Genomic DNA, 106,753 nt, shown 5'->3' on the forward strand with positions numbered 1-106,753 from the left:
AGACTGAGCAGAACTCCAATAGTAGTATACAGTTTATCATGTACGTACCGGTCTTCATTCAATATCACAAATGTCCCACCGATTCCAGGCTCTTCAACAGGCCACATCTGCAGTTTTTTAAACAGGGGAGGGGAGGACAGGCACATCCCCAGATCAGCGGTCTTCGGGCTGAAGATGTAACGTTATGAGAGGAAATAAATCAAGTCGTCCACCACAATGACAGTAACGTTAACTGGATCAATTACCTGGGTCACAAAATATGACTATAAAACATACATTTTGATATAAAACCGAAATCTACCCATTCAATACAGGTCATACTGTATTTGTAAAATAAATTTACCAGATTTAAATGTATAAAACTCATATTAACATAGCGAGCCCGCGCTTTACATCGGCGCGTAGGCGCAAAAGAACACGTTCGTTAATAAAACTAGGAACAATATCCGTTAAACTCGACAGAAAATAATATATTATATAACTAAAAGTTAAATATAACTTTATAACACTTCTGTAATCGGTATTAACTCAAATTTAAACTAAAAATTTCTACTCGGAGAGGTGCATAATACCAGTCCACACGTACTTCTGACCTCCTGAGAGAACAGGACGCAATTGGATAGTTAGGAGTGACGTCACTCACAGGGAACATTTTAATTACTACTTAAAAACAAAAATACATATTTTTCTCAATTTCACTTGAGAAAATAAACATACTAGGCACAGAATAGCATAGGAATAAAAATAATAAAATATATATGAAATTAATTCAAACTATGTCTATAATTGTATTAACACAACAATGGAACAAAAAAGTTTACTGGACTAAATACATGCGCACCGAACACACACACACACACATGCACCGGAATGCATGCTCTGTCTGCAGCATAATGCCTTCTGAATGGGTTTGAAAAAAAGAGATGGAGTCATAGAGCGTGAATATTAGGTCTTTCCCTCAGGCTCAGAGCCTGAGTGCTCTGCTTGCCTGAAACTTTTGATTCATTACCCCCTCCCAAGGCTGTCACAGTCAGACTCTAAATCTGATCTGGAATGTTATCAGCGCTCACCGAGGCAGATGAATAAGTCACTGCCTTCAGTCTCGCTTTCCAGCTGTTCAGATTTGCTGCTCAGTCAGAGACAGAGCTGTCTGTCACTCATTATGATGTTCATTAACAAAGCGTAAACAACAGATCTTACAATTAGGACACTTTGGTTTTGAAATTTTTCTGAGACAATATCAGTGACAGTGCTTTCATGACAGTGGGTCACAGGTTTGTTCTGGGTTGTGGACAGCAAATAATGACATGCAAAAATCAAGCATAGTTATAGGACAATCAAATAAATGGGCGACAAAATGATTCCCATGTCCTTTGTTCTGGGTGTGTGAGCAGTCAAACTCATCAAATTCATCTATCAAGCTGGACAGATTTGTGACTCACCATTGTGTTTGAAAAACTTTTATGAAAGCGGCTTTTGAATGATTACATTTTTGCTACTTTTGTATAATAAACATTGTTGATATTTTATTGGGTTATCACTTGATGTTTATTGTAAAATATGAGTCTAAAGACCTGATCACTGATTTGTGATTCTATACTGGTCTGGTCAAGCATTCTGATTCTAATGAGTAAAAATAAAGAAAATACCATCTGTGACAGTTATACAACATCATACACAGTGTCCTTTTATCCTTAATTGTAATGTAATTCAACTGTAACCCCTAATATTCCACTCTTAGTTTATTGGTCTAATTTATACAGAACATTAAAGTGCTAACAGTAAACAAGACACATTTTAATATTTAATCTATCACAGCTCAAGTGGTGTGTCCCACTGTCCATGTCTTCCTTCATTGCAAGGCTACAGTACATGCTTGGATTGCTATAGACATACACTACGCACTTTTAGGATATATCCTATCCCAAAAATTGGGTAATGGTTTGGCTGATTAGCATAGACTATTTAGCATGCAGTGTATCATGTGTTTAAGTATTATACAGCAATGTAAGCTCACTTGTGCCATAAAATAGGAAACTAGGGTTTATGCTGTGTACGTGAGAAACGAGTGGAAGCAATAAGTGTAGTGGAACATGGATTGTGTTTACGCTGTTATATTTGTATCTATGGCAGCTATTGATATGTAGTGGAGTGTTGGAGAGATGCCAATGGAGGGTGTGATGGGGTTTGCATGTCCTCCCCACCCAGAGGGCTATGAAAGGGCAACAGGGCCTAGGCTGAAACAAGCAAAACAGTGAGGAAGGCAGGAAGGAAGTGCTGAGAGCACAAATGAATGCATGGGAATCCTATCTGCATTCTAGCTTTGTTCATTAATCCATTTGTCATCTTTTTTTAATAGTGGACCATTGTAAAGCTTGTTTCACACTGTGGTCGTTAGACTCACCCAAGTTAAAGGAACACCCAAAATTGAAAATTCTCATTTACTCACCCTTATGTTGTTCCAACTGGTCCCTTTTGTTCATATAGTTAATCGACTATGGCTTTCAAGCATCAAATTGTTGTAAAAGCCCACAAAAGTATTATGTAATCCATACAACTTGGAAACTATATTCTTAGTCTTTTAAAGCCATACAATGTCTATTCGAAATAAACAGACAAAAGATGAAGTCACTTTTCACCAAAAATCTTTACATCCAGTTCATTGAGATTTATGAACCAAATTGTAATACTCAGTTAATTGGACTAACAAGATTCTTTCATGATTGGACAGATCTGAAATCACTGGCTGAATGATCACGTCACAGCAGTTCCTGAAAACCAGAACTGGACAGTCGTAATCCAATCCACTAATAACCAGGTAAGAGAGTGTTAACAACCAGACGGAAATGTCTGAACTTTTATTCACCCTAAGCTCTGCCCCTCACCCCCTTCAAGCCTCTTCAAGTACACACTTTGGTGCATCATGCTGCATAGACGGTATTCATCTGCAGTGGAGTTTGGAACAGTGCAGGTTCAGCCAAAAGGCATATGGAGGGCGTATTAGTGAAGCATTTTGGCTCATCATAGGTACAGTATGCTTCTGAATCATAAAATGACAAATCTGACACAGTCTCATGGATTTACTTGATTCTGAATGAAAACTGCAATGTTAAAAGACATAGTGGAGGGCAGGGTACAATAATGCAGGACGGCACTGACAGGTTTTTCCAATCTAAAGATGCACCAATTAACTTGAAAAGGTACACTCCAACTGATAAATAAAAATTTAGATCATTGGAGTATGTTTTACAAAAAAATACTATGCCAGTCTTTCTACTTAAAAATGTCACAATTAATCAAATATTTTGCTGTTTCTTTGTAATTAATTGTGAACTTTACTAGCAATTTCTGAGTAAAACAGTTTCTGATTCAACTTTTAATAATTTTTTCAGCGTAGATAATTTTTAAAATTATAAAGGCTCACAGATAAAGACTCCTTTCATATCAGTGGCTTGAAGATGTTTTCAGAAAGCATTGCTTACAGTTTTTAATTAATTTAAAGTGGCTGCATGCCATTTTAATTTAACATGGCCAGAATGAAAGTGTTTTGAACAATATTCATGCTGTTCTCTTACATATAATGAAAGTAGAGATGTGAGTCTAAAAAAGCACCAAATGTGAGATGTAAGAACAAAAAGCTCCAAAAAAAAGCATAAAGGGATCCATATCACTCATGCATTGTATTTCAAGTCATCTGAAATTATGTAACAGCTTCGTGAAGAACAGACCGAATTTTATCTTGAAGATCTTGACGTCCGAAGTCACCATCCAGTTATATTGTATGAAAAGGAGCAGATGTGACATTCTGCTATTATCAACTCCTTTTGTGTTCCACAAAAGAAATTAAGTTTGGACATGAAGGTGAACTAATGATGACAGAATTTTCATTTTAGTCTGAACTATCCCTCTGAGCATGTCCGGTAGATGCAAGGTGCACTTGCTGTCCCTGCTGTCTCTTATTTTCACTCTGTGTTGTGTTGTATCTGTTTGTCTGTCACGCTCTCTTTCCAGCTGTTGAGTAACTCTTGTGCCTCTGTTTTTCTACCCTCAGGCTCAGCGCACCCAGCTGAAGGAGCTGCGCTGTCCAGATGACAAAATGCACCACATTGAAACTATGTAGACTTGTGTTCAGTGACAGATGGAGCACAAAGAGAGATAATGAATGCATTTTCAGGCAAAGTTATTTCTAAAGCTGATGTGTGGTCCCTGGTGTGCTTTCCATTTAACTTATCCTTCTTCAAAGGCAGCTCACAGATGCTGTTTGTCAACAGTGAGTAGTACCACAAAATACCTTGATATTAACCAGTTTGAGCTTGCATATGTTGCATATGCTCTATGCATACCAGTAATAGTGCATTGTTAAATTCATCTGGCAAATAGCAATTTTTTTGTGTGTGTATAATGAATTAATTTATTAATTCACAGAACAACTCGGTTTTGGCACATTTCTTTGCACTGAAATACCTCATGCCAATGTGGCACAGCTGTTTGGTGTATTTGGTGCCTCTTAGTGTGCCATTAAATAGACAAATTGTTTGCATAGGAAAAGCATTTATGCATTTTGTTAAAGATAACTTTGTCACTGTTCTCGCAGCGGGTCTGAATAATGAAACAGAATGCAAGAAACTCACAACAAAGACTGCATGTGGGGTGCAGTATGTCTTATAACAGATGGTGCTGAAGAGGATGTTTCAATTAACATACATTAGCTTACCTGATTTGTTTAAGGACAGACTTGTTAAATTTGATCCCACATTAAACTGGGTGGATTTATATTTATATATGTCAAAAGAGTAATTGCTTGGCACAGTGTACTTACTGCGTTCATGTTGTATTGCAAAATATGTTTGTTGCTTTTGAGATGGGACAGGTTTATTGGAAACCAGGTTAGAGTTAAGGGGATAGAGTCGGCTCAACAGTGTAAATTACAGAAATTAATTACAGATCTAATTACATGTGGGTATATTTATAATGCAATTACAATGTAAAATAATTTAAATGTTATTGGCTGTACATTAAGACATTTATTTTTTTAAGTGCGTTTGCAAATTTATTTTATTCATGTTCGAAAAGTGTTATACATGTAATATATAAGCACATTAAATGTCTGACAGGACACAATAAAACTGACATTTTCAGCATAGCCATATAGTGACCATTAACTGTGATTCTCCATGGCCAGTTTCCTTTTAGCTCTACTGTTGTCACACTGTCTTACTGACCAGATTAAAGTTAGTTCAACTTTTGCTTGTTTATCACTAGCTTCTTGATTAACAGCACATGGCTTTTAGACATCTGAAGTTAACTCTATCAACCTCTTAAGTACAGAGGTTTTAAATATACTGTAAACATAAATGATGGGATCAAGCCCTTGCAATGCATTTGCCATCATATTAGCAGAAAATCTAGCTGTAGATAAAAATTTATACTGTACATTGCTGAGTGTAAAATTGAATGTGACTAAGTAATTTAATTTTAATTAAATAATTTAGAGTAAACTTCACTCTAAATTATTACAAAATTCACTTATTAAAAGGTTTCTTAAGTGGCCTTTTATTTCATTATTATTATATTATTATCAGAGCAATACATAAATATTTACAAATGAGTTTAATTAAGTTTTTTCTTATGTTAGTGTTATATTCTATCCCTACTGTGTTATTCTTATGTATGTCTGCACTATGTCTGTACTTTCTTCTGCACTGGAAGCTCCTGTCGCCAAGTCAAATTCCTTGTGTGTGTAAACATACTTTGTAATAAATCTCTTCTGATTCTGATTCTAGAATATTTAGGAATCACAGTGACGATTTCATTAGCTCAGGCAGTGAGTTGCGATGATAAATTAGTTATTCAGTCATTGTACAAGCTAATATGAACTATAATGCATTTAACACACTGCTCTTGGTTTTTGCTGACACTGACAGCACTGGCATTTTTCCGAGATAAAATATCAGGTCAATTTACAATTAACAATAAACCAACACAACAGAACAAACTTAGCCCACTTTCTTTATCAACATGAGTCAAGGTAAACCAGGTTAACTCAGAGAAAGAGGTTTAAGAGCTTCATGTGTAAGAAGTGCCCCATATTCACATCATGAATGAGTCCATTAAGCTCTAATGGAACTGATAACAACCTGAGAGGAAGCAGGTGCCATTATGAGCAATATTTATAGCAGATACAAAATTGCCCTCTCTATCATTATCATTGACAATTATGTCTGTATGTTACGAGCATAAAGAAATAAAGGGACGGAAATTGCACTTCACGCTGCCATTTCCAGTATTATTTGATGGAGGGCATGGCTTGTTGTATTTGTGCTATTTTTACCAGCAGGTACCGATGTAAACAAAAGCTCTAAATGTTAGTTCAAAACCTGATTCATCAAGGCGCAGATCACTGAGATTAATCAGCACAAAATGACTGAAGTGCATAATGTGTGAATGTAATTTCAAGTTCATTTATCCAGTTTTAAATTGTGTCCCTTTAAATTTTTTAATATTATTATTTTGAGAATACTTAAGTAAGGAATAAGTAATGACAGGCCATTGGAACATTAGAATGTAATGCACAATTATTATTGCATAATTATTACACTGCTTGGTGGAATTCTTGAATCGGATTGGTCAGTTACGACATTCCAAAGTATTCTATTACCCGTAAACAACTGGTAAAAGCTGATAACACAGGCTCATCCAAGCAACTGAAGTCAGTGCTATATTATTGCTTGGAACAGCTCTTTTTTGTGGAAATCTTGTGTTTGGTCAGTTGATATAATATTAAAACGAATCAATATTATGTGTACAATAATTTAATTATGTCATCCTGGTATTGCCATCGCTCTCTTGTTTTGATGATTGTTTTGTACACTGTAATGGATTGTAATATAACTAACAAAATTGTAAGATTTGAGCTCTTTTATTTTTATCCATGTTTCACAATTTATACGCAGTGCAAAGCTGTACCAGGTGAGCTACCAAACAAGTTTACCATGCTAGAAAATCCATGCATATTGAGCTGGTTATGCCATGCAAATGTCTAAATGTTTTAAGTTACAAATCATGCACTATAGTAAAAGTGTTTTGAGGTCATATCAAAGGATTGTGCAAGCAACCATAAGAAAATAAGTCTTTGTTATTTGATAATCTATGTACACCCGAAATTATTATTTGCATAAAAAGGAATTAAAGTTTTTTTTGAGTTTTGCAAAAAATATAGAGTCACATTTTTCCAGTGAGCCCATATGTTTTTTATTTTATTTTTCTTGTGTGTGTGTGTGTGTGTGTGTCTTATGTCTCTATAAATACTAGGATTAAAAAAAGTAGATATAGTATTCTAGTAATATGCATGCTAATACAAAATCAATGTCATGACCCTTTATTTGTGTTCTTCCATACCACACATAATGCTTTCATCTTTTTTATGTTGGTGTGATTAGTCTGTTATGAATGTAATGACATTTGAACACATTTGTGACACGACATACCAAATCATTCATCCAAGCATACAGTTCACATAAGCGACTGCAATTCTGTTCCAAGTGTCTTCCAACATCTGCCCACAAACTCTAGTAAAGCATGATAAATGGTGTGGAAATGATCTAGGGCCCATTGGAAAGAAGGGGTTGATAATAGACTACCTCATTTGGTTTATAGCACTCTTGAATAGCAGTGCAGTTGCCAGGATAGAAGCAAACAAACAGTGTGGTTTGAAAACACAGCAAAGACTATTAACTAGATGGTTATGAAACAAGATCTCCCCAACCACACCAGATGACTGTGTGTTTCAAACATTTCATTGGCCTTGTTAGGCTTTAATAGTGATTCACAAATCACACTGTGAGGCAGAACAATGTGGTGATATGATAAATGATGATTCATGCTATAGCATTTAAAGCAGCATGTGATAACAATGCACTTATCAGGTCTTATTCCAGCATCAGTCTCGCACAAGCACAACAGCAGTACCCCGGAGCATCAACACCTCTACACATCTGTTTTTTCCACACTATGTTTCTTTCCAATGCACAACAATCTTTAACAGGGGGGACAATGTATTAAATTCACTATGGTGAAGCAGACAGATTTGTTACGTTAAAGGCAGGGTAGCAGCTTGGCCCAAAGCCTTAAAGAGAATTGAGTTGATTGAGTTGAATTGATTCATGTCCGCTCAACAATCCAGTGCAGTGTAAACGAAGGATTTGTTAAGTCAGGTTTATAACTCTTGCTGTACTGAGAATATAAGAACATGCTGCATATTCTAGCTAGATGTTCTAAGAGTTTTCCCTCAACAAACTTCAAATTTTCTGCTCATTGATAGTAATTAATTGTTGTATAGATGGTGGTGCATTAATATCTGCTTAAAAAGTAAACAGCCAGTATGCTAATATGTAATATGCATCCTAAAAATAAACTAGTTAATAGTGAATAGATCCCTGATCTAAAGTGATCTAACCTTCGAACTAACCTTCAAGTAGTTTAACATCAAGGCTTTCAGACAAAATTCACAGTATAAATCAACCCAGTCTCATGAGAAAATATTTTATAAGGTTTTATTAGATTTTTTTATGAATTTGTACAAAGAAACTGAAAAAAGTATGGAGCTCCACCCCTAAACTTAACCATCAGTGAATTGTAAACAGATCATATAAAATTGTATGAATGACATTGTATAAATTCATACCAATAAAGACAAACCACGTTATATACATTTATTTTTTTCTTAAATTTATTTATTCACCATCTTGATACCATAATTAATCAAGAAACATGACACAAGCACATATTTAAATCTATAGCATGGCAGGCCTTCTCTGTCAGTTCTGGCTCCATGTCTGGCCAACCATATCAGCAGCCCGTCTGCATAGCAAGCGAACTACACAACACAAAACTAGAACACACCCATTGCAATGACTAGAAAGTGTAGACATTATATTTGATTATAATGGGAGTGTTCTAGATTTACTATATTGTATCAGTCATTTGCAATGTAGCTGAGGTCTACTATAAAACACAAACACTGTGATAAATTAAATAATAATAATAATAATAAAGTTGGGAATTTTTACCAAGAGATATTCAATACATTTCAATACATTCAACCAAAGACACTGTAGTCAATTTTTTTTTTTTAGGGGCAAACAGTATATTTTGTGACATTTTCTTGAAAGAAAATTATTAGAAATATTAGCATGTTTTTGAGTTCTCGCCAACAGACTGAATTTAAAGGAACAGTTAGCTTGAAAACGTAAAAGATCGGTCAATTTTGTCAAATCATTCCAGGACATTTAAAATGAGATATTAGACATCAAGAAAAGACATCTGTACTGCAAAGCACCAAAGATATGTCGATATGATGTTTGAACTAAATCAGAAACAAATTTAGGTGAGAAACAAACCAAAGTTCAAACCCATTTTATGACAATCTGACATCATTGATTTCCACCCATCATGAGATTTAAAAGCCACAGCAAAAAGGTAAGATTGTCATGACGACTTAAATTTTTGGTCTGTCCTTTTCTTTTGATAAAGAAATAATACAGGGACGAAACAACATTGAATGATTCTTTTTTCATATTTGAGTAAGTTATTTCTATATATACATCAGTATTAGTTTTGACAGTTTTAAAATACCATACTTTGATGCAACATCATTACCATTCACATACTTAAAAATAATGGGTTCAGTTCATCCAATGCATGTTCTGTTACACAGATTCAGCTTTCCATCTCTCCTGCTTTCAAAGCATGGCTCGGGTTCTCCTGGGATACTCTTGGCAGGTTCATTTCTAGATATTTCAAGAGGCTCTGAAGTTTGAATGCAGATAGATGAGCATAACAGACGCTTTGCCTCCCTCACTGAAGAATCTGGCATCACTTCAGTTTGGCTGCAAGAAACAGAGGCCTTACACTCACATGGAAATAGAAGGCAGACCCATGTATGCATGATTTATCGACTTCCACGATTACTGTCATCCTTGGATAACATTACATGATGTCAATTTTGGAAAATCTGTTTGAAATATTCAACAGGAGGTTTTGTTGTGGCAGACAACCTCATGACAAATAAGTTCATGGTCTTTGATCCCTTGTGGAAATTAAGTATTTCCCATTTTTGAAAAAAAGTCCAACTGGATTTTGCAACGTTTAGCACTTTGTAAGCACTAAAGAGTCTTTCATCTGCAGTTATTATAAATTAGCCACTACGGTCTCACAATTACCACAGAAGGACTGAATTATCTCTCACTCAAAATGCAAAATTGGTCAAAAAATGTCAGTAATTTATCTTTTTTAGTTTACTGAACACTTAACCAGGACCTAGATGTTTCTCTCACTCTCCACGAAGCACACACAAGCACCAAATACACACCATGTGCACAAATAACAGACACCACAAAACAAAGTCATGACAAATCTCAACAGGCATTTACCGATATCTACATATTTAACAATTATAAATTAAAATTGTGCAAATTGCCCCTAACAGTTATCAGCGAAAATCATTATCATCATGTGTTTGATGATCTAAAGAAAATATAAATGTGCATCATAATGCACACATATGCCACAATATGGGGCATCAGCTGCTCATTGCCATTAAAGGAGAAGTATGTAATTTATACGTCATTAGTGACACTAAACAAAAGTGTACAACATTTATTTTCATAAGAGACTTTCTATATTTCAATAACTGAAAAAACCCATTCTTTTTTAGCATTCTCATTTCACTTAAATGTAGTTACTCTACATGTAAGGTCGTCAGTGAGGAAATATGATTTTTGCCTCTATAATTGTGTAGTCAGCATCTACCAGCAGGGGTTAACTGCTAATATTACCCAACCAAACCTTAACCCTATGGTTAAAACAAAAAGTCCCACCCCAAACACTGTTATGGTTTTGGCTCAGCTGGGCCACTCAAACACACAGATTTGCTGGCGCTAATGTCATAGAAATTATTTACTTCACCTCTACACTTCGCTGCAATCTCATTTCAGTGTCTTGCGGTTGCGTATTTTTTTGAATAGCATATCGTATCTTGAACTGAGCATGATAAACATCCTCTGAGTGAGGAACCATTTTGATCGATGTCTTAGGTTGTAATTTGTTCTTAATTTTGTCCTTGCAGTTCCTCCTACACATCCTGAACATCGTTCAAAGCTCTATGGCAAAGAATTTGAATGCCTACTGGGAGATGAGAAGTATGCGAGAGAAGAAGCAGTTGCTCACTAATACTGACTCTTGAACATATCAACATGTCTGGTGGATAGTCATCTCCTCTGACCGCTGACACAGGGGAATCAGATCTGTCATGCTACTTGATTAAGGCATTGACCCAGACCCTTTAAAGCATTTCACATATGGCTGTATTTTGCATGCTTGACCAAGCATATTTCCTTCAAGGGAGCAAATCATCGTGATTAATAGTGGCACATTCATCTAATGTTTGCTTGAAATCCTGTTCGTTATACAGAATCTGCTTTAAGCAACTTTAACCTCTGAAGATTGGGTGACTGATTTGTACTTCACTTACTCTGCAAGGTGAATCTTTCTGTTTTTGTTTTAATATTGGGGTCTATGGCCTACAGAAAAAGGCACATGGGTAATACCTGTCAATACTTGATCAGTCTATATCTATACCTTATCTTGGCAATTAATTTCTAACATAGACAAAGATGGTTTTAATTAAACTACACAAAAACAGCTTTACGTGTTACATGTACCCAAAAGTGTCAATTGATTCCAAAATATAAGCAAACAAAAATGCTGGTGTGTTGGTGTCACCACAAGGCTTCTTTGCTTACTTAACCAGCAGAATGTCCTTGACTAATCAGCTTTACCCATTTTTGGCTTTGCTAGTCCATCGGCACCATATTAGCATAAACCTGTATGGAAATTCAGGTAAAAGTTGGCCTTTTCATGTGGGGTCCTTCGGTTTAAATGGAGATTATTCACTCTGGAATACATTACCCGGTTTAGTCAACATTTTGACAAGTTCAGTTAAATGTATCTCTTTGTTAATCTCTCGTTCATCCAGAGGCACTGGTTGTACAGTAGATGTTTTCTTGTGATGGTTCCTCTTGGACCCTGCAGTCCCAATGGGATTTCTCAACTAAATCATCAACATCACAGACACCTATATAAGACTAGAGGTAAGACTCTGTTCTTCATCATTGAGTTGTTAGCATGTACATTTGTGCAAATCTTTAACATATGTCCACCTTCTGCTCACCGCTGATCCTGTCGGACTGGGACAGCGTCAACTGAGCACCATGTAACATGATGAACGCGTGTCCATCATGTGTCATTCAGAGAGGATAGTGCTTTCACAAACTCACACATAAACACGCACACATTCACATGCCTCTTGCTCCTTGCTTCAGGGAACTCTGCCAGAAGATGCAAGGGTGGCTGGCCTAAGGGTCTTCTTTGCAAGACATCTTACAGGTTGCTGTCCTGTTGAACGCTACAACACTTTCCTCTGTCCACCATCACTATGTCCTCTGTTATCGAACTGCAGGTGGAACTATCTTGTGGTGTGGAGGTGAACTGCAATCCAGTACCCATACCATTCTGGCTGTGGGACACCAGCATCTGCTTCTCTTCTGGACTGCCGAGCCGGGAGGTAGTGGTAGCCATATCAGGCAGCCGCGAGAGGTTGGAAGGAGGGACCATGATGCTGCCACTCTTCATTTGAAGGGACTGGCTGTAGGTGTGACGGTACTCCTCCTCTATGTCCCTCCCAAGCTTCCAACGTCTCCATTTCTTCAGAATCTCAGACTGAACCTGGCCAATCAAAGATGCACAGAATGGTTAGGAAACAGACGTGTGAGGACGGAGCCATCTTTGTGAGATTGTGTACATTAAAAAAGGGAATCAAACTTACCTCCTTGTTGACAAAGCAATATAATATGGCTACCAGCAGCCCCTGTGGATATGTCAGAGCATGAATAAGCAATTAAAAAGTTGCTGCTGAAATGTGCAGGGATGCATTTCCCTACAATGACATACAACTTGTTGCTTAACTACCATAGTATGATGCATTGTTGACAAAATTATGTAGCTAGTCATGACTGTCTCCAAAAACTATTAATTTTGTTCCTCAACAGTCATTTGAACCACATTGGTTTAACAATAGAGGACTGTCATTATTAATATTATGCAGGTCATGGAGTAATAACTTCTGCTAATGAATCAGTTTGTGATGGTATTACTGTCAGATTATTGCCATAAATAAGGAACATGGCATCTGAGGACAACTTTGCTATATTTGTTCTCCAATGTTTTGCTTGATTTACAGATGTTTGATTCAATGACAGCTTCCCTCTTACCCCATTGTCTTACTAGAGTACATATACATACACATACATGCACACTCTTCAAAATGCTGCTTTCATTCACTTGACAAACAAAAAGCCTTAGAACGGCATATATGGAATGACAGATACAAATTGTAATTCATGTTATCCTGCTTATTTTGCTCAAGAGCATTATCTATGTAATGCTAACAACAAGCTAACCACACAACTTTGTAATGCTGTTTGTGAATGTTTGTTTGAACTAGCTTTGGGAACAGTGGAACTTGTGATCATATATGGCTAACAATGCTTTTGGGAAAAACACCACAGTTTTGCTGATCACTGGTTTATGTTGTGTTTTGGATGCTGGTCCCAATAGGATGTTTGTTTTCCAACCAGGTTTTTTAACTGGCTTTGCTGGCAAGACTTTCTTGGTCAATCAATTCACCAGAAGGTTAGACCACACAACGTGATTTACCCAAGTAGGTCTTTTTCGTTGGTCAACATCTTTAGTTGATCACAAAGTAATAACTAAAGTTCTAGCTCTGACCCTACTTTTAAATTCAACTAACACTAAACATCATAATCTGCCCTGGAACTGCGATTCAAGCTGTTCCTTTCTGCAGGAGATACCATACAATTTCTGTAGCTCAACTAGTTCATGGGTTTAATTCCCAGGGAGCACAAATGTATATCATGACTGTACTGTAAGTTTCTTTGCATAAAAGTTGATTTTACTTCAAAAGCTGAGCTAAACTCTTTCAGGTTGTTCATAGTCAAACATAAATAAAAACAAAGTGCTCTCAGAAATCTATAAAAGTAATAATCAGTCTATTTTGCGAATGAGCTAAACCTGACACTTTGAATGAGTCAATTTAGTGCTGTCTGCAGTGAGATATTCAAAAGCCAATAAGGATGAAGTGTCGACAGATGGAAACATAACAGTCAAGCCTTATGGCCTCACTTGTTCTCTCCCTTACTCTGAATCTTTACGCATGTGAAAAGTCTCATAAGGGCAATTCCTCCAGGCAGATGATAAAAATTCGACACATTGCAGCTGCGCTCCACTCGAGTGTCATTACCAGTTTGTCAAAGGGTGAGTCAGCCAATTTGTAGCATCTGCGTCCTTAAAACAATTAGTCTTGACACTGTAAAATAAGCTACAGAATGTCAATTTATTTTTTTCAAAGCTGCTGCCCAATCAAGGGACATTTAAAATGCATTGCTAATTTGCAGCATATGGGGCTTTTAAGGAGATTTTGGCGTGGAATATCGAGAACATAACAATTTTTTATTTGTTATTATACCTGAGCTTGTTCTGAACAGTTTTGAGCTTATTATGCTTCTGCTAGCAAGGGTCAGAGTTGTGCGGCATTCAAAACTGAATTCACTTCAGAGTGCCTTTTAGAGTCCATTTCAGTTTTCTGAAAATGGTTTAGACCAATTAACTGAAATTGATTAAATTCCTTGTCCCATCATTCCACTAAAACTTCACTAACTGAAATTAAAATAAATCTAACATTCAGAGTTTTGCTCAACCCTGGTTAGAGTGATTGGTTATTAAGACTTGCTGACCTGGAAGGAGTTGAAAAATAGGTCGATAAATAGCTTTGTGAGGCGCAGGGATAGAGCACCATGTGAGGTAGACTCATCAGTAACAAATGAAAACAGGACCGAATGGATCCCCAGTAACGGAATCAGGGTGAGTGTTGACTTGGCAAGCCTTAAATGGAAGAAAAACACAAAGATAGACAGTTAATCTGGAAACAAATGCACAACATTGTGTAAATGCTCAAAGTTCACCCAAAATACAAATTTGGTCACGCTGTATAGTTTGGGGACCAATTCACACTATTGACTAACAATTAACTATGTCTTTTGCCTCATTAAACTCCTACTTTGCTGCTTATTAATAGTTAGTAAGGTAGTTGTTAAGTTCAGGTATGGGGTAAGTTCAGGTATTAAGGGATCTAAAACATGGTCACACAGAATAGGGCAATTATATGTGTTTTATGAGCACTAAAATACAGCCAATATGCCAGGAATATGCATGCTAATAAGCAACTAGTGAATAGTGAGAACTGGACCCTAAAGTAAAGTGTCACAGAAAATTCTGTTATTATTTACTATCCCCAATGTCATTTCAAACTTGTCTGATTTTTATTCTTTCTAGAGTAGTTTAGGTATAATATTATTCTATACTTACAGTTTAAAGTACAGAATTTTTATTCATGTGGGGAACAGAGTGAAAAGGTCTCAAATCTATTTCACGAATACATGCAAATGATGAAAGTATAGTGGACATGGTGCATTACCGTATTACATCATTGCTGTCAATGTTAGAAATGCAATTGGTTTTCATGTCTCATGACCAATTGAGATGCAAACCATTTAAATTTTCTCTCAAAGCTTTTGTTTGACTTCATAAAACCTTGTATGGGCTACTTTTATAATGCATTTATTGACAGCTCACTGTGTGTTTCATCAAAACATATTTTGTGTTCCACTGAAGCAAAAGGAACTCAAACAGGTTTGGAATAAATGATGCCTAATTAATTTAAATAATTAATTTAAATAATTAATTTTTGGGTGAACTAACCCTTTAACTGTAGGACACCCACCGGAGCTTGTAGTCAGAATATCTCATTTGGTGCGCCCTCAGTTTGGACACAAGAATCTTGATGATGTGTATGAAGATGAAAAAGTTAATCTGAAGAGAGAGAGAGAAAAAAAATCGAATAGCCCTGGTTAAGACCATTATGCAAAACTGACTCAACAGTTTCCTCACAGCAGAACAATTGATTCAAAATGAGGGACTGGGGCAGCAAGGAGTCTAGGGGGAAGGAAGTCAGCGATGCTTGGCGGAGTTAGGGAATGGCATTCGTACAGTCTAGCCCTGGGAGAATTCAAACATAGGAATTCCTGTCCACTACAGGAACACTTGAGATGTTGACAGATATGCAGATACATCACTGCACACTGTAAAATTCTCATCTGCACCTCGTAGCCAAGGTTACGGATAATGCATTATGCATTATGGATATATGACAATTTTGCACAGTATTGTGCCTTTCAACGCAGTCATGTGGAAATAAGACACTGGAGGAGGGGGAAAGTAATTCTTTGAAATCATAGCTGTAGACCCTAACACATAGTCTGTGTAGTAGCTTCCTGCATAATGGAAATTACTTCTGTTTTGAATGTTGTGTTTAATGCTAACCCAAATGCAATGCAATTGGGTTTGATGGTGTGTGCATAGATGGAAACATTTAACCTTACTGTGTTCTTCACATTCAATGTCAATGTCAATGTCAATGTCACCTTTATTTATATAGCGCTTTAAACAAAATACATTGCATCAAAGCAACTGAACAACATTCATTAGGAAAACAGTGTCAATAATGCAAAAATGAGAGTTAAAGGCAGTTCATCATTGGATTCAGTTATGTCATCTCTGTTCAGTTAAATAGTGTCTGTGCATTTATTTGCAATCAAGTCAACGATATCGCTGTAGATGAAGTGTCCCCAACTAAGCAAGCCAGAGGCGACAGCGGCAAGGAACCGAAACTCCATCGGTGACAGAATGGAGAAAAAAACCTTGGGAGAAACCAGGCTCAGTTGGGGGGCCAGTTCTCCTCTGACCAGACGAAACCAGTAGTTCAATTCCAGGCTGCAGCAACATTCCTTCGATTATGCCAGAAAATAGTCAAGCCTGGGTCAATTCTTACTATGTGTGTAGTATTGGGGTAAAGATTGGGCAAAATAGGCAGAATTGTTTATTTCATGAATGTGAATTTTAATTGAAAATGGCCACAGGTTGTCAAATTGGAATGGCAGAACAAAAAATGTAATTCCTGAATTACATTAGTTTTGAATTTATATTCCTTTTAATGTAAACTAATCATACCAATTTATTTATTATTGTATTTTTGATTACACACTACTGTACAATAAGGTTTCATTTGTTAGCATTAGTAAGTTAACATGATCTAGCAATGACACATACTTCTAAAGCATTTATATGTATATATGTATATGTATTGTATATATACTGAACTCATTCCCACTCTTTCCTTCGCTTTACTGTCAAAATCACCAGTCTCCTAGATAATCAAGGTTTAAAAGCAATTCTGAATTCATGTTGACTTCAAGGGTGGAGGTAAAGTGGCATTAGAGGAGGTAAAGTGTCATTAGCAGTGCTCTGAATTTGGGACACTCGGGCAGATAAGTACAGCTGAGAGAGGCTGATGAGAGATCAAGGATCGAGACTCTCACTCACCAACACGGCCAGCAGGATTGGCGAACGAATAATCCACCAGTACTCCATGTTAATATTCTGCACCCAGCATCTGATCAACAACAAGAGATCAAATGCATCACTGTAAATGAGCAAATATATGGCCTACTTATGTTCATTAAATATACTCAATACAGACTAAATGTAGTTAAACAAAGTTTACTGAAGCACCGTAGGTTTATTTGATTATCCATTAATTTATTTTTAAATACATGTTAAATGTGATCAAATATGATAGAACAGGCTTTTGAGGAACATTTATTTGTGTATCTCTCAATCATCATTGTATTGCATTGCAATATATATATTTTTTTGTTAATATGTTTTTAATGAAGTAGCTTTGTTAATAAAATGAAACATTTAAATATCATCCTACTAGACATATTAATCTATGTGAAATATTGTGTCAACTGATTTTATTTTATTTTTTGCTAGTAATCTCATTGATTTACATTATAAGCTATCAAAATTTAATCTTACCTTTTTACCATATAAATATCAGCAACTGCAGCTAATTGTATGTTTCTTTGTTTGTTTTTCTCAGCTTTGGCCTCTGAATAAAATGGATGGGTTTCTTCCTCTAAGTTTTTAGGTCCATATTCTCTCTTTATAATACTTCATGAGCTATAAAAACCTGCTTATGCATCAAATTGTCACGGAGTCACCAGTAACACCTGCCACACCATCAGAGTCCAATCACCCGACTCCGCCCATCCGCTCATTATCACCAGATTACTGAAGTCCCCACACCTGCACCCGCTCATCACTGCCACTTCTTAAGCCCGCACCTCCTTTCACTCTCTGTCTGGTCTCGTCAAAGAATCACCGACTCTACTCTCTGTGCTACTCTTAGGAATCATCTGAATACCTGAACGTTTGATCATCCGGATTACCTACCACCATCTGTCATCCGTGTCCTGTCAGTTCCTCCTGTGTCCACCCTTCATCTGTACAGCAAGTATCCTCAAGTCATCCTCTTAACATCCCACTCAGCTCAACTATTCCTCTGCAAGATTGTGTGATACCATCTTCTGTCTCCATTATTCCAATAAACATCTACTTACCTGCATACCCTGTTGTCTCTCTCCTCTGTCCGTGACAGAAGACCAGACTGACTGTACGCAAAGAGCCATTGGATTGGAAGAGGACCCTTCACGGGCTTCTCTCCCCGAGCAAGCACAAGCTGGCAATCCACCACTTCCACCTCATCTTCACTCTCCTTCAATGCCTGCCTCTCACAGTCCCATGGCCCGACATGCAACGTACACCGGTGAGGCGGAGGGTTGCAACGGGTTTCTACTACAATGTTCACTCTACTTTGAGATGCAAGCATATGCCTTCCCTACTGATCGTACTAAGATCGCCTATTTGATCTCCCTCCTCTCTGATCCCGCCCTCCAATGGGCTCAGTCAATCTGGGAAGCGAATGGCCCCCTCACTCGCTCATGGGAGGCTTTCGCCACCCACTTCAAAGAAGTTTTCGGCCTCAACACCTCCGCTCTCTCCATCCATGATCAGTTGTACCGCCTTCGCCAAGGAAATTTGACCGTGAATGAATATGCTTTAGATTTCCGCACTCTAGCCGCCAACTGTGGATGGAATGAAACTGCACTTATCACCTGCTTTCGTCAAAGATTGAATCCTACCATCCGCCATCAAGTAGCAGTTTATGATGATGTCATCGGCTTGGAGAACTTCATTCAGCGTACCATTCGCATCTCTCAACGTCTCACCGCCTGTGCTCTGGACCAACCCGCTGCGCACCCTCGGCCTCCCACACCATCTATAAACCTTCCAGCACCTGAGCCTATGCAAATCGACTCATACCACCTCACTGCAGTAGAACGTCAACGACGCATTCACAATGGCCTCTGCCTCTACTGCGGTTCCGAAGGACATCTCATTTCGCAGTGCCCAGTGCGACCACCACGCCCAGCGGTGAGTACAATCCAGATTCCTCCTATGATATCACCATTATCACGTACTCCGGTCATGATAGTGACCCGTTCCCACTCTGTTTTAGCGTATGCTCTCATTGACACCGGCTCCTCAGGGAACTTCATCTCCCTCGAACTCCTCAAGAAGCTCAGTCTCCCGAGGAGAAGGATCACGAAGAAGTTAGAAATCCACACCATCTTGGGTAAACCGCTGGGCCGTGGTCAAGTCTGTCATCAATCCCCCATAGTCTCACTACGCATTGGATGTCTTCATCAGGAGAAGATTTCATTTCTGGTGCTGGATGGGTCCACCGCGGATATCATCCTGGGACGCCCGTGGATGTCAGAACACTCCCCGCAAGTCAACTGGACCACTGGGGAAATTACGCAATGGGGTGAATACTGCTCTGTATCTTGTCTACTACCTGTAATCAAGATCTGTCGTCAGAAACCCTCTCCTGATGATTTCCACTCTTCCTCTCATCTTCACCTCAACTCCACGTCGATCGAAAGTCCAGAATCCAGCCAACCAACAGAGATTCCCCTTGAGTACCGGGCGTTCCAGGAAGTGTTCAGCAAACAACAAGCGACACAGTTACCACCTCATCGGCCATGTGACTGCGCCATTGACCTGCTGCCTGGAGCCACACCACCCAAGGGCCGGATCTATCCACTGTCCATCCCGGAGCAGAAGGCCATGGATGAGTATATCAAAGAAGCCTTACAACAGCGGTTCATTCGACCATCTACTTCCCCTGCTGCATCCAGTTTTTTCTTCGTGGGAAAGAAGGACAGAGGCTTGAGGCCGTGCATCGACTACCGTGCACTCAACGAACAAACGGTCAAATTCCGCTATCCCCTTCCTCTGGTCCCAGCCGCGCTGGAACAACTATGTGGAGCCAAAATCTTCACCAAACTGGATCTCAGAAGTGCATACAATCTCATACGCATCCGAAGAGGCGACGAGTGGAAAACTGCTTTCATTACTCCATCAGGGCACTATGAATATCTTGTTATGCCCTATGGGCTGTCCAACTCGCCATCTGTATTTCAAGCCTTCATGAACGAAGTGTTCCGTGAGTTTCTGCATCAATTCGTAATCGTTTATATTGATGACATCTTAATCTTCTCCAAGAGCTTAACTGAACACCATCACCACGTCTGTCAAGTCCTGCAAAGACTCAGAGATCATCAGTTGTTCCTGAAGTTGGAAAAGTGTGAGTTCCACCGTACCACTGTTCACTTCCTTGGCTATGTCATCAGCCCACAAGGGATCCAAATGGACCAGAGGAAGGTGGACACCATCATTTACTGGTCACAACCCACCACCGTCAAAGACCTCCAGAGATTCTTAGGGTTTGCAAACTTCTACCGTTGTTTTATTCATCAATACAGTATCATCAGTTCACCACTCACCTCTCTCCTCAAGGGCCAGCCCAAGTCTCTGTCCTGGAACCCAGCGGCCACTCAAGCCTTCCAACAACTGAAGCACGCCTTCTGTTCGGCTCCCATCCTGGTCCATCCCAATCCGGACCTCCCCTTCGTGGTCGAAGTGGACGCCTCATCGACCGGGGTTGGAGCTATTCTATCACAGCAGCAGGGGAAGCCTCCAGTACTCCATCCATGTGCCTTCTATTCCAAGAAACTGTCCCCGGCGGAGCGTAATTACGACATCGGTAATCGGGAACTTCTGGCTATCAAGATGGCTTTCAAAGAATGGAGACACTGGCTGGAGGGAGCACACCATCAAGTCGAAGTCATTACGGACCACCGTAACCTCGAATATCTTCAAGAAGCCAAACGTTTAAATCCTCGCCAAGCCCGATGGGCCCTCTTCTTCACGCGTTTCAACTTCCGAGTTACATATCGACCAGGAGGCAAGAACCTTAAAGCAGACGCCCTCTCCCGTCTTCATGCGCCTGAGCCCGACGTATCACCTCCTGAAGCTATACTCCCTCCAGCCATTATCGTTAGTCCCATCGAATGGTCTATGGAGGATCTTATCCGGGAAGCCACCCGTTCCGAGCCAGCTCCGCCGGGAGGTCCTGAGGGAAGGATATATGTTCCATCCTCACTACGCCTGTCCCTCATAGACTCAGTTCACACGTCTCCGGGCTCTGGACATCCAGGCAGCCGGCGAACCCTCTCGCTCCTTCGTAACCGGTTCTGGTTGCCCACCATCGCGCAGGATGTCTCCCAGTACGTTCGTGGATGCTCAGTCTGTGCCATCTCCAATATTCCACGACGACTCCCCGAAGGGAAGCTAAAGCCACTGCCCATACCACGTCGTCCATGGTCCCATCTGGGCGTCGACTTTATGACCGATCTCCCACCTTCAGATTCTCACACTGGTATCCTAGTTGTAGTCGACCGCTTCTCCAAGGCATGCAAACTCATCCCATTAAAAGGTCTTCCCACTGCCTTTGAAACTGCCAACCTACTATTCCACCATGTATTCCGTCACTTTGGTCTACCAGAAGACATTGTATCAGATAGGGGTCCCCAATTCATCTCCCGAGTCTGGCATGCTTTCTTCAGATTACTCGGAGTCTCAGTCAGCCTATCTTCGGGGTACCATCCTCAATCCATTGGCCAGACTGAGCGCAAGATTCAGGAGATCGGAAGGTACCTGCGAACCTACTGCCACCAGAACCAAGGCAGCTGGAACCGCTTCCTCCGATGGGCCGAGTATGCATAGAACTCTCTACGCCAAGACACCACCAGTTTAACACCGTTTCAGTGCATACTCAGGTACCAGCCTCCTCTCTTCCCCTGGTCAGGAGAGCCGTCAGGTCCCAGCGGTCAACACCTGGTTCGAAGCGAGTGAGAGGGTATGGGACTCAGCACACATCCATCTCCAGCGAGCAGTGCGAAGACACCAGAGCCAGGCCGACATCAAAAGAGGAGATACACCCCAGTACCAACCAGGTCAAAAGGTCTGGCTCTCCACCAGAGACATCCGTCTTCACCTGCCCTGTCGAAAGCTGAGTCCCCGCTATATAGGTCCCTTCACCATCGAGAGGCAGGTCAACGAGGTCACCTACCGTCTTCACCTTCCCTCACACTACCGGATCGCACCATCATTTCATGTCTCACTGTTAAAGCCCTTCACTGATCTTCTTGTTTCTCCTTCCCCAGGACCTGATGGTGTTGACGTACCTCCTCCTCCCGAAGTCGCAGAGGAAGAGTCAATTCACCGTGTGCAGGACATACTGGATTCCCGTCGGCGAGGCCGCCTCCTGGAGTATCTGGTAGACTGGGAGGGATATGGTCCTGAAGAACGCTCTTGGGTCCCTAGGGACGACATCTTGGACCCATCCCTCCTCACCCAGTTCCACAACTCCCATCCCAACCGCCCTGCGCCGAGAGGTCGAGGCCGACCCCGTCGACGGATAACACGGGCGTCAGGAGCCGCCCGTAGAGGGGGGGGGTACTGTCACGGAGTCACCAGTAACACCTGCCACACCATCAGAGTCCAATCACCCGACTACTGAAGTCCCCACACCTGCACCAGCTCATCACTGCCACTTCTTAAGCCCGCACCTCCTTTCACTCTCTGTCTGGTCTCGTCAGAGAATCACCGACTCTACTCTCTGTGCTACTCTTAGGAATCATCTGAATACCTGAACGTTTGATCATCTGGATTACCTACCACCATCTGTCATCCGTGTCCTGTCAGTTCCTCCTGTGTCCACCCTTCATCTGTACAGCAAGTATCCTCAAGTCAACCTCTTAACATCCCACTCAGCTCAACTATTCCTCTGCAAGATTGTGTGATACCATCTTCTGTCTCCATTATTCCAAAAAAAATCTACTTACCTGCATACCCTGTTGTCTCTCTCTTCTGTCCGTGACACAAATGTGTTACTTAAAACAAATCACATATGCACATTTTTATTTGAGATTCTTTTCAATATTTTGTCTAAAGGGTTATTTTTTCTGACTATTATTGTATATTTCAGGCTTTGCAGGGTTAATATAGTCTCAATATGCTTAACATTTAAGATGTATTTAACATTTTAAAAAATTAAGCACTAAGTAAATTTAAATAACAACATGTACTTACTAGGGCTACTTAGGGTTTGGTTTAAGGGTTTCTGCTTGCAATTAGGCATAGTTTACTATTATTAGTAAATACATGCAACACGTAACAAGGCCACTTGTAACACACCATGTATATAGCCAGAATAACAACACATTCAACAGCACTCAAAGAAAATGAAGAATTAGGAGAAAAATGTCCGGAAAGGAACACTATCTTATTTTAGTGAAGTGACATTCAGCCAAGTATGGTGACCCATACTCAGAATTTGTGCTCTGCATTTAACCCATCCGAAATGCACACACACAGAGCAGTGAACACACACACACACACACTGTGAGCACACACCTGGAGCAGTGGGCAGCCATTTATGCTGCGGCGCCCGGGGAGCAGTTGGGGGTTCAATGCCTTGCTCAAGGGCACCTATGTCGTGGTATTGAAGGTGGAGAGAGAACTGTACATGCACTCCCCCCACCCACAATTCCTGCCGGCCCGGGACTCAAACTCACAACCTTTTGATTGGGAGTCCGACTCTCTAACCATTAGCCCACGACTTCCCCAATATTTTTTATTGAATACTGTCACATTACTTCATAGTGCCTATTTGTTTTAATTCAGTAGCCTACATCATTAATAATATCCATCCATCATCTTAATGTAAGAACAGTTACATGTATTTTTAACTCCAATTTTGTATATAAAATGTCTTTTGGCAGTTCGATTAAATAATGCATAGAGAACTAGATGTTAAAAATTGTGGCTGATATTACTTCCAGTTCATTCATCACACTAAAAATGGAAGGTCAAATCAAGTGCATTGCAGTGTGCCATTTTGTTGCATACTGCACATTTTGCATTTTGACAACTATAGTAGTATTTCAATGCATACAGAGAACCTATGCACTGAAAATGCTGCATTATCTCAGTATCTGTAGTGATATTGTGGAAAAAACCAACATGACAGATGACATGCTGTCTGAATGGGGATAATGCACAGCTTATCAACAGGAAAGAGTTATTCTTTTATCTGCTCAGGACAGGTCAGTTCAGCTGGATGGACGGGGTGATGAGTGTGTGACAGTATGAACCTGTTCTAAAGCCATAGTAGGCCATGACACATTAAAGTGAGGCCCCAGATATAAAACGACATGATTTATGTCAGTCTCTGTGCCTGCTGCTGAGCTATAGAAAAACTATAGAAATGGGGCTGGGCTATTCCTTTTGAGAAATAATTTATAATGGAATTAATACCCTTAAAGGAATAGTTCAATTAAAAATGAAAATCTTGTCATTATTTAATAATCTTTAAGTTGTTCCAACCCTGAATTGAGTTTCTTTCTTCTGCTGAACACAAAAGAAGATATTTTGAAGAATGTTAGTGGCCAAATAGTAGCCATTGACTTTCATAGTATGAAAAAAAAACCTATGGAAGTCAATGGATACCATTAGCAGTTAGGTTACCAACATTCTTCAAAATATCTTCTTTTGAGTTCAACAGAAGATAGAAACTCATACAGGTTTGGAATTTTTGGGTGAACTATCCCTTTAAAGTGTGATTTGAATGTAATGTTTTCAGGTTAAGTGAAAATGTATTATAGTTTTAAGTTCTATTTAATACAATTAGACAACTTTAGAGTGTATATTACATATGTTTTGTGACATACGTTTTAGAGCATTACAACTGTAATTTTTAGATAAGCATGTTCGATTCATTTCCATGAATCATGAAATTAGTTTCTTTGAAATGATTCAAAATTCAGATTCAACAATCATTTAGCTTCATCACACAATAAATGTTCTAATGTGAGTTTTTATTAATTAAATTATGTTAGTACAAAAATATGCAGGCAAACGCATGGCTATTTGACCAAAAGTATTGCCAGAAAAATACAAAAATATAGATATTTTAGCTTTAACATCAAGTTCTAATAGAGTAGTAGAAAAAACATGTTTATTAAATACCATATTGAAACGCCATTTTTCATTTAAGATACACATTATAATTTTTTTCTCTTCACACACCTTATTACGAATGTGCTACAGTACTTAAAATACATCTGATGTATTATAGCAGATTAATTTATGGGAATTGTGTGCAGCAGTCAGAAGAAATAGATACTATAAAATATGTAACCTCAGCACTCCCAAAGGGTCATTAAAATAAATGTACATCTCGATAGCCCTTCCAACAATAACAGTGACCGAGTGAAAGATTTATGAGATTTTACACGCACAATGCGATATGTTGGCTGCTACAAGCCAAACCGAAAAGCTTGAGTGGATGTTGAAGATATATAAAAATGCTAAATACTCGTTAATCATACAAAGACTGAAAATCCGCCTAGCATCACAGCATTTGACATACTGTAGTATCTGGGTAGCTTGTGTCCACAATTTATGCATTTGATTTGTTATGAAACAAAAGCTACAGTGACAGAGTACTGATGTCGGCCAATTCTCCAGCCGCAAAAAAACACACTGACTGTTTGACGAGTGCTGGCTTTCATCAGTCGCAAACACACTCATCCCACGTGGCTCCAGAACTTACTCTTCATTCTCGTACAAGTACTTCACGATCACCCACGGCAACACAAATATCAGAGGGGCACCTGAGGGAGAAAGAGAAAGAGAGACCTTGTGACACGAGGCATAAACCATCTGCCCCGCTCTGTTTGGACATGCTATGTATAAGGAAGCTCTTAAACCCTGTTAATGAGTTCACTGCGTAGAAGCTCTGAACCTCTCACCCCAGCCGATACACTGATAGATGGCGAAGTAATTCCTCTCCGTCAAGACTGTGATGACCAGAAGGCTGTGCAGGTAGATGCCCTCCACCAGCAGCCAGTAGTTGTTGGCCAGTATGCTGTACTGCATCATCACCATTGCAACCCTGCAGCCGATCGCCGTCTGAAACGCACATGTTGTTTTTGGGTCACTGTAAGCTTTCGGCTAAATTTTAACCTGCCGCTTCCATTCAGATTTATTTGCACAGTAAATAGGTACCTTAATCTATACTAACATGCATTTAAAGGAATATTCCTGGTCATTTACAACATACTTTAAAGGTTATAGGCAGCATTTTAGAATAAAAAGTTTGAAGAACAAAGTCTTTTTTGTTCTTAAATAACTTTTAATGAAATCTTCCATAAAAATATTTGTAGCATTAAAGGCCTGATTTACTAACAGCTTTCACCAGTGCAAAGCATCTTTTGGCATTAAACTACTGTCAGGGTTTATTACAAACACATGGTGAAAACTTAGCAATGAAATGGTTAGTTATGTTTGTGGCTAACCAGTCATAAGAGATATCTTTTTGAAATTGAGATGCATACATCAAATGAAAGCTGATTAAATAAGCTTTCCATTGATCTATGGTTTGTTAGGATAGGACAATATTTGGCCAAGACACAGCTATTTGAAAACCTGGAATCTGAGGGTGCAAAAAAATCTAAACATTGAGAAAATCGCCTTTAAAGTTGTCCAAAGAAGTTCTTAGCGATGCATATGACGACAGAGAAGTTGAGGCCTAGTGGTTAGAGAGTTTGACTCCTCACCCTAAGGTTGTGGGTTTGAGTCTTGGGCTGGCAATACCACGACTTATGTGCCCTTGAGCAAGGCACCAAACACCCAACTGCTCCTTGGGCGCCGCAGCATAAATGGCTGCCCACTGCTCCGGGTGTGTGTTCACGGTGTGTGTGTGTTCACTGCTGTGTGTGTGCACTTTGGATGGGTCAAATGCAGAGCACGAATTCTGAGTATGGGTCACCATACTTGGCTGTATGTCACGCCACTTTCATATTACTAATCAAAAATTAAGTTTTCATATATGTACACTACAGTAGGAAATTTACTAAATATCTTCATGATCTTTACTTAATGTCCTAATGTTTTTTGGCATAAAAAAAAAATCTATAATTTTGACCCATACAATGTATTTTTAGCTATTGCTACAAATTAACCAGCGACTTAAGACTTGGTTTTATGCTCCAGGGTCACAAATGAGTTTGTACACATCCACCCTATAATGTCAAAAATCCACTCAGTGTTTTTTTTTTTCTATCTCTAAATAATATTCTCAAATCAAACCGTTCTCAGCTTCTTGGCTGTGTGACGTCACACCCCTCCCACGATTGTTTATTTGACACTGGCATTTTCCTTAGACCTGCCCTAAATGTGAGCTGTCATCAGTCCGCCATTGTTTCTCCTGACATCTGAGCCGCTGAAGACATAGTGGTTTAAATTTGTTTTTGAAGGGAATGTGCCCCCCGATCTACCTAAATGCGTTTATGTTTGCGCAAATCATTTGTGATCCAGCTTCACTTAAAAAATAAGTGAGTATACGTTTTTTTTTTTAAATGAATCTTTGCAAATCGCCTTTCCTAATAACGTGCTAATTAGGGGCGGGGCAAGCAGAGCTCATTAGTATTTAAAGCAACGTGCACTAAAACAGGTTTCTGTGTGCAGAGTTGATTTGGACAGGCTAAAAAGGGTGTTGGTTTGCACTACCATTGATACATTTTAACCAAAGTATGTTACAGACTTGTATATACCATAACTCACTAATATATTAACTAACTGCAGTAATGATGCTGACAATTCAGCTTTATTAAAAATATTAGAATTTTTACCATTCAAAAAAAATGCCGTCTTGGTACAGATTTCTGAAAACATTCAAAAATCTTACTGCCCCCAAACCTTTGAATGGTAGTACAGTAGTTTATAATCTTTTAATAACAATAATAACAAAGAAAGACAGCAGGTTATTGGACCTCGTTTTTAACCAGCCACTCCACCTCCAGTTCTGTGGTGATGTCCTGACCAGCATGGAAGTCATCAGGCCTTTCCAACATGGCATCTTTGATGAGAATAGAAGAGGCTCGCAGGATGAAGGAGGCAAACAAGTTCATGTGGATGTTGTTTCTCATGCAGTGCAGCTTCCTGCGGGGATCAAAGTGCAATGAATAAAAGTCAAAAAGCATTACACCGTTCACACAAAGATGCCTAACTTCTTAACCACAGACACAAACAAAGATCCAGAGACTGGTGCTAAACACGTTTTCAATTTAAAATGTAAGCATAGGGAATAAATACCCAGTTGGCTTGAATGTTACCTAAAGGCCACCAGGATAGCCAATGCCAGCACCAGTGCCGCGAGAGACAGGGAATATCCAATGGTGTACATGGTCCGGAACTGACTGAGGATCCGTCCGTAGTGTCGCTGCACACAGACATACAAGTACATCTGCTCAGACAATGACACAAATGCACAGGTGAACACCATATTTAATTTAGGGTGGATGGAAATGAGATTGTGAGGGATAGGCTTTCAGACTTTACCTTGGCAAGAACGGTATAAAGGTCCTAAATCACATCTTTTTTTAAACTCACTACTTTATAAAATGTGTTATGGAGTTTTTTATCCACTGAAAGTCTTTGGAAAGAAAGTTTTGTCAACACATTCTTGGTCCCAACTCGTCACATATTGATGTTTGGTCAGGACCCCTTGGTCACTTTTTGATGTACAGGGTACCCCTTTAGCGTAAATTTTCAATGTCCTCCATTGCTTTAAATAAGAAATCCTTGGCATCAATATGCTGACGCGAAAGGCAATGGGAATTTTATCATTATGATTAAATGATATATTGGGTAATAATATTGCAATTATCGCATATATATTGGGGTGTGATTTTTCTATGTTAACAGTCCCAACAGTTTTATTTATATTACAGTAAAAAAGCGCCAGAAGAAGCCTTACACCAGCCTTGGTTGTGAAATGCCATTGGCTCTTGTCTGTCGTGTTACCGACTGCATTATGCTAAAATACAGAAGTATCTTTTTGAATGAGATGTGAGTGCATTGAGGGAGCGGGATCATTTTCAGCGATTAAAATTGTATGTTTTATTCTCTTCTTCGCATAAAGATATTGTATGGCTTCAGAAGACTTGGAATGCAACACGATTTATTTGTAATACTTTTATACTTTTTTTTAGGTTTTTGTAATAAAATCCTGTGACATCACTTATATGTGCCTGTTACGTGTTTTATATTGTTCAGAAGTGGGTAGGTTTAGGTGCTCCAATAAAAGTATATATTTATGTAAAATTATTTATTTTCTTTTTTTTTTACAAATGTATGCAAACCATTAAATTAAGACAAACAACTGAAAACAACGGAGGACCCTGCACGTCGATAAGTGATGCTAAAAGGATACCCCTGTGCGTTGAAAAATGAGAACCCCAACGAGGGTGGAGAACGTGTGGGTTTTGTCAGCTGAACAATCGGTATGAAGTTAAACAACAGTACAATCCGCTGACCACACTGTAATTCTATTAATATTACAGTTTACTTGTGCTATTACAAAAGGATATAGCGGGTTAAAATGTAAATAGATACATGTTTTCTACAGTATGTTTGATAAACATTTAAACAAAATATGACTTTTTTCAAGTATTGTCTGATATAGTTTGATACATTTTTGTTATTTCACGTTTGTGATTTTTGCTGGCCAAATTACATCCAAGTAAATATCACACTATGAAATAGTGACTATATTAAATACATTTTTTTTTAAAAATGAACTCTGCATTTAGGCTGGAATACACCACATGATGATTTAACTTTATTTGCAGTGTTGGCAGATCGACACTAGTTGCTAAAAGTTAGAGCCAGTCTGCAGATTCCACAGAAATTAAACATGTTTGATATGATCACTTTCAAGGGAATCTCTTTTCAGATTTTAAAAGTAGTTTAACATAATTAATCTTTAACACGTTTAAGATATTTAATATAACAATCACCTATTCATCTAGCCTCAAAAGAGTTGTGATGTTTCTTACATACCATGTTGATTTGTGTGGGGTCACGTGATAGACATTCGCTGGCATTCTTCTGTTTGCTATACTGTCCGTCTGCATCACACTCCAGATACACGAACCCATGTCGGACTGACACACACACACACAAACACACACACACACACACACACACACACACACACACACACACACACACACACACACACACACACACACACACACACACACACACACACACACACACACACACACACACACACACACACACACACAGATTGTTTGGTCACACAAGATGCATTAAAGAATGTCATATGTGCATTAGAGAATTTACTTCTGGTGTATATACTGTGGTGTTAAATTAGTTAAGCTAATTACCAGCAGTCTTACCTTCCTTGTGCCAGGGCAGGTACCAGGGGCAGGCCACACTCACTGTAGTATTGGGCAGTGCATCTGGCCAGCAGGCATACTTATCAAATGTCCTGTTGCACACAAGACCTGGAAAACAACCATTAATGTTAAAGTCTCCTCTGCCCTGTTTGCAGTGCAGGACAGGATCAGTATGTGACATGACCCCTAATCAGAGGTCTCAGCAGTGTTTCCCAACATACATCCCTTAACAGCACAGTGCACTTTCATCATGACTGTTGACATGGTCTATGAAAGACCCCTGCTGAACTTACACATGACTGTGACTCCATCCATTACTTGTGGAAGTATGCTGAACAACTCACCTGCCATCGGTGGTTCTCTGCTAATATTTCGAAAACATTCATCTCGGTACATCATCCATCTTGCCATCAAAGTTTTGAGGGATGCAGTTGATGACACCTGCAAGAGTCAATTAGTAAGACCGCATGAAAAGTTTACATGAATTAAGTATCATAATTCCATTTTTTTCCCTATAAGACACAATTTAGCTAGAACAATGTCAAGGCTGTTCCTTCCAAGTAAATAGTGATTAAAAGACATTATATAAGCATCATAACAGCAGCATTCAAGCAGTATTCATAAATAACAAACAGTTCTGCATGAGATCAGTTTGTGACTGAATGAGAACACAGTTCAGATCGGGTTATGGAGTCTAGTGAACATCCCATTACAAACAACAAAGCAGTGTGTTGTCACTTACCTTGGGTGTATGGGGGGTATTGAAATCTAACCATAAAATACAGCTACTGCAGTACTTCTGCAAGCTGGGCTCTATTTATGAACCTCTGTGATGTTCTTGTTTTTCTTTGACTTGTTTTCTCACATAAATATGTGGAATTAATGGCTAATCTAATCTTCAGTGAGTTGCATATTGCTCCGACTCTAGGCAAACTCGAAAAAGAGCTGAGCGGTGCGTGTGACATTTAGATGTGTTCTCAGCTTTATTTATATATTTATCTGGCTTGATGTTAATGTACATTACATACATTACATGTACATTTAGACATTCAGCAGACACTTTTATCCAAAGCGACTTGGAAGCAAGCGCTATAACAAGTCTCAGTTAGATTAATGCAGTCTAAAAGGCTGTTCGTCCACATGCAAATGCAGCACCAGTTTACTGAAACCAAACATTTTTGAAAACACCTGCCAGGGTGAATATTTTCAAAAACTCTGGTTGTAGTGTTATCATGTAGACAGTGAAACCAGAGTTTTGGCTTGTGACTTCGGAGTTGTAATCTCCACCCACTGGAAACTTTTTCAGGCTTCTGATTGCCCAACTTGGATTTACGGTTGAGATTATATCGCCACCTGTTGGTTTGGCATGCTCTTGACAGTGCTTCATAGCATGCTTTTGCGTTTTCATGTGGACATAGATTTTTTTTTTTAAACAGAAGAAGAAAAACATAAAAATATGTATTCATTGTCTTTAGCGGTACACTTGTATTTTGATGTGTTGACATTAATTTGACTAAAAAAAGATTTAAAGTGCTTGTGCTATTTTTATTATATATTTAAATAGATGATATACACACAAAATATTTAAAAATGACTTTTTGTTTTCAGCATAAATGCTAGTGAGTACATTCGTCAGCACACTTAAACCATGTTTGAAAGACAACAGAATTATGAAATGTAATTTTAAGATGTACTTCAGTTTTGCTTAAGTGAGTCAATAAAGCACTCTAAAGTTCAACTTACATTTAAAATAAAATTAAACTATGTATTTTTTTATTTAATTGCAAATAACATTTAGCTCACACTTAAGTACATTCTTTTAAAGTAAATTACTTCTATAAAAAGTACTCTTCTTAAAAGTATGCTATACTGTAAAGCAGGACCTATCATGCCCCTGTTAGGGAGACAGTAGGGTTGCATGATGTCCAGATAAAATCAGGGCAGTCCTGATTATACAAGCCATGGCCCACGTCTTGATGGAGTTACAGAGCGCCATTTGTCCAGATAAATCATTTTTAGCTTTGGTCCGATTGCTCTAAACAAATGATTGAAACTGATATTGGTAACAGTAAATATTATATAAAGAAGTGCAACCGCTGCTTCCTCTTCAGAATATTGAGAGGTAAGTAACAAAAACGAGCATATGTGTAACTGTGCTGATTTTTTCACAGTCATCTGGTCACCTTAAACTAGAGTGACAGAAAAAAAAGAGGAAGGGGAATAAGCTCTGACCTGGATGCAGGAGGAGAAACTGAGCAGGGTCAGAAGGAGGAATACTTGTGACATCCCTTAGTCCTGCTGCTGCTGCTGCTGGCACTGGGAGGGAAGCCGGGGGTCCACACCAATATGCGCACCTCATAGGAAGGCTTCAGCTATCACCACACAGCCTAAAGCACAGATGGAAAGAGTCAAAGAGTTTAACACATTATCAACCAGCAAGTGCACCCTTACGTAATGCTGAATGTTATGATAATATGTACTGTTTAATGTAATTGGTGATATACATGGTAGAATGTCATTTATATCATTATATATTCCAGTTGCTATTTTTTAAATATCTCACAAAGCAGAAAACTAAATCATACACTAACACCGAAAAGTTTGGGGATAGTAAGATTGGTAACACTTTATTTTAAGATATCCTTGTTAGACGTTACATGTACTTTCTATTATGATAACAATAAATTATGTACATGGAAGTAACCCTAAGACAAACCCTAATCCTTACCATATAGAAAGTACATGTACTGTAGTTGCTTAATATTACTCAGTACTTACATTTATAAATACATACATATACAAATTAATATACACTGTAACCAGGACACCTTAAAATAAAGTGTTACTAAGATTTTTTTTCATTGTCAAGAATGTTTCATGTTTTTGTTTCTCATGCTTACCAAGACTGCAGTTATTTGGTCAAAAATTCAGTAAAAACAGACACATTGTACAGTAATAATTTGCTGCTCAATAAACATTTAATATTGTTGTTATTAGTGTTAAAATTTTTTACTTAAAAAGTGCTTCATTCTTCCCCACCCCCTGCCCAGGATTCTTAGCTGAAAGAAACTTCAAATCTCAAACATTATTTATTTGAAAAAATAAAATAAAAAAAAGACTATTAATGTTTTTACTGTCACATTTAACTGGTCCTAGATTAATTAAAATGTTCCTATTAATTTCTTTCCAAAAGACAGCAGACAGCTTCATAAAAGCGATTTATTGTTATTACATTGGTTTATACAGTTATTTATGGCTTTTGACAAAATCAAAAGTTATTTTAAAGTCTTTATTCTGTAATTACAACAGTGATACATTAACGACAGTAAGTTCCACTCATTTTACTGTAGCGGCTCCAAAGTCACAAAATTCACAAAACTAAATGCATTTAAAATATAAAAAAAAAAAAATCAAAGATGAACTATTAAAAATAGGCATTACTGCATCAATATACGATGCTTAAAATATGTCTGGCTGAATTTAGGCGATGGATACAGTTAACATAATATAAAATGCCTCGTGACATGACTTTATTTTGGTCATGTTCCCCACCTGTACTCCTAAAACAAAACTGAAATGCCCCCACTGTTGGTTTTTTCCACTGATTAAAGCTGCAAACATCATGTCGAGTAATAAGGCAAGCGGTGTGAGCCTCATTGGCTCCCTAAACTAATTTCACTGTTTGCTGAATGTGAGCAATCAGGATAGCATACAAGAACAAGGAATGTTTGCAGTGCAATTAAGACCTGGACTACTGATCTACAGTATAAAAACAACATGCTCATTATCCCACTTTTCGTCAGAGCCCTCTGGGCAAAGGAAGGTCACAGACTGTTAACCATGTCCCTGTCTTTGCTCCAAGCTCTTGCTTACGTGATGAAGCAGATAGCAGCGGACAGGATACAGTAGCCCTTACAACACATCCAGCTCAATTACTCACATGGTTTAGAGAGAGATGTTAGAACAGAACACGAAGGTAACAGATATGATCACAGTACAGATACAGACAAAATCCTAGAAGGTGGCCTACATAGGTTGCATATCAAAAATGAACTTTTTGTCATTGTTTACTCACGCTCATGTTCTTCTAAACTTGAATGACTTTCTTGCTTCTGTGGAATTTAAAGAAGATCTTCTGAACAACGCTGTTAACCAGACGCTTTTGATGACCATTGACTTCCATTGTATGGATATAAAAAAAACATTGAGACAGTTCTCAAAATATATTTTCTGTTCCACAGAAAAAGAAAGTCATAGGTTTGGAACTACATGAGGGTGAGTAAATGGTTACATAATTTCCCTTTTTTAACCCTCGAATGTATCATAGGCAAGATAACTTGTAAGATGCAGTCCCAGAATGGCTTGCAACAACCTCAGTTTAAAAACTGGACGAATATGGATTTCGAAATAATATTCTACCATACGACTCTATTCGACAGCTTAATGTTTGTTATAAAAAAATAAAAATAAAATCTTGTTTTATAAGAAAAGTCATAGACAACTTTGTGACAGGTGTAGCATTCGGTTTTTGACACTTCTCATTAATTTCTGTGACATTTCCACCACAACTATTAAGTCAGTAATGTGTTATTGGTTATTAAATAACACATGATCCAAACTGTTGCATGGGTTCTGTTTCAAGTAATATGCTTCCTATGACGTTGGAAGCAAGGTAGCTCACTAGGCATCCATGTGTTGGCATCCCAAAATGTAGTAACAGTTACTCACCTGGTTATCGATCCACATCCCACCCATAGTTCAGCCGTAGTCGGAGAACAGAACGAAATCTGAAACGTTTCTGCAAAAAACACCTTTACCATGGAAACATTTTTGGCTAAAACGTTTCAAATTCCATTCTGTTCCAGTCTCTGTGCAAGCTGGGACATTCACTTAAATGACCTTTCAGATTCATTCATCTTCTTGAATACAAAAGACTAATTATAAGGTCGCTCCAGAAACAAATTAAATGTAAAATGTATTTAAAAATAATTTCATCACAATGTAATCATTAGCATGCACATTCATGTCAGTGGCAGCTGCTATGCTATTGCCTGATTCCCTCTAGAAATGCACAATTTAAACCACCTTTGCACGCAGAAAGTTTTGCAACAGTTTCCTTTATTTAGATTTTTTAAATCATCACTAAATTATGGAAGTAAAATCATGCCACCAGAATCAATATCATTGTTTAACTTCAAGGTAAGTAGACAATAAGGTAACACTTTATTTTGATAGTCCACTTTATGTTGTGGATGTTTCATGTTTTTGTTTCTCATGCTTACCAAGACTGCATTTATTTGATCAAAAATTCAGTAAAAACAGTCACATTGTACAGTAATAATTTGCTGCTCAATAAACATTTAATATTGTTGTTGTTGTTATTAGTGTTCAAAATTCAAAAATCAAGTGTTACCAAAATGCTCTTTTTATGAGTATCAGCCATTTAGACAGTTCATATGGTGATACAGAAGAATTACATGAGTGACATGCCAAAAAGCTGTTCACCCGCCAGCCCATGCACTGCTGGACAATCAGGAAGGTCAATCAGTAACTTTTTTTTTTTTTTTTTTTTTTTACAGTTTTTGGTGTCATTTTTGATCAGGTCACATTAGGTTTTCTGAATTAATTCTTAAAATCTGCTGGGAAATGCATTACAGTGGCTTTTTATCTTTGCAATTTCACAATCAGTTGATTGTAGATTAGCTCTGTGAGGAAAGTTTCAGTAGCCTGGTTGTGTTCTAGTGTGAAGCCTCTTAGGCCTTGTTTGTTTTAAGATGCGTTTTGGTCGATCGGATCGATTTTAATCTGTCTCTTCTGTCCACTTTCAACCACTTCTGACCAGATTACCCCCCGTGGTGATGATTGCATCAAGAGGTAAACAGGCGGATCCATCTGTCATCATCAGAACATGAGCAGGAGGGCTAAAGTTATCACAGTGTAATATTACCTCTGCTTGTACTTATTGCCATTGTTTCTTTTTCATGTTATCAGGAAATAATACTTTTAATTCGGCTAATTTGGTCAAAGTTTAAATCTCGTCTGATAAGCGTGCATCCTTGTGCGTCTTGCAATGATTACTCATGTATTATGTCAGTAGGTGGAGATAAATGGTCTATTATTTTTAGATTACTGTATTATGTTTATTATACTTACAATGTTGGTTAAAAATCTATACATACATATATATACTGTACATATATATATATATATATATATATATATATATATATATATATATATATATATATATATATATATATATTAGGGGTGTAACGGTACGCAAAAATCACGGTTCGGTACGTACCTTGGTTTTAAAGTCACGGTTCGGTTCATTTTCGGTACAGTAAGGGAAAGAAATGCAAACATTAAACTGCAGGTTGGTTATTACTATAAACTTTTTTTTAACAATTTGTTTACACTTTTTTAAAAATAGTTTTTAATAAAATAAATAATAAAATATAATTTAGAATAAAATAAAAAAAGAATAAGAAATAAAATACTGCTGCAAAGTTCTCCACTAAATAAAATACTCTCGGTCTCAAACCAATATAATATAATAAAATATAATGAAAAATATAAATAAATAACTATGATTACAGTGCAGCATTAACAATCCCAGCTTGTAGGCCTGCTCATATTTTAAAAAATACATAACTTTTCCAAAGTGTAAAGTGCAGCATGAACAGTTTCAGTTTTTAGACCTGCTCAGATTTCGTTATTGTGTTGGACCGATCGGAATTAAGAGCAAAGGTCTGTTTAAATGCCGACGGGAGCGGCGTTTGAATTACAATCATTTTATTCCTAGTTGTAGTGATGTTCACACTCGCGTGATGCCTTTTGAAAACCTTAGGCCGGTGACACACTGGCATATTGCACCTGTCAAACATAGTCTTTTTTGCCGTCAATACTGTTGATGGTGTCCTTTATCAGTAGGCTTTATATTATGCTCAACATGAAGTATAGATACTTGAGATATAAACCCTGGTCTGTCGGCACCTCGGCGGCCTCCCTCTATGTCACCTACAGCAGCAGCAGCGCGCCAGCGCCGCGTCAGACACGATTCTGGTGTTTAAAGACACAGAAAACGCGAAGCAACTGACAAACAGCAGAAACGCCACGCTCACGCCACCCAGCCAGTGTGCCACCGGCCTTAGAATCAGCTGCAGGGCGGGATTTGCGCTGAACGCGGAGACTTCCGCCACTTAATATGTTCGTTTGGAAACACGAAAATGTATAATGTTCTGCGCACAAAATATTGCATTCGGTCATTCGGTACACACGTGCACCGTACCGAAAGCCCTGTACCGAAACGGTCCGGTACGAATACACATACCGTTACACCCCTAATATATATACAGTACAGACCAAAAGTTTGGACACACCTTCTCATTCAAAGAGTTTTCTTTATTTTCATGACTATGAAAATTGTAGAGTCACACTGAAGGCATCAAGGGCTATTTGACCAAGAAGGAGAGTGATGGGGTGCTGCGCCAGATGACCTGGCCTCCACAGTCACCGGACCTGAACCCAATCGAGATGGTTTAGGGGTGAGCTGGACCGCAGACAGAAGGCAAAAGGGCCAACAAGTGCTAAGCCTCTCTCGGGAACTCCTTCAAGACTGTTGGAAGACCATTTCAGGTGACTACCTCTTGAAGCTCATCAAGAGAATGTCAAGAGTGTGCAAAGCAGTAATCAAAGCAAAAGGTGGCTACTTTGAAGAACCTAGAATATGACATATTTTCAGTTGTTTCACACTTTTTTGTTATGTATATAATTCCATATATAATTCCACATGTGTTAATTCATAGCTTTGATGCCTTCAGTGTGAATCTACAATTTTCATAGTCATGAAAATAAAGAAAACTCTTTAAATGAGAAGGTGTGTCCAAACTTTTGGTCTGTACTGTATATATATATTGATTTTATTGACCACAAAGCAAACAATCAAACAAACAAACAAACAAATAAACAAACCAAAAATGTCATATATATACATTTTTGGTTTGTTTATCTGTTTGTTTGTTTGTTGGTTTGTTTTTGTGGTTGGATCAGTGAAAATGTTTGCAGGGCAAGTAAAATATACAGGCTGGCGAGCCACAAGAAAAAATATCTCTGTTGATCCCTGCAGTCAGACTTGCTGTCACAAATCTTTTAGTTCTTTTGCATTTCTCTCTGGAGGGCCAGTAGGGATTGTTTTTTGGTTTCATCTCATGTTCAGTTCACACTCATGTGGTTTTTTTTTTTTTCATTTTCCATCTATTTACTTTAAATGCTACAATTATGAAACTGAATTGGAGAACTGGCTTAGTATCTCTCATCCAAATCTGAATGTTAAGATCTTGCCAGCTTTGGAACCGAAAGCTGGGCTGCATTATTTAGAAATCACTTCCATCCATCTCCAGGACACAAGCACAAAGAGGTATACATTCATGTTTAAGAATCACGAAACTTACTGCAAAACCCCTGACCAAAACATAGAAACAAAAACATTCTGCTGAGTCATAATTTACTTAATTTCAGTCTTACAGATGAACTCATATTTGGAGAAAGCCAAATGTCTGTCTTAAACCTGCAAACCATTTTATAAATCTTGAGGGATGAGCAGTCATTCCATTAGAGGTGATTTTACCAAAATAAAATCGTGTCCACCATGTTAAATATTTAAATATTTCAGAAAATAAATTTTCCACACACCATGCTCACCATATACTAAAGCCTCCAATAGATCACAGAAGGCATTAAATCTGAAGTTCTTGTCGTCCTGCAGAAATCCATCAGAATGATTAGTTGGGTATGTGTGACTCAGTCAAAACTCTTCCAGGGAGAAGAGGTCAACTGTTAAACCCTAACACACAGACAGAGAATTACAATATGGACAGTAGGTTGTGCTGCAAGTATTTTCATTAACCAAACCAACTGGCTAAGACTGTCAAGGTTAGGTACACTAAAAAAATAAAAAGTAAAATAACCATGTAAATTATTTAAAGTGGATTTTTATATTTGTCTAATTGAAAACCATTGTTTTAACCTGATTTGTTCATTTTGTCTAAAAGCAAATCACATTTACTACATGTAAAAATAAAAAAATAAACCTAGTTTATGTAATATTTTCTATTGTTTATGCATAGAACAAAAACTGGCTTGCTTTATTGACTGCAGAAATTATTATAGGTTTTATATAATTTTTCTGGCTTTTTTTGTGTATATGATGCATATTTAAAAAGACGTCAAATAGCATGAAGGTCTTCTAACATCTTTATTTATAATAAGTAAACTAAATCAAACACGAATTCAACACTAACAGAATATTATTAGATTTAAAAATGAAACTAACGAGGATGGAATTTTCATTATATATATATATATATAAATATAATGACATTATAAGCTTATATATTAATAATATTATCAAGTATGATGATCTTGAAATAATAATAATAAAAATTATTATTTGTATCAGTGTTAAAGGAATAATTAAACCAAAAATGAAAATTCTGTCATTAATTACTCAATCTCATGTTGTTCCAAACCTGTAAGCCCTTCATTCATCTTCTCAACACAAAATAATATATTTTTTATTAAATTTGAGAGCTTTCTGACCCAGCAATGTAACTGAAATATTCCCAGGCAAAAAAAAAAAAAAAAAACTAAGGATACTGTTAAAATAGTCCATGTATCATCAGTGTTCACAAAAACGACTCTCTATAATGGTGGAGGACGGTAAAGTGAAAGAAGAATTGTTTAATAAAGTTGTTATTTTTGTTGTCTTTGCAAACAAAAAGTATTCTTGTAGCTTCATGAATTTATGGTTGGAACAACTGACTACGTTTCTGGTACATTGCTGTGTTTAGAGGGTCAGAGAGCTCTCGGATTTTGTAAAAATATCTTCATTTGTGTTCTGAGTAATTAATGACAACATTTTCATTTTTGGGTGAACTATCCTTTAAATGCTTTTTTTAATATTAAGTATAATTTGAGGGAAAAAGGTAAATTTAGCTGTTCAAAATGGTTTACCTGTTAGCAGTCTAGCTGTCTGATGTGTGAAGCAACAAACCACAGGTCCATTTTGTTATGAGCTGTTTAAGCAAATTAAAATTCAGTCATGGGTCAGGAAAGTTTATGTGCACCAGAGGCACTTTAAAAATTCATCCCCCACCACTGTTGCAACAGACAGCGCTAACACTGTGTGACAGTTTCAACACCTGAGACCTCGCCTCAAGCACATGCTGGAATGCTGTTAGAAGGAAGTTGGGGAATATTGCCCAGGAATAGCACTTGAGTCCTATTAGGCTAATCTTGCTTAACAAGAAAAAACTGACAAAGAAATATATACGAGCCTACCTAAAGCTGCAACTTTAGCCAACTCTCAAATCTTTAAATCAATCTCTGCCAGCAATGGCTTAAAAAAGTAACTGTCACAGATGCGTTTTGAGCTTATTAAACAAACCCAAAGGCCACACATAAAATTTGGTGTGAAAAGTGCAAAATAATGACTAGTGGCTCAGAGGCTGTAGATAATGAGATACTGTTCAAAGACAAAACACACAGTTAGCTTTATGCTAGCAGCCCACTGGGCTTTTTTCCACTTCGGCTGCTCATTCACACATCTGTCAGCATGCACATCTCTGTAAGCTCTGAAGTTAAGCTAGCATTTAAATCTAAATGTCTGTTGATTTAATTTCTAGTCTGTTGGTTAAGCTAAATTGTTAAGTAGCTGTAGCTATTCAAGCAAGTGTAACGTTAGTTAAGAAATAATGATACAATTTAGTTTTTAACCAGTTTAATAAAAGTCTTTAGTTATAATGAATCAGTGTCCTTGCTGAATAAAAGTATTTATTTCTTAATAAAATGACTGACCCAAATGTCTGAACAGAAGTAGGCCTGTATAACAGTATAATAAAATAATGTAAAGTAAAGTAACAGGTATAACATGAACACAATAATATGAAGCACGACCGATATTATGAAGTGATCTCAGTAACTGTGCACCAATAATCATTCAATATTGTCATTTTAGTGATGATTTTTATTCCCAGAGGTTTTCATTGATTAATACTATTTAAATTCAATAGAGAAGGTAATTACAGAGGTGACTATGATTGCCTATTAAGCAAAAAACTGACAACGCATTGAGCATTCACTCTTATTCTGGCATTTTGCACAATGGGAGCACTGACTGTCATGAAAGAGCAAACAAACCTCTCTGACTAAAGCACATAATACAGGGCTGCACTCATGCCCCTCTGAAGAGCCCAGTGAGAGTGAATAGACACATATGTAATTACAGCCATGCCATTTTGGTGAGATCTGGGCTTAGTGACCCAAACTTGAACAAATTAATTAGTGGAATGTTTAATACCACAGCAGCAGTCAAACTTACTGAGATCTGACATTTATACATAGATAAATACGCACAAGATTTACAGGTGCACTGATACCTCTTCCCAGTGAAATGAGGCTGGCACTCAGCCATTGAACCTGTGAATTTCTCTAGCTGATGTTTCCATTTATTTTAGAAGTATCTCACGTGCTATTAAAAAAACTAAATATAAATGCATAATTGCATATTCTGAGACTAAAAGTCTGAATTGTGACATATAAACGCAATTACACGTAAAAAGATGTTTTTTGTACATTTTAAACTTAGAAGAAACTGGCTTCCATACAAGATATAATTACATACAGTAGGCTAACCTGCACAACAATTTTTTTTTTTGGTAAAGATGGACACTGTTAATGTGAAATATGTTTTAGTAAAATAACAGGACAAAGGTTGGTCCTTTAAAATGATATTTTAAATATCAGAATTTATTAGATTGTGAAAAATAATTAGAACACATACTGTGATTTTTTTTTTTCATTTTTATATACAAATGCAAAGCCTTTAACATGTTGTAAACTTAATTTAAAATTGTAGTTCAAAAAGAACATTAACATGCAGACGATAACAGCCAGACAGACAGTGTGACCCCAAAAAGGTTTCCCACTACGCCCTTTTACACCATTAAACTGGGATAAGAGAGCAAGTGCAGTTCCTAGAGCACCTGTTTCCCACTGATACATGACAGTTAGGGACCTATGATCTGATTAGAAGCTCACAGAGGGCTCAGAGATACTGGTGTCATGAACCAGCATGTTGACGCAGTTGTATGCCAGCGAAGAATGCGGTAGGAAATGTCTGAGAGTGCTAGTGCAACATACTCCTGTCACATTGCACCCCACATGCTGTCACTTCACAGCGGTTCAGATTAATGTCACTGCATCTTTGCCTGTGTCAGCAGCGATACTCACGGACTAAGCTGACTCCATCTACTCAACCATGCCATTTCTATCAACACCAAGTCTGGTATGTCCCAGATGCGACTCAATGGCTTTGTTCCAAAACCAACTGAGCTGACTTATTGTCTACTGTCTACAAAGGCAACATCCTACATAAAGTAACTGATTTTGACTCTACAGGGTAGCAATTCTGTTTGCCACAAAAGTATCCCGTTCTAGCAAATAAATATTGGGTAAAACAGTACATTTGTAATAGAATTGAACAATTTGTATTGATGTTACTGGATGAGTTGGACTTCATCCACCATATTGGATAGGGTAACAATCTTTTTTTCCAGGAAAAAGAGGATGCATGTCACCATAATATTGGATAAACTGATGTGATACAATTTATGATTAAATATAAAAATGTTTCAATTTTTTTTAAAATGTTTTTTCTAGTAGCTGCATAGGTCTGATTTTATTGGATCTTAGTTCAGCTTTGGAGAAAATTGATCATATCTTGTGGAAAAAAACAACAACAAAAAAAACATTCTCAGCAAGAATTGTGTTTTACATCAATATCTGTACATTTTAAATGTGGCATTCAACAAGGTTCTATACTGGGACCATTTTATTTACTTTATTTATACTACCCCTAAGTTCAATTTAAAAGCAAAACAAAACAAACAAACAAACAAAAAAACATAACCGAGTGTTCACAGGGTTTTATTGACAACTTTTGGCCAAAAGAACAAAATAAGGTATTGTATTTTTTGAAAAGCCTTTTGCTTCATGAATGCAGTTATGGTGCCTAAAAGGATTCCTATGTAGGGAGCACACTACGTTTTGTGAAAGAGATTGATTTATAATCCTCATTCATCCACTTTCTTCTACTACTGTATGTCATGCTGCGTCTTTACAGATCTCTGACTATGTAGTGGACAAACAGGCACATGTATGATTGCTTCATGCTGAAACAACTTCAGCTATAAAAAGCATGCCTTACCCAGAAAACAAAAAATGGAAATAATTGTTCATATGATTCATTGCTTTTGTTAGCTTGAGCATCATTTGTGAACATATTTAGAATAGGATTCAACACTGTAATACGCCTACAGAACTGCTTTAACTTGAAAACAAAGCTCAGGCTAAAGCAGCTGTGTAGGAGGATTACAATGTTGATTTCTGCTGTAAAAATAAAGGGGTTTTCAAAACCACTAGCACTAAGTATTAAACTCGTCCTGGAGCGATTGTGCTACAAACAAGAATGATGCCTAAAATCAGGCAGGTTGTTGAGAAGAGGTGATGATACTTTTATAAATGGTATGACTAATGGTTTTTAAAAATCTATAAATATCATGGAGACTTGATGGAGAACTCTTAACTTTTTAGTCAATAAACCCAAGAACACTGTATGCTAAATCCTCCACCCTGGCACTAGAGCAGCTAGTTTTGCACAAGAAAACACCATTCATGTTACTTATGAAAAAATAAGTTATTCCTCTATGATTAATCACAAAAATAAATAAATAAATAAATAAAATAAAATCTGTACTGTCAGGTCTCTAAAGGAAAATAATTAGTCAGGAATTAATGACTGATAGACTTTAGCAAATGTTTAAAAAGAGAATATATGGAAATAAAATTGTGAACAATGTAATGTTTATGACATGCAAAAAAAATTGGTCATAAAATATAAATTGAATTTTGAATCATAGAATATGTACAATTAAGCAGTATGTTAGTCACCACATCAAAGTAAAGGAAGTTTTTTTTAAGCATGACAAACAATTATTTAAAATGTACTTCAAAGTAAAACTTTTAAAATGACGTTTAAGTGCACTTTTTTTGGAGTCTGTTAAAAGTCTTTTAAAAAGTGTACTCTATTTATGTGAGTTCTCAGAAACCCTGTACTGGTCAATGCTTCATTTACTGGCATCTCAAAATCAATGTTTTTTATTTTTTTTTAGTTTTGATTCAAAAAGTTTAGAAGGATGAACTTTAAACCTGAACTTTGTAGAGAACACAATTTTCTCCAAAGATCAGACTTAGGTACTTTATAGAGATGTTCAGTGTGCAATCTCAGTGTGTGTGTGTTTATGTGGCTTGGGTTTTGCCAACACTGGAAGGACTAAAATGGCATGGTAAAACCTGAAACCACCTACATTGTTAAGAGCAGCCAGCAGTGCCCATAAGGAAAACGGCTAAATTAACATACAAATAATGAAACAAAGCAAAAAGCCACTGTTAGGGTTACTTTTAGGAGTATTGGATAAATCAATATGGGTCGATGTAAAGTTCTCACCACGACAGAAAAACAAACGCATGTATTTGTTGCGGTGGAATGAGCGGACTGGAGGATTATTGTGACTGGTTGGTTGGCCTTAACCTCAGAACACCTACCATCAGGCATCATTCTTGCATATCTTAAAATAGTACTATTAACAATGTAATCCGCATCGACAGCCCTGTCAACTCACTGACAACATGTTGTCTCAATACTGTCTGAAAGCGTGACATGAATGTGGGTTTTAGAGGGCAGAGGAAACGCCATTAGAAACCACATGAAACTGATTTTCTGTACTGACATGAGTCATCAATATTTCTGTAGTTTTCACACTGTGTATACACACATTATGCAAACTAAATAATAGCTGCATTGCCACCAGTGTGTTCAAACGGTTCTTGTTGTGAAAGCAATTAGTTAGGGTTTCTTTTTCCACTGCAGTGCTGTCACTGGAGACAAATACACTGAAAGTGTGTAAATATTATGGATCCTGGAGCAATGGTTTGAAGTTTCTTAGACTGCAGACCGGACTGAGTTGTGTGGATGATGCATTATTTCGATGTTTTTTGGACAACAATTCTGACAGCACTCATTCACTGCAGAAGATCCATTGGTGCACAAGTGATGCAATGCTAAATTTATCTCAATCTGTTTCAGTGAAACAAACTCATCTACATGTGGTATGGCCTGAGGGTTTTTGTCCATGTGATGAGAGTCAGTTGTTTTGGACCCCACTGACTTTCATTGCATGGACAAAAACAGGTAAAACTTCCTTTTTGTTCACAAATTATAATATGAAAAATGCTGCAATTACAAAGTTCCAAAGACGTCAAGAAAAGTACAAAAGGCTTGACGTCAGACAGAATAGCTACATGTGATAAATGGTTTGAAATGAAGGTAGGTTCTTGAGATTTGAAGCACTCTGTCATTCACCTGAAAGAATCCATTAAGAGTCATTTGCTCTGATTTCTGCCCGCAGATGCTTCACATTGTATTACCTTTCACACTGACCCATGAGATGAACATCTGTTTTCTAATGCCTTGAATGAATGCTATATGATAAACAGAGCACTGAGTATTTACTATTATTTTTAACAATGCAACTGCATTACCTACAGGCAAACACACAGAGGCTTTGCTTATGGCTCTATTAAGCCCAAGCCATCAACATTTAACATAGTTGCCATTAGCCTCATTTAACAGACTCATGCAGGTGATTCATGCACACAATCAAGTTAAATACAGATGCATAAAGTCTGCATTAAAGAAGAGCAAGGAGAACAGATGGGAAGAGTGAAAGAGTGAAAGTATATTGTATTAATGGTAATGCATTTGTTAAACAGAGAGTTACTTTAGTGTGTGATGTGACAGTTAACTCACAGTTCTTCAGAAGAAAATGGCATATTAATTGTAAGATAAATGTTCATGCATAACACATCCGCATAACAACTCCACAGTAGGGGTTTAATCATTTGGAGACCAAAGCTCACTGTACAAGCACGCATTTAAAAACAGAATAGCTCAGTATGCAGAAGTTTTGAAAAATAAAATGTTTTTAACTTAAGGTGCTGCCTTAAAGGGCAGTTGCATTTTTGGTTGAACTATCCCTGTAAAAGTGTGAGATGCTGGAAAATCAGCATATTAGAATGATTTCTAAAGGATCATGTGACACTAAATACTGGAATAATGATGCTGAAAATTCAACTTTGATTACATAGGGGAAAAAATCCTTTGAAATACATTCAAATAGAAAAAAAAACTATTTCTTTCATGTAATAAGCCTTATTTCAGTATTACTGTTTTTATAAAATGTCATAAAAAAAGATCTCAAACTTTCGAACAGTGGTTTATTTAATTTTTTAAGTATATATTTAGGATTCTTTATGTTCTCTACAAGCTCCCTTGACTAAAAAAATAAATAAATTACACTCAACATTGAGAACGAGGAGGGCTGGATTTACTCAAAGGTTACAGATCCCCTGTCAAATGCCAGGAAGATTTTTCCAGAGCCACAGGAAAGGGTAGCATACTAAGTCATCTTTACAGAGATACTGACAAGATTTGAACTTCATAGAAACTTTTATGCTCTTGACACATAGAACCCCTTTATATTTTGTCAAATCTGATTTTACGAACCTGACATGTTTGTCTGGTGCTTTTAAAGAGTGTTTGTCTTCAGTTAATATAAGTGTTCATTGTATGGGAATGAGCAGCCTTTCTGTTCCATGCAAAAAATAATGTTATATGGGTTTGGAACAACATGAGGCTAATTAAATGATGACAGCATTGTAATTCTGGGGTGTATTATCGCTTTAGTTGCATTATCTCAGGATATTGAGCAAGTAATGATTCACTCTACTCTCTGGTCACAAGTGTGATCACATTATTAGAGATCTAACTGTGTTAAGCATGCATACATTTCCAACAGAGCTCTAAACTCAGCAATGCTCTGAAGTACTGACATTTCAGCCGCAGGCCAAATCCATTCTGTAACATTCACATCACAAGACCCTAAAGAGATTAGCCATGAATAATTTTCTATTAGACGAGATACAACTTTATTGTCATAGTGCAGAGCACATGCCACATTAATGTTTTTGACATTAACATATGCTTATCAAGACTGCATTTTTATTTGATCAAAAACAGTATGTTTTGTGAAATATTTTTGCAATAAAAAAAAAGAAACTTAATACATTCCTGTGATGCAAAGCTGAAATTTCAGCATCATTACTCCAGTCGTCAGTGTCACATGATCCTTCAGAAATCATTCTAATATTCTGATTTGCTGCTCAGTTATTATCAATAGTTATTAATAATTGTTCTTATCATTATCATTGTTAAAAATCGTTTTTGTTACTTAATGTTTGTTGAAGCCCTCAAACGTTTTTCAGGATTTGAGTATGATGTATGAGTATATCTGAGGAATAGAAAGTTCAAAAGAACAGCATTTATTTGAAATAGAAATCTTTTATAACATCATAAGTATCTATATATCTATACTGTCACTTTTTTTGATCAATTTAATGGGTCCTTGATAAATAAAAACTCTTACTTACCCCAAACCTGAAGCAGCGCAACTGTTCCAACATTAATAATAATAATAATAATAATATTAATAAATGTTTTCGAGTAACAGCTGCTAAAAAAATTAAGCTTTGCCATCACAGAAATAAAATAAAATTTTAAAATATATTCTAATAGAAAACAATATTACAGTTATAATACAGTTATTACTGTATTTTTGATCAAATAAATGCAACATTGGTGAGCATAACAGACATTTTCCAAAAATGTAAAAAAAACAAACAAACAAAAAAAAAACAAAACAAATTATTTAAAAAAATTTATCAGTAGAAAAAAACAAAACAAAAAAAAAGTGTGATGGCAATAGGATATCAGTACAGCTGAGAGGAATGATCTAAATGACTGCTGGCTCTGAGATTGTTGAATATACAGAGGAAACGCACTGATCCAGAGTGTACCTGTCTACACCTGCATCTCTGACCAGCGAGCACTTCCATCAGGTCACTCTGTCATCCCATGCATGTTGTGACATTTACTTAGCTGATATAAAACAAGACAGGGTGCTTCCTTTTAGTGAACCACCGTAGAAACAAAACTAACAGATTATCAAATGCACAGCATGCCGTCTATAGGTCGTTCTGTATCCAGCAGAGAAATCTGCGAGGATTATAAGGGTGAGCTCAGATGCCCTATGGGGTTACCAAGAGGAGAAGCAACTAAAACATATTGCACAAGCATGCGCGTAATTTGCACGGGGGTTACGGGGGTCATGACCCCCCCAAAAATCAGATCCAGCTAATATAACCCCCCCAATATCATCACATCATTCAGATTAAAATAGATATGAAATATTCAGAATGAATACTTTTGTTCATTTTCTTTATTAATTTAATTTGCCAGCAAGAAAGATAGTATCATATTTTAAATAATCTGTAATGTACCCCCCGCCCACCGCACCGATTTGGTATTACCAAAGTCTCTGGTATTACCCAACCCGCTTTCTGTACCAAGTTTGTTCACTATTTTGCGCAGTCGATGGGATGAATGGTTGGAGAAAGCTGACGGAAAGATGAAAAGGACACTGAAAGGCAGCCAGACAACGATTTTTTATTGTTTGTCGACACCAGCCAAAAAAAAAGAAAAAAGAAAAAAAAAAAGAAAAACGAAAAATCCTGACCAAACGGAGGTACCCTTAAGTTAGCTGTTAAGTTAGCTCAGCGTTTCTCAAAGTGTAGGGAATAGAAACATGACAAACAGGTTTTGTGCCCATCTTTTTAATTCCTTTATTTATTGACCATACACTCAAAACAAAGACACATTTAAATGTAAGCCTTGACGTTACTTAACCTCTTCACACGTAAGTTTAAAAGTATTTCAAGGCTACCGTTATTGATCGTAGTATCGCTTTATGGTTCCCATGGAGACGCGCCATTCATTGCTTGTCACACCGTAGCCACAATAGTGCTGAATGACTGATGATCTGCTTTTATTTCCTTTTTTATTCAAAATTTCACAAATGTGTTAGCTATAGCAGGATATATCTGATATTCCGATTGTCAAATATGTGCAAGTGGATGTGTTTTGTTGTTCAAACACCTTTATAACGATCGCATTACTTGAGCTGTATGCGCAACGTATTTTAGGTATCTATCTTATTAAAATACCTAAAGAAATACGTACATTATTAGGAATTTACCACCTCTGGTTCAATTTGAGATTATTTTTATTTTTGTTTGTTTGTTTGTTTTTTTGTTGTTCTTTTTGCATGGATTTTGCAAAGTGTCAAAATGAATCAAAGCACAACTAGGTTAATGTTAGTCCACACTTGTATTGATGTTATCAGAGGCTAAATGCAAACACAATTATTATTATTTTTTAATCTAATTTTGAGTCTTATTTCATGCAAAGTGATAATATAATTGCACTTTCATTTTCTTTATTTGAAATTTTTTAATGCTGTTATTTGATGTTAAGTTTTTAAAATGTGATGTTAATAAAATACATTTTAACAGTTAAACTTAAAGCCTAGTTTATTAACATTTTGTTGGGGTGATTGGGGACAGGTGGGGCTCGGAACCCTTTCCTACCTCTGAAGTGGGGAATGGCAGAAAAGTTTGAGAAACACTGAGTTAGCTGATGATTTGTTTTGTTGACTGGAGTTGGCTGGCTAGATGTTCGTTTGCCAGTGTCCTATGAGGTAAAGCCAGAGGGTGCCAGGGACTGTGTAGAACCAATGTCACTGAATTGTAACTGCTGTTTGCTCCAATACAGTCACCCGTTTTGGGGGGGATTGCATAATTAAATTATGCAAATTAGCATGTTACCTTTTACACAAGAAAATAATACAATAAATTAATAAATAAATAAATATGCCGCGAGTTTAACCCCCCCAATGGTAGACCCAAAGTTACGCCCTTGTGCACAAGCTTACGGTCTGAAAAGAGCAGATTGGCTGCAGTGTTAAAGGTGAATCATGGGGCCACTGAGATTGTGTGTACAATTCAAAGGTCTGGGGATTGTGTAACTCTGAATTAATCCAGTCTTATTTGCTCTTTTCCTAATAATGGCAGGATAAACTAGATTTGCCTAACATGAGGGAAATATTGTACCAGTGCATGCATAGTTGTACTGTAGATAAGTTTAGGTTTTTAGACTTTAGTCATGTGTAAATTTTGTGACGTATCAGAGCCCCTTTATGGTGGTGTTCTGATTGTGAATTAATCAGTGTTTATGAACCAATCTTTCATGTTCACTTCCATGCACTATTTCAGATTTTTCTTTCACTGAAGTCGCTCTCTTTTGAAGCGCCTGACTGCTTTGCTGGCTTATTCCAGAAAATAGGTTTGGGGCTGAGTTAATTAAGTTTAATTCCAGAGCTGTTTAGAATGTATCCAAACATGATTGTTTGAAGAATATTAAAATAAGGAAGGAAATTAGCAAGATACTAGGACAAAGTGTCTTTTTTATTCAAACATAATCAGATTAATTATTATTATTATTTATTATAAATAAAGGCTAAAAGAGTTGTCAGATGTTTAATGGTGGTGACATTGACATTTATAGCCTACAGTACATATAGCTTTATGTCTGATAATTGTATTAAGGCCTCAAAATTCTCAAAGGTTGTGTTCATTTGTAAAGATTATCATAATGAAGAATCATAGTGAAGAGTCATAAACATTTGTTAGACACAGAGCTTATTTTCATATATTTTCACATTGCACTGTTTTAGCTGGTAAGAGAAGTTTCTTAATGATTTATCAGTTTTCATGTAGAGAGTGTTAATAATATAATAAATCAGGAAACAATGAGGTAAAATAAACCCTGTGTATGAACTGACACGCAATAATTCTGATTACATAAAAAGTCAAATCACACCAATCATGATTAATAATTGTGATTTTAATTTGAGCAATGTAATCATTCATATATTTTTAACCATTATTGTGCAGCCCTAATTTAAATCTGTTGATCTTTTTAATTTGCTACAACGGGCCAACTGTTAGAGAAAGAGGTTGAACTAACAGGTGGTCCTGCCTCAAATTCACGCTATTGGTTGAGTCTGATGTTCAACCAAACCAATGTTTTGATAGCACCAGTCAGTGTTTATACTTTTCAGAGAAATCAACTTCTGAATGCATGATTTACAGTCTACTAAGATATAGTATTTAGCATTTTAACATAAAAAAATGACACACTTCAGCTTTAAATTTCACACATAAACAACAATACAGAATGTGGTGAGAGCATCACACTACTAAAGCACTATCAAATCTTTCCAATCACACCAGGAATGTGCCAGGAAGAGAGGATTTCAGGACACTGATAGCACAATGAGAGAAAAACACTCACACACATGCTTTCTAGCATCAGGAAAAGAGATTAAAATTTAAAGGGTGCAAGGTTTCACTTCCCCTGGGAAATTTAATTGAACAGTATTTCATGCAATAATCATCTAAAATGAAGAGGCACAAAAAGAAAAACTAAAAAAACGACAAAAAAAAAAACCAACACAATACAATTGTTCAGATGGGAGCAGTGGTTGTCGATTTAAATTAATTTAAAATTAATTTAACATTTAAAGTACAATACAACATTCAAAATTCAAACTGAATTACAATGCTAAGAATATATATATATATATTTCGTTTCGCAGCAGTTTCGAAATTAATTGTGAAATGTTGCTTCAGGCATGTATTGGAGTGGTTGAGAAATCAAATGTATGGGGATTGTTAATGCTATATCATGTTGGAAAATAACATAAGCCCTACAGCAATCCCAACCCTGAACCTAACTGATATACCTGATAGTGTTAATGAATGCAAATAACGCATTCGCAATGCTATTTTAACTTCCTTATACTGTATGTGGGTTTGAGCTCCTTTAAAGAACGTAGTGTCACAGGATTTATATTGGAGCGTTTCACCTCACAAGTGCAGCTCATGTCATGTGAGCTACTGACTGTTAGAAAGCCCATACATGTGAAGCTGTAAATGAGTTTCAAATTTTCTTTTAAGGTTATATCATAATATTGTGCAAGGAACTGTGTGAAAATTGGGCTTTCCTGATCAAAACTCTGCTCTTTTAAATCATTGTAATTTGTGTGAAATGGAATAAAAGTTTTCAGAGTTTTAGCCTACTACCTATTGTTAATTTCAACTGGAAACTGCAGTGATTTGTACGTACAGGTATGATTTTTTTAGTGTTGCAGAAATGTAAGGCACACTTTTCCAATGAGCCTGGATAGTCTCAAACTAATTTTGCCACTGTCAAAAAGTATACTCTTTCTCTATATATAGTATGAAGTTGTGTAGTATGAATGAAATTCGGACATACTACATTTGTCATGTTGTCTCTGTCAAGAGACCTCAGTTGCATCACTTTACTGCCAATCACAAATCCTCTCTGATGATTTTACTGGACAGCAAAGTGTCCATCAAAAAACACGTAACAATCTCACCAGAAGTAGTACTACTACTGCTACTACCTTTCATGCTGTTTTACATATACTATGAATTTTAAAGACTCTTGTGGCATTTTGTTTTTCATCTATTACATAGTATGGAAGTTGGCAGATTCAAACATAGATGACAGTGTATTCAGTGAACTGTTAGTGTTGATAGTGCCATGCTTTTGCTTATTTCTTCTGTCTGTATAGATAGTAAAACATCACTTATCTCATTGTAATTTAACAGCGAAGCTCCTGAGCTGCCAGCAGCCCATGTCTATGTCAGTTGACACATCTTTTTTTTTTTAAAAGGTGCCTGTTTTATATAAAATACCATAGTAGTCCCATGTTCTAGTGTCTGGTGATACTGGTCTTCATCAAACAACGAGCGACTTGCCCAGACTGTGACTATGTTGAGAATGAATGAGGTTGCTTTAAGGAAAGTCAGTTCCCTGTTCAGCTGTCTTCTATCTAGGCAGTAGACAGGTACAGCTTTTATATAGTTGATAAAAAACATCATCAGGGACACATCCCATCCAGGACACCACCTGTTTAATCTTCGGCCCACAGACAGGCAATACAGATCCTTAAGAGCAAAAACCACTCGCTTACAGAACAGTTTCTTCCTAGTTGCTATCAGGACTTTAAACTCATAAATGCACTGATGTTAAAATACTTTTCCAACCGCGTTATTCTTTTAACTACGGTCACTTATTTCATTCAAATCTCTTCTGTCTATACTGCTGCTATATAACATGCAACATACAATCTTGTACAATATGCAGCATGTCAATCTGCAATACCACTGTCTGAACACTTTATTTATCAGAACTTTAAACAAATGCACTAAGTAGTATGTCAGGGTGAAATACCAGATCTGGTTACTAAATGTGAAACACTTAATATGGAGTAAAGGTGCAATAATTAATATGCAGTAAAGGTGCAATAATATATGTGCAATAACATACACTAAATGTCAAATGTGCAAGCCTATATTTGGTCACTAAATCAACACAGCTACTCATTCCTTTTAAACTGTACTTTTGTATAAACTTACTGTGCATATGTGAAGGCCAACATACAATACTATAAATAGTCACTTTACTCAGATTGCTCAATGTCTCATAAAGAATAAAGAATGAATGAATGAATGAAGAAAAAAGTAAAATAAAGAAAGAATGAATAAAGCTCCATCTTTTTTATTATACTATGCTATATACTGTATGTCGGGAACAAGAAATAGCTTTTACTGTTTCTCCATATACATCATTTATGGAACAATGTCAGACCAAGATCAAGGATAAAATACATCTAGTTGACAGCAAGTATAAGGAACAAGGACCCAAAAGAAATCAACCCTGACAGGCCAATGGTGAAACTATAATACATAATCATTTAATTGAAATTTAATCTGCAATTAAATGACATTCTCTGCGTACATTTAGTATTTGTTAGTGAAAACGGACGATTTCATATATGGCCGTAGGCTGTCTTAAGCCTTTTTAACCTAACTGTACTGAAATTGCACTGAACTGTGACTTAAAATTGTGACTTCTATTAGCAATCCTGCTAAAATGTCAATGTTGTTTTCTAAGATTTTAAAATTTTTCTTTTTGTTTGTTTTTAAGCTTGTGAAAAGTGTTTTAGAAAAGCCTGCTGGGAAGAGATATTTCAGAACACTGCCACACCAGTCAAGGAGGTACAGGCAGTTCATTATGTATGCTAATCAAGAGCAAGGATCATAACTTTATGTGTGTATAAAATAACTTATGTATATTGTTATATATAGATTTGTTATGGTTTGCGTTTTCTTTTTTGAATTTAGACTGGGACATAGTTATGTCTTCTCTGTTTTTACAGGTCTATCTCCTGCCACCACCTTCTAGCAGAAATTTGTCAATATCAGTGTGCGTGAAGCTTTGGATCGCGTAGTAATATTTCACAAGGTTGATTACTCTTAATGTTATGTAGAATTGCATGACATGCCTAGAATGGTTGTTAATGTGTAGGTGTACATTAATTTATACGCGAATGTTTTTTTTTCTGTTTTCAGTCCTCTTGCAGTTTTGAAGAAGTCCTTGGTTCAACACAGACAACACAGCCCTACATCTTGACAGTTGGCACTTCGAAGAGTAACATCCATGACTACTACTACTAAGTACTACTTTGTACTTTTCAATGTATTGATATTTAATATTTCAGAAAACTAAACTGGGAATGGGTTGGGTCTCAATGCCATCCAGACATTTTGCCTCATTAGAAATCTGCTTCTACTGCAGATAATAAAGTGTTTTCTTCAGTTATCTTGAATGGAATGACTGTTCATCTGAAACATTTGATCTGTGAACACCACACACTGTTCAAAGAACTCTATCCAAGAAATCTTATTACCAAGCTTCACTTCATGATCCACTATCCCTGATGCATCAGAAAGATACGCCCGCTTGTTCATGTTTGGGGGATGCACTATGAGGCAAAATATCACTTTTGTTTTTTTAAAGTGTAAAAAAATTTCACAAATTTCAAAAAGTCTATTAGCATTTAACAGTAGTAATATGAATTGCAGTAATGACTGAAATTTAAATGATTTGTTCTTTGAATGCTGTGTCACACAGTTTTTTATGCACGCTGTACTAATTGTGTTTTTTAACACATCATGAGTTGAATTTCTTTGTGGTCTGTTGAATTTGAGAAAATAAATCCAATGGGTTTGAAAGGTTTGTGTGATCTGTATATAAATACAAAAAAAAAAGTGCTGAACATTCGGAAATTCGGAAAGGAGTTTAAGTATCTTGGGGTCTTGTTCACGAGTGAGTAAAGGATGGAATGGGAGATTGACAGACGGATCGGAGCAGCTTCTGCAGTAATGCGGTCGATGTACCGGTCTGTCGTGGTGAAGAAAGAGCTGAGTCGCAAGGCGAAGCTCTCGATTTACCAGTCAATCTACGTTCCTACTCTCACCTATGGTCATGAGCTTTGGGTCATGACCGAAAGGACAAGATCCCGGATACAGGCGGCCGAAATGAGCTTTCTCCGCAGGGTGGCAGGGCGATCCCTTAGAGATAGGGTGAGAAGCTCAGTCACCCGGGAGGAGCTCAGAGTAGAGCCGCTGCTCCTCCACATCGAGAGGGGTCAGCTGAGGTGGCTCGGGCATCTGTTCCAGATGTCTCCTGGACGCCTTCCCGGGAAGGTGTTCCGGGCGCGTCCCACTGGGAGGAGACCCCGGGGAAGACCTAGGACACGCTGGAGAGACTATGTCTCCCGGCTGGCCTGGGAACGCCTCGGTGTGCCCACAGAAGAGCTGGAGGAAGTGTCTAGGGAGAGGGAAGTCTGGGGTTCTCTGCTTAGACTGCTGCCCCCGCGACCCGGCCCCGGATAAGTGGAAGAAGATTGATGGATGGCATTCGGAAATTTAGAATTTTAGAATTTAGAATTGAGAATTTTCTTAATTCCAGTGTGCTAAAAGCACAATTAATCTTTGTAAATTTTTAGAATAATCCCATGTGGTAGGTATTTTACTCTGTCAGTGTAAAAACTAACCTTTTGAACCGGTGTATAATACACTCTTGCAGAGAGTAATACACAGTGTACACTAGAGTATATTGTACACATTTGGTGTAAAATAATGTACACTGTCGAGGGGTATATATTCAACACTTTTGAAAGTGTTACTTAAACACCGGGCTGGTGGGACCTATATATACACCAGAGAAGTGTAAAATGCACACTTGTGGAGTTAAATGAACACTGGGCAATTTGCTGTGTACTGTAGCTATATCTACAATAGATAACTATATCTAAATTAGTCCAGTTTTATATGGTTTGCCTGTGTGAATCGCTCACTTCCACATCTGTGCAATCTCTCTGCTTTTTATTTCATTTTGTCTTCCTTTTCAAATGGTTTTCTCCTCTCCCAATGTCTTTCTCTTTCTTGTTTCTTTGACTCACACTTCCACTTTTTTAGAGACATGCTCCCATATGCCCTGCCAGATGCTCTCACACACACTTATGTAAACCACATCAAGTTGCCTGGGGGCTCTTGAACTTACAATCTTATTTTGGGCAGTTAAGAAGGTCTCATTTGTTCCCAAATGTTTTGAAGAGAAGCATAGTTTAAGGTGACACTGTGCTGTGTCTCTCCAATGAAGTTTTCAGAAGCTGGCATGCAAGCGCCTCATAACATAAATAATGGATTTATCAAGTTAAGCGGCCAGCCATGCAGCTGTACATACCAAGCAATGTTATCTTGCCAGCTACCATATAATTTATTTCCCCAAAGCACAAACCAATACTAAAAGCAATGCTGAATGGAATTTTACTTTAATAAAGGTAAAAGACTAAGGCAGAGCAACTGTTATCTTCTTTTAACCTAATTGTTCTCAAGGGGTTGTGACCCATAAACCGAGGTCTTTTCTAATAGCGTCACAGAGAGCAAGGGAAAACAATGCTATATTAAAAATAATAAGATGCATCTATCAGTATAATTATGCATTGCATCTAGTCTATGCAAGATTCAGCAGACTACTGCAATCTGATGTACTTTACTGGGACTATACAGCATCGCTCATCATAGCATCATAACAGGTCATAAAAAATAGTAAAAAAAAATTTTTTTTTTTAAAAATAATCTTACATTTAAAATAGTTGACTTCTATTGCAAAGCAGTTTCAAATTTAATGTATTCCTGTGATGCAAAGCTGAATTTTCAGCTTTATTACTCCAGTCTTCAGTGTCACATGATCCTTCAGAAATCATTCTGAATATTTGCTGCTTAAGAAACATTTCTGATTATTATCAATGTTAAAAACAGTTGTGCTGCTCAATATTTTTGTGGAAACTGTGATATACTTTTTTAGTTTGTTTTATTAAAATACTTTTTTTTTCTTTCCTTTTTTTTTTTGTAACAGTGCCACATTTGATATATATTGAATCCTTGCTGATAAGCTGGTGTAAACTGACCAACAACAATCTCACACTATTAATCATACTTGCCAAATTCTTGATTATTGTCTTTTTAAATGTTGCTTGTGAGGATGTTGCTTTCTCAAAAGCAACTGCGATTACATTTCACTGCAACAAGAAAGATTGCTGGTGGCAAAACTCATGAAAAGGTGAGCTGGCCAGTCTTCACATGGATGGATGAGCATGCTTCCGCTAGGAGAGACAAACCATAGATGCCCATCTAACATGAAATGTGAAGGGCGCAGGCAAGTGTGAGTGACAGTGAAAGGTGTCTGCGTTCATTAATGTTGATTAGCTGGGATATATTCCAGAGCAAATTTGAAAGAATATGACAGATGGAGACACACAGAGTAAGAACGAGAATGCAGAATGAACAGGTGAATTAAATGGACCATAACAAAATGATTCTCTAATTTAAGCAGGAATCTCTTAAATGTGTGGTAAACAGAACAGATGGGAAATGTGGCCCATTATTTTAAGTAAACAAAGCTGTTTGAAATGGTTCTTTCCCACCCAGACTCATAGGGGAAAAACATTTTTATCTAACATTTGTTTTTAACAACAATATTGGTTAGGTTTAGGCTAGTTTATTACAGGTGGTATGTTATTTTCAGACGTAATAAAGCAGTAACCTTTAGCACTCCTTTAAAATTCCAATGAAATGTGCAAGAAGCGATGTAATATCATTTAGCAGAAATGTCACCATAAGCACATTTTACTAGTGAGCCTGTGTTGATTCTTTTACATAATATTGCAATGGATATAGCTTTCAAAAAGCTATAGACACAATACCAAAATGTTCCCTAAAAAATACTCCCTAAAAAGTTACACCTGATGGAACTATAGCTACACAAACACCTCTGCTCAGGCCATGTAACTGCCCTATTTAGTGTCTGACAAACTGAAGGAAACTGTGAAGTAATGCATTATTAACACAGATCAGGATTTTTACCGGTACATGCTCACGCTAGTGAAGTAAGCACTATTAAATAAATTACTCTGAGCTTAACACATATGGTCTCATTGGTTTCTTACACTTCGGTGCACACACAAAGCAGTGAGTAATGAATCATTAGTTTCTCTGGAGCACAACGCTTAGGTGGCCAGTTTTCTGAAAATGCTGCAATAAAAACTAAAGGCATTTCAAGTTCAGAAATCATTATATCATTAAAATGAGCATTAAAATAGGTTTTCAGTTGTTCATCAGCTGGAAAATGTTTTGAAAGTGATTCCAACAATGTTTTTCTCCTCCTGTGGCATTATTATTATATTGGAGTCACCTATTTCTCATAGAATTAGAATGATTATTAAAATTTTATAGCATAATATCTATCATTATATTTGTCATCTTTAGTGTGAACGGGCATTAAAGATATGCTGTTCTGTTGTACTTTGCTGGGGCTGGTTGGCAAATTGTTAAAAAGCTTTAGTGCATGTCTAAGAAATACCACACACTTATGTGGTGCAACTGTTTATTAAACTTCTTTGACAGGATTTAAGCTTTCATTCAGGAGCGAATTCAATAGAAAATAAATATGCATCTAGTTGGATTATTTTCATGTTTATTCCAGCATAGAGATTTTATTATTGTTGTTGTTATACCATTTTTATAAATGCTCAAGTAAAGCTTTTAGCTAGATTTTAAACATCAAACATTTAGATCATATAAAAGACTTAGACTCCCCCAAATAAACGATTTTCAAAACGGTAAAAGAAGCTGGATTTTTATTTAAGAAACAATATCCTTGAGAAAATGTTTATGACCTCAAAACACTTTCCCCATAGTGCATGATTTGTAAACTAACACATTTTTACATCTGCATCTCATAACCAGCTCCGTATATATGGCTTTTCGCACATAGTAACACATTCTTTCATTGTTGACTGATCGCTGTTGATAATTCTGAACCTAATTAACAATCAGCATCTTGATTGTCAGTGTGCTATGTAAACATGTTTGAGCTGATATAGACGCCTGGCTTGCTAATGTAATCATAACATCATAAGAGGTTAAAAAAGAGAAAAAGAGAAAGATATAAATAAAAGTAAACTGCTAATCAAGTGCAAAACATCATGTGGATCTCCACATGACAACTTATAGCACTTGACATGTCAATGAGAATACTTAAAGGGTCTTGTTCCTCTAACTTGTCACCTTTTAAAACACCTTTACAGTCAGTGTGCAGTTCTATGGCACATTTAAATCTCTTAACATGAACCTATCACAGGCCAGACGTCGTCTCTTCATATAAAGAGTGTGTTTGTGCCCAGTAGATCAAGGTTCAGCCGTCAGCACGTAGGCCAAAGTTTAAGGTCAGCTCTTCCTGTTTGTTTACACAAAGCAGGCCACGCTAAACACACGGACATCAGGAGCCCACTCTGATGACGCAAGTCACCGTGATGTTTTTCAGCCTCTCGCAGAGTGCCACTCATGGAAGTCCAATTCAGCTGAATTAATGCCACGCGCAGTGACAGGAACACTTCAGTCTGTGCAAGAGCTCCGGTGCATTGACAGGTTCTCACAATTGAATGCAGAAGTAATTAATTTGATCCAAAGACGTGATGACTATTATCCATCAAGCTGTCCGTGAATAATGGGCTCAATTATTCCATAAAAAAAAAATAACAATGGCATACAATTCATCAAGTATTTTGGCATTTCGGAAAAGTGCCATTTTTTTTTCGTCTATCAGAGTACATGCACTCACTACAAGAGCTCAGCTCCAACATGTCCAATTAATTTGGATGAATGTTTTAAACATTTGAAATTTTAAAAAGAAAGGAAATTGGAGTCAAGATGGAGTCGTGCTTATTGTAATGTTTTACCCAAAATTAAATAACAGTTATTTTTATTATTCCACCCAAAGAAAAAGAAAAATCTGTCATCATTTATTTACCCTCATGCCATTCCAAACCTTTCTGTTCAACAAAAAAAAAAAAAAAATTTTACAAAAATGTTTTGTGTTGACAGTGTTGGGTCCATTTGACTCCCATTGGGACCAGAAATGATTATTGTTACCAACATTCTTCAAAATATCTTCTATTTATTTCTTCAAAAGAAATACAGTGTGACAATACAGAATGAAAAGAACTGAGTAATAATAACAGACTTTAAACCCCAGACTATCATATGACTTGGGATGTACTGAAGTCATATGGGTCATATTCAATTTTATGAAACTATAATGGTGATTTTTGTACTTCTTGTACTTGACAGCATGTTAACTGGTGTTGAAAGGAAAATGTCACATGAAGGTTCCCTAAAAGATCTTGACTTCCACCAAAAATGTATGCATTAGTGGTGTGCGATATATATCGTCTGTTTTAACAATGTGCCGTTTGACATTATTGAGTATTTTGCAAAATCATTCAAAACATCCCTAAAGAGTGCATGCTTACATTACGTTAAGTCTAGACTAGTGCGTGTTCTTTCACTGCATAATTCAGTCTATAAAAATACATTTAGAATGATCACAAATTCAAGATATGGGGACAGAAAATGTATCTATTTATATAATTTCATATAGTTAATCAATAACAAGCAAAGAGTGCCGTTTTTTTCCTCCAAAAATTACAAAGATTACAAATGTAATATAGATTAGATTTTTTTTACAACAGTTTAAAAAACAAGAAGTTAATTAAAAGACTTATACACTACATGTCTGAATGAATCAACAGTTTAAATCAATGATTCGGTGACCTGCTGCCACCCGCTGGCAGTTTTAATTTCACATTTAAAGTTGCTTTTTATTACTTAAATAATTTCAAATAACAGTATTCAACGATTTATGTTGAATATCTCAAAACATTATTTATGCATTTGTGATTGCAGGTTATAAATGCATTCATGTTCTGCACTAAACAGTAGTGTGTAAATACATCTAAATGCCACTTCAGATGCAGCTTCTGTGTTTCCTCTGCATTGCAAAGATGAATTTTATTGATACTGATTTCATTTTCATAGTAACATTCCAAATGTCTTATTATTCTAATTCACTAATTAAGAGTAGGAATTTGACTCAAAAGACATTGCACACTTTTAGAAAAATGGCTTTAAAAGTAAAAATGCATAAATTGTAAAAATCTATTTAAACTTATTGGGAAAGATTGATTTCTATTTCTAACTGACCACCACACAGAATGTCAAGAATATCAAAATCTTTAGCTGTCCACGGCAGTCCTTAAGATATCAGCACAATAACAAACTCAGCAAAATATCGTCTAATTACCGCTATCAATAAAATCCCAGAAAATATCAAGATATTTAGAGACAGCATCTGAAATGTAAATAATTTATAAATGAACAACTTTACAGAAGTGCAATGGAAAATGGTATAAAAGATTTGTAAATATTTACTGTAGCTGTAAATCTACGTAATAGTGTTTAGATTCTGTAAACACTTCCATATTGTACGTTTCAGAATCTTTCCAAAAGTACAAAAAATGTGTTTTTGTACTTATAAATGTTACAATTGATTATGTACATACAAACAGTGTGACCTGGCTTGAATTTTTGTTATGAAAGTCTGCTTTTTTATTGCTATTTAAGGAGAACAAATAACATTTACAGCTCATTTAATTTCAGATTTTGTTGCTGATTTAACATACATTATATATATGTGAATTTTGCAAGCTTTTGATAATTCACTTCTTCCCCATTCAAACAGACAGGATTTGGTCTTGGATTCCTGAAACAGCTGCCTGGAGGCGTTGCAAATATGATCACAGTGTGCAGACATTCCAGAAAAGGGTATTCTGTGCCCGTGCCTCACAAACCGTGTCAGGGAAAGCTTGGGTCATGAATATTAATTATGTTATGTGATGTTTCCATTGATATGCTGAAAGGCAGATGTGGGTTTATGTGCCTGCAAGCCATGGTGGGGTTGTATAGCTTGTACATCCATTCAACATTTATTTTCAATAAAAATATATGCTATATTTTTAATAGCATAATATATACTATTAAAATATGTAAAATACCATTATGTATAAAAAGGAATATCACACTTGCAATGGTGATGTTGTGCTGGATGCCAGCGTGATTACCTTTGGCCTTCAATACAAGACTGTGATATTCTGATATTTTTTTTCTTATATTTTTCTAGATCTTTCCATACATGCATATATTTTTAATCTGCACATCCATAGGGGTATAGAATATCTGTATAAACGTAATTGGAAAAGTATACAGTATGTGTATATTATCAGCATTGTTATTACTACATTTAAAATCCAGTTCCACATACTCTGTTCAGCTATGATTGTGTAATCGCACTGTATATTCACTTTCGGTTTGGACAGACAAATGACTTGTCGCTGGACACTTGTCACGTCACGCCTGGTTGAGACTGATTAAGCTACAGATGACAGAGGCAGATTGTGCTAACGTCATGAGTTTCTGTCTCTCTACAGGACAAATGACAGCGGTAATGTGATTTCACAGGGAGATAAAGAGCATGTGTGTTTGAGAACGTTTTATTCAATGAGCCCTGACCAGCATCCAGCTTCGTGCGCAGTGTTTCATGTACTTGGACAGATTTAATAAACTCGGAGTTGATCCGTTTAACACACCACGAGAAGGAAAGCGGTAATGATTAGCAATAAAATTTGAGCTGGTTAAAAAACAGAGAAATCAATGCTAATTCAGTAAGTGAAGGCTTAGTGTTTCCTACAGCTCTCAAGGACTGTTTGTACCTGTTGAACACCTGCAAGTGCACATATAGCACACATGAACGCTGGGATACATGAGGCTCTAATTATCTCAGGGTATGTGTACCGCAGCACGTGTGATCGCTCAAACTCTCGGTGAACTCATGGACCCCTGCGTAATGCAACGTCATAGACCACTGGTGTTAACAACCTCACACAACGCCACATTACATTATAGGTCTAACAACAGGGAGGTCGACCCATGGCTAGTAACACTGTCTCAAGTCCACAAACATACTGCAAGCAAAAATGGTAAACTCTTTTTCAATGTGGCAAGCTCTAATCTGATTGGCTGGCTTTACGCAACTTCTGCGAGCCAGGTTACTTTAACGAGCGCATTTAAATTACAGCTTTTTTGTGTTTTCTGACTTTTTGTGTTCGGACACCGCTATTTTAATAATCTCTTAGTCAAATGTGAGTGAAATGTTCTCTTGATTAGTTCTTGGCCGGAATAAACCGCAATGAGGACTAAAATCTACAAAATGTAGACACATAGGAAAAACATTTGTGCAAAGTTCAAAAAAGTGCATATACATACAGTATAATTCACTGCAGTTTCCAACTTGAACGAACACCACTGGCAGAAAAACACCCAAAATTTCTATCCTTTTTCCTTGCACACCCTTTGGTTCCTTGCACAATACCATGTTTTGACCTTGTAACATTTTTATCATAGTACATTATTTGTAAACTAATACATTATGATATTTTGCATCACATAACCAACCATGTACAACTTTTTATAGTAAACTTGCTCAGTAGCTCACCTGGTATAGCACTGCACTTATAACTCAGGTACGAGTCCATAAAAAAACAATCAAGTCCCAATAAAAGAGCAGAAAGATTTGTAAAGATGAGCTAAAATGCAGAGGTTGCTTTAGCAAATTACTGATTTATCAGGGTTTGTAAACACTATTGGTCAAGTATAGGGTGGAGTTTTTTTATATAAATGTCATTTTTTAAAAATGCAATAAAGCATTAACTTTTAGTGTCACTTATTGGACATTTCTTTTCAGAAATAACTGTGCTGTGCACAACAACTAAGATAATAACACATTACCAGATCAACGTTCAGCAGTTTTGGATAAACTGAACCTGCTTTTAGCTTTTAAAGTTAATTGAAATGTGCAAGAAGCAACATATCATTTTGCAGAAATCTTGACACATGCACGTTTTTAATGTGAGACTAAGTACTGAGTAAAGTATAATTGTGGACAGTCTCTTTTTAACCTTTATTTAGAAAAAAAAGAACATTTTGTTTCAATTAACTTATGTGTGTCGTATCTGACTCGTATTCACACATTCACATCATTAAATTAATTTTATATATATATAATGTGTTTATATATATATATATATATATATATATATATATATACACACACACGCACGCACACACACACACATTTTTAGAAACAAATCCAAAGTGGATTGTGAATTAAAATCTTATTAAAATTGGAGTGTTGAATGAGTTTCATTCTAAAGGTCAGATCTGAAAAGTAAATGATTTTATATATTTTAGTGCCACAGCAAGATCTAGTGATGGACTTTTCTGTTCTCTTTCCACACAGACAGCTATTCTCTCTCATGTCTCTTGGCATTGTACTGATGTACAAGTCAGCATAATACAGATACTGACTACACTGTCTGAACAGATATGATTTTATTTTGAACAGTCATCCTAAAAGATCAGATTTGAAAAAACAAATCAGAGCTAGGTGCAACGCAGAACCTGATTTTACCAAGTGAGACATGTTCCTGGGACAACAACTCAGGATGCGAAATCAGGATGTGCAGGTGCAACATGAACAAAGCACTTTGAACTATGACATTTTTCTATGCTCTTTCTGTTTAACATACTGTAATGGAAAATTTGCAGAGTCTGGACAGAAAGCATGGTAGAGGATACAATTTTATCCTCTACACGTACCCTTTGCTGTCACCTGATTGGTCCTATGATTCAGCGGACAGGGAAAGATCTTTTTAAAACATCCTCTTTGTAGCCTTAAATGGGAGAACTTATTCCATTTTTAATACAGTAGCACATGAAGCTGAGTAAACTGTTAAATATATCATTGATATTAGGCACAGACTGGGAGCAATGAGAAAACTGCATTCACAAGGGTGAAAAACACCAATAAACACCACTGTGTTAAAAACACGCACATTACAGACTTAATGTGATGCTTCCCACCTCACAATGTGATATATCGGCCCATGGCACCTAAACTCCAAGAACAGAGGCATGGATATTGATTAAAGCATCAACTATTTTTATACAGTAGTTCCCCAAGCAGTGTGGTTTCCACACTTTGCATTCATTCCCTCAGACTGGCAGTGAACAAATCTTATGAATAAATGATTCTTGTTCACATCCATGCAGACTATTAAGTCCCTACTTAAGAGTCTTAATAAAGGTTGAATACAACAAAGCAAAGTCTAAAAACCATAAAGGCCTTTATAAAAAATAAAAACCTTTAGGAAGGTACAAAGGTGTACCAATGCTGAGATTTTGTATAAAGTTTATTTCTGACACACCACAATGCAGCTTCACACCAAAATAACATTGAACTGCTACTAAACGACCATTACAAAGAAAGTAAATTATTAGTAAAATTATTGTTATTATTAATAATAATAAATATATGTTTAGGCCTAAATTTCAGATTTGTGCATTTGATTTGCATAAAATTGTAATCCAAATAAATGAAACACATAATCTAACTATATAATAAACTTAATATGGTGCATGTTTGTCAGTCATACATAAACGAGTACTAACAAAATTAATACATTTTCAATACACAATGATTAGGTTTACATAAGTAAGTCTCATACATTTGTATATTGTAAATTATATATTGCTGGCTACACAGCTCGCCATATTGTAACTATGTTCATACTTTTTAGCTGAATAAATGCAATTGTTTGAAAAACTGTATGCAAATGCTGATTCTAAGCAATCAGCATAAATGCAATTTCACTTAGGACACCAATTGAAACCCAAAATTAACAGCACAGCTCCAAACCAAATTCTGTGCATGGTGGGTATGTTTACTTGTGTTTTGTCTCCTGCTACTGTCTGTAGGTCTTGGTTGCACTAGTGTCATCGCTCACATATGTATTCCCTGGTTTACATTTGGCTTTTGGAACTTGTTTGGATATGATAAGATAAAACACGTTTGTTAATTTTTGTGTGCGTGTTCTCTCCAAACATGAATGTTTGTCAAAGTCAAGACAATATAAATGGCTTCTACCCCCATGAAAAAGGATGATGCCATAAGGGCATGTGGCAAGTTTATGACCATATAAAGGACAACTGAAAGGCCCCAGTTACACACATTACCATCATTATACCATACTGGAGACTCAGCCTTCATGTTCAGCTGACAAAAAGTGATGCAAATGCGAGATATAACTTGTCTTGAAGGTCTATAATAAGCGAAATCCCCGACAGACGAGGCCTGTGCGCCTCAGGGCTATGTTGAGGTCTGGATTTAAATGAGAAGGGAAAATAAGTGAAACAACACGAAATAGTTGTGTCACATACTGTCACTATCCCAGCATGTGATTTTAAATAAGAAGTAAATTACTTGTAATTTATTCTAGTATAGTTTGCCTTGAGGTTTATACCCTGTGAACCGAGAGAAGACCTTTTCTCTAGTACTTAATCGCTTGTTATAAAATACTATCTTGTCTTGTAACAGCTTCTATGTGATGATGCAGCGAACTGAAGAACCTGTAAATGTCTGAATGCATCAGATGGTTGACAGCCACTTCAGGTCTCCTCAAGCATTAAAACAAACTGGTTGGGTTTATGTTTGCACTGCAAACAAAATAAACATGTTATTTTAGGTTTGAGGGGTTTTTTAGGTACCAGGACAAAGCAGATGTTGAGTCCAGACACATATCTGTGACGTAGAAGCAACGAGTGTTGCCAGCTTGGCTGGTTATCCGCTCAATTAAGCTGATTTTGATCAAAAAAAGTCTATAATACCTGGAGAGAGTTATCCATTAGCATTCCGGTTCATCTCAATGGCAGTTGCTTGGTTGGCGCATGCAGCCCAATTAAAACTCAAACTGGATAGTGAAATTTGAGGAGGCTTCCAAAGATGTAGTTGTCCCATGCTAACAGACACTGAGCGGCATTGTGTACACAGGAATCAAAGGTTTTGAATTGTCAGATTTGAACTGTCCTTCAGTCCATTTCACACTGTTTATAACGTACTAATTCTTATTTAAAGGTAAAAATCTGAAGGCTTGTGTTTTGATGGGTGACACACAAAGCATAGCCTATGAAGGTGTGATAAGTAGGCTTCTTATGTTTTAGACAGTTCATATATAGAAAAAAAAAACATTTGTGGGAAGTCAGCATGGAGAGAAATCAACAACAACATAAACACAACTGTGAAAACTTCTGTGTTGACTGACGACCTACCGTTTCCGATTAGGTTCCGAGCAGCTAGAATAAAGCAAAGATATGCGAGTAAATGGTCAGCTTAAACCTATCGATATATTTGAACGACAAAGGGATCCCTCAGTTTTTCCAGCTCGCGCTTCACTTCTTTGTTGATTATTTCCTAAAATCAAGGAATACTGCCCAGCGTTAAAATAAAAATTAAACTATTCCATAAATCTTACAATAAGCAAATGTGTTATCATCTGTCTCAATTTATGGATACATAAAATGTCAACAACTGGCATGTCAGTGAGTCCTGTCAATTCTCGCGCCACGCGCGCGGGGAGAGAAATCAGAACTGACTCAGTTTAAACTGTGGAAATCTCTAGTCTACAAGATAATGCTTAAATGTAGGCTAGTGTTTGTAATGTAGTGTTTAAACTATGCGCTTTCCATAAACAAATAGGCCTAGCTGAAATAAAATCTCACAACTTTCATTCAGCGTAAATTTAAACACAGAACACAAAATGGAATTGCTACTATTTGCATTTGTGAGCATACATACCAAAAAAATATATATATTTTATAGCTTTTTCTGTAGCATATGTTTACATAGCGTCCTGTTTTTGTCCTCACGAACTCCTGCATTGATAAGATTGAGGTTAAGCAATCTGACAACTAGTTTTTAAGAGTTGTCTTTCGCAAGAGTAACCTGTATAAACCAAAATATTTACTCTGTTGCTTATTTTCTCTACCAAAATGTGTTTAATGTACGTCAAAATCCGTATGGATAACCTAGTATGATCCTCAGAATAAATGTCGCTTTTGCTTAACTTCCCTTTTGCTTTTAAACACAAAAAAAGATGCAACGTTGTTTAGTTTCACTATTCAAAGGGGGTGAAAAAATAAAATAAAAACTTACATTTGTCGCAAAATTACACTTAAGAAATAAATCAAAATAGTTTTACCTTTAGCTCGTTTAATTCCGCGAAAGTCCCCAATCTGCGATCCACAAGCGGGCATCTTTAGAGGAACAAAACTGAATCCCAGCGCAGAGGATTTAACACGTAATCCGATCCAGGATGGACTAATGCGAGATGAATCCTTCTGCGACTATCAATCTGCGCTTCAGATTTGGCGTGAACTGGTCTTTGGTGAGGGACACACACATAAGTTTCATTGCACGAACACAATGAAGTGCTCAAAGTGAAGCTGCAGAGCGCGTCTGCATCATCTGCCTGACGTCAACACTCAGTGACCACTACTAACTGCATTATACAATTACCTGAAGACAGCGTTAATCACAGTCAATAGAGTGAGACTAACTGAAGACTAATGCAAATTTTATGTAAAAGCAACGTCTAAACCTCTGCAACTACAGTTAAAAATTACATTACTTTTATTTATATCCATTGTAACATCCGTTTATTTTAAGATGCATAGAGAAAAATTAGGCTAGATTGTTACTTGATTATTTTACTTCGATTTCTTTGCTTCACAAATCTTGTTGGTACTGTTATAAAAAATACTCCAATCAGTATTTCTTAATATATACTTTAAAGTTAATTCATGTAAAGGAACACATGATTTGTCTATAAAAGATACTGAACATTTGCACCAATATTGCCCAAGGAAAAGATAAAGTTCACTGAACACACATTAACCCTTTGTGACAATGTGCCCCAATAATAACGATGCATGTTGTCACATTAAATGGGGTAAATCGTTGCAGTGGGACCTGCCATTAAACAGCATTTGTTTTTTCAGCAACATTAAACAATTCGGAAACAATACAGTTGAAGAAAGTGTATGAATGTAAAAGCCAACAAACAAACCCTTTTTTGGCTAACAATAACTGTTACTGTAAATATTACACTGTATTAAATTCAAACATGTATGTAACCACCTGACATTTATGAAAATACCCTTATACTAAGAACTCAATGTTTGTAAATGATACAGCTTATTTAAACGTCAATGTGGGTTTATCCAACAGCTTTATCAGACATACAGTACTAAGATACTAGAGATTGTTTTATTTTTTAGAAGAGAAAACACACTTGTGTAATTAGACTTTTGACTCAAATTTTATATTACTGAGATATAATCCTTATTCTGTAACACTAAAGCTTTAATGAAACTGATTGGTCTCCATTTTAAATGTGTATGATTGATACATACAAATAAACTCTCCATTTAGGGACCTAAAGAAAACGCAGATAGTGCTGTAACTCAGTCGCCATTTATACAATGTGATGGCACATACATAATCCTAGAATGTCTTCAGCATGTAAACATCATGTTCTTCAACCTAAAGATTAGAAAATGCACCATCACACCATCACAAAGTCATCATGCCACAAGCACGCCTTGAATGAGATCCACTGCTGTGCTGCGTCTGTAGAAATCTGCTCCCCTCTGCTGTGTGATTTATTTTTGTGTGTGAAGGATTGCTGGGAGGTCCATCATTACACTCAACGCCTCACTCATAGGAACTGCAATGTATACGCTTAATCACAATGAAATGTTGAAATACCATTAGCAATATTGTTTCTTCAAAGTTTGTTCAAGAAGCACAACAGGACACTGAAGCTATACAGTGTTTTTTCTGCACAAAAGCTAAATGACAGGAGCCTTTAAATTAATAGTGTGTGTGTGTGTGTGTGTGTGTGTACACTTTAGTTTGGGGTCTGTATTAAAAAATAATAATAATAATAATGTAAGAAATCAATACCTTAATTTAGCAAAGACAAAATTGTTATCATAAGTGACAATAAAGACATTCATAAAGAGGTTTCTATATCAAAATGCTGTTCAGCTTTTTATTTTTTTATAACTAAAATAACTAAATAAACATATTAAAAGACAAAACACATATTAACTAAAATCAAAATGAAAACAGAAAATAACAATAATAATAAAAAAACAATAGTAAAAACAATGATATTAAAATATTTTTCATCCTGAAAAAAGTATCACGGTAGTACAACTGTTTTCGACTGATAATGATAAGAAATGTTTCTTGAGCAGCAAATCACATATCAGATTGATTTCTGAAGGGTTATGTGACACTAAAGACTGGAGTAATGATGCTGAAAAATCAGCTTTCCATCACAGATTATTTAAACATATTCAAATAAAATCTTATTTTAAATGTTGACAATATTAATGTATTTTCAGTTATATTTCACACTTTCCTTCCTAGAAACACAAAAAGAGAATTTTTTATGAATCGTTGCAGTTAGATACTCAATTTTAACCAATGACATATAATTGGGGGGCGGAGCTATCTGTTTGTTTAACCAATGGCAGATGGAAAAAAGCTTAAAGGGTAGATGGCATACACAGTTTCACATAGTCTCATGTTAATCTTGAGTACCTATAGAGTAGTACTGCATCCTTCAGATCTCCAAAAAGTTTTTGGTTTTATCATATTTATAAAAGAAAAATACTGCTTTCCGATTCTCTCCGGAAAAAGCCGAGATCCTGGAGGCATGCCGTCACTGAAATGACGAGAACACACAAAGGCACTTGATACACTCCATTGCTGCCCTGGAAAAACAGACTGCATCCACTGCTCATGTAAAGATGGGTTCTTTGGAAAGCTGAACATGGAAAACTTTTCCTCACATCCAAAAACGCAATTATTTGGAGACATTCTTGAACAAATCTTATGCTGCTCTGCCGAAGATCTCCCGAGGAAAAGTGCGTTGATGTGCACGGTCTCGCTCTCCTCTGGTCAACGTGTGCACGGGCGCGCTTTTCCGAGAGAAATGCTCATATAAGGACTTCCACCATCGTCTACACCATTAAATCCACGATCGAAAACAAAAACTGCCGAAACTTCTTGTACCAACCCGGAAGTAAGATTTTCAGCACAGAAATTCTCTGTCATCCATCCAAATAATTTTTTTAAACTTTGGCCATATTTAGCATGAGAATCATATAAAAAATTGGCGGCTTCTATGGGTACATAGAAACTACACAACATGGAAAAAGAGCTTCGTTAAAGGGATAGTTCACCCAAAAAAATTGAAATTCTGTCATTAATTACTCACCCTCATGTCGTTCCGAATCCGTAAAACCTTAAGATATTTTTGATGAAATCTGAGAGCTCTCTGACCCTCAGACAGCAAGGGTACTGTTATGGTCAAGGTCCAGAAAGGTAGTAAGAACATTGTTAAAATGGTCCATGTAACATCAGTGGTTTATCTGTAATTTTATAAAACTACGAGAATACTTTTTATGTGCAAAGAAAACTAAAATAATAACTTCATTCAACGACTCTTCTCCTCCAGCTTACCCTAGAGCACCATTATGGAGAGCATCAGGACATATGCAAGTACTTTTCCTGTACGTAAACAACACATGCATGTGATATATTAATATATACCAAATATCTTAGTTTGTGTTCCGAAAATGAATGGAGGTCTTAAGGATTTGGAATGACATGAGGGTGAGTATTTTAATTTAGAGTTTCCATTTCTGGGTGAACTGTCCCTTCATGATTCTTCAACTGTTCTTCTTTTGCTTTCCATGGAGAACTAGCAGCACAATGGTCTGCAACGACAGAAGGATCAGTAAATAAGGACATAAGTCTTATTTCTGAGTGACGTATCCCTTTAAAGTATGTATGGTTATAGAATGAATAACTCGAGTGGTCACTTCCCTCCAACAGTTCTTCCTTTAACCCCACTGGACTGACTAACAGCCTCTTAATAACACTCCCCAGACTCCACTCAACCTTAACGCCATCCTTCAGCTTCAATCCACTCACGTGTAGAATCATGATCCCCTGCTGCACTGACACCGTGGTAATGGTCTCTGTGTGGGAGTCATCAGACCCACGGATGCATCTGTTAGTGAGTGCCACTGAAATGCCAAGCATAAATAAATACAGCTGTCATGGGTTATTGACCCCATGATGAGTGACTAGCCTACTAGGGAAGTTTTAATAATTAGCAAGCAAGCATGTTAATTTGAGAGGAGAGGCTGTGTCTCAGTTCAAGTGGTTAAATTCAAACAATGGATTTACACTTGGGTTCATCATGATTAAAGGTCTTGGTTTTGGGGAAGATTGCAGGTTTAGAGGCTGAAATACTCATATTTTTTAATATGTTCAGAGATTATGTTGAAGCATATGGTGCCACTTGAAGCATATGGTGAAATCTTTTTCCTGTTTAAAAGGGGGAAAATGCAGTAGATAATAAAGTCTTCTGTTTTTTTTGTACTACTGTATACCACTGTAAATGTTCAATTTTTTTCATAGTTTTCCTGAGTGTTTTCTTTTGTTGTCATCAGCAGTGGATTTTATAAAGCAGCAGTGTTCTCTCTCGCAGACACACACATACAGTACATTTTTCTTTCACTCATTTGATCCATGCATTTATTCACTGACCCACAAAGAGACAGATGTAAGTATGATGTTATTAAATAAAACATATGTTTGAGCTCTTGAATTGAACAAATTGAATTATGGCACACAAAACTCACTGTTTAAGCATATTTTATGCAGATTAAATGAAATTAGCACTACAATTAATTTGCTTCATTTTGTTCGTTGACATTCATGTTCTGCTAAAGCTTGACCTTCAGACCAATAACAAAAACCAAAAACATCACATGACAGCTTATCCAAACTCGTTCATCATGTCATATTTGAGCATGAAGTTTCTGATATTGCTTCACAATGGAAAGTTACCATGCAACTTATCCTAATTAATATTCATGAGCCAATGCTTTTGCATTGCTGTGACATTGGCTGGCTACACTTCTCAAGGCACAGTGACTCAAATGCACTGAAGGATAAAAAAACAAGATCAGCAAAACTTTATAAGGCATAGTTTTTCTTCCCCAGGATGACTACACGGTGATGTTCACTGCGAACTCTGTCCTAATACAAAGTTCATTGCCCCACTCTGATGATAAGCATAAGTGAGGCAAACTTCTCTTTCTGAACAACACAGGTCACTGTTTATTCATTCAGTGTTTCACAGTATAAAAAATATGAAGGCAGTTTTGATCAAACTTTAAATGGCAAGAATGGCTAGACCACCCAAAAATGTCAATTGTTCATATATAATTTATTTCCCCTAAAATTATATATATTAAGAAGCTGTCAACATTTCGGCAGCTAAAAAATTCCTAGTCAAAAGTTCAATAAGACAAATGTTTGTTTTTCCCTAGCGGTGGATCATGCCCAGTAGGGGTATGTCACAAAAGGTCAAAGTGTGTTTAATGAAATGTTCAATAGCTTTTTATAGTCAGGTACAGTCAAGTTTTCAAAAATATACACACCCCAAGAAACAGAGTGACAGCCAGCCTCCCTTGTATAATATAATTTAATTGCAAATTGGAGAGTAATCCAGTACAATGCAATCTACAAATTGCTGAATTTATACAAACACTAATAAAAACATAATACTGGCTCTAGGCAATACAAATGCTAATTGGTTAACACTAAAGTAACCTCACCATATATAATGAAAACTGTAAATGGTTTAACATTGTGTTTGTAAGTTTGTTTTTTTACAGTACCTGCACTTTGTGTATTTACAGTGTACTTTTCTAAGAAAGTACTTGGTAATATAAGACAACTATGGGTTAAGGTTAGATTCAGGGTTAGTAGCTACTTTGTACTTATTACACAGTTACTGAATTGCTATAAAAAGTACATACATATTATGCTCATGAGGACTGTAAAAAATGCTGCCAGCATCACGTTACACATAATTGCACTGCATGTTATTGTCAAATATATAGTTTTAGCAAGAAAAAACTATGAATTGCCATATAATTTACAGTGAAAAACAGTAAAAGTACATTCCCATAAGTCTCCATCTGACCCTGGAGCACAAAAACAGTCTTTTGTCGCGGGGGTATATTTGTAGCAATAGCCAAAAATAAAAATTATCCTTGTATGGGTCAAAATCATAAATTTTTCTTTTATGCCAAAATTCATTAGGATATCGAGTAAAGATCATGTTCCATGAAGATATTTTGTAAATTTTCTACCATAAATACATCAAAACTTAATTTTTGAAGCAGTAATCTGCATAATTTGGACAAGGCGATTTTCTCAGTATTTAGATTTTTTTGCACCCTCAGATTCCAGATTTTCAAACAGTTGTATCTCAGCCAAAAAATGTCCTAATTAACCATACACCAATGGAAAGCTTTTTTATTATTTATTTGATATTTTATTATTGATACTTAAGACTGGTTTTGTGGTCCAGGATCACATATTATTATATTTTATGTACTGTAAATAGCTTGGTTTCCTATTTCCGTTATCAGTAATGCACATTAGAGTGTTACTTAATGTACATAAAGCACTCTTTAGGTACGCCTTTGTACCTAAAGGGTGATTATTAGTATATCAAAGGTACCTATGGCACATATTAGTATCTTTTGTGGGGGTACCGCCCCAGTGGCAGCCTTTGTACCTTATTTTCTGAAAGTATTGATGTGAAAGATACCGTGTCATGTGTTGTTTTGTCTTTGTGTGTGTATGAACCATTCATCAGCTTTCTGTTGTTAAACACATATATTATGGTGGCTATTATTATAATTCAAGGTAAAACAAGATTTTGTTTGTTTAAGTAGATTAGAATAATAATATACTTAAATATATGGTTAGAAGTTGTAATAAATACAGGCATCAATGTGCCCTCCTGTAATACCTGAATTTCTGGCAATCACAGCTGCTGATTTTATTTACTATAAATTGAACAGGATATTATTAATTATTTTCAACAAGGCACTTGTGCTAATCAAGCAGGCAAACTATTGCTGGCAAATGAACCTATTAGTCATTATGAAAAGTCAATAATATTTCTCCCTCGTCCAATATTTTGGATAAACTCTGAACTTCAGCCAGCGTGAACAGTAGTTGAGTGGGAACTGGCTATTCCCTGAGGTGTATTTTCTGGCAGGTCCAGCTGTCCAGACTCCCATGCACACCAAAGCCAGCAGTGAACTGTGAAAAAATACTCTCAGGCCTGATAAAAAGCTACTGGAGCCATAAAAATAAACGTGACATTGACCGACTACAACTAGCAAGCCATTCTCAAGACCGAGGTGTCAGTAAATGAATGTTGTCTGTTTATTTTTGTATTTATTTTTGTATTTTCTTTGAAAAGGGCTCTGTAGAGCCAGGTAAATTATATAAATGCGATTTTCAGAGACATTGGTAATGAAGACATTATCATTGCTCGTGTCTAACTTTGTTGTACACATAAGACATGTAGTACAAAGCTCAAAAACAAAGCTGCACTATTAAAAACAAAGTGGGGTTTTCACAATGGTGCTTTAGAAGAACCATTTTGGGTTCCCCAAGTAACCTTTCAGTGAACAGTTCTTAAAAAGAAACCCAAAAACATTCTTTCATAATGTAGAACATTTTAAAGAACCTTTTCACTGTAAAGAACCTTCTGTGGAATGGAAAGATTCCATGGAAGATAAAAGTTCTTTATGGATCTAATAATGGCAAATAAGGAACTTTTATTTTTCAAATGTTGTGGGGTGGATGTAAACTGTTCCATTTTGCTTTCATATACCAGAATGTCTGCATTTCAAAAACAAAGTGTTATCGTGTCGAATGCATGAATAGCATCTGTAAAATGCATTAGAGTACTGAGGTGTGTGAGATAAGCTCATTTGAATCTGTTTAAAGGCAGGTTCATATCAGCACAGCATGAAGTAAATTGAATTTGTCGTACATACATTTACTCTTTGATTCCTGTCATCTGCAGTCTTTCTGACAGTCTCCAGGCTTATCCATAGGCAGATTTTATTTTTATTTTTTGATGTAGTTTTAAACTCCACAGTACATTGTCCTCAATTTTCCTCCACAGCAAAGAAATCAAAGCCTACCTGTGACCGTCAAGCACATCCCATTATTCCCAAGTTACACCACATCGTGTCATGTGGAGTTTTAAATTGGAAAGATGCATTGTCACGTAAAAATGATATTTTTAGTTCCGCTACTGTAACGGAAGTGTAAGCAATTCAGATTAAATACACAGAGAAGAGATCGCTGGAGGAATGAAAAATAAGTGAATTCTGTTAAGTGACTAAGTGCTGAAACTCAATGACTCTAGAGTTGTATTTATAAAGCATATACCAAGTTCCCCTGAGAAATTCACCTAACCTGTGGTGAGAAAGATAACAGGATATAATGGTCTTCATTATAACTGCAATTCTGAAAGGTGCTGACAGGGGGAGCTACTCTACAGAGCCAATGCAAGTGCCATCCAAGCAGGTCTCCAACAATCACTAAAACACTATAGATTTATTAAGAGGCAGTGTAGAGAAAAGAAATCTCTGATAGCCGAGGCACTCCATAATTAAAATGTATTTATTGCAAAAATGACATGTCCTAAATGGACAACTTTAAAATGCCCACGCGTAGCGACATGGGGCCTTCTTCAGGGCATAGTGAAGCAGATAAAAAACTGATCTTATAATGACAAAGACACACAGGTAGAAGCAAACACACAGGTGCTGACAATCAGTATTGAAGGTCTGCAGGTAATTACTAGGACACGCCTCTCACACGGTTCTCAGCACTAAAGCTATTAGTCACAATAATAAACAGAAACACAGGCGACAGATAGCATGCACATATATTCATGCATACATTGCTAGGGCACGCCTCTCACATGGTTCTCAACACTGAAGCTGTTGGTCACAATAATAAACAAAGAAGCAACAGATAGCATGCATATACATTCATGCATATATTACTAGGGCACGCCTCTCACATGATTCTCAGCAATAAAGCTGTTGTTCACAATGTAAGCAAAAACACAAGAAACAGGTAGCATGCATATATTCATGCATAGACATGCACACATTCATGCATATATATGCATACACATATACATATACAATATATATGAAAAGAGTAGTCACAGGAAAGAACAATATTACAAAATCACAGAAAAGGTCTATAATCTATCTCCTCATTAAATCCTGGATAGTCCATTGCTTTGAAACTCCATATCCAAAAGGTTTCACATTGCAATAACTGTTTTAAAATATCACCTCCACGTATAAAACCAGAAGAGGGAGAGGTCGGTCAAGTTCTTCAAAAACCACGTTGGAATCTTCGGAACCAAAAGAAGAATGCACGGTAATTAATATCTCAAAAAATATATTAACTCAAGACTCTGTGAATGTGCTATCAAAAGGATTGACTTTTTCCCCTACAAGTGAAGCTAATGCATTTAAAACTAAGGTGGACCTTTTTAGGTTCTACAGAAACCTTCATTTGAAGGTATGGTACCATCAGTCGAATAAACTCTTGAATAGCACACCTGAATTGAACTTTGATACCACTCATGATGCCAAGAGACATTTTAAGCCTAAGTCAAATTTGAGTCCTATGAGTTCTAATCACACCTTGATTGCTTTTACCAAAAAGGTTTCTCATGACGTAGACAACATGTTTGACAAAAGACAGAACAGAATAAAACACAATCTTTCAAAACGCGAAAGAGATGCACTGAATTCTCTAACAAAGAATGAGCAGATAATAATAAAGCCTGCTGACAAAGGGGGTGCAGTTGTAGTAATGGATAAATGTTCATATATTATTGAAGCACAAAGACAACTAGGAAATAATATTTATTATGAACAATTGCAGAGAAATCCAATTGTAAAAATGAAAAACAAACTGAGGGACATTTTATCCTTTGGTAGAGACCAAAAATGGATCTCAGACAATGAATTTGCTTTTCTAATGAATGAGAATCCCCAAATGCCATGTTTCTACATGTTGCCGAAGATCCATAAGAATTTAGAACAACCTGAGGGTAGACTCATTATCTCAGGCAATGGATCTTTGACTGAGCCCTGCTCCCAATTTGTGGACTTTTTTTATAAAACCTCTAGTGCGGGATCTCCCTTCTTTCATTGAAGACACTACTGATGTGCTATGTAAACTTATGAATATCACAAATGTCAAAAATTGTTATTTGGTGACTCTAGATGTAGCCTCCCTATATACCAATATTGACCACCAGGAAGGCCTATCAGCCTTACAACATTATTTGTTACATAGGTCGGAGACATCACCACCCAACCATTTTTTACTTTCTCTCACAGAATGGATTTTACACAATAATGTGTTCCTCGTCCAAGACAATTTCTTTAGACAGCTCAAGGGCACAGCGATGGGTGCATGTTTTGCTCCTAATTATGCCAATTTATTTTTAGGTCACTGGGAAGAGCAATACCATATAATCGATCTAGTAACAAATTCTGTGACAAGATAGTATTTTGGGGACACTTTATTGATGATATCCTCTTTGTTTGGTCTGGGAATGAGGAAGAACTTTTGCAGTTTCATGAGTACATCAGTACAACTAACCCTAATATAAAACTATCAATTGAACATTCAAAAACATCTATACATTTTTGGGACTTGACTATCTCCATAGATGACAATAATCTTTTGCACACAACAATATATAGGAAAAGCACAGACAGAAACACTTTATTGAGGGCTGACAGCTTCCATCTAAGGAGCCTGAAAGATAACATTCCTTTTGGACAATTTCAGCGTCTTAGACGCATCTGCAATAATGACTCTGATTTCGAAATGCAGGCTCAAGATATGACATTAAGGTTCAAGGCTAGGGGCTACTCACCAATGATAATAGAAAAAAGCAATAATAAAAGCACGCTCCACAACACGCTCTGATCTTCTAAAGAAAAAAAAGCGGAGGAAAGACATGGCTAAAAACAACTCTAGACCTGTCTATGTTACCCAATATAGTAGTAGTGCCTCTGAAATGAAACAAATAATTAAGTCCAACTGGGGGTTAATTCAAAGTGATTCTATTCTGAAAGACGTTTTTCCAGAGCCGCCTATGACTGTGTTCAAGAAGGCACCATCCATAAGGGACAAACTTGTAAGAAGTTACCTTCCAGGTTCTAGACAAAAAACATGGCTAGAAAAAGGGTTGTGGGGAACCTATAGGTGTGGATCTTGCAGTCATTGTGAGGGTGTCATTCAAAGTAAGACTTTTTGTGATCTGAGAACGCAGAGAGAATTTAAGACTAATGGTTTTATTAACTGTAACTCTGAATATGTGGTCTACCGCCTACAATGCCCATGTGGGTGTTTTTATGTGGGCAGAACTAAAAGAAAACTAAAAGAGCGGTTTTATGATCACAAATACGCAATTAGAGTCAATAACGAAGATTACCCTATGGCCAAACACTATAAAGAAATACACCATAGTGACCCTTCATCTTTGAGAATTCAGGGCATTGAAATTATTAAAAAATCTATACGTGGAGGTGATATTTTAAAACAGTTATTGCAACGTGAAACCTTTTGGATATGGAGTTTCAAAGCAATGGACTATCCAGGATTAAATGAGGAAATAGATTATAGACCTTTTCTGTGATTTTGTAATATTGTTCTTTCCTGTGACTACTCTTTTCAAATATATTGTTTATGTATATGTGTATGCATATGTATGTGTATGCATGAATATATGCATGCTACCTGTTTCTTGTGTTTTTGCTTACATTGTGACCAACAGCTTTATTGCTGAGAATCATGTGAGAGGCGTGCCCTAGTAATATATGCATGAATGTATATGCATGCTATCTGTTGCTTCTTTGTTTATTATTGTGACCAACAGCTTCAGTGTTGAGAGCCATGTGAGAGGCGTGCCCTATCAATGTATGCATGAATATATGTGCATGCTATCTGTCGCCTGTGTTTCTGTTTATTATTGTGACTAATGGCGTGTCCTAGTAATTACCTGCAGACCTTCAATACTGATTGTTAGCACCTGTGTGTTTGCATCTACCTGTGAGTCTTTGTCATTATAAGATCAGTTTTTTATCTGCTTCACTATGCCCTGAAGAAGGCCCCATGTCGCTACGCGTGGGCATTTTAAAGTTGTCCATTTAGGACATGTCATTTTTGCAATAAAGACATTTTAATTATGGAGTGCCTCGGCTATCAGAGATTTCTTTTCTCTACACTGCCTCTTAAGAAGTTCTACCTTGGACCGAAGAGCACCCAAATCAAACTTAAAAGGGATTGAGCACGCCATTCATCTTGAATCTAAACACTATAGATTTATTCTTTGTTTGGAAACGTCATCATTTTTTGTGCATTGGGCCAAAGAGTTAGAAAATGAAGTCAAGCTGTAAGTGATTTCAGACTTTTTCTTAACACACATCCTCTTCACTGCAGTGACGTCAACCAGCCTGACAGGCAGAAAACTGTCCGTTTCTGAACAGGCTTGAGTTCTTGGGACACGCATTTCAGTGATATCTATCTGGAAGTGGGGATTAGATAAGGAATAATAATAATAATTTAAAGCACCTTGGAAACAGTAAAAATATGCCTCTACAGGCATTCATTATCTTGCCTTGTTGCCTTGAGAATGCCAATAAAGAGAAAAGCACAAAAGCCAAGTGTTGGCCAGACATCAGTTTTTAATACCTCGAGGAAGCCTGAATATTTTCATCAATGCCAACTGAAAGTTAATAAAAAAAAAGGAGCCCTGGCAGAAAGGATAGTATTAAGATGAATCATCAAAGGCCAAATAATGCATTTACTAAACAAACTTTACCAGATTGTAACACATCATTTACTAATACATTTGTCTCACAGCATGTTCTCTGGAAATAATTATTATCCACACTGTAGCCTGGCCAAAGAATGTGCCTTTTATTTAAAACATTGGCGGATGAGCAGCCCAACAACAGAGCTCAACTTACACACTTAAAAGAAAGAGGAGTCCTCTCTCTCTCTCTCTCTCTCTCTCTCTCTCTCTCTCTCTCTCTCTCTCTCTCTCTCTCTCTCTATCTCTCTCTCTCCATATATATATACAGTATATATACAGTACATACCAAAAGTTTGGACACACCTTCTCATTCAAAGAGTTTTCTTTATTTTCACACTGAAGGCATCAAGGGCTATTTGACCAAGAAGGAGAGTGATGGGGTGCTGCGCCAGATGACCTGGCCTCCACAGTCACCGGACCTGAACCCAATCGAGATGGTTTAGGGGTGAGCTGGACCGCAGACAGAAGGCAAAAGGGCCAACAAGTGCTAAGCCTCTCTCGGGGAACTCCTTCAAGACTGTTGGAAGACCATTTCAGGTGACTACCTCTTGAAGCTCATCAAGAGAATGCCAAGAGTGTGCAAAGCAGTAATCAAAGCAAAAGGTGGCTACTTTGAAGAACCTAGAATATATGGGGTTAGAATTGTTGCATTATTCCAAATAAATAGATTATGATCCACAAATAAATGTAACGAGATTCACAAAAATATATCAAATTCACAAATGAATATAAAGAGTTTCACAAAAAAATTTAAAACTCACAAATAAATAAAATGAGATTTGCAAATAAAAAAAATATATTTACAAATGTGTTTAATGTCACAAACACAACTCTACCTGGTATTTATTTGTGAACCGCTGTCTGTGCATTTGTAAATCACTGCACGCATTTGTGGATCGGTTCCTGTGCATTTGTGGATTTGAAACACTTCTAGCGTCGACGTGCAGATAAATCCACAAATAAGTGGACTCCACCCACCGTTTACTCAAGCCAATCAAATAACGGCCACATTGAGCTGACCAATCGTAGCACGTTATCGCTTCAACCAATCACGTTTTGGCTTACAGCCAGGGGAACTGCGGGAATAGACACCGAACTTGAGACCAACAACAGACAGTCAGGGCATTTCTCAATACCAAGTTCGCAGAGTCTGGACTTCCGTCCTTCCGAGTTTGGACATGCCAAGTTGGACTCAGAAGAACGAACTCTCGAGGACGGGAGGACGCGAGTCCAGTCATTCTACAAATGGAACGGCAGCGTACTTGATAGCTTCACTCAGCATGCATGTTTTACTTGAATTAACTTCTTTTTTATTTTCAATATATTAAATATATTAGTATTAAAAAACTAATATTTACCTACTCTGATTATTTTCACTTTATATTTATAATGAAATTGAATATAATATTAAACGACTGTCTCTTTTTTATTTTAAAAACTATTAAACATTAATATGTGGTTCAGGTAACATTAATACTGTGATTATATTTACGTCGTTCAAAATAAATAAAATATGTGGAAACAACTGCCTCTTTTCATTAAGAACAATCTAGCAATAAACCCACTCAGCTACAATTTAAATAATACGGTTGAAAAGTGTAAATCAATTGTAAATAAGTGTAAATCAAAATGGAACAGCTTAGGATTGCCATTGCAATTGCTATTTATCAAGATGCTGAAGAGGAGGCTGCCGAACGGAGGAGACGAATCCTTCAAAGAAAAGCCAGGATGCAGCGGAGGATGGCGAAGAGACGTGCCATATTAGCATGTCTCTCTAGCATTGTACGTTTTTCTAATTATTCTTTCTTCATAAACTGCCCATATACTTATGTGGACTTAGTTAGGTATATCCAAATGAAAAGTCATAATAAAAATTTATTATAATGTATCATATAGGCACCCTATCAACAGACTACAAAGTACTATCTCACAAAAAGTTATGTAAACTATTGCAGGGATGTAATGAGACAACATTAGATTTTTCAGTATACCAAATAAACTGACAAGTACAATAGGTTTGACAGTTGATAACATTTAAATTAACTAGCTTACACTTCACACACCTTTTATTTGTCTTTGTGGTGCTCAAATAAGTTGATAGTTTATCATCTTTATATAGCTAGGTGCACATCATATTACTGCATTAACACAAACAGGACAATTTAATATCTATAATAATCATATAGGCTACAACTTTTAGACTCTGGGATGAATGTTGTGCTAGAGCTTATCAATAAATGAATGAAACCGAAATAGAGTATAAAGAAATACTTCACGAAAAGAGCAAATGTTAGAGGGAGATTTAATTATGGCAGATTTTAGTAAATTTTAGACAAAATCCTTAAAACAACTGAGTATATAGCTTATATTAAATCCAAAAATATAATAAATACAATGCAACGACAGTACATATAGTAACAACTTTTTAAAAGCAATACATATAACAAATACATAATACAACAAAAGTAAAAACATTCTTAATATATTATCTATATATTTTAACAGGAACAAAGTCCCACTCGCAGGTATTCACAGATCAATGACCAGGTACCAATCCTGGTCAAGTTTTTTTCTGGAGAGGATTTAAAGCCAGCTTTCAGGCTCTCCAGGAACAGCATCAACATGCTGGTACAGATGCTGCCCCGTCAAAAAGCCCATGGATGGAGCCGTGAAATTGAAGTACTTGTTACGGTTTATTGGCTTGCCTGTTGAGCATCCTACAGGGTCACATCAGATGACTTCAGCATGCCACTTTCAACAGTTTGTAGGACTGTTCACAATGTTGTGGAGGAGATGATGACCATCCTCCACAAAATTATTCATTTTCCAAAAGCAGAGGAAATGGATGAGGTGGGGGGTGGCTTTGCTCACCTTGCTGGCCATGAGGCATTCCGCTGTGCTGCTGGTGCCACATCAGGATTGTTCCTCCTGCAATGCCACAAAAAAGATGCTACATAAATAGAAAGATCTTCCCTTCCATCATTCTACAGGGCACCTGTGATGCTAAAGGCATATTTATAGATGTGTATATTGGCAATCCAGGCTCTGTACAGGATGCCCTTGTGCTGCGCAGATCACCAATGTACCAGGAGGCTCTGTATTCACCAGCTGGATACTATCTTTTGGGAGATGGGGGATACCCTTGCTTGCAGCATCCTATTGCAATTATGACCCCATACCGCCAGCCTGTCGCAAGTAAGAACACTTTTTTTATGTCAGACAGACAGACACACACACACGATAAACCAAATTTTTACTGTTATGAATTTGCAATACACTACACATTTTCTACACGATTTTTGATTAACAGGCCAAGTTGAAGCCCGATACAACAGGCATTATGCACAAGCACGGAACATCATCGAGCGCACTTTTGGGATGTTAAAAACTCACTGGCGTGCAATTTTCTTGCGGGCCCTAGAGATCAGGCCACTGTTCGCCCCAAAGGTGATTGGTGCCTGTTGTATCCTCCACAACATCTGTGTGATGGGAGGTGATCTCTTGGAGGAGGAGGAGGAAAGCCAAGGACAAGAAGACAGCGAGGATGGTGAGAATGCAGCAGTGGGTGAGAGGGACCTATCAGGGAACCATCTCCGAGGACGTCTGGCTGCTCAGCTTTCTTCTCCCGTGGAACTGCCTGGGTGTCTAACTGAACAGTACTACATCTAGACAGTAAACCTTTCCAGATGTTGTCATGTTCATTAAAAGAGCAACATAAACAGTTGAAATAGCTATGACATTAATTAGAAAGATAGGTATGAATAAATGTGCAAGTAGATGGGTATAGATACATTTATACGTTTTCTTAATGTTGGTATGTTCTTCTTGAGATTTAACTGCATGATTGTAAATAATTGTATACCACTATAGACATTGGATATTACATTATTTTATATTATTTGTGTTTTTGTTGTAAATATAAAGAATACACTGTTGCTATAACAATGATTTGCCAGGGTTGAAATTGAAACATTCATTTTTATTTTTTTTTTATTCAAATAATCTATATAAAATCATTTATCATTAAAAACAACATTAATTTAGAATTTATTAAGTTTTTCAAAAAGAGACATATGTCTCTGCTCTGGCTGTTGCTGCCCTCTCTCTCTCCTCTTCTCTCGCCAATGCTTCTCTCTCCCTCTCCTCTTCCCTCTCTGCCTGTTCTTTTAGAAACTAAAGAAGAGCCTGGCTGTCCCGTCGCCTCTTTCTTGACTGCTGGCTACTCCTGGCTTCCACAGAAGGGGCTGAACCTGGTGTGCTGACTGAGCCACCTGTAGTGGCAGTGGGTTTGATGCAACAACTACGGGCATAGTAACTGAGTGCTGCCCCTGGAGTGCAGCATCCATTGCAGTGTACCACTGCCAGGTGGCAGCAGTCACACTACCGGCCTCTACCCCTTTTCCTGTGGGTGGGTCCCTAAGCTCCTGAAATAAAGCAAAATGCTGTCATGTTCTCACCTCACGTTGTTCCACACTTTTAGACATTTTTTATTTTTGCTCTACACAGAGGAAGATATTCTTAAGAATTTTTGTAACCTAACAGTTTGAGGCACCAAAAAATTACACATGTCAGTGGTGCCCCAGAACTCTTAGGTTACAAATATTCTTCCTTTGTGTAAAGCAAAAAAAAAAAAAAAAGAATAAATAAATAGTGTATACAGGTGTGAAACAACTTAAAATTGTAGGTGAATGGCAGAATGTTCATTTTGGGGTGAACTATTCTTTTTACAGTCTCAGAGTAAACAATGTAAACGGAGTAAACTACATTTTACAAAATAAAATGTAAGGGCCAATGCATCTATGTTAGGTTTCAAATATGACCGGAAAGTCTTTACACACATCTTGGTAAGCCTCTTTCAGTAACAGAAAGTAGAGAAACAGGCAGATTACCTTGTATTTATCTTTTAGGTTATTCAATTTTTTCTTTGCCTGTTTGGCAGTTATGGCCAAACCAGAAGTGGAACAAAATGCCTATAGGCAAAACAAAACCATAAAGATTTACATGATTCCACTTCAATAACGTATTCATTTTTATGGATGAAGACTGTCCAAATCTAGCTCCAAACCTTCAGACATGCAGGGAATTATACAAGCACTCAAAATGAATACTCACTCCCATCAACTTTTGGAGGAATTGCACCTCCCGGTGAAAAGCCTTTCGTTGGCCGCCCGCCACTCTATCAAGGCCCGAGTTTCCTCAGCAGTCCTTTGATAAAAAATAATGCTTAATTTAAGTTGATGAAAAATAATACAATTATAAAAGAAATTGTAAAAAAAATTTAAATAAAGACAAGCAAACTATTTGGTTAAAATGACAAGAGCACTCTAAAATAAGGTTTGCATTTGATATAAGTATCGTTAGGCAAACGTTAGTTAGGAAACTTTTCCCTCAGGCAAAACAATTGCCCATTAGATATACCCAAAGCAAAATATATCAAATGTTTATCCACTACAGAATCAACACAGGCAGCCCCATATTTTACAAAATGTTACAGGGCCTAGCTACTTTTTAGGAGGACTTGCCGAGGGTTAGGCTACTTTTCAACTCGTAACGAAATAGTCTGAGCAAATTTTCAAAATTCGACGGTAGCTTTGAAGTTTAAACAACATTCTGGCATCAAAACTCTTAGAACTACGTTACATTTTGTGATAAAACAACAATAGTATTTCGAAATGTATAACTTACAGTTGTGAGTTTTCTCCTCCGCCATTGATGCTAACCTGGTTCGAGCTGAATTCTGGGTTATGGCCCGTATCAAGTCCGCACAAGTCACCTCTCCATGCATCCTCGGTAAAAGGAGCGGAGCAAGAACACATCCGGGGATTTGAACTGGACTTGGCTAGATGTGAACTTTGAAAAGGGAAACAGTACTTGGGCAGCGACTGATGACATTTCACAAGTCCACAAGTAACGTTACAGACAAGTACGCACAACATGGCCGATCAGGCAAGACGCCCCCCCCCCTGGATTTAAGCCAAAACGTGATTGGTTGAAGCGATAACGTGCTACGATTGGTCAGCTCAATGTGGCCGTTATTTGATTGGCTTGAGTAAACGGTGGGTGGAGTCCACTTATTTGTGGATTTATCTGTACGTCGACGCTAGAAGTGTTTCAAATCCACAAATGCACAGGAACCGATCCACAAATGCGTGCAGTGATTTATAAATGCACAGACAGCGGTTCACAAATAAATACCAGGTAGAGTTGTGTTTGTGACATTAAACACATTTGTAAATATATATATTTTTATTTGCAAATCTCATTTTATTTATTTGTGAGTTTTATATTTTTTTGTGAAACTCTGTACATTTATTTGTGAATTTGATATATTTTTGTGAATCTTGTTACATTTATTTGTGGATCATAATCTATTTATTTGGAATAAAGCAACAATTCTAACCCCATAAGAATATGACATATTTTCAGTTGTTTCACACTTTTTTGTTATGTATATAATTCCATATATAATTCCACATGTGTTAATTCATAGTTTTGATGCCTTCAGTGTGAATCTACAATTTTCTTAGTCATGAAAATAAAGAAAACTCTTTGAATGAGAAGGTGTGTCCAAACTTTTGGTCTGTACTGTGTGTGTGTATATATATATATATATATATATATATATATATACACACACACACACACACACACACACACACACACACATAAAGCTTTAGGACTTCAGTCCAGACATGTTATTAATAAAAGCAGTAATATTAAGGATGCAACTCTTTAAAGTGCAGAGCTCCCATGAAAACTAAATTATTTTGATTACAGAATTATCGTAAAAAAAATTATCCAAAGCCTTGCTCAGTGAGCACATCTATGAATATTTGACGGTTTTTAATGGAGCCAAACATGCAATGAAATAATGTTTTTGTTGCCATTTATATATTTATTTATTTTTCCAAATGGACGTCAAATGTTTTTATTTTCTAATTTACATGTACTGCTGTAATTAATTACATAATTACATTAAAAACTGTAATCACAGCTATTAAATTAACAAATGTAAACACAGTAATGCAAGTTTTTTTTTTTTTTTTTTTTTTTTTCAGGCCAAATGAATCCTGAACTAAGGTCATGTCAGAATAATGTGCATTCATAAATGGGCTCGGCTGGTGTGAACGAGGGTGTATCAACATGATTTCTAAATATGAGGGATAAACACTGAGTATTCTGGATGGCTTGGTTAGTAGAGGGCCATCAGGGCTTTTTGCTCTAATTATTATGTTTTCACAGCACTGAATCGAAGTGATTTCTCTGCCTCTTAGTTTCAGTGTACCCTGCGAGCCTCAACGCAACCTGTCACACAATCTGAAGGGAACAATTAGTTAATCTAAAGAGTTTCATTGTGTTGATATTCATTATTCAGACCCCCTTGCGGTCTGTAACATTAGTCAGTACAAGGAAGCATAAAGAGCTGTTTTTAGATGGATGGTTTCATTTATTAGATCAGGGTTTTTTTGGCATATATCTTTTGGGAGGAGGATGGGGTGGAAAATCCAAACTAAAATAGCTAGTTGTTTATCAAGAAAGAGAAAATTTCCATTTGTTTCCATCTATGAGATTTGAGAATAAGCACACACACACAGTTTGTGTATGCTGCGTATTTTTTAAGCTTACTGCCTGATTAACTTAGTGATCAAAAACTCTAAAGTCAACAGAAATTATCTGCTCTCATTGAAAAAGATCACGCAGTGTTTGTCACTATAAATCATTGCCAGTGTTAACTGCCATAGGAAGGCAGTGGACAGCAAGGCAGCTCACTACTGAAAAAGATACACAGACTACTTTACTCGGATCAATGCCAGACTGATTCTTCAGAGCACAGTTAATGTTCTACCACTGAGCAATAATCAGTTGCACTGAATCCTCTTACCTTTAAAATGTTTAAGTGCATCATAATTCACCCGGTGGTGTCACATCAGTGCATGCAGGTCATTTACCATTTTGCCAATTTTAGCAATTCATTTGTAAATAAATATTTTAGATAAAAAAAACGTTTTTATAAATGTTTGTTTAATAAATAAAACATACAATGCAATAAATGATAAAAATGATAAAAATAGCTTTTATAACACAGGCACTGGCACTTTACATGAACAGTGTACTACTACATACTTTACTACAGCAGTATAAAAAGAAGATAGGGTAGATTTGATATTGTAGTAACTCTCAATTATTAAAGCTAATACATCAAGTGTCAGTATAAATCACGATTTTAGCCTATCCCACCTTGTGATGGATTATCATAAATTTGACAAAAACTCATTTTAGGTGAAAGAAACTTATATTCAGCTGTGCATTCATCAAGCTGACTCATGTCACCCACGTTATTGTAAGATGAAAAATATCAGCCAATCTCTTTCTATAATTCAGGAGGAATATCGATTTTTATAAGTCTAATCAATATTTGAGTGACAACTTGATTTAGGCTAAATCCGCAACACTGTTACTTGCAAGCTTTTTACCCATGCTGACATAATATTTTTCCCTTGATTTCATTCAAAATTCATAAAAAATATATTTAAATATGAACACTCACAAGCAGCCCCATGAACTGACCCTTTGTTTAAAAACATGAATCTAATTTTAAGAGTTTCAGGCCCTACTCTGTACTCTATTTATAAAAAGTGCGAGCTGCTGATGAATTTCATGCACATCAGAACCTGTGTAAAGGCATGAGACCACCAGAGTTCCTATGAATCATTCAACGCTTATGTTAGTCACACTTCTGTGCTCCTGAACTCAGTCTAGACAGCTACCATTGTTTTACCAAACTAGACAAATCCATCACACGCACCATGGCATCAAAAAGCAATAGGGTACAATGCAGTGTGTCACTCACACCCCCATTTATTTCAGTCTTTTAACACGCTTAGCGAGACACTTAGAAATGAGGAAATGTGTCTTCTGACCCATTTTATCTTCTTCTGTTTCTTCATGCTTTCTTCTCCCTCGTCATTATAACTTTAAAATTAAATAAATATCAATACATACTAATTCTGGTCAAGAAACACCCACTCAACCAAAAATTGAAAACCGAGGTGGCTACAGATCTTCTGTGGTGTCTGGTAGCATAATGTCAACTGAAGGTCCTCCAGTTCCTGTACATGATGTAGCACAAACCTGCTTTTCCAATTCAAACCGCAAATGTTTGACTGGGTTGATATGGGTGAATCACCATGTTCCTCAAACCATTCCTTTACGATTCTGGCAGTGCAGTATGGCACATTATCCTGTTGGTAAAGGCCATCAACGTCTGGGAACACAGTTGTATTGAATTGGGTGCATTTGGTTCACAACAATGTTCAGATACCTGACAGCTTCAAAATAAATAACTGTATATAACCATGACCCCAAAAACCAAGGTACATACCGAACTGTGACTTCTGTGTACATCTCATATACATAATGCAACTTGCATTTTATGCATCGTATGTTTTCTGAAATTGTGAGTTTTCCTGAAGAAAAAAAATAATAATAATATGGCTTGGGCTTGTTAATGCAAGTGCTTATTTAGAAAATTCCAAATTCATTAACATTAGAAATTCAAACGTGTATACACATATTCTGAATGAGACGTACATCTTTCAAAATTAGTTCACATGCGTGTATAAATCTTTCACCCAATTATTACTGAATGAGATCCAGTTATTCTCACAAACATGAAAACAACAATTCTAACGTCCAACAAATGCATTCAGGTGAGAGAAGGCTAAAATTTCCCAATTCTTATCCTACTGAATGTTGCCAATGGTGACGCTGGAGTTAAAATAAACGTGCACAAACAAAGCCCTCCATGAGCTGAAGGTCACAGGCATGTTGAAGTGTTTGTCCAACAACACAGCGTTATTAATGTTTAATATTACAGGACAGATAAAGGGCCAGTTTCGTTTCGAAACCTGCAGTGGTAACAGAGGAAAAGAACTTGTGTTCTCTCTGACAGGAAGTTCTCAAACAGTGTAGTGTATAATCATTTTGAGATCCTGGGCAGGTGTTTATGTTAAGAGACAGCTGAGAGACAATGCTATCCCATCTTGGCCAGTGGTTGCGGTCTTGGCCCCGGTCCACATGCCTGGAAGTAAAAATAACACACGGCTCCAGTGCACGTCTCCTGTCATCTGTCACAACACACTAGACTGACAAGAGCCCTCTCTCACACATACTTGTATGCCCACATTCTCTGCCTTTTCCATTATGAAACAACTTATTCCCAGCCACCATACTTCACTTGTTTTTACAGCTCTACGGTAATGCACTTCATCCCTGTAAAAAATAAATGCATGTTCTGTAAGCCTCTCGCCTATGTATTTTGAAAACAAATATATATATTTTTTATTGCTATTTAATAGTTTCAGTCATCTCAGAAAAAAAGAACCAACTATTAAATAAAATGCAATGAATACTATTGATATTTTAAAAATGAATAAAAATGACACAACACAATACAATTACTAAAACTTTTAAATTAAAATGGGAAAACAAAATAGAAACACAAAATATAAATCATACTACTAACAAAACATAGAATAGTATATTAATATACTAAAATAATAATATATACATTTTAGCCACGATAAATGAAGAGAAAAACTCATCAATCATGCTTTTATACCCAATGAGAGATTTTCCTGAGTAATTCATGCTTGAAGTAGCATGGTGCACCTTCATGTTTCTTCAAGTGCACAATCAGCAGAGTTCCGCTGCTTCTGCAGGCATCATGCCTCACCAAACCGCATGCATCAAGAGCAGTCCGCACTGAATGAATGAGTCATTCACACTGGACACGGTCTTGCATGCAAAAACAGTTACATGGAGTGCAGCTCAATGAGAAATGGGGCAAGCGTCCCTAGACTTTCATTTTGAAACAGAGTATAAAAAACAGCACTCACGACTGTGCTGAAAAAGTATTATAGTGTTGCCTCTGATCAACTAAAAAGTTAAAAAGATTACTAAAATTAATCACTGTGGACTGTAGGATGATATACAACAAACAATATACTGACTTGAAGAGATTGTTCATCGATTCAGTACTATTCTGCCACAATAATGTAATCTAAAACTACAATATCTTCATTTGAAAGCTTTTCTCACAAAAAGCAATTCAATGTAAATGTTTATTAATAAGCATGCCATGGTTTACTTAGTTCCCTTTCGAGGGAACTTCGAACTGCGTCCTCTAGGGGCCGCTTTGGGGAACACCTCGTCGTGACCCATGTCTGAAGCATACATTGAAAAAACACCAACTTGTTGGCCGGCGACAGCCTCCGACGTCACTACCGGCGCGACTATAAATAAGCACCGGGAGAGCACGTCATTATCTTCTTTATCTTCACTGACTGTTTTGTTTGAAGCGTGCATCTGAAAGAAACGGTAAGGGCGATCTTTCTCTGTTTATCATGGCGACAACTAGCAAGCGTTTAGACGATGTGTGCATCCGTGTCGGCGTTATTTGACACCCGATGAAACACGCAATCTTTGCGTCATTTGTTTGGGTGAAGAGCAAGCACGCAATGTCTTTGAGGAGGCAATCTGCGTGCATTGTGAGCGTTTTTTCAATGGAAAAAGCTCCACTCTCGTTCGTCTCTCTTCTGAAAGAAAAGTGGAAAAAAAGGCAGCCATCTGCTTCCCGCTGTTCATGACCTGTCCGCGTTGAGGCGTGGAACAGAATGAGCTCTTAAGAATACAGGTGGACCTGTCTGAATGGTTTAAAGAGGGACTTTCCCTTTCGCGCTCGTAAAAAAAAAAGAAAAAAAGAAAGAAGGGCGGCGGACGAGAGAGAGCCTCAGCAGGATGATGTTATATCTTTAACACTTTCTGATACTGAGGTTAGTTCTCTGCTGGGTTTTTACCCAGGAAAACCAGGAGATATTTGAGGATGGTGAAAAAGCTAAAGCTGAGCCTTCTCAATTCTCCTGCCTTGCGTATGTAGAGCTGTTGGAGGTTATTGAGCAAAAATTAAAAAAAACCTTTTGACCATAGCCAACCAGCTCAGGTTAGCCTTTTATTTCTGTATGATCTCCATACAGAGATTAAAAAGAAATGAAAGATGCCATTTTCTTCTCGCATTCCATCGGTTTCGGCATGATAGTAATCTGCCGACATCGAGGTGATGCGCAAAAGCGGCTATGAGGGAATGCCCCCTGTAGAAAGAGCAACAATTTTTTTTAATAATTTATAAATAATTTTTATCTGTGAAAATATTTTCTTTCTGCAGGGGAAACATCCTCTCTTAATCTCCCTCCTTGCCATTTAAGCTAGATGGGGCTTAAATGGCAAGGCATACGCAGTAGCAGGTCAGGCTGTGGCTTTATTACAGCACAATGCTGGTGCTTCAAGCATATCAGACTGATCTGCTAAGAGACCTGGATAGAGGCAGGGGCCTTTTTCTGATCAGGTAGCTGAGCTGCGCCGCACCACGGATCTCTCTCCGTGCTACCAAGCAGGCTGCCTCCGCCATGGGCAGGACTATGGCGGCCATGGTGGCAGCGGAGAGACATCTGTGGATGAACCTGGCAGACATCGGGAGGAAAGAAAATGCTTTCTTCTTGATGCTCAGGTTTCGCCTTCTGAGCTTTTCGGTATTTCCGTTGAGACGGCGATTTGAGAAGTTTAGGGAGACGAAGGCGCACTCTGCTGCTTTCAGATCCTTCGTTCCACGAAGGTCCAGGTCTGAGCCTGAACAACATAGGGGTCCTGGCCTGTCTCGATCTGAGGATCAAAGACGGGCACAGAAGGCTAGTGTCGCAACTCCCACTCCTCTCCCACCTGCGGGCAGGGGTTAGAGGAATCATGGGTCACGAGGAGGTAGGCAAAACCTAAGGGGTATGATCTAGACGAGGCAACGTTCTCGTCCGAATCAGAGTGTTACCGAGGTATCTACTCGTTCCCTTTGGGGGGTTTTAACCCTCTGGAGTCTAAGAGGTTATCAGGAAAAAAGAGCCTCATAACGCGTATATGCGTTAATCGACTTCAGAGGGTTAACTTCTGCTTTTATCCTCCCCTTCCTAATTCCCCTGTAACCACCAGCTCTCCACCTGATCGAGGTTAGGTGGAAACATCTCACATAACAGTCTCCTATGCTGGACCTATAATGTTTTTATGGTTCTATGTTCATAGCAACCACCTGACTGATGGTCCCAGACTAAAAGGAGGTGCCCCTTGAGCGGGGCTCCAGCGCAGGAGGGTGGGTGAATAAATGTAACCCTCTCTGTATATACTTATGTGTATTTAATTGCTGGTGGTTACGTGTCTACTAATAAACTCTGTGAGTTTCCTTTTGCAGTGCTCAGTTACAGTGTTTACTAAACACTCACCAGTACCAGCCATCCGGCTTCATGTTCTGGTATTAGGCGGCTGAGATCACAGGTTTCTGAGGGAGCCTCCTTGATCATCAGGCCTGGCACAGCACTGCAGGGAATTTCATGGATGTCCGGCCAGGTCACCCCGAGGGGTCTCCTGGCCACTTAGGGGTGCTGTCGCATCTAGCGGGAAGTGGAGGTGGCAGTTACAGAAGTCTTCTTGTATATGCTGCCTCAGGTGATGCTCCCCTCGTCCGAGGTTTGTAAATTTGAGCTTGCCTCTCCAGTGAGATTCAGCGCCTCTGCGATGCTTAGGAACCTTTAAGTACACGCGTACTTAAGCTTTGCGTACTTTCTCAAAACCACATGGTGGTCAGTGTGCACGTGAACACTTTGCGCACTTTCTAAAAATCCACAAGTGGTAAGTTTGCACGCAAGGCTTCGTTCCCTTTCTTGAGATGATTAGACCTTGGTTCCTTGGGCTCCATTCAGCCATTGTGTATTTGTTTATACACCTCAAGCATCGCTTCCCTCAACATGAGGGGCTATTTGGGTGATTCTCGTGGTAACTTAGCAGCGCTCCCCTTTTTACAAAAAAGGGTCGCCTATGAGCCCGCTACTCTGAGCTCGGAGTTCTCCTCTCATATAAGACTGAGTTCTCTGTTTTTTCCCAAGAGCGCTCCAGTATTGTTTCCATAGATCGAGTTGATGACTCTCAAACATACTGTTTTGAGATGCAACATTCCTTCTATGAGCTGCTCTATCAGAGTGCCACGAGAGCCCCTCCTTAGAACAGTATTTGAAAATCCATGCTATGGTAAGTGTGCACGTGAAGTCTTTGCACACTTTCTGAAATCCACACTGTGGTAAGTTTGCACGCTAGTATTCTGCGTTCTTTCTAAAATCCTATATGGTGAGGGCTTCGCGCGGTTGCTTCATGCCCTTTCTTGAGTTGGTAAAAGCCCCGTTCATCTTGGGCGCCACTCCACTTATGAATCCTCGGATACCTATCTAAACAGGGTGTTGCTACTAGAGAACTGTCGAGACAGCTCTTTCAGCAAGCTTATGCGTAAGCTAGCGGTAGCCCCTGTGTGACAGGCAAGACTTGGTAGAAATGCTAGGTTCTTAGCCGTATCCCTTTAAAGGAATCTTTCCTGATTCCAAGCCTTCAGCTCTACCCTGGGCCGAGGCCCTAACAATTAAGTTGGGTTTGTAGCTTAGGCCTTTTGGCCGTAAGGGGTACTGTCACAGACAGCCGTCTAACGTCCCAGGGGCAACTCCCATTGGAAATGGTAGAGTTGGTACTTAGTTCCCGCCATGATTCTGGCCTGCACTCCCCTCAGCATGGCGGCGTGGGTATACTGTTCCCCAAAGCGGCCCCTAGAGGACGCAGTTCGAAGTTCCCTCGAAAGGGAACTGTCTCAGGTTACGTATGTAACCATAGTTCCCTGAGTAGGGAACGAGACACTGCGTCCTCTAGCTCCCTGCCATGCTTCGGACGCAAGCTTCAGACGAAGAAGATAATGACGTGCTCTCCCGGTGCTTATTTATAGTCGCACCGGTAGTGACGTCGGAGGCTGTCGCCGGCCAACAAGTTGGTGTTTTTTCAATGTATGCTTCAGACACGGGTCACGACGAGGTGTTCCCCAAAGCGGCCCCTAGAGGATGCAGTGTCTCATTCCCTACTCAGGGAACTATGGTTACATACGTAACCTGAGACAGATTACCATCCTGTAAAAAAAATAACATCCTTACTTCTAATATGAATTTCTATATATTCTTATGTTTAGATTTAAAGTTATAGAGTGCATTTAAATTTGTCCATGTGAAATTCTTACTTATTTTTTCACATGGTGCAATGTTTCCGTCTGTCTTTCATCATTTGAACTTTATGGATTTAACTATATATATATATATATATTAAAGAAAGTTAATTAATACACCAATCTAAAAATATCATTTTTTTCCCCCATTTTACATCTGTCATCTATATATTTAATTACATATAGGCCGATATACTCACAGATAAATATCACCTTTGGGTTCAGATTTATGTTTAGTAAATGTAGCAATAGCAAGCCAAAGTTATGGTACTCACATCATAATTTAACAAAAATACATTTAATGATCATTTAGATTGGTATGTGGGTGTGTGATGTATTTTCATTGGCAAAATAAAACCATTATGCATGTATAGAAATGATATATTATTTATTATTGTATATTATCAATATTATATATATATATATATATATATATATATATATATATACATATACATATATATAATTTTATTTTTATATTATTTCTGGCTTATTGTAATAAATGGTGATTTTGATAAAACACAAAATGTCCACCAAACAATGAAAAAAACTAAGCAACACACACTTAAAGGCAACCAAAGAAAAATCACTTTAAACAGCAAATAAATAAATAAATCGATTTAATTCACTACACAGCCTTCCACTCCACCAGAAAGACTGAGGGAGACTTAATTAATTCAACTAATTTTCCTCAAGTTACAGGATCTTGATGAAACCAACACATATGAATGTCAAACAATAAAAACAATGAACACGAACAATATTGTAAAGATGTAGCAAAGTGAGGCAGGGGTTCTACAATCTATTCCATAACTGTAATATTCAGAAGAACACAAATTAACTTTGTCATTATTCAAAAGTAATTATAAAACCAGGCAATGCATTCCAGGATTAAATGCTCCATTCATAATTGCAATACATATTCAATATTATGAAACTTTGTAAGCTGTTCATTTTTTTCTTCTCTTGCTGACTGAAATGCTTCACCATATACAAATAAAGAAATGTTGCTTCAATTTAGCCAGAAGCAAAAGGACATTTTCTGCTCTCATCCATTTTGCCTAGTGTTATACATTTAGCTAAAAGGTAGCTTAAGGACATTGTGGGGAAAAAACAAAACAAAAACAAAACATTATACTTTTAGTACTACATCATGAACTCTGAATGTATGAATAACAATTTCCTTCCAGACTCGTCTGAGCAGCACTATGTAGCTATTTTACTAATTTTACCTTGGTAATATCACAGTAAAGCATCTCCTGTGTCTCTTATGTGGCCTGTGTTCAGAGTACTTGTTCTCTGAGGTTTTACCTTTCTCTCAGACCTTCCTTTGACTTGTTAAATTTCATTATGTTATATAGGTCATATTAGCATGATGTGAATAATGCACATATTCACCCTGCATCAGATTTAACCTGCAGATACAGGACTGCAGAGAAAGCAATTACCAAGCACCAGAGAAAGGTGAAATGGAACTATATAGGGATGATTAATTTGAGATATTATTCAGAACTTTATATCAGAAAATGTTTCACCACCAAGCTTATTTGTATTCATATGTTAATGTCTGTTGAGCAATGTTATGTAGCATAAAAGAGATGTTTGAGGATACACAAAATGTGAAGACAAACCACTGGATTTAGATTTTTCTGATTCCTGGAAAGCCACTAATTTGACAGACGCAATTACGATGTGATGTGCATTCAAGTGTCCAGAGTCCAAATGAAACCATTCATTTTAGTTTTTTGTTTGTTTGTTAGTTTTTTCCACTAGATGATAAAAAGGAAGCAAACTGAAGAGCAATTAATGAATATAAAATGTATCTTATCATTCTTTTTCTACGGCAAAAAGACAAACAAAAAAAACAACAACAACAAACAAAAAAGTATATATACTGTATATATATATATATATATATATATATATATATATATATATATATATATATACACAGTACAGACCAAAAGTTTGGACACACCTTCTCATTCAAAGAGTTTTCTTTATTTTCTTGACTATGAAAATTGTAGATTCACACTGAAGGCATCAAAACTATGAATTAACACATGTGGAATTATATATGGAATTATATACATAACAAAAAAGTGTGAAACAACTGAAAATATGTCATATTTTAGGTTCTTCAAAGTAGCCACCTTTTGCTTTGATTACTGCTTTGCACACTCTTGGCATTCTCTTGATGAGCTTCAAGAGGTAGTCACCTGAAATGGTCTTCCAACAGTCTTGAAGGAGTTCCCTGAGAGATGCTTAGCACTTGTTGGCCCTTTTGCCTTCTGTCTGCGGTCCAGCTCACCCCTAAACCATCTCGATTGGGTTCAGGTCCGGTGACTGTGGAGGCCAGGTCATCTGGCGCAGCACCCCATCACTCTCCTTCTTGGTCAAATAGCCCTTGATGCCTTCAGTGTGACTCTACAATTTTCATAGTCATGAAAATAAAGAAAACTCTTTGAATGAGAAGGTGTGTCCAAACTTTTGGTCTGTACTGTATATATATATATATATATATATATATATATATATATATAGGAACACCTGTACACCATCTAATCAACCAATCACATGGCAGTTGCTTCAATGCATTTAGGGGTGTAGTCCTGGTCAAGACAATCTCCTGAACTCCAAACTGAATGTCAGAATGGGAAAGAAAGGTGATTTAAGCAATTTTGAGCGTGGCATGGTTGTTGGTGACAGATGGGCCGGTCTGAGTATTTCACAATCTGCTCAGTTACTGGGATTTTCACGCACAACTATTTCTAGGGTTTACAAAGAATGGGGTGAAAAGGTAAAAACATCCAGTATGCGGCAGTCCTGTGGGCGAAAATGCCTTGTTGATGCTAGATGTCAGTTGATAGAAGAGCAACTTTGACTGAAATAACCACTCGTTACAACCGAGGTATGCAGCAAAGCATTTGTGAAGCCACAACACGCACAACCTTGAGGCGGATGTGCTACAACAGCAGAAGGCCCCACCAGGTACCACTCATCTCCACTACAAATTGGAAAAAGAGGCTACAATTTGCACAAGCTCACCAAAATTGGACAGTTGAAGACTGGGAAATGTTGCCTGGTCTGATGAGTCTCGATTTCTGTTGAGACATTCAGATGGTAGAGTCAGAATTTGGCATAAACAGAATGAGAACATGGATCCATCATGCCTTGTTACCACTGTGCAGGCTGATGGCGGTGGTGTAATGGTGTGGGGGATGTTTTCTTGGCACACTTTAGGCCCCTTAGTGGCAATTGGGCATCGTTTAAATGCCACGGCCTACCTGAGCATTGTTTCTGACCATGTCCATCCCTTTATGGCCACCATGTACCCATCCTCTGATGGCTACTTCCAGCAGGATAATGAACCATGTCACAAAGCTTTATATATATATATATATATATATAAAAGCTTGCTACAACAAGAATGGGTGATATACTGTATATATATATATATATATATATATATCACCCATTATTGTTAAAGCAAGCTTTTTTTATCAATAGTACAAACATACATTTAAACTATTCACACAATTAAAATTTTGTGATTTTTTTTTTTAGATTTCAAAAGGGGGTTTTCACAGCAAAGCAACAGAAGAACCACATTTGGTTCCTAAAAGAGCATTTTAATAATCTAAAGAGCCTTTTTTTCCAGTAAAATGAATCTTTTTGTCTAATCCATGGATGTTAAAGGTTTTCCATGGAACCATAGATGATTCCAATAAAGAACCTTTATTTTTAAGAGTGTACTGGCAGCATCACTCACATTTCACAAGTTATCTGTCAAAATACTGTATGTTGAAAAATCTATGCATATTGAGAACATATCCATCAAGCTCTAGCATCATGGTACAAGTAGCTTCCCATCGCTGGATAAAAGCCTTTGACTCCAGTGTCTGAATATCAGTGGTGATATGTGGGTTTGGTATGTATGTGGGTGAGCTACTTTCAGCCTGTCCAGGATAAAGTGAACTATGAAGTTCGGCTGAGTGGAAACCCACACTACTGTTTCACATCAGAGCAGCGAGGGGGAAAATATGCTTTTCACAAAATTTGGAATAGGTGAACTGGAGGATCCGCATTGCCATGTGACAGGAAAAGTAATCTAATGGATTTGCTTCAGCAATGTCATCTTCTATCCAACTTATAAAGTCCTGAAGTATTACGATTCCCATTGTGCTTCAGCACACACTGACCCAAACCTTCTCCATTAGAGTAATTACTGTCTGATAGAAGTTCAGGGTGTATTAAATTACAGTTCTTGTATACTAAGTACTGGTGCATGCTTTGAAATGCAAGTAGTGTTTTGACATTAATGTTATTGAAATATTTGTTGAATAAAAAGAATCTTTGGAAATGTAATTTGGGAATATATCAGTCCCCTCTTGCATGTGTCCTCTTTCTTTCTGGCTTTTTATCCAGTGTAATATCACATGTCCTTTAACACTTTCCAAGTTAAGAACTATTTTATAGTTACTCCCTTCACATTCACATCATGCTTCAAGATCTCAACGAAACAATGAAATAAAATAATGAAACTTTAACCTCTGGTGTTGCAGTAATGAGTGAATAAGCACACACACACAAAATGAGAAAATGTTATCATGCTGTTACCATGTTATTACTATAAATTGATGCAAATCTAATACTATAATTACTGAAACATTAAATATGACTTTCTGAATGTATATTAAGTGGTAAGAGTACGTGTGGTTTTAGAAAGGAAAGTTTAAAAGAGAAAAAATATTTGGGCAAATCAATATATTATGAATATTTCACTGACATTGTATAAATAATATGTAATCATGTAATTAATCAAACGTTTGAATGGCAATGGGGAAAGATCCATTTTACCTCCATATAGGTGTAGTTACAACATCTACTAGCCGCCAAAGCTTACCAGACAGATCCTGAGCTCCTGACATTATGTTGCTATTTCTGAAGTGCTTGGCCCTGTTAACAGTGAACGTCTCACTGATTTATAGGGTGGCAAGAGGATGGCATAAGGATCATGAGGGGTGGCAACACCAAAGCAAGCGTCCATGCATAGTTCTTGAGTATTTATGGCCTGATATACACATCCGTGCCCATGAATGTGTAAAACATTACCACAAAATCATCATCTATTTTTTAAATACATTTAAATAAAAGAATATCAATATCCAGGACAACAAGACACTGTCTATTTATCACATCAAAAAATTATAAATGTCTCTGAGCTCGTAAGAGTATAGGTTTATCATAAGTACACGTTGTTTTATTAATACTACATAGGCCACTTGAATCAGTGTATCTAGTTTAAGAGCAACAACTATGTCAAAAATTGATGACAAAATATCAAAGCACTGAAGTGTTTTATTCTCAGTTATGACCATTTTAAAATGTCTGTATGTGTATGTTATGGAACCAACCCATCAAATCTCAAGGTAAAACAATTTTTAGAGGTGATGATTTTGTACGATTTGTTAGTTTCTGTGATTGGCATAATTTAAATATCGTTTTTATTTTCAGAAAGGTCTATATTGATGATGATGGTGAATTCAGAGAAAGGCAGTCAGAGAAATAGTTACTGTACTCAACAAAAGTCAAAATAAACAAGGAGAAGTGTTGTGGAAAATAATACAGCAGTCCCAAACGTCTGGATGAACTGGACTTCTCAGAAGGCCTCTGAGTTAGCGGAGAAGTTGTAATTTCCAATTCACGAACAAACAGAAAAACAATCCATTTGTTCATGAATTGGTCTACACTGGTTGGGCTGTGTGTTTGATTCACCAGAAAGAATCCTTTATATATTCCAGGATGACAATGTTGAGATTTATTGGACCCAAATTGTGAAATATTGGTTCAGTAAAAATGAGGAATCATTTTCTTGTATGAATTGGCTGCCACAGAGTCCTGAGGTTAACCCTATTTAAAGTCTTGAGGATGTGCTGGAGTCATCTTTACAGAGTGCTTTGACTTTCCGTCAAGACAAAATCTTGGCCAAAACTTGATGCAACTCACAAATGATTGTTGTGATGTTGAATAATGTTGTCAAAACAATGCCACAATGATGGCACAATATAATCAAATCTCTCAAATCTTTCAAGTGAAGAAATATTAGAGTGTGCTTTTTTGGCCAGGCAGTGCCATTCAGTGGGGTTAAAGTCAGGACTTTGTGGAGGCCAGTCTTTTACAATTTGCAGCTAATGAATCTTGATATTGACATCCTTGAATATGTACATGGGAAAATCTTCCAAAATTACTGTATGAGAAATAAAAGCTACAGCTGGTAAAATAAGTATTCAACACATCACCATTTTTCCCAGTAAATATATTTCTAAAGGTGCTGTTGACATGAGCTTTTCACCAGATGACAGTAACAACCCAAGTAATCCATACATATAAAGAAAACAAAACAAATAAGTTCAGAAATTAAGCTATGTGTAATAATATAAATGGAATGACAGTGTTGAGCTACTGAAATGTATTTAATACTTTGTACAAAAGCCTTTGTTGGTAATGACAGCTTCAAGACAACTCCTGTATGAAGAAACAATGTCACATGCGTTGCTCAGGTGTGATTTTGGCCCATTCTTCCACACAGTCTTCAAATCTTGAAGGTTATATCCAACCTGGTTTCATCTTCATCATCCTGGTACTGTAGCTGTTATGACTGAAGCAGCTTATATTAATTTCAGCTGAAAAGTGGCAGGATTGATTTTTAATTACTGATAGATTTCAGCTGGTGTCTTGGCTTCCCATGGCTTTTGGCGAGCCTCACTTTGTTCATGTTTTCAATACTTATCCCAGAGTCATTCCATTTTGTTATACTTTTTTTTTTAAAAGTCAGGTAGTTAAAAAACGTAATTTGAAGCAATGATTCTTACTACCCTTATTAGCATAGTGTCATTCTCTTCAGTTGTATTGAGAAAACATTTAAAACCTAACCAGGGCACAGGCCTCTAATTATGGTATATTGCTAATTGATTTCTTGACGCTATTCCCAAGTGGCGCGGATGAATTAAGAGCGTAATTGAAATAGGAAGTGATTATGTGCGCACCTCTGTTTCAGTTGGAGAGGGAAGTGACCTCCTGACCTGTTCTTACAGTAATGAGGAGGCAAGCCGTCCCCAAGCTGCTATTCGGGCAATGACTAATGCTAACTGCAGCCATGATTGCCCATATTTGTGAAGGCCAGAGTACATGGAAAACAATTTCGGCATAACAACCGCCTTCCGCCATCTAACGCGGGAGAACATATTGTGAAAATAATGGCAGGGTTTCAGACGTCAGAGCTGTTCTGTCCCCATCTAATCAAATGCAACCAGTAGGGCTGTTTTGGCGCAACAGACTTTATTGGGGATGGTTCGGTCTCCACAGCTATTACAATGAACCAACCTATGCATTCATATATATGAATGCAATGTTCTCCTGCCCATACAACATATTAATTCCCCATCCCCAGGTGGCAGCAGGAATTGGCCCCTGAACACAACTGATATGAAAGAAACGACCCCCTAATGCGCCTGAATACAAACATCACACAGTCAGCGAATGTATTAACAGGCACAGGTCACTCTGCAGGCACGTCTCTCCAGAGCTCTGAGGTACAACAGAGCGACAGATGGCTCTGCCACAGCTGTAACAGCAATAAGGACATTGTGTTGAAGAAAGCAATGAGATTTTGAAAAGAAATTAATGACTAGTTGACATGAGCTTTGCTGGTTTTAATGGTCATTATATTGGTGGTTCTTAATTGTTTTTGCTTGGGACTAAAACTGTTTTTCATACAAAAGCAATAAGATTCATTTATTTTTAATGAAAAAATGTATTAATATTTACACTTCCATTCAAAAGTTAGGGGCTGTAAGATTTTCTTTCAAGAAACAAATACTTTTATCAAGCAAAGTGACAGTTTAAAGACATTTCTAATGTTAAAAATACTAATTGCACCTTTTTTGTATTATTATTTAAAGATTCCTGAAACAAATACAACAAAAATCCCCAAACGTTTGAATGGTAGTGTGTTTTTATATACAGTATATTTAAATAAAAATTAAAAATGTTAAAACTGAACTAAAAAGAAAGCAGAACAGAAAAACAAGTTACATATCAAGTTATAAAAGTTCATATACTTAACTTTTATATAATTGTATATTGTTATAAAAGTTAATATACAGAGGAACCATTTTGGATTAATCTGTTCAACATTCTGATTTTCATTTATTATTCGCAATGAAAGTGCTGGCCAAACTACATTAAAACCTTCAAAAGTAAAGTGTCAGCTGTTTTCCCTTTCTCAAAAAATGTTAAGTGTCTATCATTCATAATGGGCCAACACTAACAGACACACAAAAAAATATATTTTTACAGTCAAATGCCATATAATACTGACCAAACTAATAAACATAAGGTGTGATACCAATCAAATACATGAAACAAACATATACACATATCCAGTGTTGGGGGTAAGGCATTACAAGTAACGTAAGTTATGTAATCAGATTACTTTTGAGTAAAGTAGTTTTTGAAGTACTAGTTTTCTCATTTCTCATTTATTCACCATTCACCTCTACTATCCCATGTTGGAAGAAATTGGGAGTGAGGTACAGAGGGAGAGGGATTCATATTGCTTATGTATTAAAAAGAAAAGGTTAATTTCTCACAAGTGGTGGGTGGTTTGTTTTAATCACTGGACGCTTGTTAGGTTTTGTTTAGACTGGTCTTGTCGTGGTGGGAGAGACTAGCATGTTAATTCAGCAGGAAATGGTCTTCTTTAACCAAAATGACTGGTGTGTATTGTGTTTATCCTGTGGGGAGTCTCTGTCAAGGTTCACCAGTTAAATGGTCAACTGGTTTTCCCCCAAAGGCTTTTATAGCATTATGTAACAAGACAGACTATATACTCCCTCAGGCACACTAGATATTTTTCATTGCTTTGAGAAAAACTGTCCTGCCTCGACCCACGGGATGATGAGCCAGAAGACTGAAAAATACATTTCCAAAGAGCATTCTCTGCCTTTCACACACACATTTGCAAAAACTGTCCACCTGCTCCTTGAGAGCATTTCTAGAGAATGGCATTGGATGCAAAAACCAGTAAGAAATGCAATTTCCCTGCATATGTTGCCAATTTATTTTAATTAAAATAAAACCCTGTAAATATAAACACACATTAATCGCTGCTGAGGTACTTTCTTCAAAAATGACACCGGGTTAAAAATGACTTAATGAAAATGACCCTGCCTTGAGAGGATACTTAAATACAACCTTAACCGGTCTAACACTGAGTATACATGCAACGGTATTAGCACCAACAAATATGTACTTTTAAAATCATCACTGAAGGTGTGTGTAAAAAACCTACATTGCTTTAGCTCTGAAACTGTAGAAGCAGAAAAATGAAAGCATTGACTCTAAATCTGGAAGCGCATCAGAATGAATCTTTAGGGAGATGAGAAATGGATGGACAGCAAAATAAGAAAAAAGAAAATACATTAATAACAACATGAATTTACCAAATAAGGCATAACCCAAAATTGTACAACAGATTATATTTTAGGGTCTGGACAAGTTACAAAAGACAGTGGAGTGCTGTGGGAGTGGAGCCCTATGAATGTATAAAGTCTAAGGAGTACAAAATTCAGTGAGAAATACATATATTTTAAAAG

At 37.0% G+C, this 106,753-nt stretch overlaps 1 protein-coding gene across 4 annotated transcripts; it reads right to left on the reverse strand.

Moving 5' to 3' along the window:
• Positions 1 to 9,563: 9,563 nt before the first annotated feature.
• On the reverse strand, positions 9,564 to 69,624 carry LOC132151841 (glucagon receptor-like). Of its 4 annotated transcripts, XM_059560286.1 has the most exons (15): positions 69,335 to 69,623; positions 39,477 to 39,608; positions 33,006 to 33,160; positions 31,118 to 31,214; positions 30,774 to 30,881; positions 30,412 to 30,515; positions 28,683 to 28,789; positions 28,341 to 28,509; positions 26,319 to 26,478; positions 26,120 to 26,180; positions 17,575 to 17,644; positions 15,917 to 16,005; positions 14,871 to 15,018; positions 12,884 to 12,925; positions 9,564 to 12,783 (listed from the first exon to the last, which is right to left on the reverse strand). In XM_059560286.1, the coding sequence occupies exons 3-15, from the start codon at positions 33,057 to 33,059 to the stop codon at positions 12,439 to 12,441; spliced, it is 1,554 nt and encodes a 517-aa protein (XP_059416269.1). In that variant the 5' UTR covers positions 33,060 to 33,160; positions 39,477 to 39,608; positions 69,335 to 69,623; the 3' UTR covers positions 9,564 to 12,438. The 4 variants fall into 4 exon arrangements, with proteins under 4 accessions (XP_059416269.1, XP_059416277.1, XP_059416249.1 ...); XM_059560294.1 differs by lacking the exon at positions 39,477 to 39,608 and having other exon boundaries at positions 28,365 to 28,509; positions 69,335 to 69,624; XM_059560266.1 differs by lacking the exon at positions 39,477 to 39,608.
• Between the last annotated feature and the right edge of the window lie 37,129 nt (positions 69,625 to 106,753).

This window comes from Carassius carassius, chromosome 1 (assembly GCF_963082965.1).
Source record: "Carassius carassius chromosome 1, fCarCar2.1, whole genome shotgun sequence".
NCBI lineage: Eukaryota > Metazoa > Chordata > Actinopteri > Cypriniformes > Cyprinidae > Carassius > Carassius carassius.

Excerpts from the sequence above, each read along its gene's own strand:
- LOC132151841 (XM_059560266.1), bottom strand. The coding sequence starts at position 33,059 with ATGTCACAAGTATTCCTCCTTCTGACCCTGCTCAGTTTCTCCTCCTGC. Across the intron at positions 30,516-30,773 it reads CCTGCCCTGGCACAAGGAAG|TCCGACATGGGTTCGTGTAT; the intron begins GTAAGACTGCTG and ends TGTGTGTGTCAG. Across the intron at positions 12,926-14,870 it reads TATTTTTCAACTCCTTCCAG|GGGCTGCTGGTAGCCATATT; the intron begins GTCAGCAAGTCT and ends ACATATCCACAG.